We start from the raw sequence: 144,179 nt of genomic DNA on the forward strand, positions 1-144,179 counted from the left end.
GATAAGTTCAGTACGGTAAATAGTGCATCTAAAGTCTTTTCAGAAAAAAATAAATAAAAATAAAACACAAACAAACAAATAAAAAATAAATGCATAAATGCATAAATAAATGCATAAATGCATAAATAAATAAATGCATAAATAAATGCATAAATAAATAAATAAATGCATAAATAAATAAATGCATAAATATAAATAAATCAATAAATCAATAAATCAATCAATCAATCAATAAATAAATAAATAGTCGCCTCTGTCGCCTTTGGCTTTGGCTTGCCCAGTTGGGGACACTAAATATTCCACTATATTACTGATTAGCTCATTTCAATTATCATAAAGTCATAATTAAGAGATAAAAAGTCAAAAACATTATTTTAAAAGTCATAATAGTGAGATAAAATGTCGAAAATACGACATGCTGTCATAATTATAAGATAAAATGTTGACAATATGATTTTAAAAGTCTCATTATTAGATAAAAAGTCAAAAATATGATTTTAAAAGTCATAATAGTGAGATAAAAAGTCGAAAATACGACATGCTGTCATAATATAAAATGTTGAAAATTTGATTTTAAAAGTCCTCATTATTAGATTAAAAGTCAAACATATGACATGCTAAGTCATTGTGAGATGAGCAGTTTTAATATTACATTTTTATAAAATTCAAACTTTTGGATTTAAAGTCAAAATTATGACTTAAAAATCAAATTATCATCAATTATCATTTATCATAGTCAATTATCACACAATTAAGGACAATTATCATAGTCCTTATTATGAGATAAAAAGTAGAAATTAGATTTAAAAAAGTCTAAATTATGTTTTTTTAATGCACTTTTAATTTTTGATTCACACTTTAATAATAATAATAATAATAATAATAATAATAATAATAATAATAATAATAATAATAATAATAATAATAATACTATTTACGTTATTGTTTTCATTTTGTGCAATATATTTTTACATGCATTTTTACATTTTGAAATCAGTTTTTACAACATAAATTAATCAATCAAAAACTTACTTTCCTATAATTTCCTATCATCACTGTAAAGCTGCTCTGAAGCATCTGTGTGTGAAAAGAGCGCTAGAGAAATAAAGCTGACTTGACTTGACAAAACCCATTATATTTGCTAATGTTTGTTTGATGGTAAATAGTGCATCTAGTATTTTCAGATAAATAGCAAAATAAATAGCAAAATAAATAAATAAATAATAGTAAATATAAAAAAATAAGTAAAAAAAACACAGTACAGTATTATTATTATTATTATTATTATTATTATTATTATTATTATTATTATTATTATTATTATTATTATTATTATTATTATTATTATTATTATTAATAATAATAATAATAATACGAGAATCGTGTGTGAAAATTACATTTAAGATTTACTGTATATCCATGGTCTCTGAGGCCAAATGTAAGTAAGGTAATAGAAATTATGTTTAGAATCATTTCTAAGGATCAAGTCGTGATATTTCTTTGAGATCAGGTCAAGTCACGTTTATTTATAAAACACTTTATACAATACAGAGTGTGTCAAAGCAGCTTTACAGTGATAAACAGGAAAATAATTATTCAATGAAGCCAACAGAATTAAATTCAGCTGAAAGCAGCGCTAGTGTCATTATTCGGTTTAAATTAATTCAGTGTTGATTCAGTTTGGTTCAATAAATGTATTGAACTCATTTCACATTTGAAAATCTTTACACATCTATAAAACAGTGATGTCATTGTCCAGTCCAGTTCTCATCCAATAGAGTTAAGCGTCCCCGACTAAAGCCAGATACGACTGTGGTAAGGAAACCAAACTCCATTGGTGACGGAGAAAAAAAACCTTATGAGAAACCAGACTCAGTCGGTGGGCCAGTTCTCCTCTGGCCAACGACCGTACACGCTGTGATTATGATTCAGGCTGCATCACAAGTCAGATTGTAGATCATTGAGAATATTCCTTCCAGTTCCTTCTTCATGCCAGCATTTGGAGGGAGTTGAAGATGTCCGCAGGGGTCTGTGCAGCGGACTTGTCTGGTTCTCATGGTCTCGTGGTCCAGACTGAACACACTCTTAACTCTTTCCCCGCCATTGTGGGAATTTTCCGGCTTTCCGTGTTTTCTCTGTTATTCGGTAGGGCGAGCGATTACACATCTTCTGAAAGAGGACAGAATCTCCTGATCAAAACACAGACAAAAAAGAAGCAGAAACAAGCGATTTGCAAGCAGATGCATATGTAAAATAACGTGATCGTCAAAATTAAACAGCATAAATCAAAACTGTCTAATGTTACTGAATGAAATGTCGACCCAGGATGAGCTCTAGGACTGTGACGCTTTGGGGTGTTGATAGACTCCATCTGTGTTTGATCATCGCTCTGAATCTGATCTGGATGTAGGCTTCGACAAAAAGCGATTTTCTCAGCTTTTTGTTAAAAATGTTAGCCTGACAAGCCAGAGCCACATCAAGATGTTGGGTCTGAGAACACACCATTGGCAGGGCTCAATCCGAGGGGCGGGATAAACGCTTGTCTTCAAATTCCCTCTGCACTCAATAGGATAGCGCTACAACCAACCAGAGCAATGAAGAAGGTGAAGCGGAGCTAGTTGATAGATTAAACATTTGCCGTGTCCGGTCGGAAAAACTCCTAACACAACATCCTTTTTTGAGAAGGATTTGTCATTATGCCGTCCCTGCCGTCATTATGTTAAGCCCGCCCACGGACTCTATACACGATGTGATTGGTTTGACTATGGTTTGGTTTTTCAAGCTCGCAACCCAACGGAGAGTTGCTAGAGATTTCTAGGCTATAAAAATTGTCCTTTTTAAATGAAACGTACCCACATTCAAGTGTTGATAAGAAAAAAAGAATGTGTGAAGCTAGAATAAGTCGTTTTTTTGTGTTGCTTTGTTTAAACGCAGAAAAAAATACTATAGTAGTAAAATTCTCACTTCACTTCATAGTGATTTTGAACCATACTATAGTAAAAATACTACAGTAAATTGTAGTATATTATAGTATTTACTACACTGTTTAATTTACTGTTTCAAAAACACTATAGTATTTACTAGAGTAATTTTACTGTAATATACTATAGTACTTTTTCATGTGGGTACTTTCTTTTATATATTGCATGTTCAGATATTCATACAATAAAATATTTTGGGGGTGATGATTCTTTTGTGAAAATGGTCAAAAATGCTTATAATTATAATTTTTTTTTTTTTCAAAAATGCTGGCGGGAAAGAGTTAAAGGGTTAGTTAACCCAAAAATGAAAATTCTGTCGGTTTGACACGCGATCCAAATCATGAATCGACTCACTGATTCATAACGCTTCGAAGCTTCATGAGGCCGTGTTTTGAAATCGTCATCACTATATAAGTCGTTATTTAGGGTTTTTTTGCGCACAAAAACTATTCTCGCCGATTCATAAAGTTATTTTAGAACCACTGTAGTGAGATGGACTTTGTAACGACGTCTTTAGTACCTTTTAAGGGTCTTGAGAGTGTAAAGTGCCATTGACCCAATGGAGGCCTTTCAGAGCCATCAGATTTCAACTAAAATATCTTCATTTGTGTTCCGAAGACGAATGGAGGTCTTACGGGTGTCGAACGACATGAGGGTAAGTAATTAATGACAGAATTTTCATTTTTGGGTGAACTAACCCTTTAATACTTAACATAAACATAAATTGTATTAACATTAACATAAATCTTAAATGTAGGCATCCATATTTGTCTCTGAGTGCACTGTCGGTCACTCTCAAGGCCTGTTCCAGTGACTAAAGCCAAACTCTTTGTTGTTCTCAGAGGCGATGAGGAGAGTCAGTATGGCCATTAACTCTGCAGGGTGTTGAGTTGGCAGGGCTGTTAATGTTCAGCCGGTGACAGGCAACGTTGCACGGACAGAATGCTTTCGTAAATGACACTAACAACTGAAAATTGGCTGAAAACATAGTTAGTAAGCCTCTTGAGCCTCTTAAGCCTCTAGCACGCTCTTCCTTAATAAAATGACATCACATTTGATTAGGTTTCTCTCTGGCTTGGTGTTAGTTGAGCGTTCCATCCAGCGATGACAAATCAGCCAACTATTTCAGGCCAAGCCTGCATCCTCTGACCTCAAAATAACGCAACTCGTTCTACAATATCTACAGACCGTTAGAATAACTGTTTATAACAAGGTTGGCAGAAACATCAAAGTGCCTTAAATGATGGTTCGTAAACAGATCGCCCCTGAACTACGCACTACACAGGCCGAGATGGAGGGGGTGGAGCCAGAGTACATTCATCTGTCAAACGGAGCATGTTTGCAACAATTAGGCTGATGCCAGATAGCGGCATTATCGCAGCTCCCCATCGAGCTCTCTGTTTATCTTTAATTGCAATTTGGAAAGAACTCAGTACAATTAGGCCTGGGAGTGGCTCTACTCATACCCAGCCCTAAACAAGAGTGCTGTGTTTTGCCATCTTTGCACGCTGCGGGAGCTTTCGAGATAGTGGTGCTTTATCACCTTATCTGATATTTACCATCATGTTTTGGAGTCTTTTCATATTCCAATGATCGCACTTAGCATATTTAGCAAGTATCAGGTTGATACTTCATGACTTTTCCAAATCTTGATGTTCAACAGTAGATAAACATCCTTCAGGAAAAATGCTGCGTTGCTAATGTTTGAGGTCTCAAAGATCAATTAAACCATCAATGTTATAATATTTCCTATACACGTCGCAGACATTTGCATTAGCCAATAATCTATACCATAAACTAGTTGCTTATTATCATGCTTATTACTAGGATATTGGCTGTTTATTAGTACTTAAAGCACATATTAATGCCTGATCATATTCTACATGCCTTAATCACCCAATACCTAAACTTAACAACTACCTTACTAACTATTAATAAGCAGTAATTAGGAGTTCATTGAGGCAAAAATCGTAGTTAATAGTGAGAATTGGACCTTTATCTAAAGTGTGATCAAAAGTAAATATAACAAAGATTATTGGAATGCATATTACAAGAAAATACTATATCAGTCTCTCAAAAAAAATAATTTGTTGGACTTACATAGAAAAGAACTGTCACGTGGTTCCACGCAAGTGTTTTGAGTAGTTTCTACAATTAACCATTTAGTGGAATGAACAAAAGAAAATCAAGTAAAGCTGACAAAATGTCTTTGAGTTAGTATAACAATTCAGATTTGTCACTATTACACATAACTTAAATGTACATTTTACTTAATAATATTATGTTACATTTATGAACTTTAAATCCGTAAGGTGAAACCGTTTATTGATTTTATTTACTTTAACTATTAGCTCTACAAGTGTAAGTGGATAACTATTACAGTTTTTCTCAGTCGCTTTGGTACATTTCTCAGATCAGAATTGAAATTCTCAAAACTACCTGTTCAATTCTCACATCATTGTGTCACGTGTGCACATAAAAAAAAACAGTTTCTCATTTCTTTGAACAAGTTGCAAATGCTTTGGTACATCCATGCAAATGATTATGTACAATTCTCTGCTGTTTCCAACATTATCAATTGCTTATGTCATGTTGATCAAAATGTATTATAATGGGTCTCTGTTGAATAGTCTCACCCCCCACAACATTTAGCCATTAGTTCATAGCATAAGCCTTTACATGCAAAATGGTTGAACAAGTTGTCATAATATGTCAAGCATATTTCTAAACATTTCCATTAGATGTTCACATTTCTACTTTTGTTTTTTTTCTTTGTGCTATGCAGTGCTGTCTTTTCCTTTCTGTATCGCAATGACATGGTCTGTCAACAAATTACAGTACAAACAGTAAAAGTGTAAATGTGAATCTTGTCCAGTCTCTTACAATCAAACTCACACATACACTAAGGTGTAACCTACAATTTACAATTGTCTTCAAAACTTTAGCCATATTTACATCAGAACATCCCTCCAGTGTATACACGGTTATATTGACAACATGACTAAGCAATTTGACCGTCTTATCCGTACACAATGACACAAGGACTTGTCATTCTGATGGCACTGACATGTTCATTGACACAGATATTTACTTTTGAGAGATGAACTAAGGATTTTGAGCAAGAGACTGGCTTTTGCAGGTAATCCATGGTGTTTTGGTATTTGTACGAATTGTTTTGAGAAATGCACTTACTATTTTGCAAATGTCGAGGATGATTCGAGAAATGTACCAAAGCGACAGAGAAAAACTGTAAATAACAACAAGCATATTTTTTAGAAACAAAACGCAAAAATAACTCATTGGACAAACTCAATTTAATTGAGGGCAGGAATTCCATCCAATAAATGTATGTATGCGAGTGCCCTAAACACAGTCACCACTCTTCTGCATAATGGTAACCACAAAATTACAGAAACTCCTCTAAATGTCCAACATAACCGAACATTAAACTCTAACATAAACTAACAACATCTTTCCTTTTACTGAAAAACACATACAATAACACTTCTAACGCAGTCCCTTGCAAAGCATGCTGGGAACTACAGATCCACTGTCCAGTTTGTTCGTTTCACTCAACAATGTTAAGTTGACCAATTCACCCTTCGCCGCAAGTTTGATTGACAGGCGATCTGACCAATCACATCGCAGAATCTGCCGTTTTGTCCGACAAAGCAGTTAGGAGAGTTAGTAGATTAACATCGGTGGACTTGAACTTGGAAAAACGATGTGTACTGACGTCTTTCCGCAGTTGAAACAACATTTCTTTTAGTGTTCATTCATGTTTATTTCATGCTTATCAATGAACTAGAAGGAAGAGATGATCAGTTCACAAGCAGCTTTAACTGAGGCGCTACAGCGATCACCACGCATTAAAGAGCCACAAAACTGTATTTATTGTTTAAATTTCTTAAAAAAAATGACAATTTAAAAGTTGAGACTTTGTTTCATATCAAAAGTAACTTGCTCTGTCCTGTCTGTCGGCGTGTTGTCAGTGTCCTCTTTACTCCGCGATGTATTTTCTTTATGTGAGAACGTGTGTGCGATGTGAGAGCGCCAAGGCTTGTCGGACATAGCAACAGTAACTAAAGGGGGCGGGTCTTTGCGAACTTGTTAAGTAAAGCCAACAATAGAACATTTTTGTGTAAGTTACTTGCATTCTTTATGTACTGTGAACAAGGGTGAGTTTAGTAAAACTTACAATAGTGATAGTTCATTTTTTGAGTGTACTTCAAAAAGCTTAATTCAATGCATTACGTGCAGTTTACATAGCAATGATTCAGTTTATAATTTTGCTTGCAATTTGTAAGTGGAAATTGTCTCAAAAGTGAATCCTGCTCATTTGTTTAGCTGACACCAAACTGACCTCAAACAAAACAACACCACCATACTGGACAAGTCAATTTAGTCTATTTTATGATTAGAAGGCATGTATAATAACTACACACTTTGCCCATGTCTAGGCAAAAAAAAAGGAGAATTTGAAGAGAAAATGAGCCACTCGTTTCAAAAGCAATGTCATTTGAGTCTCTGGGACCCCAAAAATCCAGAACCTCAACAGAACATGAGGGTTCAGAGACGCGGGTGAATAAACTGAAGTAAGGGATTGTTTCTCTCAGAATAACCTCAGATGTTCCACCTCCTCTCAGCAGGAGCATCAGAAGAAAAGCAGGTGCCTTGTACGACCTGCTAATGCGATTAAAAGCCCCATGAGGGGTCATCAACCGAACAGGCCTTATCGGATCACACGAGATGGGGATTTGTGGCCAGAAACAAATGTGATTCAGTCTTTTATTCGTCCGCGAGACGGTTCTGCAGATAGCTCTGGGTGCTTCACATGGAAACGCATCTGGAAGAATCATTGGCAGCCCGTGGACTCAAGATATTCCTGCTGTTGTGGGTCTATATCATAAATCCACACTGGGTAAAATGAGGCCATCTCTAGAACTTTTGAGAACTTCTGAAGTAACGACACATGGCATACTAAAGCTTTTATTTAGACTTGTGTTTATGTGCCACGCAGTGTCTGGAAAGAAGAACAGGAGGACTTTGAGAGGGCTTTGGCTGCCATCTGCTGGCCATAATCTGAAAATACAAAATGGCACCTGATGTGGAACAGACCATTCACATTTTTCATTTAGCTGGAAATAATACTATTATATACTGCTAATATACTACTAATGTTATACATACATGTTACTTTTTTAGAGGACAAAACTTGACGTCCTCCAAGCGAGTTTTTTTTTAGATGTAAAAAGCATTGAAACATTGAAAAGTATCATTTTTGACATGATATAAAATAAGCAAATTTTTTGTAAATGAAAGCACATTCTGATGTGCTCTAAGGTGGCATGTGCATTGGATTAAAAATAGTTTTTTAAGACATAAAAAGCATTGAAATAATTTTCAAAAGGAGGCCCAACATGGGAATAGTTCTGCATTTGCATACACCTCTCCAGCTTGCACCCAGATCTTTTGGATCCACAAATAGCATGTGGAAGGAAACGTTCCTGTACAGAGCCAAGTGAAGGAAAATAGATGAAAAGGGAGAGAAAGTGAAGAGGAGGGGAAGAGGGGGGAAATAAGAAAGCATAGGAGCTGCTGGCAAGCCTTGGTGCTTTTAATTGGTTCCAAGTGTCCCAGATTTTCTCCCATTGGAGAGCTCCTCTGGTCCTCCTCTATGGAGCTCCTCTGGAACGGCCTCCGCAACAGCATGGACTCCATTTGCCCCTGGATTCTTTATTGTTATTAGGCAATTTCCTGGGGAACTTCTGGACGGGAGTACAGTGCAGGTAATGGATAAGCTTTAGTGGTGACCCTGTTGATGAGGTGGGCCAGGCCCGCAAACCCGAAAACACCCACACAACGGCTGCTGCCTCTTACATCACTGACAGCGCTCCTTGCAATAATTTAAAAACTTACAGTATAAAATGTACTGATAACAATAATTTGAAAAGGAATATTCAATGGGTTATCACAAACATGGCAAATTAAATATCAGACAGCCCTTATTAAATTAGGTCCAAAACAACATTCAAGATTATCTACAAGTTCCAAAGAATCATTTTCAGTAATTATTCTTTCGTTTGATCACAATAAAAGTGATTTTTTTTCTGATGCATTTTAAGGAAATATTTTGTTCACTAGCACTAAATCTCCTCACGGACAGCCTGCATTTGTCATCCAGCTCAAGAACGCAGAGAGCTGCAAATCTCCACAGCCTTTATTCTACTCCTGCCAAGCGTCTTCAAGCCTGCATCTTCCCTGAAGCCTACAGAAGTGAGATCTCCCAGTCATTAAGAAGCATCCATCATGGAAACAGAAGCAAGAAGAACTCAATCAGATACAGAAATCCCAGTATGCCCCTGTCTGCCGTACAGTTTCAGCAATGAAGAAAATTCATAGTTCGGAATACTTGGCAACTGTATGCTCTGTATAGTTGAGAAATGTTTTATGCTGAGATTTTTTTAAATGTAATAATTGTATAAATGTTGTGATAATCAAGTGTTTTTTGTTTTGTTTTTTTTGGATGGTATGTCACACCACACAACATTTCACAACCAGTAAAAAAAAACTTTTTTTGGGGGGTCAAAAGTAAGTAATTTCAAGATAATTTATAATATAATATAATATAACATAATATATGAGCAATATCACACGAGTAGCAGTGCGTTATGGCTGTATATCAGCATGACTACTCGTGTGATATTGCGTTTATATAACAGTTCGACGGCACAAGTGTGTAAATAAACAAGAAACAACAACGGAGTGTCTTTAAAAACACTCTTTATTTGTGGTAATGCAATGAAACATGGGTGGAGATGTCAATTTTCCAAGGCTGTACATTATATATGTATATGACTCTTTTCAGCAGAACTACTTCCTTCCACCACAGATTCAAATCTCAAATTGACAGTTTTACATTTGAGCCCAAGCCTCTGTTCATAATTATAAAACATCACATTTTAGTAAAGGAGGAACACTGAGTCGCTTCATTGATACACATTATGTAGAGTAGAGTATTATGAGAGAGAGGTCGACTAAACGAGTGTATCACCTGCATCTGATATAGTATTCATTCTTTGCGTTGATGTCCATAATATTATATTCATTGAAAATGAATGTCTGCTGAGGAAAGCAATATCTTTGTCCTTTTAAAAGATTTCCAAAGACAGCACTAATGCTGCGTTCACACCAAACGCGAATAGAACGTCAAAATCGCGTCTAGTTTGACGCGTGAACATTTTGAATCCATTCGCACGTCTGCTGCGAATTGGACACGTGTATAAATCGAGCGTTTGAAGCTAAATAGGTGCGCATTCAAGGCGCTCCGGGAGAAATATGTCATAAAACACCACTCTGCCTCTTTTCATTTTCAATAAAAATATATATTAAACATTAATAACCACACAAATGTGGTCCAGGCAACGCCTACATTATCTTCACTGCATGTATATTTAAATATCCTTAAAAAATAAAGTTATGAAACTTCTCTTTGCCCTCAGTCAAAACGATTTGGCAGACAACAAATTGTAGATTCATGACACCAAAGATCGCCCGTTAGATCACAAACCACTACAGGACATCAGAGCCAGCGGCAAATGTCAGAAGGACTGGCCGAGGAAAGGCTGCTCTCGCCGGGGTTAATGAGCGCTGAGCGCCCGGTGATCGCCTGGAGCTCACAACTCCAAAAACACAAGATTGTTTTTTTAAATAGGCGCTCTCTTTATAAATAAACCCCAGATTTGAGCTTTAAACAACTACATTCTCTCCCGAAAAAGTCTTAAAACTACATTTTGTGACACAATAGTAGTATTTTTAAATTATGCAGGGTTTCTCATCACGTCACTCCACCACGTGACAGCAGCGAGCAGGCTCCTGATTGGTTAACGCGGCGCGAATTGACGCAAAAGTTCAAATTTTTCAACTCGGGCGTCAGACGCGAATTCGCTTCAAACGCGTAAATGCACAAAAAGCATTACTTGCGCATAACGCACGTATCGCGCAAAGGCGCTCAATTTGTGTCCAATTCGCGTCATTCATGCGAATGAGGCGGAAATGCTTCCATTGCGCCGCAGGACCTCCAGACGCTCGTCAACAGAGCTTTCCATTGACTTAACATTGAAATCACTCGCGCCAGACGCTCTGTTCGCGTTTGGTGTGTACGAAGCATTAAACAACTTCCTAGTTTACAACCAGTCACTCATAAAGACAGTATTTGCCGCCATCTAATGTTGTAATAATGTAACTGTCACTGAAGTCGACTATTGCAATCACTGACGGACCCTTTCTCAATACCAAATAAAATATTCAGTTAACAATAATATTTAAATTAACAACAGCCATTATTAAAGACAATAGAAAATAAACACAAGCAAACAATTCAGTCAAACGTACAAAAGCAGCGCTCTATAGGCCATACAGGTTAAATATAGCCTAAATATAAAGTTATGAGACTTAATTTTCCCCTCAACCAAAATCGATTTGCTCTGGAACATGTTAAAGATTAATAAGACCAAAGATTGCCCATTTGATATACCCCAAATTAATTATATCTCATGTATGAATGATCTCATGAATGAATTATATTTTACTGTATGTAGATATCTCACTATCTACATACAGCCAGCAGCAAACTCCCGAAGGACTGGTCGAGATTAAGCTGTTCTCGCGCTGAACGATTGCTGACGGCCTGGATCTCAACAAATTGAACAAATTGTAAAATAGGCGCTATGTTTATATATGAGTCACATATTTGAGGTCCAATTAGTGTAACTACATTCTCGCCTATTAATTAAAACTACATTTCGTGACACAACAACAGTAGTATTTTTAAAACTGGTGGATTTGCTCGACTGCCATAAGGGTTTGAGTGCCGATATAGGGTGGATATTACATGGCTGGAAAAGTCTCTCAGCCAATCAGATTTAAGAACCAGAAAGAACTGTTGTATACAACACAACACAATACAATACAACATGTAATATATAATATAATATAATTCCAAAATTAAAAACACTCATCACCAAAGAGGCATATTCAAGTCATTGTAGGTGCTGCAGGAATTTTGACCTAATTTGAATACTTTAATGGATGAAAGACATCAGTTTTAAGAAACTGAAACTGAAGTTTGGAGACAGGTGCAATGTTAATGTTGAGCTTAGCTGACTATCAAAGCTGAAAATACAAGCGCACAGTCACTGGAAAACCTTGTTATCTCGGCCTGACCACTCACTTTGCTTTCAGGAGTTGTTTTGGCTGGCTTATAATGGAGCAGCACAGAGAGAACCCAACAACCAAACAAACCAAAGCCAACGTCATTCCGCAGGTTTCTCTCATTCATCACCGCGAGGGGCCAGACCTGTGAATGCACATTCGGAGACCCCCAACCCTCCTGCTGTCAGGGAGCAGACCACCACCACGCTGAAGCCTCCACGTCTCTGGATCTCCTCCCTTCCTGTTTCCCTACTGCATGGCCCTGATAAGTCGTCTTGGACGGGAGGAACAGCGATGGCCTTTGCCTGAGTCAACGGAAATGGAGGAAACAGAATTCCTTGCATGACAACAAGAAACACAATGGAGAGAGGAAACAATGATATGGAGAGGACGAGAAAGAATGAGACAAGAACAGATAGTAAGAACAGCCGTTTGTCAAGAATTCAACAATTTGTCCAAGTCATGAGTGGGGAAGTTCCTACGTAAGCCCAGTGGTTCTCAGATGGTTTTGCTTCTAGACCAGAAGTAGTGACCCAAAACAGTACTAGAAGATGTTTTCATGCATACAAAAAATATATATATATATATAATAAAAATAAATTATTTTATAACAGTGTAGGCCCAATAATAGTAGTACCTGCACATCATGAGAGGTGAAATGTTGCATTCAAATATGATCTTTTATAGTAACATATTTCATATTGCCTTCGAAAAAGGTGTTTTTCAGAGTGAAATATGGATTTATAATAGAATATATTGCAAAATATCTCTGGCCATCTGTTGCTAATTGAATCATTTATTATAGATTGCAGCTAAAGTAACTCAGGCTCATTAGAAAACGTATGTAGTGACATTTCCACAAAATTATATTATATTGCTTTTTGCACATTTCTCGATGTTTTCAAAGTGAACTAAAAGGTTAATGCCCTCGCGTTTGAAAATAACGTCCCAGACAGGAACATAGTGTCGGCCCAGATACGGCCCACATCTGGTACGCAAACTTTAATGACATTCAATTCTTAATCCGTAGGGTTTAATATGGAGTTGGCCCACTCTTTGCAGCTCTAACAGCTTCAACTCTTCTGGGAAGGCTTTCCTCAAGGTTTTGGAGTGTGTTTATGGGAATTTTTGACCATTCTTCTAGAAGCGCATTTGTGAGTTCAGGCACTGATGTTGGACGAGAAGGCCTGGCTCACAGTCTCCACTCTAATTCATCCCGAAGGTGTTCTATCGGGTTGAGGTGCAGGCCAGTCAAGTTCCTCCACACCTAACCCGACGCTTTGTGCACTGGTGCGCAGTTATGTTGGAACAGGAATGGGCGATCCACAAACTGTTCCCACAAATTTGGGAGCATGAAATTGTCCAAAATGTCTTGGTATGCTGAAGTATTAAGAGTTAATTTTACTGGAACTAAGGGGTCAAGCCCAACCCCTGAAAAACAACCCCACACTATAACCCCCCTCCACCAAACTTTACACTTTGCACAATGCAGTCAGGCAAGTCTCGTTCTCCTGGCATCCGCCAAACCCAGACTCGTCCATCGGATTGCCAGACAGAGAAGCGTGATTTGTCACTCCAGAGAACACGTCTCCACTGCTTTAGAGTCCAATGGCGGAGTGTTTTACTGCCTCTAGCGTTCATTGTAACCAGAAACAGCAGTGAATGTATTTTCCATGCTGTTCACAGCTTTATGAGAACAGACTTGTGACCCACCAGTTGAGGACCACTGCTTTAGGCCGCCCATTTTAAAAATTGAAACCGTTAAAATATATATTCAAATTAAAAAGCACTCAGCGCTGAATGCTCGTGTGTCTGTGGGGAACAGGGTTTTTGTAGGAAGGTAATGTGTGCCCATAGAAGAATTCCTCAATGACCAATATTGTAATGAAGTTGTATATGAGCCACACATTTCCTCTGCCTGTGGATGCAATCAGAAACCAGGAAACTACTAAAGCCTTGGACGGTTAACACTTCTGCAGTGGGAGACAAAGAGAGAACATGTATGTGTGTGTGTGTGTGTGTGTGTGGCCGTTAGCCTCAGTACCATCTGGTTCTGTGTGAGCTGTACAGCTGCAGTGACTGTGCTGCCACCACTTGGTTCTTTCGTTCCGTTCGCTCTCTGATTTACTGTCTGGATTTTTATCAGACGGCCGCATGCCGGGGCCTGCGGTACACCTCGCCTCCACCGCGTGGACAGGCAGTTAGGCCTCCCCTGAATGCCCTGCCAAACCTCCACACACTCCCACACACACGCTGCAGCACACGCACCCCCTTAGCCTGTGCTGCAATACTGCTGCATGCTGGGTACACAGACATTTTGAAAAACGAATTAATGTCTGTATGTGTGTTCATGACATCATGAACATGCCATGAGAATTTCGGCAGCACAATAAGCAAAACATAGGCACAGGACATATTCTTGTGTTACAAGTGCAACATAATTGACCTATCGTTAAGCCCCGCCCCCCTTAGTTACTGTTGCCAACTCGGACAAACAAACAGAGTTGCTATATCTTACAATGACATCTGTCAGTGTGAAAACCTTATCCCAAGATGTTTTTGGACACAGATTGTAGCGTATATCCCGTCCGAATGATGGCCAAACTTTACTGACGGTTTATCAAGTTTATTGTGCTCTTTTTTATTATGCTGAGCTGAACAAACAAAGCATAAGAAGTGCGCATTAACGTCTCATTCACAAACTAGCTCTCTCCGTTACAGAGCAAATTACACAAAAACACTCATGCAACTAACAGTAAGCAAACATATACACTGAGCTTATGACTTTTCGGGGGTGCAGTTAATAACTGGTAAACTTTGTATCTGCAAAACGACTCCGATTAACTGCGTGCAAGCTCTTCCTTTCACTACCCGTAGACTATAATACCCATCAAAATAAAAGTGCTCCTTAGTAGGACAGATAATGTAGACCTTAAACATATCTAAAATTAAATAAATTTACATATAACCAGTTTAATATGGAGAGGCACTGAAATGTAGACCTTCGTGTTTTTGACCTACAGTGTTACATGACGTGAGAACAGTTAGTCATTTCGGTTTGTATAATAGCAGGGACTTTAAATCGTAACTTAACGAGAGTATGACAAACAGAAAATCCTCTCAGGATCCCTGGAATCGGTGTTACAGTTCCTCAGGCACAACATTTTAGCATTTTTACAGCATAAACACCATCAAACCGATGAGAGCTTCGGATTTTCCAATGTTTCTCTGTGGCGTTGACACCTAAAGATGTCCGAGTTCCGGTCCCAGCGCAACTGATACTCAACTGCTTTTGGCTCATCTGCGTTCGAGGGGAGGGGCTTACCGATAGGTCAATTGAGCAGAGATGTTTGTCTTAACCATCGTCTCCAAAAGGCCAAAAATCTGTATGTGTCTATATGTAAATATGTTTGCCACACCCGAAGACCTGATTGGTCCTTTGTTTTGAAACGGACACTGATTCGCTGGGTATTGTTACAGATTTCCCAAATCGATAAAATTCTGATTCACAAGCTCACAAATCGATTTGATTTCAATTAATTTGAGTAAATTTGGCATTTTTACAGTTATGAAGTCCATTTCGCTAGCCTGAAAAGCCAGACCCACAGTCTGGGAACACATCATTGGCAGGGCTCAATCCGAGGGGCAGGATAAATGGTTGTCTTTCAAATTCCCTCTGCACGCAATAGGCGCAATAGCGCTACAACCAACCCGAGCACCAAAGAAGGTGAAGCGGAGCTAGTTGATAGATTAAACTTTCGCTGTATCCAGTCAGCAAAACTCCGAACACATCTTCCTTTCTTAAGAACGACTTCAGTGCCGTTCTTTGTTCTTTTCTCAAAGAAAAGCTTAACTCCAAGTCTTCCAGAGTCGCGGCCAAAGCCGATTCGAAAGACCGCTGTTCTCCAGCTTCTTTGTTTACGAGCAGCACGCGGAACCGTTGCAACTCTGCCTTTATTATGTTAAGCCTGCCCACCGACTCTATACATGATGTGATTGGCCTGTCTATGGTTTGGTTTTTCCAGCTCGCAAGCCAACGGAGAGTTGACAGACGACCCTGGCTGCAAATTAGATTTGCTGCCACTAGGGTGCATCTAGATTTCTAGGCTTATAATAATGTTCCTGATATGACTTTAGGGGGACGTTCCATTTTGGTTATTCTATGGTCACACGACAACGTTACAAAGAGGACATTTGGGACACTAACAGAACGTTACCATTTTGCTTGCATATGACAGAAATTCTCTCTCTGCGAATTATATAAATTATACAGGGCAATGTTTCACACAGATTCAAATCAGGTACTCATCTTTTTAAACTATGCAATAAAAGAATATACAATTCAGGAATCAGGCTTCATTGGTCACGCTGTATGGTGTACTGAGGAACAGACTGAAGACTTCGATCTAATAAATCTATGAACTAAATCTAATAACTCTCATGAATAGACTGACAGACAGCGAAAACACACGTGAATGCAAAGGAGACCTGACCGAGACTGACCGCAAGGGTGCATCTTAAATAGCAAACAGAAATGAGATAATTAATCGAACACAGCTGGGACAAATTAACTCATTAAGACAGACAAAGAAGTGGCGGGAAACTGAACAAAGGAGCACAGGAACTAATCAAAACAGAAACGTGACAGCTGTATGTTTTTTTTGTAGTTCACGATCAAATTTTGCTCACATATGTATTAGTGATGCAAAGTCTGATTCATTTCCGCGAACCGGTTCTTTTCATACAGTTCGGCTCAATGAACCGGTTCAAAAAGCCCATTCATAGGTTCCTGACGTCATCATGCAATAATGTCTATGCAATTCTTTTATGCTTTTTTATGCATTTCTCAGTGTTATGTTATATCAAGGAAAAATTCAAATTAAGTAATCTGTGTCAATGCATGTTGAAACAATCGAATAAAGTTATTTGCCTGAGTGCATTTGCTGATTATTGCCTTTCATTCACTTAAGTTAATGGTGTGTGTGGTTACAGTTAATTCATTTATCCTTCACGTCGGATTCGACTGAAAATTGCACAACTATAGCACACATTACTGGCAGTGATCAACAAACGTGGTTCTGTCAGGACCACTGTCTTCAAAGAGGATTGATTGACTATTAGCATACAGTTTGGTTTGCCGGTATGGTTCTGTTCTGGGCAAGAACTCAATGCGCATCCATGCAGCCTAGAATGGATAAGTTTGTTAGCAATAACCCCCCTAAGGGTAAACAGAACAGAACCAACAAAATGTATTTGCAGATATCATTACTGTCGAGAATAATTTGAGAATTGAGTCTTATTCAAGGGGAATCAGAATACCAAATCCTGACTGGACGAGAGGAGGAGCTGGGGAAGGAGGAGGGTAAATGAGCTCTAGAGACACGTGATATCCGCTGATAGTACTGAAGGAGCTTATACTGTATATGTATGCTGTGATAGAAGTCGTATTCCTATAGGTAGACATGATCAGCTGACAGTCAGCTTATGCGATCTTGACTAACTTACCAGAACAGACACTATACGCTTGATATATGTTACATGTCTAAAGAAGCCTACATATAAAGAATAGACCAGTCTTATAATCTTATACATTTCGCTTAACAATTTAAAATATAATCTGCATGCACAATAAACTACAATACAATGTATCTAAATCTCTTGACAGAAAGGTTTTTGCAAATGTTATTTATAAACAGTATTCATAATAAGCATATTTCCGCTAGGCTAGCCAACTCAATCATCCTCTGTAAACCTCGGGAAACTTCGACAACTGGTGGAACCGGCTCTTTTGGTTCTTTTTTAGTCGGACGTGCTATATCGGCTATTGCGTATTGCGTCATCAACCCGGAACTAAAGTTCGATCCAGTTCGATTAATGAACCGGTTACTTGATGAGAACCAGCTCAAAAGAACGATTCGTTCAAGAACCGAACATCACTAATATGTATGCTTGCTTGCATATGCATACTGACTGCACACTCACATTCTTAACAGAGACAAAATGTGATTTCTTTCGACGTGCTGTCGAAAATTAATAATCTTTATTAATTTTATGACTAATATTATTTTTTATTTTATTCACAAATTTATTGTTCATTTTATAAATATTATTTATAATTAGTTTACATTTATTTTTTAATGTATTAATTTATTATTAATTATATTTTTTAATAATTATTATTAAATATTATTAATTTTAGAAAATTAACAACATAACCCAAACTAGTTGAATGAGTACTGAAAACAGGAATAGAGTAAAAGAAAGATTGATTTTAAGGATCAATGTAGGAATGATTCAAATGACGATCACAATTCATTGAGAAATCGATATTTTTACCCAGGCTTAATTTATAACTTAATATGACTTGCCAATGCAGCACTCATGATGTCAGATGCTTATAAAACAATGACACATCCATTTAATCTGCACATAGGCCAATACTTGAAGAAAAAAACAACCACAAGTGAGTGTGTGGTCGGCTAACTTGTAAAAGTCTACCGTTTGCTTTAATTTGATTCGTTTCAGTCGTGGTGATTATTTAAGCACAACTTTTAGTATTTTTCGAACTATAGCCTTGAATATATCTGAATGTCAGCAAGAACACTATGCTTCTACGCTTCTATTGTGTGATATTTTTAAATAAATGCACCATATGCCTTAGCAGTGCATGAAAAATGTCAATCATATCTAGTTGTGCAATGATAACTATGCGTGTTTGACCTTACAACCCTGCCAGCGATCAGATTCCTGTGGGATATTGTTCCCTCCACCTCCATCTCTCTCTCTCTCTCTCTGGCTACTCCTGTCGCTGAGGTAATGTCTGAATTTGTAATCTGTCTCTTGTTCTCACAAAGAGTGTGTCTAAAAGCCTACACCAGACCTTCCTTCAAAATCAACACAGAAAGCCAGCCTTTGAAACAGAAACTGGATCCTTCATGCATATTTATGCACCATTAGACACCCAACACAAACTCCCACAGAAACACAGTTCATATGTAAGGGGATTGGTATTAAGCAAAGATATACATCCAGATTTCAAAGCAAATAAGCAGCAGAACACCACTATTTTCTATAGTGGTCTCTAATCCAGAGGAGAAGACCACAGCGAGTGTCCTGGTCAGCGCTGTCGAGGGAGGCAAGAGCCACTAATTCGAGTTTGGTTAGAGAACCACAACATGTAAACACATCATAACTCATGATGATCTACTAACCACACCACCAACCGGACGGCCTTTGAAATGGTTTTCGATCTATTTATCAAGTGATTATGTAAGACACACACGATTTACAAGGAGATGCAAGTTACATATTCATATTACTTACAATATAATATAATTAAGCAAAGAGTCATGCTGATATTCAACAACCAACAGCATGATTGTGAGTGTGATAACACTTTTAAACATCAGTTCAATAAATAATAAATGGATGTTGAGGAACTTGTTAGACAAAGTATTCACAGATAATTTGGGCCTGTCCAAATGCCCACACTTGCGGTCTTTGCACTTGACCACTTGTCTGGCGTATTTGTTACCGTTGTAGCCGACTAGCACTGACTTTGAATGTTTGACTGAATTGTTTGCTTTATTTCATGTGTAGCTTATTATACCTTTTACTTATACTTTTGTATTATTGATCATACATAAACTTGCATTTAACAAAAAGAGACCGGGTTGTGTTTCATGTCATTTAATATTTTCACAGTGATAATCATATGCACACTTGTCTGAACCAGATATTAATATATGATTAATATAAACCAGATTTTCTCCTAATTGTTGTCACTACTAGAGCAAGCTCCTGATTGGTTAACGCGGCGCGAATATCCGCCAAAGTTCAGATTTTTCAACTCGCGCTGATCACGCGTCAAATGCTCAATTCGCGCCGTGTTATTCGCGCCGCCTTATTTGCACGAAACACGCCGCAGAATGTCTATTCGCGTCTTTGCATTGACGCGTCATTCGCGTCCGGTGTGAACGCACCATTAGAAGGATAAACAGAATTCTGAGATATAGCTACTCGACTTATAACTTGAGTTATTCAGTCTTTTTTCCTCAGAACTGCAAGTTTTTATCTCGCAATTCTGACTTTTTTACCTCCGAATTGAGATATAAACTCACAATTGCGAGTTATAAAGTCCAAACTGGGAGATATTAACAAGCTAATGCAAGAAAAAGAGTCAAGAATTGTGAGGTAAAAATGTTATAGGCTATGTATCTATGCAAAATTATTATTTCATGCTGTAACTGCTATGTATGTATGTCCCCTGTGAACTGTATATGTGAATATTATGTAGACTCACAGTTTACATCAAATTAATGCTTTAATACTAGACCAATCATGGCAGGTTTCATCAGTGAACGTGTGACGTCTGTGTTTAGCTTCAAAGGGCGTCTTCAATGACGGAATTCTATAAAAAGGAAGACTGTATTTTTGCATTACGATTCTTACATACAAAGGCACAAGAGATAATTTTTCTCTTATTCTGTGGATTTTGCCCATTTTCCTCCACTTGTTACTGCTATATTTCTTCTGCCACCATTATGCGTTGTGATGTCTGCTATCATACACCCGTATGTATAAATAGCAAATGCACTCATGTCCATCTGTTCACCCAATGGCGTGCTGATCTGAAAACCAGGTGTGTTCAGGTGCATTGTTGGCGTGTTGCTATTTTGAGGATCTGAAAACGACTGCGCCATTAACCAACAAAAACCTGGTCTAAAGTCAATAGCGCAGTATTTTTTGTGTTATTTAAACAGCGCATTAGTAATATGCACCTATAGGCGGGTGAACAACACTACACACACACAGGAACAACAGCACACAAACATTTTTAAATATTATAAATATAAGGATTCCTCTCTGGAGAAGCGCCGAATCCGCCATGGTGCAAATATAGTGACGCCTAGCGGTACCTTTAGCATCTTCATTGTGACACAGAAGGCACTTGGCCATGCTTCAGATTTTAACGCCTTGGGAGTGAGAATGATTTGAAACAGAAAGGAAAGCCATTCACATACTGTGGGATTATTGCTCTGTTCCAAAAAAGGAAATTATTATTATTAGATTTCAAAGCTGTGGCATAAACTCCTGAGGAAAGGAAAATGCTTACACTACCTTTTCTTTTATCTATGTATTTCTTTTTTTATTCTTGTGTCACATTCTGAAGCAAACAGTCCCTCTTTGGAAGACAGACACATATATTTCCCCTCCTCGAGCAGAAAAATCACAGCTTATGTTTGAAATCTGTTGGTCTCAATGTAGCATCTGTGAAGATCTCCAAAGGTGCTTCTGGCTAAAGTAAGAAAAACAGCAAATTACACTGATTAAAACGGCAGATTTGGATGGCTCCTGTCCTGAGCACCATCTCACCACTTTGTTGGGACGCTTTTAACATAATGGTTTAATTGCTGAGCATAAGGTGTTTTTTTATTATTTTTTAAAGTTTTTTTTCACTCCATCTGTCTGATGCTGAGATATGAAAAGATGAGATAGATGCTCATATGGACCACTTATACCTGTCTATAAGAAGACCTGAACTCCTGAACTGAAAAACAGATGGTAGTATCAAAATTCTTTCAAACAAGCATACAGGAATAAACCTGAAGTGTTTGACGTCTCAGTATTCTGTCAACAACAGCTTGGTTCGCAGACTTTTTTGTTCAATCAGAATGTTTCAGAACATTTGGAGGTGGAGAGGTGGAGTCGTAATCAGCGGAAAACGGTTTAGACAGCGAGTCAGACGAGCACCTCACTTCAGTTTGCAAAGTAGCAGTTGTGCATTTAGCGAACAAAGCAGGGTCGAAAGGTTCAGGGATTTCACTGATGGCAAATGCGTCTCGAATCATTGCTGACGCCTACTGTAAATATCCCTAAAATATGATGACCGTGACTCCTGAAAAATGACTTGACATGAAAATAAAAACTCTCCAACCTGAGCTTTGCAAATCAACACCCACACATCTGTCAGAAACAAGTCGTCCAGAACTAATGCAATTTTCCAAACAAGCACCCCACCAGAACTGGATGTACCAACCAAAACATGACGTTCAGCCCAGAGATAATCATTTCCTCATTAATTTCTGATGATAAATGTAAACATTTGGGTCATTTTTCCATGCACAGATACTCGATTCACGAGCGTCTGCCAGTAAAGTGGTCATTTTTGGTAATTGCTCAGGGGTTTGTTTTCTAGTGGCGGTGGCGTGGGAATGTTGTACGATTGCCAGACTGGATTGATGAGGTCTTCCCTGACTGGCCTCCAGCGAAGCGCCCTGCGCCTGATCTCTGCTGGCTGATGGCCCCATTTCCTTCCAAACAAGTCCTTACAACCTCAGCTTTGTCATTACAAGCCATGAAATTATGTAGATGCTCTCAGCCACACATTTCAAGCCCTATTTTCCAGCTTTCTGCTTCTCTGCTTTTCCCCAACAGGTACATTTGCCAGTAATACCCTTGTGAAAAACAAGTACACTTTAGCTTATTAAACAAATAATAAACTTTAAAGGGTACATAACACACACAGTTTCTGCCAGTCTCATGTTAATCTTGAGTACATATAGAGGAGTATTGCATCCTTCATATCTCCAAAGAGTCTTTAGTTCTATCATATTTAAGACAGATACGCTGTACCGATGCAGGCGTGCAGTGGGTGGAGCTAAAGAGTTATGAGCACACACACACACACACACACACACACACACACACACACACACACACACACACACACACACACACACACACACACACAATACATCATGGCATTATCCCTGGATAACTTTCGATTCACTATACGTTGGTGTTGTTCACATTATATGCACTTACGCGTTAATTGCCAACAAAACACACACATTTGATGCGGTTTCACTCACACTTGCAGAACTTCGTTGCTGCTAAAACACACTTAGTGAAATTGTTGATTTCGTGGTCTAAAAACACAATTACACAATTACAGCGCTGCCGACGGCTTCCATAACCTGAACGAAGCTCGTTGATGGACACGCTCTTGCTCTCGCTCTGGTCGATATATGTTTATGACGTCATACAGGGCCAGACTCCGAAAACTTTCCGAAACGTATTCAAATCCTGAAGGAGTGTATTTGGCATAGAAATACTCCGCCATACGTCCAACTCGTTTTTTTCCCCATGTTTATCATGAGAATAAACTCTTTAACAGTATAAATAAGTCAGAATGCATGAAATAGCATTAGACCCCCTCTTTAAAACAATGTTCTATAGTGTGAACTAAATAACGTTTTCGGACACTTAAAGGCACAATGTGTATTTTTCACCACTAGAGGTCGCTTATTCAAAACAAAGGCATGTCTTGATGACGCCTTGATTTGGTGGGGCTTTTATTCTGCCTCAGACGAGCGCTTCCGCTTCTTCCGCTCATGCGTATGTGAGGTAACGCAGCGCTGTTTTATCATATTACACACATTTGAGTGTGTTAAAGTGATGTTATAATGCTACTCTGTGTGTTCACTCAGCGCTACTATGAGACACTTGTTCACATTGCAGTGAGCGAGATCATATTAGGCGATAAAACATGATACTTGGTAAATCAAGAACACCAGATTTAAACAATAAGACTAACTGTGTTGAGCTGGAGAACAATCATTAGTTTTCTGTCCATGAATGATCCAAACAGTTGCTCACCTGTCTAATAAGACACATCAATTATTAAAGTTTCTATGGTTTCTACAAAACAAAACTAGGAAATCGAGGATAACGCAGGTATGACGCCATTGATAAGAGACGCACGGATACGGTCCGTGTGTAGTTAAAATTGCTTATTTCTCTGCTTAATTAAACATTGGAAACATTTGAGATAATGTAAGTACACAAGTCAACAAAATATGTAACACTGTTGTTTTGATATTTTAATCCAAAAATCCAAAAAGAGCAAATCACTCCGCAGTCCGCAGAAGTAGAGCAGGGCTGCGCCTTCTGAGAATATAGTCCCCAGTATGTATACGTTTATAAGATGGCTGTGTCTCATATAACCTTCTTATTTGTACACGCTGTGACTATACACATCACAACATGTAAATAGGACAATGTTGGCGTTATTTTGTCACTTACTGAGCAGTAGGCTAGCTGGAGCCATTTACTTCCAGTCTTTGTGCTAAGCTAGGCTAACGGTGGGTGCGTCAGACAGAATTATGGCATGGAGATGATAATGGTATGTATGGACTTATCTAACTCTGGGGGATATGGTGAATAGGCTAAAGTCCCAAAAAGTTTGACTATTAATTTGACATTATTACACTTTAACTCTTTCCCTGCCAAACACTGCATTTACCGTTATTTGTGAGAAAACGCTTCCCCGCCAAAAACACAGAATTGTCCATGTTTCCACTGTTATATGCTGGGGGGGGGGCGCTATTATGCATCTTCTAAATGAGTACAGAATCTCCTGATCAAAACACAGACGAAGAAGACGCAAAAAAAGACAAGATATCAAATGTAAGCAGATGCATATGTAAAATAACGTGATCATCAACATTAAACATCATATAAATCAAAACGGCCTAATGTCACTGAATGAAATGTCGCCCCAGGACGAGCTCTAGGACTGTGAAGCTTTGGGGTGTTGATAGACTCCATCTACCCCATCTGTGTTTGATCATCGCTCTGAATCTGATCTGAATGTAGTCTTTGACAAAAAAATTGATTTTCTCATCTTTTTGTTCAAAATGTTGCGTTTTCTATGAAAATTGCTTTTATTATGAAACTATGAAAAATATAAATATATATTTAAATAGCTCATAGGTTCCTGCCTCAAGCTTTTCATGCTGTATTATATTCCTCACTGTGTTTTGCTGACGTATGGTGGCATACAACAGGCCCTTGACTCTCTCTCTCTTTCCGTATCAGGCGAAAGAAACCCTAGCCGACTGTTACAACCTCAGCCACTTCATTTGACATCTTTCCACATATTGGAACGGTTAGCGGAGGCCTAACCCCGTGACCCTGTGACCTCTCCTCCGTTCACACATACACACAGCCTGTCTCAGAAAGCCTCCAGGGAGGTCATGGATTAGGCAGGAGCACAGAAAACTTTGGGGTTACGCTCTCTTCTTCCACACTCCTGCTCTGGGTTGGGACCAGATTGCATATTGGTCCACACAGCACTGGGGGACAGAAGGATACATGGGCCCTTAAACAGACTTGGATAGGGACTTCAGTATTAGATACTGTGTCCTATTGCATATTCTGGTCTGTGTCTGGAAACTCTTTGGTCTCAATCAGCTTGGAGAAAACTCAGCTTCCGTCTCTCTAAGCCAATGCACAAAAAGCGTTTGAGAGCCAGAAGTGGAGATTCTGCAATGACCATGCAAAAGAACGATTTTAAAGGCATAGTACAGGCAAAACTTCTTATTGTCAAATGTTTGCCAGAGGGCGAAAGATTTCCATATGCAGATTTCAGAATGGGTTCGAGTTGGTCACGCAGATTTGCCGCGTCAACCAAAAGATAGATGTTTGGTTTGAAAGCCAAATTTTCAGTAATGTGTCGCCATCTCAAAGGCTAGTCACTTGTTTTCCTGCAACTAAAGCTTTCAAGCTTTAAAAAGGATGCAAAAGCACCATACAAGTTTCCTAAAGGTGGTCCATTTCACTCTCAAGCTACATAATTCAAGCAGAAGCAATATGATAGCTTTTATGTGAGAAATAGATTAAAATTTAAGTCATTATTCACTTTCCTTGGCATGTTCATGAGAGGTACAGAATGACTGATTTGAGCCATTTGTTAATCTTTTCTTGAGTTCTCAAGCAGATTATAAATGAATGAATACCGACCTAAAATTCAGCCACTATATCACAAAGCTGAATGACTTCAGAAGACTTGAAATTTAGCATACGAGCCATTTTTTATGATACTTTTATGCTGCTTTTGCATCCATTTTAAATAGCTTCAGTCTGCAAAAGCATGAAAAAGAAAGCAAATTGTTTGGAACAATGACTAAATATGTCTTTTTTTTTAGTAAACTGTCCCTTTGAATATCTATGTATCTTTGTTTTCTCACTCTTGCTTTACTCTAGTAAGCACACAGTCCTTCTCCTGAGCTCCAGCAGTCTAGCTTTTCTTACCTGAGGTTATAATGCTTAGACTGTGAAATCATCTAGTCACCGCCGGCCCCCAACTCCCTAAACTTTGCAGCGCTCTCGTATAGCAGATCTTTAATATTTATGGTTGTACAGCCGAGGGAGCGGAAGGGGGCTGAGGGGTGGAGGTCCACACTGCTGCTTTCTTTGCAGGGCTGGCGGAGTGAGGCCCAGGCTGGCGGTTTAGCAGCCAGAGCCCAGGCATGGGCCTCCATGTTGAAATGATTAGGACACAGGAAGCTGAACCTGACACTGCTGACACCAGGCCTCACCGCCACATCCTGCCCACAAGACCCTCACTATGCCGGAGCACCCTTCGTCATGACAGCCAGACGGTGATTTACACCTTCTGATAAGAGGAACTTGGACATGGAGACGGTGGGTGTGGAAAATGAAACACTGGCAGAATCATCATGGCCATTCAAGGGAATTTTAAACGTGACAAAATGTATATTTGATCTTTGAATTGCAGAATTATTGTAGGTAAATTATAGAATTATGGGAATTATATATATATATATATATATATATATATATATATATATATATATATATATATATATATATATATATATATATATATATATATATATATATATATATATATATATATATACATGAAAATACAAAAATAAGATGTAAGAATGTAAGATGTGTTAGGTTCATATTCATATATATATATGGAACCTAGCACATCTTACATCTTGTTTCTCATTGGCCAGAAAGTAAACCAAATGCCCCCTCCAATAACAAAAAAAAATAATACAGATAAATATACAAATAATAATAATAATAATAATAATAATAATAATAATAATAATAATAATAATAATAATATAATAACAATAATGATAACAACAACAATAATAATAAAAACATAAACTAATAATACAAAATAACTAAATAAATAAATAAATAAATAAATAAATAAATAAATAAATAAATAAATAAATAAATAAATAAATAAATAAATAAATAAAATAATAATTAAACATATTTAAATAAATAATGAACTAAAATATAAAAACACTAGATTGGCTAATGTTTGTTTGATGGTAAATAGTGCATCTAAAATCTGTATTAAATAAATAAACAAACAAATAAATACATTTGCGTGGCCTTTTTTAGATTATTGACCACATGTCCAGCGATCACAGCTGCTGATTAGAGGTTTGCGGGACAACACTGACCATTACAAACAACACAAGAGCAACTTTAAAGGTGACGAACGTTAGCAGGCCTATGTTCTGATCCATTACTCTTCAGCATTCTTATATAACACGGTCATATTCTGCCCTTGGAGAATTTGGGTGTGAATATTTACATGCAAAAAAAAAAAACCTTCTTGCCCCCACTTTTCCTGACTTTAGTTTTTGTACTATAGAGGTCTAGTGCCACCTAATGGTGTGGGTTCCATTCAGTACATTTTATGCACTTGGGTCCAGAATAATGCATGAATAATAAGAAGAAGAATGAAATCATCGGCCTTGAAGCTTGAAATACTTTGCTGGACAACACGACACATTTGCAGTTTAGCAGACTTTGTAAATCTAATATGAATATTAATGAACTCTTGGAACTTATTCTTATTCTGAGTTCTGGGGACCGGGTCTACAAAAAACTGAGAAGAGAAAGAATGAATAAATAAACACATGTCTTTTGCACTGATAAATAATGAAATGTTTTCTGAAGAATGCAAGGACTGATCCAAATTCTGTTTTAAGTAATGAATTATATGACAAATGTTTGCTTATGTTTCTAAATCCATTGAGTCTTTTTAAAGAACATTATAAATGTTTAAAGACTTTTAGATCTATGACCATTTTTTTTTAACTGAGGGAGTGGGAAAAATATGACAGTTTATTTGCACACGCTATGAGAAAAGTGAAGATGGGATGACGTGCTGTTTCCATGACAGGGATCATAAGGATAATGCGGGTCTTGCTTTTGCTCCCAGATGGTCGTCTCTGGTGATTGTTTTCTTTAATAACACACTGCTACTGTTGCCATCGTGATGGCCGTTGGTTACAGACAGAGCTTTGGAGCACCACTACCTCATTAACATTTTTAACAGGCCTGTTTGCTTGTCTTTCCTACCCTCTGGTCATAATTATAACAGTCAATTAACCCTCAGAAAAGGGCATAACAGTGAGGGAGCCAAACTATTAAAGAGTGATTCACTAACTTTACTCATATTCACCTCGTCCTGTCTAGATGGAAAATTACTGCTGGATAATTTGGCTACAAAAAAAAACAAAAACAAAACAAAAACATTAAAAATTAAGAAAAAGACTTGTTTTCAAAAAGATTTTTGTTTGTATATTTAGCCTTTTCTTTAACTTTTGTTTAAAGAGAAAATACATACAAACAATTTACAATACACCTATACATTTTCTGAAATCTGAAGAAAGGAGGGACGGAGGGTGGGAGGGACGGATAGATAGATAGATAGATAGATAGATAGATAGATAGATAGATAGATAGATAGATAGATAGATAGATAGATAGATAGATAGATAGATAGATAGATAGATAGATAGATAGATAGATAGATAGATAGATAGATAGATAGATAGATAGATAGATAGATAGATAGATAGATAGATAGATAGATAGATAGAACAATGGTTGGATGGATGGATAGCTAGAACAATGGATGGATGGATTGATGGATGGATGGACGGACGGACGGACGGACAGATGATAGATAGATAGATAGATAGATAGATAGATAGATAGATAGATAGATAGATAGATAGATAGATAGATAGATAGATAGATAGATAGATAGATAGATAGATAGATAGATAGATAGATAGATAGATAGATAGATAGATAGATAGATAGATAGATAGATAGATAGATAGATAGATAGAACAATGGTTGGATGGATGGATAGCTAGAACAATGGATGGATGGATTGATGGATGGATGGATTGATGGATGGACGGACGGACGGACGGACGGACGGACAGACAAACATATGATAGATAGATAGATAGATAGATGATAGATAGATAGATAGATAGATAGATAGATAGATAGATAGATAGATAGATAGATAGATAGATAGATAGATAGATAGATAGATAGATAGATAGATAGATAGATAGATAGATAGATTTAAACACACAATGAGAGATAAATATGATATGCCTCTTTATTTAAATAGATAAGTACAATCCGATAAAGATAAAGAAAAAACATGCATATACATAAATCATGTTGTCTATATTGTAGTGTTTTGTTTTCGTATTTACATAATTAATTTGCTCTGTTCTTACTCTGGCCAGTAGTTTTATTTCTGTCTCATGTCATGTCTTGTAGATGTTCATCAGTAAAGCTCAGATCAATCCCTCAGCCCACACCACACACTCTGGAAACATTTACAGTCTGCTTCGCGGCTTCATTAGCATTTTTCTCTATCAAAATGTTTTTCATCTAACTAATACAAAGGTGAAACTATCCCCACTAAAAGAATAAAAAACATGCAAACACTCCAGAGACACGGAGAGACATTGAGAAGAGTCTGCATAACAGACTCAAGTTTGGAAGAGAAGGGAGGGAATCAATAATATGCAGATTGTGTGCTTCGTCTCATATTCCCCTTCAGTTTACAGTACATATCCAGAAAGCTAAAGCACATCTCTTTCACACTCAGGGGTCTCATTTAATGTTCGCTAACTAGGGCAAGAAATCCAATTCAACGTGCGCTTTCGATTCTTCAAAATAAAGCTTTTTCTTTCCATAGCAGAAGCATGTTTAGTGAGAAAGACAGCTGAGCTTGTTGCTCTGACGGCATTTGAGCAGCTTGAGGAAGGTCTCCATCTTGTGGGCGTCCTTCTTGAAGCAGGTGAGCAGGTTGTAGTCCCTGAGGACAGACTCCAGCACCTCCGGAGACTGCCCGTTGTATGGGGTCAGAGTCTGCACGATGACGGACGAGGACGTCAGAATCCCTTCGTCCAGCATCTGGGGAGAAACCAGCGTGAAATGACGCACACGCACAAGGCTGCTTCGTGAGAGATGCCGAGTTGGTATTGATTTACCTTGCGGATGAGGACCAGCACCCCCTGCTCGAGGCTGAGCAGTTTATCAGACACCCACTTGGTCTTGTTGAGCAGGGCGTCGGGGGCGTCATCGTAACGATCAAGAGTGGTTTGCAGATAAAGCAGGGGTTCCATCCACGACTGCACCAGTATCAGAACCGAGTGAAGCAGCCATTTATCCTGCAGAAAACACATCGAAGACAACAAAGGGCTCTAGTTATGAAAAATCCAATGTTCATTGATTTATTCTTCGCATAAAAGAGTTTGTGACAACATTCTGTAACCTTCAGAAGTACAAAAGGGGCATTGACTACTACAACCCAAATCAGAAAAAGTTGGGACAGTAATGAAAACGCCAATAAAAAAAAAGAAGTGATTTCTAAATTTACTTTGACTTGTATTTCATTGCAGACAATATGAACACAAAATATTTCATGTTTTGTCTGGTCAACTTCATGTAATTTGTAAATATGCATCCTTTCCTGTCATTCAGACCTGCAACACATTTCAAAAAAAGTTGGGACAGTAAAGCATTTACCACTTTGTAATGTTGCCATTCCTTTTCACAACACTTAAAAGATGTTTAGGGACTGAAGACACCAAGTGATGAAGTGTTTCAGGTGTAATTTTGTCCCATTCTTCCTGCAAACAAGTCTTAAGGTGGGCAACAGTACGGGGTCTTCGTTGTCGCATTTTGCGCTTCAAAATGCACCACACATTCTCTATTGGAGACAGGTCGGGACTGCAGGCAGGCCAGTCAAGTACCCGTACCCTCTTCCTCCGCAGCCAGGACTTTGTAATGTGTGCAGAATATGGTTTTGCATTGTCTTGTTGAAATATGCATGGACGTCCCTGGAAAAGATGTCTTCTTGAAGGCAGCATATTATGCTCCAAAATCTCTATGTACTTTTCAGCATTAATGGTGCCTTCACAGAAGTGCAAGTTACCTTTGCCAAGGGCACTGACACAACCCCATACCATGACAGACCCTGGCTTTTAGACTTGTTGCTGGTAACAGTCTGGATGATCCTTTTCTTCTTTGGTCCGGAGCACACAGCGTCCATTCCTCCCAAAAAATACCTCAAATACTGATTCATCTGACCACAGTACACGTTTCCACTGTGTGATGGTCCATCCCAGATGCCTCCGAGCCCAGAGAAGTCGACGGCGCTTCTGGACACTGTTAAAATAGGGCTTCCTTTTGGCACAGTACAGTTTTAACTGGCATTTGTGGATGTAACTACGTATTGTGGTACTTGACAAAGGTTTGCCAAAGTATTCCTGAGCCCATGTGGTGATATCGCTTATAGATGAATGACGATTCTTGATGCAGTGCCGCCTGAGGGATCGGAGATCACGGTTGTTCAGCTTAGGCTTGCGCCCCTGTCCTTTACGCAACGAAATTCCTCCAGATTCCTTGAATCTTTTAATTATGTTATGCACTGTTGAATGTGAAATATCCAAATCTCTTCCTATCTTTCTTTGAGGAACATTGTTTTTAAACATTTCAATAATTTTCTCACGTATTTGTTGGGCAAACTGGCAATCCTCGGCCCATCTTTGCTCCTAAAGGATTAGACCTTTCTTGGATGCTGCTTTTGTACCAAATCATAATTACAATCACCTGTTGACATCACCTGTTTCAAATCACATCATTATTTAACCATTTTACCTCATTACTAGCCCTAAATTGCTCCTGTCCCAACTTTTTTTTAAATGTGTTGCTGGTCTGAATGACAGGAAAGGATGCATATTTACAAATGACATGAAGTTGACCAGACAAAGCATGAAATATTTTGTGTTCATATTGTCTGCAATGAAATACAAGTCAAAGTAAATTTAGAATTAACTTCTTTTTTTTTTGCGTTTTCCATACTGTCCCAACTTTTTCTGATTTGGGGTTGTACAACAACTCCATTTTAAAGAGCGCTTTATGCCAAAAGGTTCTGTATAAGGAGACGTGTCTTACATGATTGCATAATACTTTCATGTTAAATGGGTTATTTCATGTTTTCCACTGAGGGAGTAGCAGTTTAATTCATAAAATTTGTTAAAAATGGTAAATGACATGTTACATATGATATCACTTGTTTCTGCATCTTCTTCGCCTGTGTTTTGATCAGGGCTGCGTCTGAAACCTGCAAAATGCTGTCTTCGGAGGACACATTTTAAGGTACATCTGAATCTAATGTTAGCTTCACTTCCAGTCTCCTGTAAGGTTGGGTACCGTTCACATTTTAACCGGTATCCTTCATTCATTCATGTTTAAAATTAACTCTTCCCCCGCCATTGACTACACTTTCCGGCTTTCTGTGTTTTCACTGTTATACAGTAGGGGGCGCTATTACGCATCTTCTGAAAGAGAACAGAATCTCCTGGGCTGCGTCCGAAAACCTATCTCGTTGCCTCGCTGCCTTATCAGACAATGGCTTGTAAGGCAGTGTTTGTGCATAAAGGCACCTCACGAAACTGATTTCGGACAGACTTCTTAGGCAGTGTAACCGTTTAATGATCTACAGCGAAATAGAGAGAGCTTTGGTGAGAACTAAACAAATATTGAATTTGTATAAAAATGAGTAATTTCTCGCTAGAAATGATCTCAGAAGTGGAAAATGTTGGTAAAAAACGTACATTTATACACAAACTGACCAGTGAACGCAACTTTCGGACACCATCTTTTTCCCCAGCTCAACTGTCACAGAATGTAAAGCACAGGATTGTGGGATATCAAAGGCAGCGAAGGATACAAATATGCTGCCTTCGAAAATCAATCAGATGAAGGTATCTCGGGAAACTAGGGTTGGGTACCGAACTCGGTACTTTTAAGGGCACCGACTGAATTACGTCAGTACTACAGAGTACCGCTTCACATTAAATCAATCTGTACCAAATTTCGGTACCTGAGGACACATCTGGTGATATAGACTAATGTATGTGAATACTAAACCGCAAAAAGACTATTCAAATAGTCTCTGTGCGAATGAATGCCGTATACGAGTGGTTTACCTTTCTCTCACACACACACTCACTCACTCACACATGTCGGTTGCATGTTTCCATCTTTGCCGACTCATATGAAGATATGAACACACAAACATCATCTCCAGAGCCACTGAGAGTCACTTTATGAGCATTTTACCTTGTCATTTGAGAAAAACTACCGCCATGTCATAAACACTCAGAAACTCAAAGGTCTTTAGGGCAACACGTCAAAATAAAAGTTTGGCTAACTTCGGCTAGACAAATACATCACTGTTGTACAGTAGAATTTAGATACGTCTCAATGTAATAATAATATTAACACTAATGTAATAATAATAAATTATCAAAACTTTATTTTTAAGTAATACATTTTTCTTCATGTTTTAATTTTAACCTTAGCTACAAAGCTCAGTTGTGTAGCACTTTGACAAAAAAAGTATGTTTAATTAAATTAGAAGATAAATTAAATTCATGTCTTTTATCGTCATTTGATTACCAGAAAATACACAACACATACTTTGTGGGAAATCTTTTCATAGAAATTAAATTAAAAAGAAAATAAATTATAATATGGTTGTTTTAATGAATTAAATTACGTACAAGACAGCATTTTGCAGGTTTCGGACGCAGCCCTGATCAAAACACAGGCGAAGAAGATGCAGAAACAAGTGATATTATATGTAATCATATGCATATGTAAAATAACGTGATCATCAGCATATAAATCAAATCAATACTGCCTAATGTCACTGAATGAAATATCGTCCCAGGACGAGCTCTAGGACTGTGAAGCTTTGGGGTGTTGATGGACTCCATCTACTCCATCTGTGTTTGATCATCATTCTGAATCTGATCTGGTTGTAGTCTTTGACAAAACATGTGATTTTCTCAGCTGTTTGCTCAAAATGTTGCTTTTTTATGAAACTTACGACATTCAAGTGTTAAGCTAGAATAAGACATGTTTTTGGTGCTCCTTATTTGTGAATCACACCTGTGTGACCAGACACCTGTCACGTAACCTCTTGTGTTTTTTCAGTAAAATCATTCTAATTAATTTTTGTTTAATAATATTTTTTTCTTTTTAATTTTGCCTTTTGAGAGCGTTTTGTGGTAATAATTAATATTCATGCAGTAATTAATTTCCATTTATTCCCATTGAAAATAATAATAAAAAAGAGTATTTCATTTTTTTTATTATTTATTTTAATTAATGCAGTTCATTAATTAAATAAATAATTCAATCAATTTCAGGTTAAAATAGAGACTCAGCCATTCAAATCCAATTTTGGAAGGCAGATTAGCACCATCTGGTTGTAAAAAAAGAAAAGAAAAGAAAAACATGTGTGATGGCATGGTGGACTATTTCTTGTCAAGTTTTAGATACTTTTTAGTTATAAATAGTGATTTGAAGTGTTCGTTTTTGGAAAAACACACAGTCTTTCCACTCGCAAATTCCTCCATGTAAATAGCGAATCCGCCATAGTGCAAGAGCAACTGGCTTTTAAAGGGAATGGGAGATGAGACTCTGATCGCCGACTGTTTTTTCCGTTGTTAAACTAGTAAAAGTGGATAAAAAAAAAAAAAAAAAAACTGCACCTGCGCCATGCCCTCAGATCGTTAAAATAGGGCCCTTAGAGTGTAAGCTGCAAAGACATCTCTTTCTGAACTTCTGACTTTCTGAACTTCTGAGAAGCACAAATGCATTAACACACAAATGCCCGCATTTACACATTAATGAATCATGTTTGGTGTTCAGAAACCAGCCCTCAAAAGTCATGATGAATTATTTCTAAACACTAGAAAAAGATATAAACAAATCCAGTTTGCAAACAACAAGCGATAAGAGGTCACCTCACCTTGACCATTTCATTTCAGGATTTATTTTGTGAACCTGTGTCAATGCGGAAGACTTTTCAAAGAGGCTGTTATTGAAAGATGAGGCATCAGAAACTATATTGGACCTGACAGGAAACCTGCAAGCCCTGATTTCACATGCGGAAAGGACATTTACCAGCACAGGCGCAACAAATGTCCTGTTTAAAATTAAAGGTCAGAGAGAGGTGGAAATGACACAGGGGAAAAAATGGATTTTGACTTAACATTTTAAGTGGATCTCAGGTATAAACAAACAAATAAATAAAGAAATAAATGATGTGACCACATTCTCAGACTTCAAAATTTAAAACGGACTAAACACAGTCATGACTACATCCTTCATAAAGCACAATCTCCCGGTGAAGGCGAGGTTATGGGAGGTAATCCATTTTCAATGTTCTTGCAATGCTTTTTATGTACTGTAGCTCCAGATGAATTGTCACAGACTAAAATGTCTGAATCAAATGGAAATATGTGTCTACTTTGGCTGTGTACAGTGGTGGCGTGACAAGACTCATTACCTAGGAAGAAGCTAAAGCACTTTGTGGAGAGTGTTAAAATCTATTTCAGCAGGTGGAGGAAAAAAGATGTATTGAAAAGAAAACAGCCTATTTGGTGATAGAGGCAATTTTGTTCTAAAGAAAGGTTAGTCTCTCAGTTGAAAGAGCCGTCACACAATAGTGCATTAGACGAACAAGACAGCATGTTGTCGCAGTCTTTCGCACAATACCAGTTAAACAGAGTTCATTTGTTCAGAGCTGGAAAACATGGTTCAAGTGAACGCTCGCTAGTGAACGCTTAACCTGTATTGAAATGCGTGAATGAAGAAGATCAACCCGCTTATTCTCAATTCATGTGGCCTTTCAAGAATAATACCAGTTAAATAAATAAATGTAATTAAATATTTGTTTATTTTTCTAAAAATGTAATATTTTTGTATTTTGTCTTATTTCCCAGTCAAAATATCTAAGTGACCCTAAAACATGATTAATTTACTTGGGATGCAAAATTATACACTGAATTAAGTTATTTTTGTCACGCCATTGGCTAATTGTTATTATGTTTTTACATGTAAACCTTCTTACATTTTGTTAGATGTATGCTTACAGTTTTAAGCATGTAGATGTACTCTCAAGTGTCTGAAGCAACAAAACAAAAAAACTGAAAAATGTGTAAAATTAAAACACACACACACACACACACACACACACACACACACACACACACACACACACACACACACACACACACACACACACACACACACACACACACACACACACACACACACACACACACACACACACACACACACACACACACACACACACACACACACACACAGGTTTGTTTTGCTATCTAAGTGAGGACTCTCCATAGGCGTAATGGTTTTTATACTGTACAAACTGTACATTCTATCCCCCTACACTACCCCTACCCCTAAACCTACCCATCACACACACACACACACACACACACACACACACACTACCCCTACCCCGACCTAAACCTACCCATCACAGGAAACATTCTGCATTTTTACATTTTTAATAAAACATTGTTTAGTATGTTTTTAAAGCTATTTTAAATTTGAGGACATATGAAATGTCATCATATTTCATGTTTATGTCGTAATACCAGTGTAATACCTGTGTCATTATACAAACTTGTGTCCTCATAAATCACAAAAACAAACGAACACACAAATGAGAAAGAAATCTGCCAATGGCAGTGTTTTGCAGTGTGTAAGTGTAATGGAGGCCAGCTAGTCACAGGTTGCACATGTGCAGTGAATTTGTTTGAATTTTGTTCCACAAAGTTGTTTCACAGTAGAAAGCAAAACTAAAGACACGGAACAACAACAAAACATACCGGAGACTGCAACAACAACAGGCGCCCGCATTGACAGGCGCTTGTGTGAAAGGGGTTATGAGATAGCCTCAACTTTATATTAAAAGAATACAAAGAACACAAATAATAGCGCAGACACTGGACATAGATTAAACTTTCTAAAGCACGTGTCGACCACCTGAGTTTGCGCACGCTATAAAATGGAGTATAATTTGAAAGGCCACGTCGACTGTACACACACGCTAGTGTACGTGTAGAAAAGATAGACTGTAAAAAAATATGGACGACGCGACTTCATTCGCTTCAGCTTAAGAAAAGTGAAGCCTTCGGAGGTCCGAATATCTTGCGCAGATTTGGGACCAGAGTCTGCGCAGTAGAGAGCACGAAGTAGAGCCGCTATATCAAAAACCCGCCCACACTCTCGCAGATGCAGAACAATTCATTATGTCGGTGTGAAATAAACAGTTATGGGAATGTAGAAATTAAAGCTAAAGCTCTAATCTCCTCCCAAAAATCTGGGGTTATGAGCTATACTGGGACCAACCACCTGGGGGCGATCGAGACAAGTCGGCTTCAGTTTCTAACTGGAGTGCTGCAGGCTTGGTTGAAAACAAAATAAATAGCTATACTTTGGGCTTTATAGACTCAAGAGCAGTGTTAATTTTGACAGCGAATTTTGATTTAGTTTTAGTCATAGTCTTTTGACTAAAATGCCATTTAGTTTTAGTCATGTTTTAGTCACCTGAATTGTTTTTAGTTTTAGTCTAGTTTTAGTCTCCTAAAATTGAATGAGTTTAGTTAAATTGTAATACATTAAGCATTTAAGCATTACATAACCGACTGTCACTTGAACTGACATTTTGACATAATTTTGTTTTTGACATTAAAAATACACGAAAGAGCTCAATTTTGTTTGTTTTTTAAAAACAGCTATATAGTTTGTATAACTTTGTAACTTTGCGACCCACTCCCATCTCCTCACCGATATCTGCTGAATCTCGCTCTTGGAGCCTGGGATCGGGAAGGGCTTGCTGTGGCACGTGTTTCCTCCCTGATTCCTCAAAGCAAGCAGAGGGTACGGGACAAACATCTCCTCCTGTCGGACACACAGTAACAAGGGTGGATGCAGTGTTCCTTTATCTGTTTTAAGGGTTGTGAATGTGTCATCTAGGCCGCATGCATTTTGACTATCTTAAGAGTTTCAGAGCAGTACCAATAGTTCACTCACACCACTTCGGGCCTTCCTTATTAATATCTGAATAGAGATTTGGAATGAGAAATGAAATTATACCACTGTTCTCTGCATGTTTTCCCACCGCAAAGAGACAATGCACCTAAGAACGGTGAAATAATCTAACAAGACTGATAGGCATCTCACAGTGTTTATAATGAGTCTGATTATTCATTAAGATTATAGTCTCATTAATTCAAAGTCATGCACACAGCCGGCAATGATGAGGCAAGGTTGATTAAATGAGACAGAATAATGACATTAAATGAAAGAAAACTTGCTATCAGTCTGGCTAATAATATCTCAGCTGATGAGATGAAATGAAATTGGTTATCTGATTCTGTGTTAAAAAAACAGGTTACACTTTATTTTGAAAGTCCCCTTTAGACATTCTGTTGCATATATATGTCAACTAGCAGTCATTGGTATTAGTAGACTGTCTTCTTACTATCCCAAAACAGACATTCTACTGACTATAGGCCCTATTTACCCGTAAAACCCGTAACCCGTGTTTTTCCAACCTTCTTCAATGACCTCCCACCCGTGAACTCATACTAGATCGGTGTACTCCCAGTCACATAGCCCGCGAAACAACAATGGCAGCCCCTACGGATGTAGTGTTTATGAAATTCGTACACAAATAACACAACATAAAAGGAATAACATCTTCTCTTGCCTTATGCGCCATTTTTGTCGCCTCCGTTTCCCTCAAATAAGCAAGGAGTACGCACCTTTGGCAATATAAATGATTGTAAATGAGCATAAGCCCCGTACGGTCCACCATGCTTTGTTTACATCTAGCTAATACAATTCATTTGCGCTTAGGCAGTTTGGCGTGACTTTGCCTGGAACGCTACAAAGTCGTGAGTCGTGTTTTGAAGTCATAACTTACGGGCTCAAAAACCTGCCTGGAACGCAGCATAATACTCAACTAATACTCCAATAAGTGTTAGCGTAGGTGCAACACTATTTACAGTCAAAAGAATGTCTATGAGGGACCATCAAAATAAAGTGTGACCAAAAGCATGCAGATATTTAGCTTTAATATGCCGTCATAAATCATTTCATATGTTGTAGTGCTGCACAGTGAATATGTAATGAAGACTTAAAGGGATAGTTCATCCAAAAATGAATATTAGCCCATGATTTACTCACTGTCAAGTCATCCTAGGTGTATATGACATTCTTCTTTCAGACGAATAAAATCTGAGTTATATTAAAAAAGTCCTGGCTAATCAAAGCATTATAATGCCAGTGAATGGTTGCCTCGTTTGTGTAGTCCATAAAAGTGCATCTATCCATCATTAAACTGCTCCACACGGCACCGGGAGGGTTTAATAAAGGCCTTCTGAAGCGAAGTGGGGCGTTTGTGTAAGAAAAAATATCCATATTTAAAACTTTATAGACTAAAATAACTAACTTCCGGCGGATTGCCGCACACATCGATTTACGGCGAAAGAGTAACCATTGACCCTTGACGCATGTGTATTGACGAACGCAGAAGCGCAGAGGATAGAGCAAAACAAAACACCGGTCATGAATTAGAGTCTAAAACGAGAATTTTTAAAGAGAAATGGCGGAGGATTTCAATATAAGAGAAGAGGGGCTTGAGGGCTATCCACGAGAGGCGTCAAAGCTTGAGATGCTTCTATACATTTACATTTGGCAGACGCTTTAATCCAAAGGGACTTACAGTGCTTTGGGACAATCCCCCTGGAGCAACGTGGAGTAAAGTGCCTTGCTGAAGGACACACTGGTGGTGACCGCTGGGATCGAACCATCAACCTTCTGCATATCAGTTCCATGGTTTAACCCACTGGACCGCCATCTCCAACGTACATATGCATTTAGCGCAAGTCGGAAGTGTACGGCTTTCCGCCAGAAGTTATTTTAGTCAATAAAGTTTTAAATATGGATATTTTTCTTACAGAAACGCGCCACTTTGCTTCAGAAGGCCTTTATTAACCCCCCGGAGCCGTGTGGAGCAGTTATATGATGGATAGATGCACTTTTATGGACTTCAAAAACAGAGCAACTATTACTGCCATTATAATGCTTGGAAGAGCCAGGCATTTTTAATATAACTCAGATTGTATTCGTCTGAAAGAAGAATGCCATCTACACCTAGGATGACTTGAGGGTGAGTAAATCATGGGCTAACCCTTTAAGTTAACAGATCAATAAACTTCGGTTGATTGACAGAGAGGGTTCACTCACAAAAAGAGTGCATGACTCTTCAGAGACACGGTAGATGAGCTCGGCATGTTGGATGACACGATCTAGAAGTTTCTCTTGGGAGATTGAAGTACAGTGGGTGAGAGATCCGGTCTCGTCCTTGCAGTCCAGAGGAACGGCATGAGAACCCCAGAAGCGCCACAGCGACACACAACACAGCCAGACCTGCAGAACTAATGAAACACACACACACATGTGACAAGAGTAATTTACTGCTACACTTCGGTGAAGAGACATGCTTTGGAAATTCTGAAATATTTGATCTTTCTGTAGATTGCTCAGTTGATTGCGTATTTGAAATACATTCAATAAGCGAGCACCGTTTTCTTTACAAAGCTAATGCATTTCTCCCAGGCTATAGATGTAGGCAAAAAAAGTTAATAAAGTTCTAGAGTCAATGTACCTTTAACCTTGTTCATTTTGCACAGATTTTTCTATAGCCACTTACCTGCATCAGAGGCACACACTGCCTTTATATAGCAGTCAGAGGTGAATATTCTCAGAGATCCATAGATTCATGAACTCACCTGCTTGAGTGTAAGAGGAGACGTGGCCTTCTCTTCAGACTCCTTCATATGCAGGCCTTTTAACCCGAGATGCGACAGATAGCTCAGAGAAGACGAGAACGCCAGCGAAGGATGAGTAATGCCACCAAAAATAATACAGTTCTTATTAATGAATGGGAAGTTACTAAAAATATAGCTTCCAAAGATACAAGCAACTTATTTATAGTTAGGCGACAGTCAAGCTGTTCTTTTGAACTGTAGTAAAATAAGTAGTTATAAGCTACAAAAATATACAGTATGTTACAAGCCTAGGCGTAAATTGGGGGGTTCTGAGGGTCAAATCTGAGGGTTGTCCCCCCTTAAAAATGTCAATAAAAACTACATTGTGTATTATAAATAATATAATGATATATACTTAAAATAATTGTGTAAGTAGAAAACAATAATAATGCAAACGGGGCAAAAAAAATGCCCCCCCCCCCCCCACCCCACACACACACACCTCTTGCCTCACAGTGGTTTGGTTCAGTAGTTGTGGAACTGGGTCTGTTAAGGCTGTTTTATTTACTTTAAACTTTAAAAGTGATTTTATTTCTCTTTAATACAGACAATGCTGAGTTATTAATAAATTAGCAATGACAAAAAATTGTGATATTGATGTATTTTCCAATAGTCCAATATTTTAGTGATTTGTTTGGTAGCTTGTTGTAATTCACCCATTACAACTTACACGGCGATAAGCCCATGTGTGAACTGATATTAGACTAATATTGTAGATCTTTCACTGTGTTGGTCAAGATAATATAATAATTATATTACCGTGTGGTGAACCGATAATTCATATTTAAACAACTATTGCTTTGTGTTGTTGGCCAGATAAAATGACAGAGAAAAGAAAAACGGACATGAGATAATTTTTCTGAAAAAATGCAACACATATCCTTACATGTAGTACAATGTTGGCTGTGTTATTTGTGTCCACTTCAAAAATAGCTCTTTTTAGATATTTTTTGTTTACTGTCCCCCCCAACTGTTAGATTAAATTAATGGCCATGGTTACATGTTGGGTGCACTTTACTTTACAGTACGTGTACGTACAGAGTACTTACCTAAGAAAATACTTGGTATTATACGTTAAATACATGGGTTAAAATTAGGTCTAGGTGTAGGTTCAGGGTTAGTACATAGTTATTACCCAGTTATTGTAATAACTGTAATAAGAGGACTGTAAAATAAAGTCCCATATGTTATATATGTTATGTTTTTATATATAATCTACTTATATTTTTGTTAATAACATTAAATGGCTTTTAAAAATAATTAACTGTTTAAAAACTTGGGATCAGTATTTATTTATTTAGTAGTAGTTTTTTTAAGTTAACTTTTAAAATACTGTATATTAACATAGAAAACCAATTTAGAGTGTAATAACATTTTATAATATTACAATTTTTACTGTATTTTCAAATAAATGCAGTCTTGGAGAGCAAATATATAGGAAGTCGGGGAAGACCTCGTTTTTTAAGTTTTGTTGCAAGCTGGTCACACATTGGCCACAAAAATAATAAAAATAGTAATATATATAATATAATATAAACCAATCAGGAATAACATTATGACTGGTGAAGTGAATAACACTGATTTTCTCTTCATCACCTGTTAGTGGGTGGGATATATTAGGCAGCAAGTGAACATTTTGTCCTCAAAGTTGATGTGTTAGAAGCAGGAAAAATGGGCAAGCGTAAGGATTTGGGCGAGTTTGTCAAGATTGTGATGGCTAGACGACTGGGTCAGAACATCTCCAAAACTGCAGCTCTTGTGGGGTGTTCCCGGTCTGCAGTGGTCAGTCTCTATCAAAAGTGCCCCAAGGAAGGAACAGTGATGAACCGGCGACAGGGTCATGGGTGTCCGAGGCTCACTGATGCACATGTGGAGCGAAGGCTGGCCTGTATGGTCTGATCAAACAGACGTGGAGCTCAAATTGCTTAAGAAGTTAATGCTGGTTCTGATAGAAAGGTGTCAGAATGCACAGTGCATCGCAGTTTGTTGCGTATGGGGCGGTATAGCCGCAGACCATTCAGGGTGCCCATGCTGACCCCTGTCCACTGACGAAAGCACCAACAGTGGCACGTGAACATCGGAACTGGACCAAGATGGAAGAAGGTGGCCTGGTCTGCCAAATCACGGTTTCTTTTAAACGGGTCACTTACAGTACCTTGGGAACACATGGCACCAGGATGCACTATGGGTAGAACTTGACAGGTCAGGGCTGTTGGCATAATGTTATGCCTGATCGGTATATACTGTACACATACATATATATATATATATATATATATATATATATATATATATATATATATATATATATATATATATATATATATATATATATATATATATATATATATATATATATATATATATATATATATACATGTAGTTTTCATGCCTGTCGTGAAGCAGGCGATCATGTTCCGGCTGCTGTCTCTGTTGATGAGATGAGGTGATTTTTTTTCTCTGTGATATTCAAGTTCTTCAAAGATCTGCCCGTCTGTAGATGCTACAGGCTGCCAGCCAAAAGAATCTCTCTCAGAACGTAATCCACATCGGGATATAGAAATAATGCCGTTGCAGGTGGGCGGCGGACTTCATTAAGCTCTGAATATTGCAATTCTCTTCTCGATTATGATTTGTCCTACATATCCGAGTCCCCAAACCACACAAATGTGGCTTAATACAATTTGAGCATAAAAAGGGATGGATTGAGTCTGTCAATTTCAGAATTAAGCCCACTTTGTTGGTCTGATTCACATTACAGCGAAACGAACAGACATTATATTACAGCTCAGCTCTGTGTTGGTCTATTTATGTACACCAAAACACCTACTCTATAATAACAGTTAAATAATAAAAGTTACATTTTCAGGGCAAAGGCAGAATGTTCAAGAAAATAAAAAAAAGACAATTCCTTGGCAACAAGCAACTTAATATCTTATTATTTTCACAACTTGTGCTGCTCTACAGTAACCTGTAATTGACATTAAATTGATCTTAATAACAGTCTCCATTGGACTTGTCCTTTCTTTGTCCTTTGGAACATTTGCAACGAATCAGTGATGTTTAAGGGTCACAGCAGTTCACTTCACAGTTTTTTAAAAGGGTCTGTCTCAGTGGCCAAGAAACAGTAGCTGTATGAAAACTCACACTTACGCAGGTTGGACGTCAGAAAGCTGTTATTTATTCACACATCTTCCTTCGCACACCTGCAGCCCAAAGTGTTTCATCACCCGTCCGGCACCCACCCACCCAAACCATTCAAACGTTTAATCTCTTAATCTAGTCCTAATCTCAGTCCATGTGTCGGTTTTCATCTCATTAAAATGTTTTTTTTTTTTTTACTTGGGCAAGAGCTGTGCTGACATCAATAATTATGTAAATATTTCACTGCTTCTTACTTTGTATTTTAGTCATGCTTTCCCATACAGATATCATACATTATTAAAGTCCCCCTGTAGTCAAAAATTGGATCCCTTAAAACTCATATTTGACATTTTTTATCAGATATTTGTATAAACTCACCTTATTATACCTTTTTTTTTCCAAAAATATATTTAATATATATTTTAATGTTCCACATTTACCATTCATACCTTTCTTTTGTTGATAAATATATATTGTTTTCCTTATTGTTTATTTATTATTATTAGTAGTAGTAGTAGTCGTTAGATCCTTTTTTGATAAATGTTATTTCTGCACAGGTAAATTGATTTCTAAGTCATAAAAATGTACAATAACAAATAGACAAACAGATTATATTTATGTCCATGTCCATTTCATTTTTTTATCTCACTTGTTTTCTTTCAGAAAATAATCATATTCATAAAATCAGTTCACGCTGTGATCAAGTTTAGCCACATGTATTTATTTCCACTATGAAACCTTTTTTGAAAATGAATAAAGCAAAGTAAATATCTTGAACATCAACAAAGCAATCAAGTGTAGCAAACTGTGCAATTATTTTATTAGCACCAGCTATTATCTTCCCCAAAAAAACGATCAATAAAATATTCAAGCAAATAAGTACAAGGTCAAACATGTCCTGCATTCACTAAAGCTCAAAGCAAAACGTTCCATGACAAAAGAGATGCTTCAAACACACAACCAGAAGTCAAAATGGCCCGATGCCAAAGAGACCAGATTTAAAACATCAAATCCTGAAATAAGGTTCATGCCAAACTCAACAGAATTTGAAGGAGGACTAGCTGAAGAAAAAGATGTTGGGTCTGGGAACTCACCATTGGCAGGGCTCAATCCGAGAGGCGGGATAAACGGTTGTCATTCAAATTCCATCTGCATGCAATAGGATAGCGCTACAACCAACCAGAGCAACGAAGAAGGTGAAGTCCGAACATATCTTCCTTTCTTAAGAATGACTTCAGTGCCGTTCTTTGTTCTTTTCTCAAAGAAAAGCTTAACTACAAGTCTCCCAGAGTCGCGGCCAAAGCCGATTCGAAAGACCGCTGTTCGCCAGCTTCTTTGTTTACGAGTAGCACGCAGAACCGCGGCAACTCTGCCGTCATTATGTTAAACCCGCCCACCTACTCTAATCACGATGTGATTGGCCTGACCAGAGTTTGGTTTTTCCAGCTCGCAAGCCAACGGAGAGTTGCTAGACGACCCTGGCTGCAAATTATATCTGGCTGCATATATCAAATTATATGCGTCTAGATTTCAAGGCTACATATGTATTGTTTCAATACACTAAATACAACAGTTCACGTTAAATTCAAAATGGCAAGAAGTGGATTAAAGAGATTATAAATTTAGGCCAAAGAGAGCGCTGTAGACTACTGATGACATATTTTGTAGGTCAACCTGGAAGTTTGCATAACCCTGGAACCCTGGAAAATATCTTGAGCTTGTGTTCACCACAGACATCATTTCAGACATTTAGCCAAAAACCCATTCAAAAAATCCATTGACTATAGGACAATGGAACCGTAAATGCTAAAATGCAAATCATTTCCGGGTTTTGGCCTACAAAAATATGCCATACCAAACAACATTATTAGATTTTAAGATGTTCTAACCACTAGGAGGCACTGTCACCAAACCTGACGCTCAGATCAAGGTGTAAACAGTTGATACCATAGATAGACATAATAAAGGCTAGATGTCTTATGGCAGAGTCTCTAACGTCATCACCGGCGGCCATCTTGTCACAGGCAGGGCTCTGTGGTACCTGATGTTAGGAGTGATCTGCATGGACACAAATACTCTTATCTCACTGAAATCTTGACGGATTTACAAATGGTTTGATTTCTTACAAACGTTATTAACGTGGCTATAATTATGGATGCTTGAACAAATTATGAATCATTTTCCATAAGTAGGCTATGCAGTGTCATAACTACATCTCTGACGTTTATAACAAACCAAACAGTTTGAAAATCGGTAGAAAATTGAGCAAGTTATGGTTATTTAAAAAGTGCAAGCACCCATGAAAACAATGTTACGAGTGAGCGAGCTGCCTGTGACAAAATGGCCGCCAGGTGCGGACGTCGACCTCCATTGGCCAGCAGCGTGCACGAGACATCTAGCCTTTATTATGTATATCTATGGTCGATACCACCCTTAAGTTCAATATGGGACACTGAAAGAAACTGGTGGGTATAGCCAAGATACCTCCAAATGTTCGACAACACTGTCAGCTTCGTTAGGACATAATGTACTTCAAGGCTTCGTCCCAAATAAATAAATATTAGCCTCATAAATACCCCTGTTCAAACTAATTTCAACCTGTGGTTCATGGTCACTCATATGCAATGAACTGCCAATATGAGCGCATGAGTTGGGGAGAAGGAGGTTATCAAATCAGCGTTTTTAAGCGCTCCCAATTTGATAAAGTCTGGCCCGGGCTAATTCGTGTCAAGGAACGGGCGACATGCCCTCTCCAGACTTGAAGGGTGCAAAGATACTCGAGAGCGCAGCCACTTTAGCCCTGAAGAGAGCCGCAATTGCAGAACACACATGAATATTTATAATGCCCCCGACGTTCATGGCCAATTACTGCACAGCTTCGTCTCTTTCCTTCCCATGTTTGATTGACATGCTAACTAATCATTGGGTGCTATCAACTTTATAATTAAGCTTCATTGGGCGTTGAATATAGTGTGTGCATGTGTGTGTTCATAGTCATTTACATTAATTCAGGCTGGCATATTTTAAGCACATGACGCAACCCCAATACCCCCCCCCCCCCAAGTGTATATATATATATATATATATATATATATATATATATATATATATATATATATATATATATATATATATATATATATATATATATATATATATATATATATATATATAGCAGGCATAACATTATGACCACTGACAGGTGAAGTGAATAACACTGATTTTCTCTTCATCACCTGTTAGTTGGTGGGATATATTAGGCAGAAAGTGAACATTTTGACCTCAAAGTTGATGTGTTAGAAGCAGGAAAAATGGGCAAGTGTAGGGATTTGAGTGAGTTTGACAAAGGCCAAATTGTGATGTTTAGACAACTGGGTCAGAGCATCTCCAAAACTGCAGCTCTTGTGGGGTGTTCCCAGTCTGCAGTGGTCAGTCTCTATCAAAAGTGGACCAAGGAAGGAACAGTGATGAACCGGCGACAGGGTCATGGGCGGCCAAGGCTCATTGATGCACGTGGGGAGCAAAGGCTGACCCGTGTGATCAAACAGTGCATCACAGTTTGTTGCTTATGGGGCGGCATAGCCACAGACCAGTCAGGGTGCCCATGCTGACCCCTGTCCATTGACGAAAGCGGCAACAGTGGGCACGTGAGTATCAGGTCTGATGAATCACATTTTCTTTTACATCGGGTACGTGTGCGTCCCTGGTGGCTGTTGCCTCTTTCTCTCTGGTTCAGGAATGGTTCAAGGAGCACAACAATGAGTTTGAGGTGTTGACTTGGCCTCCAAATTCCCCAGATCTCAATCCAATCGAGCATCTGTGGGATGTGCTAAACAAACAAGTCCAATCCATGGAGGCCCCACCTCACAATTTACAGAACTTAAAGGATCTGCCACTAACATATTGGTGCCAGATACCACAGCACACCTTCAGGGGTCAAGTGGAGTCCATTCCTCGACGGGTCAAGGCCGTTTTGGCAGCAAAAGGGGGACCGACAGAATATTAGGAAGGTGGTCATAATGTTATGCCTATATAGATACACGACCTTGAAAAGAATATTGCAAAAGTCTCACAAGAACTAAATTAAGCAGTTAGTTATTTCATTGTCCCCCTAAAATAATGGCAAATATATTTCAACCCATTTTGCTGAGGTTCGTAATGAGGAAATGGGAAATTGCTTCTCTATTTTACAGTTGTCTCACCTCTTATGAAAGCCGCCGTTATATGATCCAGTATTTCAGCACCCGCTGAACGTTATGAATGTGTAAATCTTGACAAATGTTCTCAGTGCCAGTGGAGGTTTCTCTTCCTTTATATATTGTAATGACTTCTTACGTCCACTTGCTCCCAGCACTGTTATAGGAATATGCGCGCTCTGATAAATGATGATTGTTATCATTTAAAGCGCACTAAAGCAAACTTAATAAACGCGTGTGTCTTTGTGTAGGAGGGAGTACATCAGCTCTCTGGCGATTGTGACAAATAAATTAGCTGAAAGGAGCCAATGCATTGTTTTCTAATGAGGATTTGCAAAGGGGCAATGTGTGTTTTACAGTGTGATACCAATTATCCCTGGGCGAATATGAGAATGAAGGGTGAGATGAAATTATGCATCCTCATGACGGCCGTAATTAGGTCATTCTGCTTCCATCTTCTTGCCAGCCAACAGAAAGAAATGTGCAGAAAATAAATGTTTAATGTATTGGAGGGATGGATTGTTTTGGTATAAAAAAGGCTTTTTTATGTTCTAATTAGCATTAGTGCCTTTAGAAGATGCTTAGTGACTCAAATGAATTAGGACGTGTGTTAGAAATGTCTACTTTGCTCAAATTAAAATGAAGCATTAGTCTATGGATTTTGTGGGATGTGCTGCGGATTTGTGTTCATCTCAACGAACGGCATGCATATTTATATTCAGTAGGAAAATGTGTTATATTTTAGATATGAATCCTAAAACTCACACACCACACACATTTGAACAAAAGAGCCTTTCGCTTCGTTCTGAACTCTTGCTGTCGCTAGTAGGGTCTGTTTATCGAAATTTCAGGTTTTGAACAATCCTCCTAACTCTCAGTGTTGCACTTCAGTACACTATGGACTTGAATGACATCTCAATTTGCTTGTTGAAGACGAGTGCTGTCACTCTTCTAAGCATTCAGACTTACACTTATAAAAACACTTATATTACATTGATCGAGGGACCCAAATTGTATCTTGAAACCAAACTGTCTTGGTAGGGCTTGACCAGTGTTGGGTGTAATGCACTACTAAGCAATTCATTACTGTACTTTAATTAATTTCCCCCTGATTTACTTTAACTACAGTTACTTCTGATGTAATTGCATTCAATTCTGTATAGACTATAACAATTCTGTATAAAACAATAGTGGATTCAACCAGGCCCGGTTCTACGGGGGTGCTAAGCACCCTCAAACGCAAGCAAAAGCACCCTCAGTTGATATAATAATATTGGCAAAATAGATTTGGCAGATTTGCAAATGTGTCCAAGCTCAGGAGAGCGTTAAATGCATCTATTTACAGCATGTTTTCGCAGCGTAATGTAGCCAATCACAGGTAGTTGTTGCTCTCTGGAACGCGATCAGAATCTCACCGCTCAAAACGCCAGAGTTTTTAGGCTATTCAGTGCTGAGTTAATGCAGGCTCACGAAACCTCTCATTAACAAACAAAGTCAAGACACGATGTAAGTAAGAGATTTATTGTTGACAACTAATTTTTTATAACATAACTTTGTGAGATTGCGATGAACTGACAAAGCAACAGCATTTTAGTGATCGTAGCGATCTTGACTCGCTTTCGAGGCTACAGTCTGTAACATCCATTGAATAAAACTATTGTTGCTAAGAGAACCGACGGCCAATTGCATGCTGCAAAGGTTCAGAATTGACATCTAAATATAAATGCCACTCTTCACGAGACAGAAATATCCTCCTGAGACCCAGATCAGAGGTTTTGCCACTGTAGAAGACATTATATCTTAACGAAATTTCTCTGACAACATACACAGTTTTAAGTCTGGATATTCTTGTGAAATATGATACATTTTTTAGGAAAATATTATTACACATCTTTTTACATTACATATTGTCCCAAAACACATTAATATGCAAATTAGATACAGTGTATAGATGCATTGCCTAGAATGGGAATGGAATATGTGGCCATGTTTACACACATATTGCATAAAGTAAAATGGTAAATCAAATTATTCTGTTTCTTTCGTAACAATGAGAATCATCTTTATACAAAGTTTGGATAAAAAAATAAAAAAAAATCCCATTGTTTGTCTATTCATGTCTTTTAATTTTCTCAGTAAATGGGTTCTGGTCCTCTACAGAGCAGAGGATATAGCATATAACATAGGAATTAAAAAAAAAAAAAATATATATATATATATATATATATACACTGTTAAAAATGTAAGACCAAGCGTCAATATGAAAAAAATGTATCAATACTTTTGTCTGAAAAATCTTCATCCAAAGCAGAAATTAAACAGGTGTTATTGGTGTTCATTAGTGAAATAAAATGAAATAAATCTGTCAATCAGCTTCCACGTTTATTATTTCTACACTGAAGTTTTTTTCAGAATTCAGAATGACCCATTTAACTGTAAAAATATAGTCTGAATTTACTCTTGGCTAACAAGGAAATGTGGATTCAGACTGATTTTAGGACATTACTGTGCATGTAAACAGACTCATCGAGTTGTGTACATGAAGGCACTGTAGAATGCAAATACAGCAAACAGACAATTATTCGGGCCTGAGGCTCACAGTTAGGGTCTAAATGATGAAGTTCTAGGCAGCAACATCTGGCTCTAAATGCCTATGCGTTCACGCATGCAAGCGTCCAAACAACAAACCCATCAATCAATCAACCAACCAGCACACATTGCGGGCCTATAAATAAATATGGAAACAGAGCGTTCTGTTATATGAGCTGTTATGTATGCTGTGTGTGTGTGAGGGGTGGGGTTATGGAGAGATTAGGTAGATGACAGTTCTGGGCTAAAGATGCATTACCGCTTCGCTTCGAGCGTAATTAGGCCTTCTGTGTTAAAACCCAACCACCTACTCCTTGTCTTGCAACTTCCTTCTTGCCCTTGTCCTTCTGTCACCCTCAGGCTAAGACTCCTGAATCCTAATCTGCAATATTTTCCTCTCTCCAAAGGTAGACCTAACCCGCACCGCAATACAGAAGCGAGCATCTGAAGAAAGAAGACGACACAGGCTGCAAATCAGATCAGTCACACCGATATCCTTCCGTACGCCGCAAAGATATGCATCCACACAACCAGCCCAAACCAGATTCGGCGGCAGAGCGCAGCTGGAGTCGCACGCGTAAACGTGTTCGTTTCAGACTCCCTAACAGACAGATGACTCTTTTTCCCCGTCTCCACTTTTCCCTGTACCTCCTTTCATCCACAGAAAGTACATCTGAGGATTGGCCCGGCGGATTATATTTTCTTCAAAGTGGGATCCGAAAATGTGGCACAAATAAAATACATTGTCTGCCCTCCAGGACTTTCCGGTTCTTCAGAGAGTCTTAAATCTAAGGCCGTCCCTGTGTTTTGTCTATGAGGATGAAGACTAGTCCAACGCACCAAGATGGTTTCTTTCATTTTTTAAGCCACTGGCGATGCCTCTCTCATGTCCGCCCCTCTTCGCGGGTTATCAGAGGATCAAACGTAGCACGAGTTGGGTCTCGCTGTCAAACACGACGTCTCAGAAAGGAGAGGGAGGACAGATGGCTGTTCAGAGATGTCTCATGCATACGCAGGGCACCTTTTTGCCCTTTTTCCCTGTTTTCAAAGCAAATGCTATCTCTGGGTTCTGAATGTTTTAGTTGTCCAACGCAGCGTCTCCATCCATTTGACCTTTTCACTTGGCAAGGCCGACGGCTGAGTTTCCAATCTCAGAGGGTTTTGTTGTGGTTATCAGATCAGTTGGCTTTCCATATTTTTTTTTTTAGCTCTCTCTTTTTCTCCATCTCAGCCTCCCTGTAGCTGTTGCCTGAGTGCGTTGGAGTAAGTTTGAACTATGACAGTCCAAAGATTCAAAGATTGCAGTTGAGAAATCAACTCTGCAGTTATAACTTAAAGGTTAAGTGTGACGTTTATTGATGTTGATTTAATGTGGACGTTCAACTACAGTAGGTTTAAAGGTCCCATGGCATGGCATTTTTCTATTATTTTATAATGTTTCCTGAGGTGTACTTCTATTGTTAGTATGACTTTTACATCATAAAATGTCATAATTTAGAAATAAAAGGCATTTTTTCTATACTGCTATTTGCCCTGTGGCTGAATGCCCTGCTTCAAGAGGCGTGTCTGCTGTGAGACTTCAGTAAAAACGCCCACTGTTGTGATTGGCTGACATCTTTGCATTTTAAATGAGCGGAGGGGGCGTGGTTTAACGAGGCACGAGCAGGCACGAGCTGCTGCCAGAGAGACGGATGGACCTGAGTTCACTTCACATCAGTTCTCAGCATGTCTGAAATGTAGTAGTTACAGCATATACTTCAGGTTATTAGTCTATTTCTAGTCGGAGGGACTGTCACTCATGTCAGAAAGTTAGTAACTTTAGTAAATTATGGATCAGCGCTGACTGGAGACACGAACCGTTTAGAACGATTCAGTCCGATTTGGTGAACTGATTCGGTTCACTAAAAAGAACTGGTTCAAAAGAAAGATCGTTCGCGAACCGGACATCACTAATGTACCAGAGACGGAGCTCAGCGATTGCTAACAAAGTTATTTATAGTAACTACTGAGTTATGAGAGCGCTGTCAGTCAGCGCGAGTTTATTGTGTTTGTATCTGAGAGTTCTGAATAAACACGAGTCCCAGTCACGCCGAGTCCGTCTTCATCATTATTACCAACTTTGTAACACATGCAAAGTACCATTACAGCTGTCGAGATGAACGAGTTAAAAGTAAGTGTTGATAATAGCATTATTTTTAAAATAAAATAAAAGCGTCAGTGACGCGCGTTGAGTACACAGTGCAAACAAAGACACAACAGCAGTAATCGAATGTAATCCAGTTTATTGTGGGGCTAGGCTGACTAGCCCGAATATGCTCACGCTTACCCCCCTTCTGCTTAATCTCACGCCGCGTTTGGTGCCTCCGCTGTGGGCCAGATACAGTACTGGGGGTCGGGGATGTTGAAGGCCAACGGCCAGTGCAGCCCGAGCTTCGGCGTGTGTGAGGCCGATGTTGAGCAGAAACTCATGACTGTATGCACATTTTAGAACCGATAGACGCGACGAGGACGTACAAAAACACTGACTCACAAGATAGAAAACACGAAAACACCGTTCTGTCGGGAGAGAGAGAAGCTGCAGTGTGTGCACGAATAATAAATAATTAGCTACACATCAGAAATCACTGATCACAGATCAGAAGGAACTGAAAAAAGACTTCTGTTTTCATTTGTACATCCAAACACTGAGAAACTGTGAGCGTTCACTCGTTCACACGCAATGATCTCTCGAGCGTTTGCATGGGCGTGCTAGATTCTCTGGGCGGAGGAAAGGGAGGAAACCGTTCCTGCTTGGACGTCAAACCAGGAGACTTCAGGATTGGCTCGTCTGGCCTGTCATTTTCTCAAAGGCAGAGAAAGACAGCCAGAACTCGGGTTTACACCGATCAACATTTATATCCACTTGGGGACAATATTCAGGCTAGGGGAACTCATTTTAATGTTGAAAAACCTCATAAAATGAAAATTTCATGCCATGGGACCTTTAAGTCATTTGTAGGTTGATTCACTAAAAGGAAACACGGTTGCTCCATGGCACAGATTGGATAAACCAATGGCTCAAGCTTGGGGCGGGGCTATGCTTTTCTGACCAATGGCAATAGTAATAGATCATTCATCTGTTCTTGTATGAATTATCACATTTAATTCAGTTAAATTGTTACATTCATTATCCCATTCTCAGGTAAATTGTTATTGCATTCAATTCAAATGTTCGTAAATACACTCACCTAAAGGATTATTAGGAACACCTGTTCAATTTCTCATTAACCCTTTAAGACCTAAGGGTATTTTTACAATTAATTTTCCGCCTGGTGTTATTTACTAAAAAAGCTTGTAAAACATCAACCCTGTTGTGCACAGACAATTGACACACCTCTTTTTTTCAAGACAAGTTGCACTGTCAGTATATTTGTGTTGCATTGATGTCACCTGAATGTAAAATAAGTTATGGGACCATAAGGACAAATGAAAAAGCAAAGCATTTGTGAAGCCACAACACGCACAACCTTGAGGCGGATGGGCTACAACAGCAGAAGACCCCACCGGGTACCACTGGGGTCGATTTGACAATTTGCACCAGCTTTTTGCCACGGCCTACCTGAGCATTGTTTCTGACCATGTCCATCACTTTATGACCACCATGTCCCCATCCTCTGATGGCTACTTCCAGCAGGATAATGCACCGTCACAAAGCTCCAATCATTTCAAATTGGTTTCTTGAACATGACAATGAGTTCACTGAACTAAAATGGCCCCCACAGTCACCAGATCTCAACCCAATAGAGCATCTTTGGGATGTGGTGGAACGGGTGCTTCGTGCCCTGGATGTACATCCCACAAATCTCCATCAACTTCAAGATGCTCTCCTATCAATATGGGCCAACATTTCTAAAGAATGCTTTCAGCACCTGAAAAAGTTGAATCAATGCCACGTAGAATTAAGGCAGTTCTGAAGGTGAATGGGGGTCAAACACAGTATTAGTATGGTGTTCCTAATAATCCTTTAGGTGAGTGTATATTCTTGTTAGTTCATTTTTTTTGTAAATTTGTTGTCTATATCCAGTGGGTTAAACCATGGAACTGACACACAGAAGGTTGCTGGTCCCAGTGTGTCCTTGAGCAAGGCACTTACTCCAAGGTACTCCATGTTGCTCCAGGGGGATTGTCCCTGTAATAAGGGCATTAAGTTGCTTTGGATAAAAGCGTCTGCCAAATGCATAAATGTAAATGTAATATGTATGCTGTTAAGCAACTAGTTCATAGTGAGAAATTGACCCTAAACTAAGGTGTTACTCAAAGTTACTAAAGTTAGTAAAATGTCTAAAGTGGATTATCAAAATAAATTCTTCTTTAGATCATTACATAGAGTTAAATAGTTTGAAAGTCCATTTTTGCTTATATTGTTGTACTTAATATATTTGTTTGTAAATGTATTATTCATTTTAGCGTATTATGTTTTTAAGTTTTAATTAAAAGGTGCCACAACTACCCTAAACAAAACTTTTTTTTTTTTTTTTTTTTCTACTTTTGCATTTGAGTCTTCATTAAAGACGAATTAGCATTTTTTGTATTATTAGATGCAACGGTGTGACATTGAAAGAGCTCTGCTTTGTCAAATGCAAATGTCTTTGGTGAGGATAATGCTTAAAAACTACTGTATGCATATCGACTAATTAGAAACATTCCACTTGCGTGAGGGTGATAGAGGTGAATGCATATTCGGCATATTCAAATCTAAAGATTTTTTTCAGTATAGCCTACTTCATATTCGGCAGCTCTAAGAATAACAGAAGTGTTTTGATAATTAATGCAGCATGGGTTAGGGGTCGATCCTGACACTTACAGCCAAAACAAAATATCTCCCACACCTTCTGTTTTACTGTGTGCCTTTGCAGCCAGAGTGTGTGGCAGTGATTGTCAGCTAACCTTTTGAAAACCCCTCTCCTTCTATTTACCATGCTGAGTCTTCACCCTCTCCCACAAACACCCTCTTTGAGATTCGGGGCACAGACGAACTGCTCACTAGGTCCCATATGAAATGAGATTTAAGTTTTTTTTTTTAAAGTAAGCAGAATACTTGCTAAGACTATAAATAAATCATACAAGGAAAGGCGAGTATTAAAAAACAAGGCTTGATTAGTTCACTTCAGGAACATTTTGTATGATACGTTCATTGTCCGCCTCATGGCAGGTTTCCTGAAGGCCTTGGCAGGAGAATGTTCTTCCTCTCTGTGCTCTTAATGTCATGATGGTGCCTGGGCTTAAAGAGGAGCCATAATCATGACAACAGCAACGACGCTGAAATGTGTCATTGGGTTGAGTGTGTAAATAACAGCAGTTCTGCTATCTGAGGCTTATAAGCCGCACACATGTTTGCCCATAACCTGTAAGATTAACTAGGGTTTTACATTTTCTGGTTGTTGCTCATGCAAACCTTACCATTGCAATGGCAGCGTGTTGTTATGCTGTGTTCTGAAAAGTTTTTTAGAGCATGTTATAAAACTCAATATAATGATAACTCTCCTCAAAAGCTTGATGTATCATATATGATAATCATATTTTAACATGATTTTTCTAAAAATATACACTATATTGCCAAAAGAATGGGCCGCTCTCAGGAGCTCAGTGAACTCAAGCGTGATACCGTGATAGGTTGCCACCTGTGCAATAAGTCCATTCCATACTAAATATTCCACGGCCAGCTGTTAGTGGCATTAATTGTGAACAACAGCAACTCAGCCATGAAGTGGTAGGCCACATAAAATCACAGAGCGGGGTCAGCACATGCTGAGGGTCACAGTGTGCAGAAGAGTCAATAGCTACAGACCTCCAAACTTCATGTGGCCTTCAGGTTAGCTCAAGAACAGTGTGTAGAGAGCTTCATGGAATGGGTTTCCATGGCCGAGCAGCTCATCCAAGCCTTACATCACCAATGGAGACGTGTTCTCTGGACTGACCAATCACGCTTCTCTGTCTGGCAATCTGATGGACGAGTCTGGGTTTGGCGGTTGCCAGGGGAACGGTACTTGCTTGACTGCATTGTGCCAAGTGTAAAGTTTGTTGGAGAGGGGATTATGGTGTGGGGTTGTTTTTCTGGGGTTGGGCTTGGCCCCTTAGTTCCAGTGAAAGGAACTCGCAATGCTTCAGCATACCAAGACATTTTGGGCAATTTCATGGTCCCAACTTTGTGGGAACAGTTCATAAAGTCATGAGCGAGTTTGGTGTGGAGAAACTTGAGTCCTGACTTCAACCCGATAGAACACCTTTGGGATGAATTAGAGCGGAGACTGCGAGCCAGGCTTTCCAACATCAGTGCCTGACCTCACAAATGCGCTTCTAGAAGAATGGTCAAAAATTCCCATAAACACACTCCTAAACCTTGAGGAAAGCCTTCCCAGAAGAGTTGAAGCTGTTAGAGCTGCAAAGGATGGGCCAACTCCATATTAAACCCTACGGATTAAGAATGGGATGTCACTAAAGTTCATGTGCATGTAAAGCCAGGCGTCCCAAAACTTTAGGCAATACAGTGTATTTATGAATAATCAACAAATTTTAGGTTGCTTCTGTCCAGAAAGTTTTCATCTTGAAATATTACTAACAATATAAGTTATTCTAACATTTACTTTATAAAATTATGTAAAGATTTTTCAGCAAAAAGATACGTGAACCAAGCTGAAGGTGGATGTTTTTAAAATTATACTAAAAGGCCTTTTACTTGCTAAAAAAAGTATAAGCCATCAATCAGATGACAGAAAGCATGTACACTCTAAACAATGCTGGGTTAAAAACAACCCAAGTTGGGTTGAAAATGGACTAACCCAGCAATTGGGTTGTTTTAAGCAAACATTTAACCCAACCGATGGGTTAAAATGACCCATTCGCTGGGTTAAAACAACCCAATTGCTGGGTTAGTCCATTTTCAACCCAACTTGGGTGAGAGTGTAGATTGTGCACAGCAGGTTTTTCTGTTAAGTTTTGATCGTGTTGATAATTTAGAAACCTTAGAAATTTGTGTATCAAATACTTATAGGGTTTTTCAAATTCTGCAGTCTAGTTATAGTTTTTTTTATTATTATTAAAACATGTTTACAATATATGAGATTGAAGTTTGGACATCTCCAATTGACTTACATTAATAGAATGTTTGCATATTAAAATGTTATTGATCTTTTCTCACTCATGGTCATCATAACACCAGCATACAAAAAAGCCCTACACTGAAGCATACCTACAACTTTAAAACTATTATTTTATTTCCTTCAGGAAATATCTATCTACCTTGATATTTCAGGTGTTATTCTGTTTTTATTTATAAAGACTACTCTGAACAAGAGAAAAAAAACCTTGTTCAATACACACAAATAACAATCGTGTAGCCAGACACTCCATTATCAGTAAACAACCGATAAAGTCCTTCTCACTGACTCAAATTAAATGCAGATGCAGATTAAATGCAAATTAAATGCAATTGATTAACTATCAATTGAGCGCAATAAAAGTTGAAACACACCTTTAAAGAGAAAGCAATGGAAGGACTGCTACAACATCAATTGAATGGAGAAATGGATGCATTAAAATGAAATCATCACATTGTGTCAGGGACAAAATATGCCTATTGACAACTCTTGTAAAATATAGGAAATTGTTTTCAAAAAAGATCTAAACATAAATAAATGCATTTGTTTTCAGTTCGTCCCTGGTAAACTCTCCATGTCTTTCCCTTTAGATGGGCAGTGTTGGGGAAAGTTACTACTCTTTCCCGTCATTGACTACATTTTCCGGCTTTCCGTGTGTAACGTAGTTAGTTCGTTTGGGAAGAAGGAGGCGGGACCCGGCGAACATTCAACAGACTCGAGACCGGTGTGCCTCGCAGGTGACGCTCATTCTCAATCACGCACACCGATCTTGCTCGCTCCTCCCATGTCTCTCGCTCATCCACCTCGCCACATACCCCCAACACACCTCGTAGGCCAGGGAGTACCCCGCATCTACGCCTACTCCCCCCCGGGGAGCCCAATCTCGTCGTCCGGGGATATGGGCCGGTGAGACGAGAGAACGGGAGACAGAGACCCCCAGAGCGACCGGACGAGAGAGTGAAGAGTGGAGAAAAAAAAAAATTCTGGTCCGGTTCCCTGACACACTGCCGCTCGGTCCTCAGCCCGCCGAGAGGCTCTTCCTCGCGGTGCCATGCGATGGCACTGGACTCTCAGTGGACGGCTCGATCCTCCTCCGCCCCCTGGAGGGAAGCCGAGGGCAGCCGGCAACGAGTCCCGCGCGCTCCCTGCTCCTCCCCTACATGGCGGATGGACGTAGGCTGCGGCCCATGGCGAACGCCGGCGACTCCTCGGCTCCCTCTAGGACGGCAGCCACCCCACCTCGACCCAGGGGCACGGCAGCGAGCTCTCCGTCCCACCGGATCTTCACTCGCTCCAGCACCACCGCCTCAGGCAGCTCCTTGCGGTCTCCACCCATCCGCGCTGCCCGACCACCTCAGCACCACGATCCCCCTCAGCAGCGAGGGCTCTTCGACAGCATGTCTCTCATGTAGGGAAGAAGGAGGCGGGAACCGGCGAACATTCAACAGACTCTAATCAAAAAAATTAACACAAAATGAAAGTAAAAGCGGCAGCCCCTCATGGACGACTGCCGCGCAAACACACATAACAAAACTTAAACAAAACGCAACTTAAAATCCAGGCCTGGTCCTCTCTCGTCCTTCACTTGTGTCGCTCATCCTTATATGCCTCCGTGCTCCCTCATGAGAGGACTCGAGACCGGTGTGCCTCACAGGTAACGCTCATTCTCAATCAAGCACACCGATCTCGCCCGCTCCTCCCTTGTCTCTCGCTCGTCCACCTCGCCTCACCGTGTTTTCACTGTTATATGGTAGGGGCACTATTACACATCTTCTGAAGGAGCACAGAATCTCCTGATCAAAACACAAGCGAAGAAAAAGCAGAAACAAGGGATATCATTGGTAAAATAACGCAATCACCAGCATTAAACAGCATTTAAATCAAAACTGCCTTTTATAATGTTACCGAATGAAATGTCGAGCTATAGGATGTCACGGTTCATGGATTCATTGAATCATTCGTTTGTGTTTGTGCGTGTGTGTGTGGGTGTGTTTACTGATTGTGGCTGATCAGCTTGTCAACGCCAGCTGCGGCTCATCAGCAGGTCTATTTAGGCCCCGTCCACACGGAGATACGTTTAGCTGTATACGTACAAATTGTGTACTGTATCAGCGTTTCGTCCACACGGATCCGCCATTTTGGGAGCATGAAACCGATATTTTTTGAAACCGGGTCCCAGAATGGATAAATCTGAAAACAACACGCTTGCGTTTTTGTGTGTACAGTCAATCTGTATATTTTGTGAAACTGTGATGTCATCACACCACGTCCCGCACAGGAAAGACTAGAAAGGGATATAACTACGGGCACACATCAATATTGCATCATTTAATTACTGTATTATTGTGAGATTTTGCCTCACTTCCTACCATTGCTGTACCCCTTCTAGCCACAACTCTTCTTCTCCGGTTTTAGTGTATTTCTGTGGCAGAATTACAGCGCCACATACTGGCCTGGCATGTATACTACATCGTTTTGAGTCATTTTCAGTGCTCTTGTGTGTACGCAGATATTTCTTGAAATGCGAAATAAAAAAAGATTGGATAGGATAGGGAAAGCTCTGGCTTCGTGATGACGGGGCCTTTGTTTCCGTCCTGTGTTTGTCAGATCGTTTGGTTGTCTCCCGTGGCCTAGTCCTGCCTATTTCTCCGTTCCTGCTGGATTCTGTCTCCGTTTTCCCGGTTCATCTGTCTCACTTCGTTCCGTGGACCAGGTTTTGCCATTGCATCCCTGCGCTGCCTTGAGGCTCTGTGTACCGCCTGCCATCGACTCTGACCAACTACTTCATCACTGCTGTTTGTGTTTTGAATAAACATTCTTACTTTCACTCGCTATTGAATCCGTCTCTGCTTCCTGACAGCGAAGCTTTGGGGTGTTGATGGATTGCTGGATGGCAACTTTTTTTAGAAAACACTTGCGGGGAAAGAGTTAAAAGTGATGCACTACAATAGCTACTACTTGTACAGCAGAGGTCAATAAATAAGAAAACGAAGTTCAGTGAACTCAGGGAGTTCAATAAGACGTTTGAAGGTGCTCTTCGGGGTCGGGAATTCAAATGAGCTTGAGTAACTTGAGTTTCTTATTTGAAAAATATATTTTTTTGTAAATTTAAAAGTAATGCATTACTTGTTACTTTAAAAAAGTAATCTGATTACATAACTCGAGCTACTTATGCTGTGGAAGGGAACATGTCTGACATCTCCTGTGTCCAAGTGTCAGCCTTTCCTCAAAGTCTCTGAGTGAAATGTGCTGTGACACAGACGGATGCATTTGTAAGACATGAGGAATGGCTCTGGGATGTTGCAGTGAGTAAGTCAGCCTCCCAAACAGCGGCGCAGAGGAGGAACAAAGACCTGCTGCACTACAACACGAGTCAGTCCCTACTGGCTCTGACCTTCTGCATCTTTCCGTTCGCTGACATGCTTGTGAAGAAGTTGAGGGAATGCTGAGGCCAGAGGTGGACTGAAGAGAAAAGAGAAAAGGGAGATCAGTTATTCTCAGACTCAGCATTCTTCTCATCAGTGAATATGCAGAAGTGACAAATTAAACAGGTCAGACAGTCGTTCCGAGTAATCAGGACCCCAATGAGTATCACCTAAATGGGGTTTATTTTCTGATAATGATTGAATGACTGTACACGACTACTTACCAAATGAATACATGCATGGACTAAATTAATTATACTATCATGGCCCGGTTTCACAGACAGGGCTTAGACTAAGCCAGGATTAGGCCTTAGTTCAATTAGGACATTTAAGTAACTTTTATAAACGTGCCCAAGAAAAAAACATTACTGGTGTGCATCTTGAGACAAAACAATGCCACTGACATATTTTAAGATTTGTCAGTGCAAGATTCTTTCAGTTAAAATAGCTCAAACATGCATTTTAGTCTAGGATTAGCTTAAGCATTGTCTGTGAAACCGGGGGTATATGTATTATATATAAAGGATTGGCCTGAGAATTAGACTAAAGTATTTGTGTAATAACGTTTTTAATTGTCAAGGTCTCAAAAGGATGTTATTCGGTTTTGTACAACCCAGTCAACGTGTCATTTATAGCTCTTTTATATAGCACATAAAGAATAAGGTTTACTTATGATCCAACTTCAGATTCATGTGAAGTCCAGAGAAATAGTTGAGTAAGACGTAATTTCAAACATAACTGTGATCTGGCAAGAACTGCATGAATATTCTTTAGAGATATCTACTGTATGTTGTACATAAAAAGGGTAACTTTATTTTGATGGTCCACTTTAGCAACTACACGTCAGCTAACTCTCATTAGAGTATTAGTAGATGGTCTGCTTAATATGTGCTAACACTTTATTTTGATGTTCCTCAACAGACATTATACTAACTATAAGTCATTTAAGTACATGTCAACTTATTCTACTAACCCGAACCCTAATATTTTTCTTTTGCAAGTTTTTGCACACATATTTTTTTAATTAAATTTCACATATGGAATTAAGTAAACTCTACTTTACTAGGTTAAGTAAAATTTACATTTTATTTTGGCCAATAAAATGCTGAGTATTTTCTACTTAGTTGAGGTTTCCTTTGCAATATTTTTACTCAAACAATATAACACTGAATTAAACCATGCTTTTAAAGTGTGTGCTTTAATTAGAAACATCTAAGTAAATAACACAATAGATATTGTGTAGACACCATATCAACGTAAAAGTTGTAACACGCCATCTGAACACAGAGATCTCAATGCTTGCTACAATACACAGTGACGGTAACATTCGATGGATCGTTTTTGAGTATGAATGTGTCATTTTGAGTAGGAAAATAATCCAAATGTGACAAAATGGCAAGTTACTAATTCTAACAACAAAAGCAATGCTAAAACAGTGTAGATACAGCTGGAAAACAGCGACAAATATATCCTTATTGATTATCCAAGCCTCAGTGCATGATGGGAACACCAGCATCAGAAAAGTAGTTTTACTTCATAATGTTGATATGTACGCTTTAATTTCTACATGCTTGAATTGAGTAATAATATCAAATTTACTTTGTTTGCCTGAAGTAACTTTTTCATGTAGAAATTGCATTCATAAATTTTTTTTCTGTAGTATTTACTTCACCACAGAATCATTTTTATACAGTCTACTACAGTGTAATCTAATGAAAGTTAGTTAACATGTAGTTGCAAACCTACTTATAGTTAGTAGAATGTCTAAAGTGGACCATTACAACAAAAGTAAGAAACAAATACAATAAGGTCCCTATCATACACCCGGCGCAATGCGAAGCAAAGTATTTTTTGCTAGTTTCAGCCCGACGCAGTTCTCATTTTCACGTCCAGCTCCACATTGTTTAAATAGCAAATGCACTCGTGCCCACCTCTTCACCCATGGGCTGCTGGTCTGAAAACCAGGTGTGTTCAGGCGTATTGTTGGCGCGTTGCTATTTTGAGAAACTGAAAACAACACCAAAATGTGACACATTTAAAAGGCGTGTTAGTAATATGCCCCTATCGGCGGGTGCATAATGCACATATTATCACAATCACCAGTGAGAGTGCCTTTGATCATCACCAGAGGGCACTCCAACCCGGACTGTCATTCTATCAAAGACTACATTACCCATAATCCTTTGCCTGGACTCATCATCACTCATTGTTTACACCTGTGTCTCATTACCCTGTTTATCTCACCATATATAAGCCTGGTTATCTCAAGTCTTGTTAATTGTAACACTGCATTTCTGAGGATTCTCCCTGGTTTCTTGTCTCTTGGTCTTTGATTACGTGCCTGTTCCGTGGATTACCCTTTTGACTGTTTGGACTGCTTGCCTGTATATGACCTTTCGCCTGTTTTAATTACGATTGTTGATTACCCTTCATTAAAGCTGCATTTGGATTCTTAACTTTTGTCTCTCAGAGCAGTACATTACACATACACGCTGCCTTTACATGTACAGCAGCACACAAATATTTATTTATAAATACTTTCCGCTCGCAAATTTTTGTTGCGAGCGCAAATGGCTTTTACAGGGAATGGGAGATGAGACTCTGATTGGTTTATTGCACATTACGCCCAAAACACACCCATTACTCATTAAGAGACTAGGTACAACCCTTTTGGACCATGCGCCTGGCACTCCGTTTTTTTCTATTGTTAAACTAGCAAAAGTGGATTCGGACACGCCCTAAGCATGGGCGTAAATTCTAACTGTTGGGGGAGTTGGGGGGGCAATAAACAAAAAATATATCTCGAGCAATTTTTGAAGGGGACAAAAATAATACAGCTAAAATTGTACAACTTGTAAGGGTATGTGTGGCATTTTTCTGAAAAATTATCTTATGTCCATTTTTTTCTTTTCTCTGTCATTTTATCTGGCCAACAACACAAAACAATAGTTGTTTAAGTTATCATAGGTTCACCACACGGTAATATAATTATTATATTATCTTGCTTCTTGCACATAGTATTGAGCAAAACCCAACAAAGCAGTAAATCTACAATATTAGCCTAATATTAGTTCACACATGGGCTTATCGCCGTGTTACACTCTAAAAAAATGCTGGGTTAAAAACAACCCAAGTTGGGTTGAAAATGGACTAACTTTTGGGTTGTTTTAACCCATCGGTTGGGTTAAATGTTTGCTTTAAACAACACAATCGCTGGGTTCAAACAACCCAATTGCTGGGTTAGTCCATTTTCAACCCAGTATTTTTTAGAGTGTAGTTGTAATGGGTGAATTACAACAGGCTACCTAACAATAATCACAAAAATATTGGACATATGGAAAAATACATCAGTATCATCATTTTTTGTCATTGCTAATTTATTAATAACTCAGCATCGTCTGTATTAAAGAGAAATAAAATCACTTCATCTGATGTTTAAAGTAAATAAAATAGCCTTAACAGACAACTTACTACTTGATTTGACAGATTTTTCTTTATTGTTATTGTAGTATTGTGCTTATAGTAGTTTGCCAATCATGTCATAGTGAATTACTGACCAAATCAGGTTTACCTGCAGTGGGGCTGCGTCTCTAATCTGAGGGCCTCTAATCCAGAATATGTCACTCAGAATGTCACGCTTCCACTGAGAGAGAAAAGCAGAGAAGGACGGAAAAATAAAATATGACTACAGCCGAATCATTCCATGCTCTTTAATCGCTCTCCCTCCTCTCTCCTTTATCCTTTCTGCTCAAATCTAGGACAGTTTTTGTTTTATTTTCATCTCAGTTCTCAGGAGTCTCAGAGGCGAGAAACAATCCAAAGCTCCAGAAGCCTTCGCTGTGTATCGGAGTTCTCAGCAAAAGGGGCTAAGACACTTTTCCAAGTGTAAAAATATCTGCGTGCGAGTGCATGAATCACACGTTAACATTTGCATGCACATATGTGTAAGCATCGAGTTTCAGTGTGTTGTGACTGCGTGCAATCTAGATTCATGGCCCAACAAAGGGAATTTACCCAACGGACTGCCGTTAGCGAAGCAGCCACACACAACAATCAGATAAGACGTCAGCGAACAGCAGGCAGAGGCGTGTGCGGCAGAAACACAAAGACGGCCGTGTCATTAAAGGAATACTCAAAGGTACAGATATCTCCATCTTACAAAGGGGAGAATTCTCCAGGCGTGGAGAAGACGTGAGGAAGCGTTGCGATAACGCTGGAAAAAGAATGCACGGGAGGGGCGTGATTTCATTGTAGGAGCACAATGAAAATTGTAAACATCCTAATGAACGAATGCATTCGAGAGAATTAGAGTCGTGTAGTTCACATTTTAATGAATGGATCAAGGCCAAGGGACGAATGTCCAAGCCAAACGAATGTACGTAGTTCATCATTCACAGGCTTTTGTCTGTGCAAAAATTACACCGAGGCGCACATCTGTCTTGGTGACGGATTCAAAATTGACTTCAGTCAAAAATGTGATGAATGGAAAGAGGAAAAACTGCAGGGAAACCAATTCCTGTGTACAACAAAATATCTGAAAATGAACACAAAAGCAAAAACAAAGATTCAAGAGTGTCCACCAGGTGGCGCTCTAATACTGTTTGCACTCTGCTTGCTTGAGCAAAGGTGAACAAATGGAAGCAGAGGGGAGACTAATGGTCAGGAATGTAAATGTGCCTTCAAGAATCCTTCAACAATAAAGGAAGGAGAGGTGATGTTCTGTATATAAACCCTGCAAAAAAAAAAACTGCATCGAAAATCCTCCCACTCACCAACCCTCTCTCGCACTTGTAGATGGACATCTCACCATGACCGTAAACACTGCATTCTGTTCATGCATCTATTTATCAGATGCATCATGTAATATTTATTCGCCCAGAATTTAAAAGCTCGCCCCGCATGCATGAGGTTTCTAATGCACTTCTGCGACAGCTAATAAAGGACTGCAAATAATGCTGTTATTGCATTCATGCATTCGGATTCAGCGTAATACCTATCATAATGAACAACCGTATGCCGTATAAAAGGATCAGATGAGCCCTACTAGCAGTCCTGACACACCAATGAAGATACTGAATATATAGCCAGAGTGAGGAGAGCCAAACACCACATCCATATGTCTAAATGTATACAAGTGTGAGATATAAAAAAGCTAGAAAAGTCACAGTGAGATATAAAGACGTAACAATGAGATGCAAGGTCGCAACAGTTAGATATAAAGTCACAATTGTGAGAAATTAGAAACTGGAATAAAATATCAGCTGCGACATATAAAGTTAGGTAACACTTTATTTTACAGTGTCCTTGTTACATATGTTACATGTATTTACCATAGTAAATTATCATCACATGCAACTAACCCTCAACATGTACATGTTGTTAATGTATATTACTCAGAACTTAAATATATAATTACACTGTAACAATGACACCTTCAAATAAAGTGTTACCTAAAGTTGCATTGCAAGTGAGATATAAAGGCACATTTTGACATAAAACAGCAAATGGATTAAATTAGCAGCTCCTATATATATAAAGTTACATTGAGAGATGTAAAATGTCAATTACATGAAACATAGATACAAACACAAATGAGAAATTATGTAAATTAAAGCCAAATTCGCGAGGTATAAAGTCAGAATTATAAACAAAAAAGCCGCAATTGTTGGATACAGTCAAACTGGAATAAAATATCAGCCGTGACATATAAAGTTAGGTAACTCTTTATTTTACAGTGTCCTTGCTACATATGTTACATGTATTTACCATAGTAAATTATCATCACATGCTAACCCTCAACCAAACCCTAACCATATCAAAACCCTGTAGAAAGTACATGTTGTTAATTAATATTACTCAGAACTAAATATACAATTACACTGTAACAATGACACCTTTAAATAAAATGGTCACATTTAAGTCACATTAGTGAGATATAAAGGCACCGTGTGATATAAAAAGTTGCAATTAAGAGACATAAAACAGCAAATGGATTAAATTAGCAGCTCCTATATATATATAAAGTTAAATTGAGAGATCTCAGAATCTCAGTTGTAAGATATAAAGATACAATGTGAGATACAAAGATGCGAACACAAAATGAGAAACTATGTAAATCAAAGCCAAAATTGTGAGATATAAAGTCAGCATTATAAACAATAAAGCCGCAATTGTGAGATACAGTCAAATTGCGAGATAATGGCCTGGTGTCACGGACATTGCTTAGATTAAGCCAGGATTAGGCTTTAGAATGTGCTTTTATAAATGTGCCTTAGAAAAAACACATTACTGCTTGAGACTGACATATTTTAAGATATGCTTTCAGTTAAAACAGCTCAAATGAAACCGGGGTATAGAGTCACAATTCTGAGAAACTAAGTCAGAGCTACACTATTTAAAGTTACATTTTGAGATATACAATCACAAATTGGAGATAAAAAGTCTGAATTACGAGCAATAAAGTTGCAATTACACAACATAAAGCTGCAATTGCACAATTACCTTCTCATTGTACCTTATCGAGCAGAAACAATGTTCAGTACATATGTGCTTGTTGAGCGTTAAATTTAAAACCTTTGATGGAACAAAGGAATTGTTTCTTTTTAACAACTTTCAACTTCTAAGAAAGCTTTGCTCTATATGCTGCAATATCTAATGGGTTCTGCGCAGGCCAGTCGAGTTTTTCCACACTCCATTCTAGTAAATCATTTCTGTACGGACTTGGCTTTGTGCACGGGGGCATTATCATGCTGGCTCTCTACAAACTGTCGGTCGCACAGAAATCTCTAGAAAGTTACTGTATGGCGTAGCATTAAGCTCTCCCTTCACTGGACCAGTGGGCCCAGTCAAACCTGTTAATTAGAAGAGGGTCCTCTCATACTTTTGTCCATGCGGCTTTTAACTGTGGTTCCAAGCAGATGCACCGAGATCAGACAGGGGTTGCGCTCCAGTCTACAGCACACAGGCATATGATCGCTGGCAGAAAAATTAATTAGTGCGCGGGACAAGGTTACAGCCACGTAATGAAAGTTATTGGGCATGTCAGTTCATCACAGCCTCAGTCCCCCTATTACTTTCAATCAGGCCAGCCGGCCGTGAAATAGAGCTCCATGTGAGGCTGGAGCTGGAAGTGGCGTATCACAGGGTCGTCCCCAGTGGCTTTTCACATGGCCGATCAGGGTACTTACTCTAATGCGCATGCAGTGTGATGATGCCGAGACTGTCACACTCGCAGGCCTGCCCCTCGTTTCAAATTGCCACAGCAAAGTGGATATACTCCTCCTCTGCTCTATCTCTCTCCCTGCCCAGTCCGACCGGAGGAGGCGAGGCTAACCCGGTATGACCCAGCGGAGAGAAACGGATGAGGGCGCTGGCATGAGACCGTTGCAACTCCAGTCAATTAACCTGCAGCAAGCGCAGATGAGAGAGGCTGCTGACAGCTGACTGCTTTGTCTGAGAGGACATCGTGGTAGTTCTCACGCTCGCAGCAGAAACGGACAGCGCCTCATCAGTATCAATACCCGAGCAAACGCACCGCTCACACAGAATGCACGGCGTCAGCTAGTTGTCTGGACTCCATCCCAACATCTCTGATAAAGTTAGCAAACTTCAAAGCAAACTTCAAAAAGGGCTTATAAATTCACAAGTGAGAACTCCTAATAAACTTCGCAGATTGATACGGCCTTGTTTTCAAGTGTGTTTTCTGATTCGCTTTGGCCTAGTTCAATTATAAATATTCATTTATTATGCATTATTAAAGTTCCTAATAAATATATAATGAAGATATATAATAAATAAAAGTTCATATAATGGTAAAATAATATTTAATATATAACATTTTGGAAGAAAGTCAAATGAGCAATACAAACTCCCTCTCTCGTGAAAAATGCAAAAACAGTGACATTGTGTGGTTGTGTGGTACTTCTTATACCTCCTGGGGGCCACTGTCCACGTACGATGACATTGTATTTTTGTGAATTTCTCTGACAGCGGAGCCAGTGTTTTAAGTCTGGATTCAGGGCTTTTCAGAGATACCATTTGTTTTGAAGTTTTACCAGGATAACAACTTCTCCTTGGGATTTAACCTCTTGGCTCTTGGACAATTTCTGGGGATTTCCGCCTGGATCCTACCCAAACAGAAAAGCTTTCATCATTTTACAGGGAACCCTTTGAAGTTACATAAAACATTACATAACACAAAGTGATAAACATTTAAGTATATATTGTCTGAGCTGAGCTGTAAGAGGCACTTCATGTCATGTTGTTGCTGAAATCTGAACATTGATTGGTGATTGAAAAAAAAAAAAAATCCCAATGTTTTTGCCTATACATGTCATTTCATCCATTTTATTTTTTAAACAACTGAGTCCTGGGGCCTCATTTATAAAACTTCGCGTAGGATTTGCGTCACAGAAGTGGTGTACGGATGAAACATAGGACGTGCGTACGCACAGAAATATTCAGATTTATAAAACCATGCACACGCACATCCTACGCAGTTTTCCCTTAATAAATCACAATCAATTCTAAATGTAGCGCAGCTTTTGCGGCTTCATGTCACGCCCATAGTTGCCCATAAATAGTCCGTGAAACGTCCACAAGTTAATATTCATCGATTGCGAAATCATGGCAAACACAGAGAGGATATAAAAAAACGTAACTTCACTCAATGTGAAGTAGCAGTTGTCGTTGGCGAGGTGGAAAAGAGGAGAAAAATGTTGTTTTGGAGGGCACAGTGTGGGCATTACTGAGTGGCAAAAGGTTGCAGACGCCGTAAATGCTGTAGCCTCATAACCTCGGACCGCGGCCGAAATAAAAAAGAAATGGTCGGACATCAAAGTTTGAGGCAAAAAAGCTTCTAGCGCTCCATCGCCAGAGTGTGTCCTCGTTTGCTAGCTAGTCTTCTTGCTGTCTGAAGATGCGTTCACTACGAATCCTTCCATTTGGCACATCTTCTAAGAGTGCAAGATCAGCCATTGTGCGTCTTTACGCATTGTGATGGGGCATTTTATTTCCATCCATTTAATTGCATCTGACAAGCTACAGATGTTGGTTATAATCTACATGGAAATGGGTAATAGTTCAGTGCAAATGTAATTTCTTGCAGCTTTCTGAATGGTTGAGACATACGTCATACGTTATTTTATCAAAAATAAAACAAACTAAGGGCATATGCATGAATACCATGATTCCGTAGCTGATGAATACATTTTTACTATGAAAACAACTTTCCCCACTGGACAATTAATACATCTATCTATCTATTTATCTATCTATCTATAGATCTCCCTAATTATCTATCTGTCTGTCTATCTAATTGCATCTATATCTGCTCCGCCAGACTGACACATTGACGAGAATCAGTTTTGTACATTATTTCGTTCTGTTTACCATATTATTTATGAGGATGAATTGCATAAAATGCCAATATTATTGCAGAACATATTTCACAAATATGTGTTAATTTGCATTTCTGTTGTAATTTTCGTTTGATTTTGTTTGTTTTTCACTGCAGATCGATCAAACGGGTGTTCGTGTAGGCTGTTAATTGTAAGACTTGCTTTGTGAAGTCTTCATGTTATTTATGAGAGGCAGTATTGCCATTTCTTTCACAACGGTCTACAGTTTCACACACTTTCACGTGTTTCTTCCATCTGCCGACGGTGTCACCATTTCTCATTTCACCCGTTTTTGTGCGTACGCCTGGGTCAGAGGTTGCGTGAAGGACCGCACATTTTCCCGTCAAGTTTGCTTTTTATAAATACCAATTATTGCGTAGAAAGCGGCGTACGCCTTCTTTTGTGCGTACACAACGTTTATAAATGAGGCCCCTGGTGTCCACTTACGAGGACATAGAATAACATATGAATAAAATATCGTTTTTCAAACATTTTCTTATAGTCAGTTCTAAACAATATAATGACATGAAAAATACTAAATTCAAAAGACTTTAAAGATAAGACAACTACACATTCACCATCTGCAATGTATATAATATGCAATAAAAAAAGGAAACAAAAAAAACATATAAATATAGTTATACAGCCTAAGATGAACTTTCGTTTATCTTTTCTTTGCTCTTTAAAAAAAAATCATCTTTCTGCTTCTTTGAAATCAAGGTTATCCATCAGCTCTGAATCAATGGTTCAATGACCGCTGCCGACTCTGCTGAATATAAGTCTGGGCTGCTCAGACAGCTGTACACTAATACAAATCAGGCCTCAGAAATCCTTGGCAGGGAAGAAATCATTGACAGTCATCCCGTAAACCTGCCTTTGATTTGGAAAAGTCCTCACTCTGGCCCTCTCTGCTACTCCTCAGGCCTGGTCTATGTTGGAAGTCGATTGCAGATGAAGCTGAGAATAGCACAGATCTGCATTTTTTTTTTCTGCTGTGGAACATCTATAAAAAAAATGGAGAAGCACAAAGTTTTGCCGCTAGCTATGCTATTTATTGATAGTAAATCTGTGAGAGCTTAATTAATTGTTCTCCCAGATCAGAGGCATAATCTCTCAGCCTTGGGTGTTGCAGCGCTGAATCCCGAACAGAACAATTGATAGGAAGTAAAATGTGTGCTGGCATGAAAAAAAATCATCATTCTTTAGTATTTAGTATTAAACCCATATGATTTTATTTCATGAAACACAACACATTCTGAAAACTGTACTGATTGCTCTTTTCCATGCACTTACAATAAATGGGGGCTGGAGGATTCAAAGTTCGGGGGGGAAAAGGCACCTTGAAAGTTGACGAAAAGCAGTTATTTGTGTGAGAAACTTTGAGTCCCTGAGTTAAACAAATAATTTGGCATTCTTCAAAATATATTCTTTTGTCTTCCACAGAAGAAATTAAGTCATATATGTTTAAAACAGCATGAGGGTGAGTAAATTTAAACAGCATTTACATTTTTCGGTCAACTTTCACTTTAATTTTAGTCTTTTTCTCACACACACAAACAACAAATAAGACAAGAAATAGCATGTGAGCAATATGGACCACTTTTATAACTCATTTGTGGTGCTTAAAGTCACCATGAAATAAAATAAGTCCATTCTTATTTTTTTGGGGAGTATTTATTATAAATAATGCATCTGAGCACATGAAATTTTCTTGTGGGCTCTTAATCTTTAATCTGAATAACTTCGCCTCCCTCTTGGAGTGACATCTCTCCTCTTCTCTGATGACGAGGGCGGGGCAACCTGTCACTCACATGAGATCCACCAATAGCAAACCACAACCATCCAATCAATTCCCCAAAGACAAATTCAAGCCCCGCCCTACATTTGTTCTTGTTTGAGAAGCCGTTTCACTAGGATATACATCACAACAGGGAAGGAAAGACTCGAAAGTACTTCTGTTTCATGCTGACTTTAAGGGTTTGAATAAATAATGACTGTATTTTCATTTTGAGGTGAACAATGCCTATGAAACAAAGGAGTAGAACTGACAGTTTAAGCCATGCTTTTGCTGGTTTGAGACAAATGCATTGCAAAAGAACAGAATTACATTCAATTCACAATACATCAAGGTTGAAATTACAACACAATTTGAAGAATCTTAATTGCTCACACTCACTGTTGTCTTTCATGGCAGTCCTCTCAACACTCATTTCAATCAGAGAAGGATATTACGTATTTATCATCTTCCACCTGCTCTTCCCAAGTCCCTGTTTTCCTCCCCGGAGACCGCTGAGGATTTGCTCTCTGTCCACCCAGTTGTTTCTCACTCTCAGCTCCTCTGTAGTCTCGGCCTTTGGTGTAGACCCCTCCAGCGAGCTTGCTGTTCTCCCACGCTCCCTGTGTCTCTCATTAGACATCTCCACGTGGACCGATACCCCACTACCAGGTTGGCTGCAAAAGAGAAAGGAAGAGGGGAAGGTTCTCCAGCCTTTCTCAGTAGCACATCCAAAGAAACAAAAATGAAAACATGGCCAACTTCCCACTGTCCCTCTGGCAAACAGAGATGTCTGATCAATAGAGGAGGCAAGAGAGGAACTTCTCAGAAGCTCAGACCTTTAATGTGTGTAAGCAAAGATGTCACACAGGGAATTAGGACTTCTGAATCTCAGCACCATGCCTCTAGCTGGCCGACAGAGGGAACAGCAGGGAATCTTGGGCCAGCGTTCCCATCCTTATACCTTGTATAAAAAGTGCTTTTGGAGCTTTGTACCACCACTACAGAGTCCCATGGCGAGAGTAACGAGGCATTTAAAAAGCACACGATGTAGAAAATGAAAGCCTGCGACTTGCAAAGCGCAAGGCCTGGGCAGAACCCATTTCGGTCTGCTTGTTTCGAGACTTACTTCTACAGACAAAAACAGAGATCGAAATAGGGGAGAAAAATCAAAGGGAGGTTTTGGACTACTGTACTACTTGTCCTTGTTTTTGACTCGCTGAAATAATTACCACTGGGTTTGCCATCGCTGGGTTGTCTGATATGTTGGTAACTTTTTAGATTACAGCCCGGAAAGTACTGCGTAAGTAAAGCGAATTTACAACGTAACTTTGGCTAATTATAGTGTGACTACAAAGTAAGTATGTGTAGGTTTAAGGGAACAATATGTAATATTTGGGGAATAAAAAAATAATTAATTAAGGGGTAATTATCCGTGTAGTTACAGGGTAATTGGTGCTTGTTATTCCATGTAGGTACAGGGTAAGTGTGAATCTGCGGCTGTAAATTAACCCACTCGAGTCGGCAGTCGCGACTTGCTTTTTCGTATCAGTGCCAAAGAGACTCAAATAAATCTGTCGTTTTTCATCATTCAGGCAAGTGTTATACATCATTATAATCTGTTAAGTTTCAATTTTTTTGTGTACAGTCACAATAAAAACAAAATGTTGTGCTTTTTGCAAAATAAAGAAAACAAACGTCAAAGGCGTTCATTCAGATTCAGAAAATGATCTTAAACTTAGTGAAAACTTATCACACAAACATTAGACATATGTCTAAAGAAACGTTTAAATGTCACCCATGACACCCATGGAGCGCACATTCTATTGAGATTCAAATACTGAGGCGATCCAGAGTCGACGCCCACACATCAACTCAAATAAACACATCAAGTGCAGCGCTATACGTCAGCGACATTGTTTTGAGACGCGTTTAATAATCCTGGAATAACCTCATGAAAAGCTGTTCATTTCTGAGATCAATGGATTCCGCCGCTGAGTGTTAGGTAGGCTAAGTTTATTCTGTTAGCATTTGTGAATATTAAACGCAAAAATCTGAGCGAGGACGCACTGAAGCTTTCTTTGTTTAAATTAGCTCAAAATTACTGTCAGATGTAAGTAATTACCTTGACAAACTATACACCATTAAAAAGATCTAAGACTCAAGCTTCCATTTTTTACCTCTGTTCTTTTTTTAAATTATTGTTATATGAGTGTCAGCTGCTCTCATTCATAAAAAAACTCCTCTATGCTCGTCATGAAGACTCACGACAAAAACACATCCCTCAGGGCTTTTAGTTCAAAAGTGTGCGGATGAGTAGAAATATTGATAGATTCTCATATGTCTGTGTCAAATTTCTATACAGAGAAGTGTTATTATTCAATCTTTACCCAAAATGTACAGATGTAATCATTATGAGCTCTGGATACTCTGATGTGTTGTGTTTTCAGTTCATACTGACAGCCGCTATATATACAGTCCATAAATGGCATAGACGAAGAAGATATTTACCATGTGACATTCTCCCTGACATAAACAAAACCTCCTGAGATCGCTATAACATGCAGATAGACATGCTTGAAGACAATAAACACACAATCGTGACAATATATGGTTTATCTGTGTTATATTATAGATTATATTTATAATGCAATGCTATTCGACATAGCTTTTATAATTATGCAGAATATTGTAAAATTATATATTTTCTGTCTGATATTTTGATCCGAAGCCATATGAGATCACAGAAGGTAATTTAAAACATTTGACTTGTGATATAAAGTAAGTTTGGAGTAAAAACATGGTTATAATCTCATAAATTGTGTTTTAATAAATTGGTTTAATAAATTATAAATTGTTGTGGCAGATAATTTAGCTTGTTTTAAGCAAAAAACTCACTTACTCACCCAGAAAATTATACTTATCTAGTAAATTAATCTTGATTTTCAGAATTGTAAATATTTGGACTGGAAACAAGAAAACAATACTAAATAAGAATCATATTTTTGCAGTGTAGTCAAATATTTTGATAATTTAAAATATAACAGGCCTTTGTTGACTACATTCTAAATAAACTACAAAAACATATATTTCCTTTGCTCCTGTTGCTCTCAGTCACATTCCTGAAGCTCATTCATTATGCAGGTCATTATGCAGGTCTTTTGTCTCTCAGGTGTGATACCCAGCATTTCTTACCCATACCCATCGTTCACGCCTCCTCGCATACTGGCTTTGTAAATGTAGGAAAGTCTTTCCCTTTAATTGCACTTTTATGTTTAACCACTAGAGGCCATCCAGCTTATTGATGCTATACACTTTCCCCTTTAAGAATATGCGCTTTCCCCTTTAAGACTATGCGCTTCATACACTGCACGCGCTGGGTCACGGTGAGCATCCGCAACTTTAAAGCTGTGTGCGTTCATGCAGAAAAGTAAGTTTATTTGTCATTTCTTGGGAAAATGTATACATATTAATGATACTGATGTTGTTGTGATGTTGTATTGGCTGTGTGGGAGTATATTTGCACAATATGACGTTCTTTGTTGATTGATGTCAGAAAGCTAGCGTGCTATATACAAATTGCCATGTGCTACATTGTATTGTTGGTATATTAATGTACAGATGTTGCTCTGTAAGCCATATTAAGATCATTTTGGGATGCTACATCATCATAATTGTGAATGTCAACGAATTGCAGACAACTATTTACCTGTTTATTGGTTTGAACTTATATGTATATGTCTGTTTATGGGCAGTATGGAAATGTTTAATATCCTAACGACAATTGTAATATCATTTATCTAATTTGTACTATTTTCTTTGTTTCAGACCACACACACACACATACCTACATACACAAACCCCTGTAATTGTGTATTGTATTGCAACCCAATTGCTCACCCACGACCTGTATTTAAGTGCCCAACGTTATTAAAGTTTTTTTGGATGAAACTCTCCGAGCCCTTACTCTCTTACCGGAGTCTCCAGTCCTCAAGGCCTATCTGAACAATCCAGAGGTTCCCCCTCTACAAATGGTCCTTCGAGCCGGATGATAGCAACCTTGAAGACAACATGCAGTCAGAGCAGGAGGTCACAGAGCCAGTTGTGCGTCCTCGTACTCAGCGGGAGAGACATCCACCAGCCTACTTAAATGATTATGATGTTGGGTATCAACCAAGCCAAATTCCAGATTCCAGTGTGAATATCAGCAGTATAATACCAGCCGCACAACCAGATAATGTGACTGCACTTAGTAGACCACCTTCAACACATTTATCTGCTAGTTCACGTCACAGTCACGCAAGGACAAAGACCAGCAGAAGCTCTGGATCCAGCCGGACATCGGCTTCACGACTGAATGATCTACAGGCAGCTATTGTTGAAGAGAAAATGAAGAGCATGGAGCTTGCGGAGATGCAGAGACAGATGGTGGAGGAGAGCAAAGCTGAAGAACAGTGTGAGTTCCTGGATCAACAAGCACGCCTAGCACTTTATGAAAGAGAAGACCTACTCAGAGAGCAGCAAAGGAGAAGTCGGCAGTTGGATGAAGAGGCTCGTGCAGCACACAAGACCAAAGAACTGATCACCAAGCAGCTTGAAAGACAGCGCCGCATTAAGCAGAAGGAGATGGAGCTGGAGAAAGCGTGTCTTGTCGCATCCCTTCTTCGAGAATCAGAGACTGAAAATGCAACATCTGTTACACGTACCAGAAGTGAATTTGACCCAGGGCAGGTACAGACTGATAGACTCTGTTCACAGAAGGTAGAGGTTGCTCACCACACCACACATCAGTTATCTGATAATCCACAGCACTCAACACCTTACATACATCAGGGTAATGCCGATAGCACTCAGCCCTTAACCTCACACTCTGTTCCTGAGCATGTTACCTCTCTCTCTACATCCAAACCATTACATGTAGAACCTGTAAATGTTCTTTCTTCTCCTATCTATCCTGTAGTATTGCCGAGTGTGTCCCCCCAACAGGTGAAATTGCCTACAGTGAGTGTATACCCTCCTACAACAGGGCAGCAGTCATTGTCTTTTAATAGACAAACCTATAGTCTAGTTCAGCCAGGTGCAGATTCAACCGGGACCAGCTATGTCCAGCCGCCTTCCTTTGCAGTCCCATTACAATCTCAACCTCAGCCTCCAATGGGTCAGTTACCTCAACCTGTAAGACAATTGCAGTTTAACCCTCAGCCCTTATTAGCGCCTAGTGTCCCAGGTGTACAGCCACTAGCCCCAGTCAATATGATGGACATGTTGATTGCCAGTTCATATGGTATACCCAAACCAGCTCTGCCCAAATTTGATAGTGGTAGGGAGTCTGACTTTGCCTTACTCAAGATGGCTTTGGACAGTCTTGTTGGTGCTCACGCTCACCTCACAGAGCAGTTTAAATACCAAGTGCTTCTAGACCGATTGAAGCTGCCAAGTGCCTACAAATTGACCCAAGCCTATATGCATGACCCCACTCCGTATACAACGGCATTGAAGGCCCTCCAAGACAAATATGGGCAACCCCGTCTACTTGTACAGAGTGAACTTGGAGCTATATTGAACTCTCCACCGGTCAGAGTCGGAGATGCTGAAGCATTTGATAACTTTGCGCTTTCAATACATTCTCTTGTGGGCATGCTTCGTTCACTAGAGGGTGAGAACGGCTACGAACTGAAATGTGGCTCACATGTAGACAGACTTTTAGCCAAACTGCCTGCCAGTTACCGTGATGGGTTTGTCGAGCATTGTCTAAGTCGTGGTATACTAATCACAGGGACAGACAAAACATACACCCTGCTGGACCTATCAGCTTGGCTTCAGCTGAAATCCCAGGCAAAACGCATCTCAAGCAGAGCTGTGGAGATGTTTCAAGAGCAGATGAAGCCTCAGAGGAAAGGGAACAGAATTCAGAGTCAGCCATCATCTTCTGTTTACTACAACACAAGTAGTAGCCCAGATAAACCACAGCCTACCTCTCCAACTCACCACGCTTTCCCACTAAAGTCTAGAGAGAAGCCTAAACCTTATTGTCCATATTGTGACACACGTGAGCACTATCTCAGTTTGTGTTCCAAATTCAAGTCACTGAACATTGACCAGATAGCAGGATGGCTTAAGGACAAAAGTTGTTGGCGTTGCGGACGCAACCACAAACCAGAGGCATGTACCCTCAAGAAGCCCTGTAGAATATGTCAAAAGCAACATCTCACTGTGCTACATGATGTCAATGAACAGGAGCCCAACAAAGTTCTCATGGTTAGTACCCATCCAGACACCATTTATCTTGATCGTCCTAATCGTCCTCAACAGGTCATGTTAAAGGTGGTCAAAGTACTACTGCATAATGCTGAACGCTCACTAGAGGCATATGCTTTGCTGGATGATGGTTCCGAGCGGACAATTCTCATTTCTTCCGCTGCACAGTATCTCAAGCTGCAGAAAGAACCAGAGACGCTTTCACTGAGAACTGTACGGCATGAAGTCGTTCATCTGAAAGGGGCATCGGTTTCTTTTGAGATTTCGCCCATTGACAACCCTAGATGTAGACACAAGATACATCATGCATTCACTGCGGATGAACTGGGTCTTTCTGAGCACAGTTACCCAGTTAACCTATTGATGAAGAAGTACAAGCATCTACAGGGTTTGCCAATCCCAGCAATTGACAAGGTGAAGCCTGTACTACTGATTGGTTCTGACTTTCCACATTTGCTCATCCCTATCCAGCCTGTTTGTGTTGGCCCTTCTGGGGGACCTGTAGCCATATGTACTTCCCTTGGGTGGACACTTCAAGGTCCTGCCAGTTTGTTCCATCTTCCTTCTGAAGAACAGCACTGTTTCTTCACTGCATTGAGCTATCCCCATTCTGAGCTTCAGAAGCATGTAGAGAAATTGTGGCAAATTGATACGTTGCCCTATATTAGTGAGAAGGCAGCCACCCGATCCAAGTTTGACCAGCACGCCCTTGAATTGCTTGACCAACACACTGTAAGGGTTAATGTCGATGGCACAAGAAGATATGCTACACCGCTTCTCAGACGGAAGGATCATCCTTGTCTACAAGCACCCAAATCTGCTTGCCTTTCTCTACTTCGAAGTACAGAGCGACGGATCGCAAACGACGCCAAACAAGCCATGACCTATTGTCACGAGATCCAAAAGCTTGAGACAGCGGGATATGTGAAGAAATTGACACCTGAGTTTGTGGAATCCTCTACTGAGTCATGGTACCTCCCTCATCACTTGGTCCACCATAATAACAAAGCAAGACTTGTGTTCAATTGTTCATATCAGTACAGAGGACAAGCGCTAAATGATCACCTTCTTCCAGGTCCCATCTTGGGTCCTTCCTTGCTTGGTGTCCTCCTTCGGTTTCGTGAGCACAAGGTGGCTATCAGTGGAGACATTAAAGCAATGTTCCACCAGATCAGACTTTTGCCAGAAGACCGCTCCTTGTTACGCTTCATCTGGAGAGACATGAAGAGGGATGAAGAACCAAGTGTCTTTGAATGGCAAGTTCTTCCTTTTGGGACGACCTGCAGTCCTTGTTGCGCCACATATGCACTACAAAGACATGTGAAGGATAACCGCGAAGGCTACGAAGATGTTCAATTGTCTGTAGAGCAGGCATTCTACGTGGATAACTGTTTGCAGAGTCTGGACTCCCCCGAGAAAGCCCGTAACCTCATTGATCGGATGCGCAGTCATTTGTCTTCCGGGGGCTTTGAAATCCGCCAGTGGGCCAGTAATTGTCCAGCTGTAGTAGAACACCTCCCAGTTGAAGCCCGAGCAGCCAGCACCGAACTGTGGCTTTCTGAGCATAATTCAGACCCGCAAGAGCCAGCTCTAGGTCTTCGTTGGAATTGTCTTACTGACCACCTTGGATACAAACCTCGCCAAGTTGACTACTCCGAACCCACGCTGCGAAATGTGTACAAGGTTCTGGCTACACAATATGACCCACTTGGATATCTTATACCCTTCACCACCAAAGCGAAAATGTTGATTCAAGATCTCTGGAAACTCAAGATCGGTTGGGATGACCTCATTCACCCTGAAAGCCTGTTAGTACAATGGCAAGCCTGGGAGGCCGAATTGTCCAATTTGCACACTGTGGAAATGCCCAGAGCGTATATCCCATCATGCGCTGACACAGAAGGCACCCAGAGAACTATCCATATTTTTTGTGATGCCTCTGAACGAGCATACGGGTCGGTCGCTTACCTCCACACTCGAGATCAACTGAAACAGGTTCATGTAGCTTTTGTGATGGCGAGGTCCAGAGTGGCTCCTCGCAAACAAATCTCAATGCCACGCTTGGAGCTTTGTGCAGCTCTCACAGGAGCGCAGCTGTCAAAGTTGATCAGTAAAGAGCTTTCTGTTCCGTCAGGTGATATAATTCTGTGGACCGATTCATCCACAGTCCTGAGCTGGCTAAAATCCGACTCTTGTCGCTACAAAGTTTTCGTCGGGACACGCATCGCTGAAATCCAGGACCTGACTTTGATGTCAAATTGGCGATATGTCAATACAGCGGATAACCCTGCAGATGACCTGACTAGGGGGAAGACTTTGCTTGAGTTGAGTAAACCTCAGCGCTGGAGTCAAGGGCCATGGTTCCTTTATCAAGATCCCAACACTTGGCCATCCTTGCCTGAAGTAGCAGATCCTGATTATCATGATGAGTTGAGAAAGCAATCATTTGTTGGAAATGCTTGTCTTGCCAAGCCCCAACCGGACATCTCGAATATTAAGAGTTGGAATGAACTGTTGAAAGCCACTCACCAATCCCTTCACGGGGCGGCTGCTATCATGACTGCAGCAGATGCCATATCAGCTGAACTACAATTGTTAAAACAAGCTCAGAGTGACAGTTTCCCAGAAGAGGTGAATGCGTTAACCAAAAGTAAATCCATATCTGCCCAGAGTCGTCTTGCTTCACTTTCCCCTGAGTTCGATCAAACACTTGGTTTAATACGAGTTGGGGGACGACTCCGTCGAGCTGAGGGCCTGGATCCAGACACTATGCATCCAATAATACTAGACCCTAAACATCAGATTACAATGCTTCTAATCAAAGAATATGACAACCAGCTTATGCATCCGGGTCCAGAGAGGGTCTTGGGCGAGATCAGACGCAAATACTGGATCCTGCGGGGCAGAGAATCCATCAAGAAGCACCAGTACAACTGTGAAATGTGTCAAAAATGGAGAGCGAAGCCTGTAGTTCCGAAAATGGCAGACTTGCCCCCATCTAGACTACGGCTATACAAACCACCTTTCTGGTCCACGGGTATTGACTGTTTCGGGCCGTTCACAGTTAAACTGGGTAGACGCACAGAGAAACGCTGGGGCATCATATTCAAATGTATGACCACATGTTGCATACATCTTGATCTCTTGGAGAACATGGACACGGATGCTTTCTTGATGGCATTAAGACGATTTGTCTCACGCCGTGGCAAGCCATTTGAGATATTGGCTGATAGAGGCACTAATTTCCGGGGAGGAGCCACTGAACTCCAGGAAGCTTTTGCATCATTAGAAGCTCCACTTAAAGAACATCTAGCAGGTCAAGAGATAACTTTCCAGTTTAATCCTCCGGGTGCTCCACACTTTGGAGGGACCTGGGAGCGAGAGATACGGTCAGTGAAAACTGCACTTCGGGTAGTCTTGGGCAATCGAACAGTGACTGAAGCAGTTTTGCGTACAGTACTAGTGGAAGTTGAGGGAATCATCAACTCTAAGCCACTCGGCTACGTTTCTTCAGATATTGCCGACCCAGACCCTGTCACACCAAATCTACTGCTAATGGGTCGTCATGACGCATCACTCCCACAAGCAATCTACTCATCTAGTGATCTGTTAGGTCGACGAAGGTGGAGACACAGCCAAATCCTAGCTGACCACTTTTGGGTTAATTTCATCCGACACTACTTACCAAGTCTACAGCCCCGCCAAAAATGGCAGAAGGACAATGCCAATCTAGGTACTGGGCAGGTCGTCATGATAGTGGATCCACAGTTGCCCCGAGCTTTGTGGCCTATTGGCAGAGTGACTAAAACATATGCAGGAGTAGACAATCGCATACGCACTGCTGAGGTACAGGTGAAAGGACGAACTTATCTTCGGCCTGTTGCCCGGTTAGTCAAGTTGCCCTCATGGGAGGATGAGGAAGAAGAAAATAACTGACACTGAGACTTTCCTTACTCATGACAAATTTAGATACTAAATTTGGGGGCGGCAATGTAGGAAAGTCTTTCCCTTTAATTGCACTTTTATGTTTAACCACTAGAGGCCATCCAGCTTATTGATGCTATACACTTTCCCCTTTAAGAATATGCGCTTTCCCCTTTAAGACTATGCGCTTCATACACTGCACGCGCTGGGTCACGGTGAGCATCCGCAACTTTAAAGCTGTGTGCGTTCATGCAGAAAAGTAAGTTTATTTGTCATTTCTTGGGAAAATGTATACATATTAATGATACTGATGTTGTTGTGATGTTGTATTGGCTGTGTGGGAGTATATTTGCACAATATGACGTTCTTTGTTGATTGATGTCAGAAAGCTAGCGTGCTATATACAAATTGCCATGTGCTACATTGTATTGTTGGTATATTAATGTACAGATGTTGCTCTGTAAGCCATATTAAGATCATTTTGGGATGCTACATCATCATAATTGTGAATGTCAACGAATTGCAGACAACTATTTACCTGTTTATTGGTTTGAACTTATATGTATATGTCTGTTTATGGGCAGTATGGAAATGTTTAATATCCTAACGACAATTGTAATATCATTTATCTAATTTGTACTATTTTCTTTGTTTCAGACCACACACACACACATACCTACATACACAAACCCCTGTAATTGTGTATTGTATTGCAACCCAATTGCTCACCCACGACCTGTATTTAAGTGCCCAACGTTATTAAAGTTTTTTTGGATGAAACTCTCCGAGCCCTTACTCTCTTACCGGAGTCTCCAGTCCTCAAGGCCTATCTGAACAATCCAGAGGTTCCCCCTCTACAGTAAAGAAAAAGTGTCTTACAAAATTTAAATCAGTGTATTGTTTTATGTGAATGTGTAGGCTCAATGATTCTCACATCAGTTTGAACCAAAAACTCTAGGCAACGACACCCATTAATCAGATGTCTTGTGGACACATCTATTGTGTGCTTTGAGGCCTTAATTTTAAAACACTTGCATAATCATTATTCTCTCAAAAATACAAGCATGTACATACATGTTGCTTAAATATTATGGAAGCCCAGTTTGTGTTGAAAACAGTGTAATTACACTTTTGCCATTAATATGTTTATAAGCAACTAAAAAAAGCACAAATGTCAGAGCATGTCAAAACTCAGACTCCTAGGGGTTAAAGTGGTGTTTTTTCCCCTCTTGTTTTGTGTAGGTACAGGGTAAGTGTGAATCTACGGGCTGTAAATTAAAGTGGTGTTTGTTGACACAAGAGAGAAACAAAAAAACTATTTAATTTACAGACCATAGATTCACACTTACCCTGTAACTGCATGACACAATAGGGGAACAAACACCACTTTAATTTACAGTTTGCAGATTCACACTTACCCTGTAACTACACTGAAAATTACCCCTTAATTAAAAAATACTTACAGTACAAATTATTTGTTAATTTACCTGATAGTTACCCCTTTATTCCCCAAATATAACATATTGTTCCATTATAGCTACACCATATGTACTTTATAGTTACATGTACTTTAAAGTTACGCTGTAAATTTGATTTACTTACACAGTACTTTCCGGGCTGTAATCTAAAACGTTACCGATATGTTTTCACAGTTTCTGTAGAGCTTATTGGGAAGCAGTGCATGCAAACCCGAAAGTCTGAGGAGCTGGAGAAACCCGCCTGAAGACTCCGAACATATCTCACCACATCTCATCGGGATAACTGAAAGTAGCCTTTACCTAAACTTTGCCTGAGGCTTCTCGTCTTAGTCAATCAATAAGCAACATTTCACGGCTTGTTGAGAGGTTGTACAGAGGCTCGATTCAAACACACTGACTCTTGAGGAACCTACGGCGCTGGACACATGAGATCCATATCAAGGAGGTCCGTATCGCACACCAAGATCAGACCTGGGTAGGGGGCAGAACCTTCCTGGTGAAGTATTAGAGATGAGATCGGCTTCTCACAGGGCAAGAGAGATCAAACTGCAAGACAGAATACGATAGATACATTTTTAACTAACAAAGTGCAAACTAACTCCATTGCTCCTAAGCACGGCTCACACTGACCCTAGACGCCGGCTATAGGAGGGCTAATCTGAGGAGAACTGTTAGCAGAACTTGTTTCAACCTTGTACAATGTGAGAATGATGCAAAAGCAGTGCAATACATTTTAAATACTTATATGCTGTAATATGTACATAAAAAAAAAAAAAACAGAGCTGCTTTTAAGAAATGAGGACATGCTTTCAGACTCCTATACTGGCTGTTCATATTGTCCTTCTTTTTTATTGTTTCTTTCTACCTTTCTTGTCTTTCCCAATGTTTCCTTAGTACTTACATTAAGGTTGACTTGCCTCAAGGAAATGCAAAGGTACTCAATACACTCTTATTCCATTAGGAGGGATACTGTCTGCTTCAGTGCACACAAGAAAGACTGCTCTGTTTTCCTGGTGTGACAAACCAGAGCTAATACAATAACAAATGCTGTGACATCAATAATGAATTTCTGAGCTTTTCTTTAGGGAAATAGGGATGCAGAGGAGTGGAAGTGTTTGTAAGACCCTACAAAGTCAATACAGAGATGGGGACGGTATTCTGTGAAAAAACTTTATCAGCGGGCCTCTGCAAAATTCTCCAAACAATTCATTAAAGCACATTGGAGGTGGCTCTCCTTTGTAAAACATGGTAAAGCAGGGGACTTCATTAAAACTCATTATGTTTTGCAGTGTCTTTTGAGAAAGCATGTCGCACATATCTGTCATGTACTATAGGGGCTACAACGAAGAGATGCACACACACACACAGAGATGCACAGAGATTCTCGCACCCACTTGAATACTCTATGGTGTAAGAGCTAAGGATGTTGTACTCTCTATAGCCCTGTTTTTGCCAGCTAGAGTAGGAAGGGTTGACAGATATCCTAGGTTTACATATGGACCCGAATGCATGTATATGGTAGCTATTTTATATTGAGATTGTGGATTTGAATTTAAGTCCAGTATTTCACCCAAAAAAAACCTAATGTATAATTTTGCTGAACAGGCGGAGGAATTTATGAAGTGGGAGCCGATTTAAAAGTCAGTTCTTCAGATCTGCTGGACTTAATATCAGCTTGCGGGATGGTTTAGTATTCAGTTAATGAAGGATTGGATGTGGCCATTTTTAACTTGAATATGCAAGGCTTCCAGTGTCAACCACTTATTTAGCTGTACAAAAACAGTCGCTATGTTGCTTTATTATATGGCTCAGTGGAATACTTGATTCTGATTGGTCAATTGCGGCATTCCCTGATAACAACCGGTAAAAAACTGATAACACAGGCTCATTCTGATATGCTTGCTATAGGAAGGCTTTTTTATTTGTGGAAGTTTTGCGTTTGGTGAGCTAATAAAATATTAAAACAAATCAATATTTCGTGCAATTATCATATATATTGCAGACTCACTCTTTTGTTTCATACAAACACAGCTGCTGCCATTTTGCATCAATTGTTTTGTACACTGTAATGGATTATAAGATAATAAACAGTAAATCTAATCTCCAATCAATATCTGTTAACCCCATAATTATTTATGTGGGGTAATATGTGTAATAAGACTTTTAACGTGGCGCTTGCTACCCGGGGTTTATTCTGCGATAACAACCGGTTGGATGTACGTCCCTTACTTATGTTGCAAACTGGTATTTGATAGCATACTATTTTCATGAATTATCATAACCACAAGAGACTGGAGTGCAAATACCATTTACTAGTTATTTACCTGTCCACTCATTAAATCTGACGTCACGGGTCACCGTTTCCAAACGCCCTATCAGATGCCAAAACTAAGCAAACAACAAAAGGTAGCCTACTAATATATGATCACAGTGTGCTGTAAAACTATGGAAAATCATGATCCTAACCTTTATCTCCAAAGCGAAATCCCAGATGTATAGACAGTAATTCATCTTTTATGTATCATTAAAATATCAGTGTACAAGACACCTGAGACTGTAGTGTACACCGTGAGTTTATAAAAGCTTAACTTAAATGTGAAATATGAATAAATAGTGCTCATAAACGGCTGTTGAGATATATTCTTGCTTGAAACAAGTTGCTAATGAATCAGTCACACTTTAGATTAGGGTCCAATTCTCACTATTAACTAACTATTTACTACAACTGTTGCCTCAATAAACACCTAATTAATGCTTATTAATAGTTAATAAGGTAGTTGTTAAAGGTGCAGTGGGTAATATTTATAAGGATATATTGACAGAAATGCAATATAACATACATAACTATGTTTTCAGTGGTGTAAAAAGACCTTACATAATGAACCGTTATGTTTTTATTACCTTAGAATGAGCAATTTCTACATACGCCGCGGGTCCCCTTACAGTGAAGTCACCATTTTGCGCTTCCATGATTCTACGGTAGCCCTAAACGGACAAACTGCGCTACAGAGCGCTAGCTACTCTCTGCGATCTCAGACGACCACATCTTTGTCCAGTGTCGGCCACCGTAGCTTCTCTATGTGCTTCGAAAGGAGAGGTTGCAATTCAAAACCTCACCACTAGATGCTGCTAAAATGTACACACTGCACCTTTACGTTTAGGTAGGATTAAGGGATGTAGGATATGGTCATGCAGGATACGGCATGTACTAATAAACAGTCAATATCCTAGTAATATGCATGACAATAAGCAACTAGTTCATAGTGAGAATTTGAACCTAAACTAGTGTTACCCAGATTTCATTTGATTCTAACTGAATTTATAGATTCAATGTAAGATTTTGACCTAAAAGATGATTCATACATCTACCAAGGTTATCAAAAAGAGACAAACAAACACTTCAGGAACCAATCGATCCGGAGCAGCTGTTTCCAGTTGAGTCACAATGTAAACATTTAAGTGCCCCAGGCGTACTGACGGAAACACATTCACTTTCCATAGTTGCGGACACAATTTGATTTAGAAAAAAATCAACGAGTTTTAACTCAAAAGGTTATGTTATCGCTGTCTGTAGCCTTCAGCGATTTGCATGTACTCCCATCTGTAATCTCGTGAGAAATGCGATACCTGGCAAGGTTAATGTTGATTGAATAGCTAGAGACATCTACTGGACATTTCGTCACCTTTGTTTCCTTGTATGTGATAGGCTGAAGCATTTTCTGTCACTGCAAGAGTAAAAAAAAAATCGTCATTGAAGCGAAGCGAAAAAAATAAACGTTGTTTTTTTTGCCGCAGCACATTCGCATTCTGTGAGGAAGCACTCATTACACAAACAGCTGATCAAAAAATAAAACCATTCACGCGTCAAAATTGCGTCCATTTCTGTCACTTATGTGAACTAACCACCACACAAAATATGACGAATATGAATCGAGTCAGCTGATCAAGCCTAAAACATGAAAACACACTCATCAAAATATCTTCTAATTATCGTTATTGACAAAATCCAATTTTTGGTCAATATCGCACCCCACAGGGTGGAAAGAGTTTAGTCAATTCAGACCAGTGTCTATTCTTTTCTAAATGGAGATATCATTTTTTGCTCCCTTTTCTAACGGCGATTTGCCCATGAATGGTGTCTGTGGTGCTAATGAAGATTCACCACCATTGGCCACGCTGTCACTATAACCGGTGCTGTCATGTACCCTTTCTTTCTCTTTTTCGCTTTCATCTTGCTCTCATGTTCCTCTTCTCTCCCACCTTTGTGATTAGAGTACTTCCTCATGTTTTACAGAGCGTGCATGCTTTCCACTGAAGGCGTATTTATCATTCTTGCCCTCTATCTTTCTCACCCCCTTCAAGGCAGTGAAACCCATTTGAATATCAAGGCAACAGTTGACAATGGAGAGACACTTGAGAGCACAAAAAAACAGGGCCAAGGAGGAGAAGAGGGGTCTGACAGCGGTAAGGAGCTCTTACCATACAGCTAAACAAAGCAACAGTCAGGGGAGGCAGACCACTCACTCACAAACACACAGACCGCAGGGGAATACACACCTGGGGATGGTGGGAGGCAGAGAGGAAAACATACTCCATCTTCCATCTCAACAGAGAGAAGGAAACCTGCGCTTCAGATGCTAGTTTACTTTCGTCTCCACCTGGGCTCTCATAGAAATGTGACATGAAAAATCTATTGTGGTTCTTCATTTGTAGAGACAGTGAATATGTAGATGTTTAGGGCTTGGTATGATGCTTGAAAATATGTTGAAAGAAGCCTCTTATGCTCAGTAAGGCTGCATTTATTTGATCAAAAATACCAGCCGAGTCTCATTGTTAATAGGTAGCTATTAATACGTAACTTTCAAAGAGACAAAACACAATTTGTTGTATGTTTGGAGAAGTGCTAAAACGTAGAATATGGACGTATCGGCAACATTTATTACAGCTAAAAACGTCTAATATTTACGAATCCGTCATGAAATCTTTTTTTAAGAATACGAATCTTTATACGAGTAAAGATTCACATATTTTTTTGTTATATCATAAAGATATCTGTATAATTTCCCTTTTACCATTTAATAGATTAATGTAAGATCCCTTGACACTAGCCCCAACCCTAAACATACCAATTTTATAAAGAATATAAAGAGTATAAAACGTAATGGGCAATAATGTGTTGGAAAATGACGATTTTAGTAACAATATAGCATTAAAATAGTTATAAGTATAAGAGTATAAGAGTATAAGAGTTATAAATCATAACAGACAGACCAGTGTAATCACATTCATTTATTAATTGCAAAAATGTCAAAATCAGTAGCAGAAGTAGTTAAAATGACAATGTGTTGCAGTCGCAGTCCTCTCTGGTGGTATATAATAGTTTTTTATGAGATACAGAGCAGAATGTAAGTTATTAATCGATGAAAATTCACTCCGTGAAGGCGAGCGTTTCCCATTTCAAATACAAATCGACTGAAACACGGCATGACACAATCTGTGACGAAGCAGGCAAGAGCCAATGAGCGTTCGATGCCACTGCCGTAAATCATGTCGTAACGCTTCATTTGAAATTTGAATTAATCACAACGAGCGAGCGCAGGATTTGATGTTTACGGACGCTGCTGAGAATGGAGATGAAGATCGCTGGATAAAGGGCTGAATTTAGATCTGTTCCACACAAACATATGGATTCTAAAGATTTGGATCACAGCAAACAAATAAAATTGATGTGGTTTGTGAATTTATGTTGTGTTTTGGTGTATCTTATGATCGTCAGTTACTGTAGGAGAAGTAGGAGAAACGCCTTTTTTGTCTTAATGGCAAACAAGCTAAATACTACAAAATGGTTAAACGATTGCAGAAATGTTATTCATCTTAAGGTTTTAAAATGCAGTCTTCTTTAACATTATCAAATCATCCAAAATGAGTTTGCAGCAGAAGTCACGAACAGAGCAAAATGTTATTTTATATTAAGTAGATTAGTAAAATGCATTTAATAAAAGCGACTGAAAACATGTATTGATGTGACATTTGAATACAATAGAAACAAAACATTAATTCCATGATTTTATATTCATACATGGGAGCTGGTACACGTTCACACTTGGATACGTAAGTAATTAACATTTTAGTATGTTTGTTGTATGTTTTAGTGTTGTCAATACGTCAATATTGTATATTTTAGTGTCGTCAATATGTCAATATTGTACATTTTAGTGTTATCAATACGTCAATATTGTACGTTTTAGTGTTGTCAATACGTCAATATTGTACGTTTTAGTGTTGTCAATACTTCAATATTGTACGTTTTAGTGTTGTCAATACGTCAATATTGTACGTTTTAGTGTTGCCAATACGTCAATATTATACGTTTTAGTGTTGTCAATACTTCAATATTGAACGTTTTAGTGTTGTCAATATGTCAATATTGTACGTTTTAGTGTTGTCAATACTTCAATATTGTAAGTTTTAGTGTTGTCAATACTTCAATATTGTGCGTTTTAGTGTTGTCAATACTTCAATATTGTACGTTTTAGTGTTGTCAATACGTCAATATTGTACGTTTTAGTGTTGTCAATACGTCAATATTGTGCGTTTTAGTGTTGCCAATACGTCAATATTGTATGTTTTAGTGTTGCCAATACGTCAATATTATACGTTTTAGTGTTGTCAATACTTCAATATTGAACGTTTTAGTGTTGTCAATATGTCAATATTGTACGTTTTAGTGTTGTCAATACTTCAATATTGTAAGTTTTAGTGTTGTCAATACTTCAATATTGTGCGTTTTAGTGTTGTCAATACGTCAATATTGTACATTTTAGTGTTGTCAATACGTCAATATTGTACGTTTTAGTGTTGTCAATACGTCAATATTGTACGTTTTAGTGTTGTCAATACTTCAATATTGTACGTTTTAGTGTTTTCAATACTTCAATATTGTACGTTTTAGTGTTGCCAATATGTCAATATTGTACGTTTTAGTGTTGTCAATACGTCAATATTGTACGTTTTAGTGTTGTCAATACGTCAATATTGTACGTTTTAGTGTTGTCAATACTTCAATATTGTACGTTTTAGTGTTTTCAATACGTCAATATTGTACGTTTTAGTGTTGTCAATACTTCAATATTGTACGTTTTAGTGTTGTCAATACGTCAATATTTTACGTTTTAGTGTTGTCAATACGTCAATATTGTACGTTTTAGTGTTTTCAATACTTCAATATTGTACGTTTTAGTGTTGTCAATACGTCAATATTGTACGTTTTAGTGTTTTCAATACTTCAATATTGTACGTTTTAGTGTTGTCAATACTTCAATATTGTACGTTTTAGTGTTTTCAATACTTCAATATTGTACGTTTTAGTGTTGCCAATACGTCAATATTGTACGTTTTAGTGTTGTCAATACTTCAATATTGAACGTTTTAGTGTTGTCAATATGTCAATATTGTACGTTTTAGTGTTGTCAATACTTCAATATTGTAAATTTTAGTGTTGTCAATACTTCAATATTGTAAATTTTAGTGTTGTCAATACGTCAATATTGTACGTTTTAGTGTTGTCAATACGTCAATATTGTACGTTTTAGTGTTGTCAATACGTCAATATTGTACGTTTTAGTGTTGTCAATACGTCAATATTGTACGTTTTAGTGTTGTCAATACGTCAATATTGTACGGTTTAGTGTTGTCAATACTTCAATATTGTACGTTTTAGTGTTTTCAATACTTCAATATTGTACGTTTTAGTGTTGCCAATATGTCAATATTGTACGTTTTAGTGTTGTCAATACTTCAATATTGTACGTTTTAGTGTTGTCAATACGTCAATATTGTACGTTTTAGTGTTGTCAATACGTCAATATTTTACGTTTTAGTGTTGTCAATACGTCAATATTGTACATTTTAGTGTTGTCAATACTTCAATATTGTACGTTTTAGTGTTGTCAATACGTCAATATTGTACGGTTTAGTGTTGTCAATACGTCAATACTGTATGTTTTAGTGTTGTCAATACGTCAATATTGTACGTTTTAGTGTTGTCAATACGTCAATATTGTATGTTTTAGTGTTGTCAATACGTCAATATTGTACGTTTTAGTGTTGTCAATACGTCAATACTGTATGTTTTAGTGTTGTCAATACTTCAATATTGTACGTTTTAGTGTTTTCAATACTTCAATATTGTACGTTTTAGTGTTGCCAATATGTCAATATTGTACGTTTTAGTGTTGTCAATACTTCAATATTGTACGTTTTAGTGTTGTCAATACGTCAATATTGTACATTTTAGTGTTGTCAATACTTCAATATTGTACGTTTTAGTGTTGTCAATACGTCAATATTGTACGTTTTAGTGTTGTCAATACGTCAATATTGTACATTTTAGTGTTGCCAATATTGTAAGTTTTAGTGTTGTCAATACTTCAATATTGTACGTTTTAGTGTTGCCAATATGTCAATATTGTACGTTTTAGTGTTGTCAATACTTCAATATTGTACATTTTAGTGTTGTCAATACGTCAATATTGTACGTTTTAGTGTTTTAAATACTTCAATATTGTACGTTTTAGTGTTGCCAATATGTCAATATTGTACATTTTAGTGTTGTCAATACTTCAATATTGTACGTTTTAGTGTTTTCAATACGTCAATATTGTACGGTTTAGTGTTGTCAATACGTCAATACTGTATGTTTTAGTGTTGTCAATACGTCAATATTGTACGTTTTAGTGTTGTCAATACTTCAATATTGTACGTTTTAGTGTTGTCAATACGTCAATATTGTACATTTTAGTGTTGTCAATACTTCAATATTGTACGTTTTAGTGTTGTCAAAACGTCAATATTGTACGTTTTAGTGTTGTCAATACTTCAATATTGTACGTTTTAGTGTTGTCAATACGTCAATATTGTACATTTTAGTGTTGTCAATACTTCAATATTGTACGTTTTAGTGTTGTCAATACGTCAATATTGTACGTTTTAGTGTTGTCAATACGTCAATACTGTATGTTTTAGTGTTGTCAATACGTCAATATTGTACGTTTTAGTGTTGTCAATACGTCAATACTGTATGTTTTAGTGTTGTCAATACGTCAATACTGTATGTTTTAGTGTTGTCAATACTTCAATATTGTACGTTTTAGTGTTGTCAATACGTCAATATTGTACGGTTTAGTGTTGTCAATACGTCAATATTGTACGTTTTAGTGTTGTCAATACTTCAATATTGTACGTTTTAGTGTTGTCAATACGTCAATATTGTACGTTTTAGTGTTGTCAATACGTCAATACTGTATGTTTTAGTGTTGTCAATACTTCAATATTGTACGTTTTAGTGTTTCAATACGTCAATATTGTACGGTTTAGTGTTGTCAATACGTCAATACTGTATGTTTTAGTGTTGTCAATACGTCAATATTGTACGTTTTAGTGTTGTCAATACTTCAATATTGTACGTTTTAGTGTTGTCAATACGTCAATATTGTACATTTTAGTGTTGTCAATACTTCAATATTGTACGTTTTAGTGTTGTCAATACGTCAATATTGTACGGTTTAGTGTTGTCAATACGTCAATACTGTATGTTTCAGTGTTGTCAATACGTCAATATTGTACGTTTTAGTGTTGTCAATACTTCAATATTGTACGTTTTAGTGTTGTCAATACGTCAATATTGTACATTTTAGTGTTGTCAATACTTCAATATTGTACGTTTTAGTGTTTTCAATACGTCAATATTGTACGTTTTAGTGTTTTCAATACTTCAATATTGTACGTTTTAGTGTTGTCAATACTTCAATATTGTACGTTTTAGTGTTGTCAATACGTCAATATTGTACGGTTTAGTGTTGTCAATACGTCAATACTGTATGTTTTAGTGTTGTCAATACGTCAATATTGTACGTTTTAGTGTTGTCAATACTTCAATATTGTACATTTTAGTGTTGTCAATACTTCAATATTGTACGTTTTAGTGTTGCCAATATGTCAATATTGTACGTTTTAGTGTTGTCAATACTTCAATATTGTACATTTTAGTGTTGTCAATACGTCAATATTGTACGTTTTAGTGTTTTAAATACTTCAATATTGTACGTTTTAGTGTTGCCAATATGTCAATATTGTACATTTTAGTGTTGTCAATACTTCAATATTGTACGTTTTAGTGTTGTCAATACGTCAATATTGTACGGTTTAGTGTTGTCAATACGTCAATACTGTATGTTTTAGTGTTGTCAATACGTCAATATTGTACGTTTTAGTGTTGTCAATACTTCAATATTGTACGTTTTAGTGTTGTCAATACGTCAATATTGTACATTTTAGTGTTGTCAATACTTCAATATTGTACGTTTTAGTGTTGTCAAAACGTCAATATTGTACGTTTTAGTGTTGTCAATACTTCAATATTGTACGTTTTAGTGTTGTCAATACGTCAATATTGTACATTTTAGTGTTGTCAATACTTCAATATTGTACGTTTTAGTGTTGTCAATACGTTAATATTGTACGTTTTTGTGTTGTCAATACGTCAATACTGTATGTTTTAGTGTTGTCAATACGTCAATATTGTACGTTTTAGTGTTGTCAATACGTCAATACTGTATGTTTTAGTGTTGTCAATACTTCAATATTGTACGTTTTAGTGTTGTCAATACGTCAATATTGTACGGTTTAGTGTTGTCAATACGTCAATATTGTACGTTTTAGTGTTGTCAATACTTCAATATTGTACGTTTTAGTGTTGTCAATACGTCAATATTGTACGTTTTAGTGTTGTCAATACGTCAATATTGTACGTTTTAGTGTTGTCAATACTTCAATATTGTACGTTTTAGTGTTGTCAATACGTCAATATTGTACATTTTAGTGTTGTCAATACTTCAATATTGTACGTTTTAGTGTTGTCAATACGTCAATATTGTACGGTTTAGTGTTGTCAATACGTCAATACTGTATGTTTCAGTGTTGTCAATACGTCAATATTGTACGTTTTAGTGTTGTCAATACTTCAATATTGTACGTTTTAGTGTTGTCAATACGTCAATATTGTACATTTTAGTGTTGTCAATACTTCAATATTGTACGTTTTAGTGTTTTCAATACGTCAATATTGTACGTTTTAGTGTTTTCAATACTTCAATATTGTACGTTTTAGTGTTGTCAATACTTCAATATTGTACGTTTTAGTGTTGTCAATACGTCAATATTGTACGGTTTAGTGTTGTCAATACGTCAATACTGTATGTTTTAGTGTTGTCAATACGTCAATATTGTACGTTTTAGTGTTGTCAATACTTCAATATTGTACGTTTTAGTGTTGTCAATACTTCAATATTGTACGTTTTAGTGTTGTCAATACGTCAATATTGTACGTTTTAGTGGTGTCAATACGTCAATATTGTACATTTTAGTGTTGTCAATACGTCAATATTGTACGTTTTAGTGGTGTCAATACGTCAATATTGTACATTTTAGTGTGTATGAAAACGTAAGTAAATGTTCGTGTGGTAGAATCACACTTTTCGTAAAAATACACACATATTGTCATGAGATCACGTTGAAAATACAGAAAAAATTGTATTATGTGATTCACTTGATTTCGATAGTCCTCTTCAGACATTCTACTAACTATAAGTAACTTTGCAAATACATGTCAACTAATGCTCATTAGATTATTTGAAGACTATAGTAGACTGTCAGGGTTAATAGAATAAATTGACATGTAGTTCCAAAGCTGAGACGGCCTTTGCAAATCTGAGGTCATGTTTTTTTATTTTTTTTATTTATTCTGAATGGCTGGAACTGGACGGTGTGCACCCGGTGTGTGTGTATATATATATATATATATATATATATATATATATATATATATATATATATATATATATATATATATATATATATATATATATATATATATATATATATATATATATATATATATATCAGGGGTGGCACGGTTCACAAAACCCACAGTTCGGTTCGTATCACGGTTTTAGGGTCACGGCTTTTGGTTCTGTACGGTTCTTGTTGTTGTTTTTTTTAATCAATAACACTCCAGAAATTTACTTCAGCATATGATTTACAGCTTAATCATCCACAATTTAGGATACAGTATTAAAAAATTGTTATATCATGTAGAAGTTGTTTCCTAACTGGCTTTCTACCGAGTCCAACAAATTGGTGTAACATTTTTTATGTTAATCATGTCATTTTGATCAGAACAATGCACCGTGGCTTTAATTCAGCTGACCTGATTAACAAATTTCACCATGAAGTGTTCCGTGTGTTTCACAATCACCATATGACATCCAGCGCTGTGAAAAAAAAAATATATACACGAAAACACAACACTGCCAGAAGTTTTTGCCTAAACTTCAAAGGCATGTTTAAATTATTAAAACTAGAAGCATATCTTAACTTTTAAATGTTACATTTATCATGTGAACTACTTATATACAACATGTTATATGCATGTGTGTATGAGACAGAGGGGAACACAGTCGCATTTGCAGCAGATATATGCTGCCCATCATAAATCAAAGCATGAGACAGACAGGGGTCGAAGGAGAACGCCGGAAAATGTGACAGAATGGACAATATTTGTCTGTATTTGCAATACACGAGCCGCGGTTCAGCTGCGCGAGACAAACACTGCCAGTGTGTGAAAGTAAACGGGAGCGCGCATTCAAACGGGATTTCAATATCTTACCACTGTTTGAAAGCGTCTCATTGTAACCATCTCTTAGCTCTGTATCATGCTAGAAGAAAAATGTGGTCTCTATTTGCACTTTGAATATTGAGTAGCCTACTTTGATTATGGTATTGTGGTTATTGTTTGCACTTAATATCTATTATCAATTTGTGGGAAGGAGTTCAATTAGGAGGTCAAAAGAAGCTCTTGTGCAGTTCTCAGTTGAGTTTTTGGCAAAACCTTCACATTGCTTGTTGTTTTTTACCGAATATGATAATTCACTTAGAAAGTAGAACTGAAATTACATTCATTACAAGATGATGAGTTAAAACATTTTGAATGCATGTATCATGTATTTCATCATTGAGGATTTCTTAAAAAAAATATGTAAAAATCTTGTCTTATCTCATTCTCGTGAACCCAATCTTGTGTTTCGTCTCGTCTCCTGAGATAAGTGTCTTGTCACACCCCTACTATATATATATATATATATATATATATATATATATATATATATATATATATATATATATATATATATATATATATATATATATATATATATATATATATATATATATATATATATATATATATATATATATATATATATATTATACTGTAAAAATTTGACAATTGCTCTCCAAATAGAAACAACTTAAAGGTGATGGCATCTTTTTATGAATAAGGCCAGTATCACTGATACTAATACTTATACTGATGTCTCTTTGAAATTGATTTTTTTGAAAACATTAATGATTAACATTCAACATTACAGTATAATTGAAAGCTATATAATATGTAGTCGTGCTTGAAAGGTTTAAAAGCATTTGCATGAATAAGAGGGTGATCATATAATGTAACACTAGCCCAAGGATGACAAAAAAAATGTATGCTGAGTTAATTGTGTTAAATATTTTTTAAAAGGTTAAACTGATTGTACAATTGTATGCGTAAACACGCTAATTTTGACAGCACATTATATATATATATATATATATATATATATATATATATATATATATATATATATATATACTGTATATATTTCTTTTGAATAGTCGCTGTTTCTCTCACAGCTGTGGTTACGTTCATGTTAGATGTATTGCTTCCTGCAGTCTATTGTACAGGTGTTCAGCTGAACAAATTTCAGACAAACCGAGAGAATATCCGTGAGAGACACCCTCGATCGAGAATTGTACCCTCAGTGTCGCGAGGAGGGGATTGAACTGGAGCTTTGTAACCTGCTGATCACTGGTTTTCCCAGCACCTGCTGTTTCCTTTGTGGAGGTAGAGAGCGAGAGATGGTTAATAGATTGCAATGTTGAAACATCCCTTTCTCTGGCTGTGATGCTGAGGATTACCAACATGTACAGTGAACACACACAACATCTCTCTCTTGCTCTTATCTAAATCTGCTTTAAATCCCAAATTGCTTGTCAAAGGGATAAAATTGGAAAGCAAAACACCGGGACTCACAAACCAGATTGCATGCTGTATACACCTGGCTTTAGCAATTAAAGCTCTGATGACAGAAGAGGATGTGTTCTAATGTGGCCTATCAGTGCTTTCACACATAGATTAGTCCCTTCTGTCTGCGTGCCACTTCTGATCTGTCTGCCATTCCATTACAGGCATTTGATGCTCATAATCTGAAGCTTTGGATGCCCATCAAAACAGCAGACATACCTTACAGATAGCCTGGCAGATTGCAAATGTGTGGCAGAGGAATCAGCATCTCTAGAGGTGCACATGATGTGCATTATGCCATGTGACACATGCTACTGTAGGATAGACATGGATAGACACATGACAACGTGAACAACTGCACATGCTCTCTTTTAAACGGACTGGAGGTGGAATGACACAACTTCTACTAAACTACACTGTAAATGCGGTCATTATTGCCTTTAAAGTGATAGTTCACACAAAAAAGACAATTCTGAAAAACAATTGATTAATTTCATCCTGTTCTTTCTTCTACATGTCAATGACCAGAGTATCAGTAGACTGTCTGCTTAAAGGTGCAGTGACCGATTTCTGAGAAATCAACACCCAAACAAACAATTTTGTGAATATTTGCTATAGGTCTGCGATCTGTGTGTGCTGAGAAAAAAAAAAGAGTTTGTAGCATAGACTTGGCTGTGTGAATAGGAGGAAAAACTAAGCAGATTGGACTGATCCACAGAGCACCAAAACACTCTTTTAGCCAATCAGCAATAGGGGGGGGGGGGGGCATATCCGCTTATGATGGGGGAGAAGAGAGGGCGAGCAAGTGGGACATTTGTAGAAAGACTGTAGAAGGAGAGATAGCTGAGAATTGACCAAAGAGGAAATGGTCAGAGGAATATAATTGGAAGAAGGTTCACGATCAGTGTTGGGCAAGTTACTGAAAATTAGTAATTAGTTACAGTTACTAGTTACTTCTTTTAAAAGTAATTGAATTACTGTACCAATTACTGTATATCAAAAGTAATTAGTTACTAGGGAAAGTAACTTTTGAGTTACTTTAATGTCTGCTTTTTAAATGTAAATCTGAACAGTACTGACCAGTCAAACACATTAAACATAATTTTTAGACCTATTTATTGTAATCAACAGGTCAAAAGGCCTTCAAATCAAGCAGTAGTAGTGTTTAGTGTCCAGCAGCAGCAGCAGCGAGCATTCCTTCAGCGCAGCTGGGAGAGTATACTGGGAGAGCTATGGCCTTTTTACACCTGGTCACTTCATTCGTTTTCTCTGACCAGATATCTATCCGATTGTGAAAAGACCAGAAGTAAATGCCTTTCGAGATTTTTTCGAGACTGATTTAAATCCCATCACTCAAACAAACCAATTCAGAAGGTGCAACACGCGTCGCCGCAAATTAGTAAAGCAAGCCAACACGCAAACTGCCGCAAGTGAAACTGAAAGTAAGTCTTAGATGTTAAAAAACACAATCATCTTCATTAAAACTAATGAGACTAAATGAACTTTGCAGTGCTTAGTTTGCTCTCTCGTATTGCGGTCTTTGATCTTTTAACTGATACATAAAATGCAGCTCATATCTTTTGCTTTCGTTGACGTGAACTCCGTTAAATGTGCATATAGCGCGGGAACTGAAGGTCGGATTTATATTCGTTTTGCGGAGAGGTGTATGGTAAGACAACCTGCATGTTTTTTTTGTTTGTTTTTTTTTTGTTTAGATTGTGTAGCCCGTTTCGTTTGCGAGCGCCTACGCCTAACCTCAACTTATAAAAATGCCTTTTTACTGTGGTGGTGGTGGTGGTGATAGTAGTTTAAACTAACATTGCGATGCTCGATGTGTTTGATATCCATGTGTTTTATTATAGGCAAGACAAGTCAAGTGTTGATTTGAGAGGCTAAAGCTTTGGGTTAACTCACTGCCAGCCGCTGGCTGCTTGGTCATCACTTTAAAAAAACTTGAATTAAACAAACAAACAAAAAATGCTCCAAACATTCTTCTAAATTAACTTAATAAAGAAACTGAACTATTTTAATGGGTAATAGGGAGGATAAAAAAAAAAACATGGGCCAGGCTAAGGCATAGATCTGAGCTTCTTGTCTGCGAGTGTTCATTTTTCACAAAAGAGAGTAACGCAAGTAATGAACTCATTAAAATTGCAGTAAGTGTAATTGCGTTGCTTGATTTAAAAAATATTTAGTTACTTGCGCGTTACCACTAAAAGTAGTTGAATTACAGTAACGCATTACTTTGTTGCGCGTTATTCCCAACACTGGTCACAATCAGGCAAGAGCTAGGACCCACGTTTATATCAGAAAAGCTTTCCAGCGCTGGACAGACGTTAGAGAGCGGGCAGGCCTGAAAACGGTCCTTTGTTTCTGAGTAACATTGGTTTTGCTATGTTTTACAGAACCAAGATAGCTACTGTATGCTGTTATTGAATCACAGTTGATTCCTCCATACTTAGGGTATGTTTACAAATGGAAAATGGAAAACGGAAAACTTTTTATGCATTTTAGCCATTCATTTACACAACAATGGTGTTTTGGGGGCCTGAAAACCATAGACTGTAAAAAAATATGGACGTAGTGTCCGTGACGTCACCCATTGAATTCTGAAGAGCAGTTTTGAAGCGCAAAGTAGGGACGAGCTGGCCGTTGCCATCTTGTCAGCGTGTCATCACGCGTCACTCCTGGATAATAGAAAATGGGCAAAGAGGCGGGACGTGGGTGGAGCTGAGGTGACGCGATGACTAACAGACAGCAGATAAATGGCTATCCACTTGTCACTCAAAGTGGCCATGCCCTTAATTATGCAGAACTTTAAAGCTCTATATAATGTAAATGAATGAGTTAAACTAATACATTTTTAATTTTTTAATTTTTAAAAAGTCGTCATGAAGGGCAAAAAAGCTTTTGTACCAGACTGTAAACACGTGTTCTTCTGCTGTAAAGCTGGGCATTTTAACATGAGCTCAATGAGATTCTGCTCCGTCTGCAGCCTGTCCCTAGTGGCCAGTCGAGGAATTGCAGTTTAAGTCACTTCCGTATTGGCTTCAAGAGAAACTGTGGGAGTTTGCCGCTTGCTGAAAATGCAAGCTTTTGAAAATGATACCTTTACCGTCTCCATGTAAACAACAAAAACGTGAATTTGTAAAAATGGTGGCGTCATGCGCATGCTTGTTACGTGTTCGCGGGGTGTTTCTTGACAAAGTGACATCGCCAACTACTGGCCTGGCATGCATATTACAGCCATTTTAGTCATTTTTGCAGATCCGTGTAAACACTTTTAACAACGTTGCCGTCTTGTTCTAGTTCTTCGTTGTTGTGTAAACCTACCCCTAGTCGCTGCCTTTGTTGCGTTGCATGGTCATTATTTTGGGGGCGGATCAATGAAGGGGGTAGGGTTGTTTGGGTGTCGATTTCATCAACATAAAAACATCAACAACGTTTCTCAGAAATCACTTACTGCACCTTCAATATCTGCTCACTCTTTATTGTGATGCTCCCCTACAGATATTCTACTAACTATAAGTAACTTTGCAAGTACATGTAAACCTATTCTACTAACCCTAACCTAACAGTCTACTATACTCTGAGAGTTAGTTAACATGTAGCTGCAAAGTTACTAATAGTTAGTAGAATGTCTAAAGTGAACTATCGAAATAAAGTGTAACCTGGAATTTTTGGCGGAAACACTTTTAATAAGACATATTGTTCTACTGCAGTTTTACAGAGAATAGTGCCTTACAGGAATATTTGACCAAAAATGAAACTTTTGTCATGTATTTCAAAACTTTTGACTTTCTGTCTTAGGCTGTCAAACCTACTCTTTCCACACAGCTGTTATCCAAATTGCATTTTGTTCAGCATATAAATGTCAGGTTTTTGGTAAGGGATGAGGTGAGTACTCAAGATGCAGAAAAATGAGATTTTATTTGTTATAATAAAAGAAAACAAAAACTACCCAATGGAGGATAACATGACTGGAGGCTTGACTGGGCAGATCAGGAATGGGCACAACAGGAACGTTTTACGACGAACTGGCACAAGACTGCAACCACACGGAGAATAAATAGAGCAGGTGGGGCAAATTAACCAATCAGATAACAAGATGGGCGGGGTCAAGACAATAGACCGAAGAGCACATGGCACAAAGAGACAAACATGAAAAGCCATTTGGTCTGTCTCACTAAACATGACAAACAAGACAACACATGGCCAGTGAAAACAAATCACAAGTCATGTGCTCAAACAAAACATGACACGAATGAGGAGCCTCATAAGCCGTGTGTTCACACAAGACAAAACATGAAAACATGCGGCCGATGAAAACACAGAACACAACAACACACGCGGACAGAAGAGCGTGCTGCACGTTCGAGTTCGAGTTCGCTCACACAACAAGACAGAGCGCACAGAGAAGCAATGCTCATCGTGTGCACTCACAACAGAACACAAACACACGGAGCATGAATGTTCGAGTCCCGACACCAACTAGAAGTGCTAGGGTCCGAACACCACGCTCCACACACAGAACAACTCATATGGACGGAGGGGCGCACGGCCCAGCGGTTTGTGTTAATGAATTCAGTTTTTTTTTTCATTACAAGAATTATTGTTCATTAGTTACATTTACAAGTAAACACCTTAACATGTATAATGAGCACATCTTCATTACTTCTTAATATTTGCATTAGGAAATTTGCATTCTATGTTTTCACTTAATGACATCAATGATGCAGGTTAATAACTGTATTATCACTCACAATAAGTATTTTTAAGAACACAACATTGTTATTAATAACAATATATTCCAGACTGTCCTAAAAAAATAACGACTCTATATATTTACGTTTTAAAGTCATGCGCCCTCTAGCTGGCGTAAAAATAATGACGTGTCGTGTTACGTCTGTCGTCATGAAATGAAGTATGACTGTCGTTACCAATCAAAATGCTTGTTCATTTAAATGCAATGTGTGGACTTTTTACCACCATTTGTCATATTTCCAATTAGCAAAAATATTTTTTATTAACAACTACACCTACCCCACCGCTAAACCTACCCAGTGATTAATAATGCATATACACTTTATGAGCACATGCGTTCCCTTGGATCGAACCCACGATCGCATGATCACATGATTACATGATGTTGTATTTTGCAATGCTCTATCAATTGAGCTATGCAAAACCCGAAATATAATGCAAATAAATGGAAACAAAGCATTAAAAATGAACGTGTTCTGTTGTCGATAGGGGCACAACTTTAGTAAACGCTACTATGGGTCGTATTTCATTAATTAAAATCAAAGTGTCCTTTTGTCGATAGGGGCACAACTTTAGTAAACGCTCCTATGGGTCGTATTCATGAATTAAAATTAAAGTGTCCTGTTGTCGATAGGGGCGCAACTTTAGTAAACGCTCCTATGGGTCGTATTTCATTAATTAAAATCAAAGTGTCCTGTTGTCGATAGGGGCACAACTTTAGTAAACGCTCCTATGGGTCGTATTTCATGAATTAAAATGAATGTGTCCTGTTGTCGATAGGGGCGCAACTTTAGTAAACGCTCCTATGGGTCGTATTTCATGAATTAAAATTAAAGTGTCCTGTTGTCGATAGGGGCGCAACTTTAGTAAACGCTCCTATGTGTTACATATCTGTGTATCTGTCTGTTTGACTTTAGGTTTTGTGTATGGACTTCCTGTTTTCGTTTGTCACATGTTCCTTTGTTCATTTTCCCGCCACTCATCTGTCTCCATGGTCACCCTCGTTAGTTTAGTTCTGTTCAGCTGTGTCTTGTCTATTAACTTGTTACTGTCTGCTATTTAGTTCTCTTGTCTCCTTCAGTCTGTGTTCAGTCTCGTTTATGTAGAGTGTAATGCTACATGTCAGTTTCCTGTTCAGTAAAAATGTAATTTGAGTGTTCTACTTCCTTGTCTTGCCTCCTTGCCTGAGCGTTTGTAACACTATGGGTCGTATTTCATGAATTAAAATGAAAGTGTCCTGTTGTCGATAGGGGCGCAACTTTAGTAAACGCTCCTATGGGTCGTATTTCATGAATTAAAATGAAAGTGTCCTGTTGTCGATAGGGGCGCAACTTTAGTAAACGCTCCTATGGGTCGTATTTCATTAAAACAACCCAATTGCTGGGTTAGTCCATTTTCAACCCAACTTGGGTTATTTTTAACCCAGCATTTTTTAGAGTGTAACTATTGCTGTTTTTATAATGCAGTAGATCTTAGTTTATTTATATTTAATAAATATTTATGTATTTATAAATATATGCATAATACTTACTTATATATTAGTATAAATGGGGCTTTAAAAGACATGGAATGTGGTGCATAAATCGTATTGACTCCTTTTGTGATGCTTTTCTTCATACAGTGGTATGATATACGTATACTGTATTGTGTGTTCCATGGACTTCATACCGTTTTGGAAAGACATGAGATGTTTAATTATAACTGTCCCATTTAATTCGACCAGTAAGGCAACAGTGACATGCGGGAAGGGGGGACATTTGAGTTTGTCTTATTAGCATTATTAGTGGACCTCAGGGGGGGAAATAAAGTGATACAAATCTATGGTGTGCCCCCTTTAATAAGTGCTGTGCATGAAAGTGCTGTGGTGCTATTGTTGTAGCTCATCTATTCTGTGTTCACACAGACCTCAGGGACCGTCCGGCGGCTCCGGTGAAATCATCTCGCTGCTCAGGGGAATTTCCTGAGAGAATTTCTTCCTAAACAGCCCATTTGCGTGACAATAGAAAAGCAAACGAAATTGTTTAAACCCTTCATTTGCATTTGTACCCTCCATTACTGCATAAGTTTGCCTAGCAGTGCACAGTAAATAATGAGGACAGTACTTTCTGGACAAAGAGATGCATTTCTTTTGCATTAGTATGCTGCTGAGGAGGGGGATGCTCTTTGTTCCCCTCCGTTCGCTCTGATAGTTGCAGATGAAACTCCATTAAAATGTGCAAGACGTCGGCAATGACCCCCTCTGCCACCTGTCTGCGCATATCAGTTCGGTTACCAGAACACAACCATGTGATCCCCTGTCAACTGTGCCAGCAAATTGTTATTTTATGTGGTTTAAACCTTTGCATGTGCTAAAAAAAGGCAAGCAAGGCCAAGCGTTTAGCATAAAAAATAAATTCTCGTTGGGGGCGAAATTGCTTTACTAAACTTTCCAAAAATACAATTAAGCCTGAATATTTGATGTTGGCTGAAGGAATTTGGCAATCCCAGAGCCTAGTTCCAAAAATTAAATTATAGATGGGATGTTAATTAGTAATAAACAATAAAAAGAACTTGAAAGAATAGAGAAAATGAAATCTCACCAGCTCGCAGGCCTCGGGGTGAGACGTCTCAACAGTCCCAACAAATCTTGGCTGTCAAATTACAGATTTATGCAACACGAGCTCAGGAGAAGCCTGACGCCTCTGCCTCTGCTCTGCTTTTAAGCCGTCCTGAGTTGGGCTCGCTGGTTCTGAGCGATCGAGCATCATTCCAAATCCAGTCATGCTGTCTGAAAGAGGAGCGGAGGATAGTTAGTGAGTTTGGCAAGTGTTTATTCCACAAGCTGGGTAATGTGGATAACTAGTCCAGCCCTGTCAATCAGATGTCAAGACATTCAAATTAATGAGAAAGAAATTATAGCATGCAGGCTTATATACCACTATCCCACGTGGTATTCAGTTTACTCTGTTCAGATAAAGGAACGGTTCGGAGTCTTTGCGACATCTCAGGTTCAACGTTTTTTTGATAGGATAGGTGCAGTAGTCATCTCTTCACCCCCACAATTATCTTAGTTATGTTAGGACACAAAAGAAGATGTTTTGCAGAATGTTAAAGCTGCTCTTTTCCATACAGTGAACTAGTGTTGGATACTGGAATATACCTTGAAAAATATTCGATACCATTTTCGGTACCACAGGGAAAACTGCCATATTTACCTCCATACAGATGATTTGTTATTATTTTATAATTTCTTTTTGGATAATTTGGGTTGTAATAGCTTACACACAGCACAGGGTGGCTTTATTTGAAACAGTGAACATTTTTTTTTTTTTTTAAAGGCAGGTAAACAGTAATAAAATAAGAACATATAAACTAATTGCAAATTATAGCACAAATAAATACAGTAGCATAAAGAGACAACTGAAATAAACATGGCGTTATGGTGGGTGTAACCGTATTTAGGTAAGAAATACTACAGAGATGAAAGAAATCAAATGTAAAATAACACTGGATAGCTGGATGCTAAAAATGTTATTCAGTCAAGAGAAGCGAGTGATTTTTGTAACCCAGTCACTAGTAATTATAAATAGTTTATTTTTTATTAATATCGCTTTAGTATTCATAGGGGGTACAATTATGATTTTAAGTATAATACATTTCAAATGTAAAAATCAAAATGAATTTTGATTGGTTGAGGTCGGAGGTTAGCTCCGCCTCTAAAAGAAGTCAAGGGTAGAGCACGAAAGAACGAGAAAGAGCAGAGTGTGCCGAGAACGAGATGCGGAGACACTGAATTTGTGTTCATAAGCTCTTAAAAAGAAGAATGAATTTAGATGATTCAAATAATCTAAAAAATAGATCATAAAACTGAGAGATAACCTTAAAAGCTCATGCTTTAAAGGGGGGGTGAAATGCTGTTTCATGCATACTGATCTTTTGGCACTGTTAAAGACTTGGATTCCCATGCTAAACATTGACACCGTTTCATAAGCTAAGGTGGACGTTTGATGGGAGTATTTCTTTGCCAAAATTAGTACTTCCTGTTAGTCATAAGTTTCGGAAAGTTTTTTTCGATCATGGGTCCGCTTGACGTCAACAGGGCGGAATTTCCTTGTATGGGCCGTACGGACAATTCTACCGGAAGAGCGCGCGCGAGAGAGAGAGAGAGCGTGAAAGCAATAGGCTACGCCCATCAAAGCGCTGGCTCGTACAGATGGAATTTGCTTTTCCGGATCAACAACTGAGTTGCGCAAATATTTATGTCTGTTCCCTGCATTTCGGTGCCGATTGTTTTATAAACAAGGCCCAGTTCGACGCCGGATTTTCACATCGCCTAATACTGAAGGATGGAGCGGTCCCAACGATAAAGGTCCCAACGTTGGAACCGCAGGTTTGACTGCTTCAAATGTCTGTTTTTGCCTATGCCCATCAAGTAGTCCAAACATGATCACGTATTGATCAATGGAGCATGCGATGTATAGTGTGTACATTTGTTTAGCTGGCCACTATATGTGTATGTTTGTGTATTGTAAAAGTACTCCAAACAACAATACACAAAGAATGGGGAAATATGTTGAACTAAATAAGCGCGGTTCTTCATTCAAATGCGCTACTATTCCATGTCTTTCTATGTAAAAACTAGCCTGACGCGCAAAACCAGTCCGCTTACTACAAATCATGTCTACACAAACCACGCGTAAACACACACACACATACACACACACACATTGTAACACTCGCGCTTGACATGGTGTTCTAAATAACACAAGCCGCTAAACATATTATAAAGTTAGTGTAACTTATACCTAGGGTTGCCACCCGTCCCGTAAAATACGGAATCGTCCCGTATTTACAAGCAAAATGACGCGTTCCGTATCAAACCAATACGGGACGCAATTTGTTCCGTATTTTTCATAGGTCCACACATAGTTCAATAAACACACAAGGATTTTGCAGTGTGGAGAATACTGATAGCAAATATAAACAAATCAATTTCACAAGTAGCACAGGAGCTCATTTGTGCGTGATTGCGTTTTAGCAGCTTTGTTGTCATAGCGGCGGAGTCTCGAGAACATGCGCTGTGCCGTGTGTGCCTGTAAACTTGCGCGTTTTTTAAAAAACATGTCGAGCTCGCGTCGCGTGCGTCCACCGTTTAAACGCAAGAGGATCTCCAGATATAGAACTGAATATCAAAAAGGTATCAATGGGTCTGTCCAGTAACTCATGATGAACCTCAGGCGAACTGCACACTTTGTGAGAAGCATTTCAGTGTCTCAGACTGACTGTCTTAAAGCAACAGCGCTGACAGACACATCTGTGCTTCTAAAGGTAGCCTATAGTTTTTTTTTAATGGATAATATATTAATATAATATTCCATACATTATCAGAGCTTGGCAGACAGAATTATTATTTTTTAGGCAGGTTAATTAATAGATTATAGCCTAATAAATGTAATTATTAATTTATAATTTAGCTACGCTATGATCATACATAACCAATAATCCTGCCATATAAAGTTTATGACATTTAAAAAATTTTAGATAAAAATGGGACAAATAATTACATGATAATATAGTCATAATTTAAGTAAATTAATTAAAAAAAATTACATTTTTGAATTCAAAAAAGTGATTACTGGTTCAGAATGACTGCTTAAAGGGACAGTTCACCCAAAAATGAAAATTCTGTCATCATTTTCTCACCCTCAAGTTGTTCCAAACATGTATACATTTCTTTGTTATGTTGAACACATAGGAAGATTACTATGAAAGTCAATGGTGCCCCCGAAGAAGCCTGGTTACAAACATTCTTCAAAATATCTTCTTTTGTGTTCAGCAGAACAAAGAAACTCATACAGGTCTGGAACATCATGAGGGCGAGTAAATTATGACAGAATTTTCATTTTGGGCTGAACTGTCCCTTTAAAGTGCACCAAATAGGCTACTAAAGAGTTCTTTAGAAAAAAAAAAAAACTAAAACAAAGTAAAATAATATAAAATGTGTTCTGTTGCAAGTTCACATACTTGATCTCATGTTTTCTTATGGTTTATTATTGAGCTGTCAAGTTGTCAATGTAGAAATAATAATTTCATGACGTGGTTTTTTTTTTTTGGGGGGGGGGGGGGGGGTGAACGGGTGTCCCTTATTTTGCCACACCAAAGGTGGCAACCCTACTTATACCACATAGTTGACGTCCTGCTCTAGTCGTTTTTGCTGCTGCTCCTGTTCAACTTCAGCCTCTGGGTCTGATTCCGGATCATAGATGTATGGCTGTATCTGATTAAAAGCCATTTTTTATGTTGAATAAAGTTTTTCCCCGCTTTTAGGGATGACGCAGCTTTCAGACGCACTCAACACAGTAACAGCGGCAAGCGCTCGACATTCTTTAGCTCCGCCCACACGATACGCCCCCAGCCGCATGGCTTTTTCCGGAAAGACTCGGAACAGCGCATCTTTCTTTTATAATTATAATAAAAATAAAGACTTTTCGGAGATATGCAGGATGCAGTGCTACTCTATAGGTACTCAAGATTGACATGAGACTGACTGAAACTGAGTGTTTCCCCCCCCCCTTTAAGGAAAAGAGAGACATGTAAACGAACTGGGAAATTAGAAACAAATGTAAAAGACGATGACAACTGTCCAAATCAGGAGACACTTTGCTTTATTGTCCTGTTCCTTCTACTAACCTTGTCGGTTTTTTGTTTTGTTTTGTTTGCTCTTCCCTTGACTTCTTTTAGAGGCGGAGCTAACCCTCGACCTCAACCAATCAAAATACATTTTGGCCAATTCCTTTTTCCACAACTTAAATTTATAATACTTTAAATCATAATTTTACCCCCTATTAATACTAAAGAGATATTAATAAAATGAACTATTTATAATTACTAGTAACTTAGTCAGTGACCTGGGTTATATTTTCTCTTTGTCTTTATTTTTTTATTAAAATGACAGAAACCACCAGGTTTATTTGGCTGCTGTCACTTTAAAAGTGTATGCATGGATCCAATATACTGTTACACAACATGCACAACTATTTACATTCCAAAACGGACTGTATTTACCTGAATTCTCAACATGATTTTGACAATTTTGTATGTATTTGAGTTGATTGAAAGGAGGATTTATGAGGGCACCACTTTAGATCAGTTGTGTGTGTGCGCAATCCACAATCCCACGCCGAAATTCAGGGCATTTAACTCCTCAACCAGAGTGATTGAGACGAGCGAGTGAGAGGAGACGGGTGTGTGTGTCACTTCACCATCAGAGAGAAGAGAGAGCGAGAACACACAGCTGGTAATGGTGTATCGATACTGCAGAAAAGGAATATTTGAACCATTTCAGGTATTTCGGTATCGATACATATCAAAATATCGAAATTATTGACAACACTACAATGCACAAGATTGGTCACAATGGTTGATTAGCAACATTTTTAGTAAATAAGGACTTAAAGTTTTTAACACTTTTATTCAGCAAGGACACATTAGATCAAGCCATGAGACACTAGAGGGCGCCGGCTGACAGATCCTTTACATGCAATTTGCAAGTAATCACATCATAACCACATGACACAAGCTGATTGGCCTCTGTCAATCCAGCAGCCAATGAGATTGCTTCCTCAACATTTAAATATTTTGGTTCAGTGTTTGCTGTAAGTTCCCCTCCACCTCCCCAGCTCCACCTGCCTAGATCTGCTACATGATTTATAGCAGATAAATCTAGTCCGCCAAGACCACATGCATTAACATTGCCATATTCAGTAACATGCTATATGGGTTTAGACATCAGGGTGAGTACTGTAAACAGAATTGTATTTTCGGGGGAACTTTTGTGTGATCCTTTAAAGTCACTCACTGGGTTTACACTTTAAAAATAAAGAAGGCAAAATGACCAAAGAAACTCCAGGAGATATTTTTTGGGTGTTAAAAAAGTCCATTGGTGTTAAGGATGACATGTCCAACAATGCTAACTCCAGGATTGTGAAATAGTTCAACAGAAGCTCTTTCCATCTCAGTTCGAAGACCCTGCATATCTCAGCCTTTAGAAACTTAGAAAGCGAAAGAGAGAGAAGGCTAGGCGACTTACTGAAGTGTTTTACTTCCATACCTCGCCTGCCTGGAACACAACTCACAGTCATCTGTCACTGCAGCTCAACACCTCTCGGACAGATAGCAGCGCAGTGACATTCTGCGCACTGACACACACATTTACAATGAAAAGTGTGACTGGAAACTCCAGTGAAATAGAGAGTATATTCAAAACTCATTTCATATTCACTTCTCCATTCTGCATGTGGGGGCTGGAAAATAGCGCAGTGGAGTGTCCAACAACAGTCATGTCAGAATTTTGATTTATGACATTTTTGACATTGCCAGGTTGTCTATTGTCCGCCTCCCAGCCTCTTGTGTCTTTAATATCTTTTGATGGGACTTCACGACGAAAGATAAGGCAGGCAGGAATCCATACCGCAATATTGAGACGCTACGGAAATAGAAACAATCCACTTTTCACCTGGAGGGAATTATCTCGCCTCCCCATAATTGGCAGGAGAAAAACAAAAAAAATAAAATCGATATTTAGATATCAAAGCATGCTGGATTCATCAACATCTTTTTGCATAACCTCCCAGTCGACCGGTGGCTGCCCCGCTCGGGCGCAATGGGGCCTGGGTTAAGACGAAGAGGAGGAGGAAACGCATAGATTTTTCTCTTCTTCTCTCTTTTGCTCTTCTCATCTTTGTTCATGATGTATTCATGTGGCTCGTTACATAAAAGACTCACAATGCCCAAAGCTGATTTGTAAGAAAACCTTTGAGAACTAAATATACATATGGCAAAAATGAAAAGTACAAATATACGCACATCCTTGCAAAGTCAGTATCATGCCAATAATATCTGTTTGGTTATATATATATGAAAGAGGTCTCTTATGCTCACCAAGGCTGCTTTTATTTCTGCTTTTATATCAAACATGCAGTAAAAACAGTAATATTGTGAAATACTGTTATTATTTCAAATTACTGTTTTCTACTTCATTAAATTTTAACATGTAATTCATGCGTGTGATGCAAAGCTGAATTTTCAGCATCTTTACTCCAGTCGTATGTGTCACGATCCTTCAGAATTCATTCTAATATGCAGATTTGCTGTGCTGCTCAAGAAACATGTTTTATTATCTGTTGTAAACGGTTGTCCTGCTTCATATTTTTTTTGTGGTGCTTTTATTTCAGGATCATTTGATGAATAAAAAGTTAACAGAAGAACAGCATCAATTTGAAGTATACATCTTATGTAACATTACAAATGTATGTACTGTCACTTTTGATCAATTTAATACATCCTAGATACGTTTTTTTCCCTTTCTTTTCTTCCAAAAATACAGTATCTTAGTGAACTCAAACTTGTGAATGGCCAGGTTCTCAAGACGAGTTGACGCTATGAGCCCAGGAGTATTGCTTTAATATTTAATGCCTTTCTAAATTATTGAGGATGTTTGTAAATGTCCTGTATACATACTGGTACTGGTATATATGTAAATATGAATATAACGCACATGTGCTTCTTTGTTTGACCTGTGTGTGCTATCAATTATACATAAGTAATTAAGCTAAATTCCTTCTTTATTTTCTGCAAATGTGCTACTTGCAACATTACCATTATGTCATCAAATTTATGTTCTGACATAGCCACATATAACACAAAAGAAATAACATCAAATTTGGAATAGTCTGCTTGCAGTAAGCTTTGTGACCTCTATCGAAGAAGAACTTCCACAGAGGCATATGCTACAAAAACATAATTAGAAATCATTTTAAAGTAATTGCACTTAAGAGACATAAATGCATCTAGCCAAGTTTAGCATCTTTTTATGCAAAAACACAAACAGTGCTCATTAGTGGACTAATAATTATTCTCCCATCTTTGACCAGTTTCATCAGAGACTATTAGAACCTGTTCTATACTAATTAACTCTAAAGACATGAAGCTTTTAAAATGTTGAAGTGATTAGCTAAGAGTATTGCAGAGCTGTTGACTGATCCTTAGAGCACAATCAAACAGTTCAGGATCATGGTAAATATTGAAAACACCATGTTCAGGATCATGGTGAATATATGATATGCTGTACATTGAAGTGTTTGAATGTATTCAAAATGAGGGGGAAAAAGTACTCACGAGCGAAAAACAACAACAAAAAAAGAAAAACCCCTAGCAAAAGGCACCAGATTCTGTATTAAGGAAAACGTTCTCCTTTTAAATGGCAATAAACAGAGCCTCTTTATAGTCTGTAGCTCCTCCCCTAGGAATAAACCAAGTATATAAACTAATTAAAAGAGGCAAAGCAATTACGCAGAAAATAAACAGAAGCAATGGCATACATTATTTATGGAGACATTCACTGGTGAAACATATTGATAAAATAAGGGTTCTAAACAACAAAAACAAGAAAATCACACTACTGTTGATCCTGCTTCTAGTTTCTAGAAACTCTATCTATCTATCTATCTATCTATCTATCTATCTATCTATCTATCTATCTATCTATCTATCTATCTATCTATCTATCTATCTATCTATCTATCTATCTATCATCTATCTATCTATCTATCTATCTATCTATCTATCTATCTATCTATCTATCTATCATCTATCTATCTATCTATCTATCTATCTATCTATCTATCTATCTATCTATCTATCTATCTATCTATCTATCTATCTATCTATCGTATTAATAAAACTGTTTTATTGATAGCAGAACTATATGCAGACTGGATGGTGAGTATATCAGAAGAGATGTAAAGTAGATGAATGGTGAATAGGAATACTGACGGTCTTTATCGTTGAAGATGGATGAGGAGGTTGTGGATGATGGAGAAGATGGACAATGGAGCCCACACCTCGGGATAAAGATTGGCTGGAGACTTGGACATGGAGAGGATATACAGACACTGAGGACTAGGAAGAGGATGGAGACACGAAGGATCAGGAGAGACGATGAAGACACGTAGCAAACATAGGATACAGGTAAGTAACGCAAGGTAAAGTGAGTCCTTCCTTAAGCGAGACCAGACCAAGTGACTGTGTGAGGTGTGTGCTTATATACTGCCTGCAGTGATGAGGAGATGAGGTGCAGGTGCAGGTGCAGGTGCAGGTGACAACGAAGTGCATACAGGTGAGAATTAAGGAGGGTGCTGGAGGGGAAGTGTAGTGCAGACATGGCAGATCTGTGACAGTACTCTCCCCTCCTGGTAGGCGCATCCTCGAGCTGTAGATGGATAAACCGGGGAGGGAGGGTGGGTGGAGTCTTTAGAGGAAGGTGAGCGGGCGGTGCAGGCATGTTATGAAGCCTCCAGGACGGCTCTTGGCAGCTCAGGAGACCACAGAGGCTCTGGCAGCTCAGGGGACCACGGTGGCCCACCCAAAAAAATCTTCTTGGGTGGAGCTACTGACTCTGGAGTGAGGACAGGAGGTGGAGTCCTCTCTGGACTTTGGACGGAAGGAGGCGGAGTCCTCTCTGGACTGGGGATGGAAGGAGATGGAATCCTCTCTGGACTGGGGATGGAAGGAGACAGAGTCCTCTCTGGACTGGGGTCACAGGCTGGAGCCCTCTCTGGATGCTGGTCAGGGGCTGGAGTTATCTCTGGATGCTGGTCAGGGGCTGGAGCCATCACTAGACGCTTGTCAGGGGCTGGAGCCATCACTGGACGCTTGTCAGAGGCTGGAGCCATTACTGGATGCTGGTCAGCGGCTGAAGCCATCACTGGACTGGGGTCCCGGGCTGGAGTCATCTCTGGATGCTGGTCAGGGGTTGGAGCCATCACTGGACGCTTGTCAGGGGCTGGAGCCAATACTGGATGCTGGTCAGCGGCTGAAGCCATCACTGGACACTGGTCAGGGGCTGGAGCCATCACTGGACGCTGGTCAGGGGCTGAAGCCATCACTGGACACTGGTCAAGCAACCAAGCTACCAACCAACCAAGCAACCAACCAACCAACCAAACAACCAACCAAGCAACCAGCCAAACAACCAACCAACTAACCAAGCTATCAGCAAAGCTACCAACCAAGCAACCAACCAAGCAACCAACCAAGCTACCAACCAACCAAGCAAGCAAGCAACCAGCCAACCAAGCAAGCAACGAGCCAACCAACCAAGCAAGCTATCAGCAAATCTACCAAGCAAGCAAGCAACCAACCAAGCTATCAGCAAAGCTACCAACCAACCAAGCTACCAACCAACAAACCAACCAACCAGCCAACCAAGTAAGCAAGCAACCAACCAACCAAGCAACCAGCCAAGCAACCAGCCAAACAACCAACCAAGCTATCAGTGAAGCTACCAACCAACCAAACAACCAACCAAGCAACCAGCCAAACAACCAACCAACCAACCAAGCTATCAGCAAAGCTACCAACCAAGCAAGCAACCAACCAACCAACCAACCAAGCTACCAACCAACCAACCAACCAACCAACCAACCAAGCAACCAGCCAACCAAGCAACCAGCCAACCAAGCAACCAATCAACCAACCAAGCAACCAGCCAACCAACCAACCAAGCAAGCTATCAGCAAAGCTACCAAGCAAGCAAGCAAGCAACCAAACAACCAAGCTATCAGCAAAGCTACCAACCAACCAAGCTACCAACCAACCAAGCAACCAAGCAACCAGCCAAACAACCAGCCAAACAACCAACCAACCAAGCTATCAGCGAAGCTACCAACCAACCAACCAACCAACCAAGCAACCAACCAACCAAGCAACCAACCAACCAACCAAGCAACCAGCCAAACAACCAGCCAAACAACCAACCAACCAAGCTATCAGCAAAGCTATCAACTAACCAAGCTACCAACCAACCAAGCAACCAAGCAACCAGCCAAACAACCAGCAAAACCACCTACCAACCAAGCTATCAGCGAAGCTACCAACCAAGCAACCAAGTTACCAACCAACCAATAATATAATATATAATACTGGCCTGGCATGGCAACACTTTCAAAGGTGTTGACCAGCATATATAAGTGTGCACTTATGCATTATCCAATATCACTCATAAGGACTTTATGAGGTTACAGGTTATGAGGTTTATTTTGATGATCTATTATGTTAACTATTTAACCATTTTTTTTCAATGCAGAAAAAAAACCTCCTTCAATTCAATGCTGTAAATCTTGATTTTTTTTACAGCTTAATTTACTTTATTTACACCTCTGCACATGTAGTCCTATTTTGGTTACCCCACCTGAGTAATTCAAATAAAGATTTTACTTCAGCAATAAACTGATGCAAACTTTTCTAGTGGCCAATAAGTGCTATTTCCTCTTAATGACATCGCTGTAAATTTTTAATTACCTCTGAGGCTTCAAAACTCTAATGGATCTTTTTTTTTTTCATTAAAGTAGGTGGAGGGGGAAAAAAGACCCAAGAGGTAAAAAGAGAAGATAGAGAAAGTGTAAGGGCGGGGAGAAGAGACGTTGGGTCGCCCTCACCCATGAATCCGTCTCTCTTGGGCTTCATGAAAAGATTTTCTGCAGTGTCTGCTCTTTCTTTCTTTCTTTCTCCCCTTCAGTGCACCCTGATTCTTGCACTTTGATGACACATTCCTGGAGTGCCCACCCACTAATTATATCATTCACGTTTTTCTTCTCTAATTTAAAGCAACTTTGCAAGTTTTATCGTTTATTAGGTGTGGTTTGGATGTGTGCACGCTCTTCTGGGAAGTTACTTTCTGCACTAGACCTTGGCTCATTAATGCAAGAGAAAGATTGCAGATGAAGAGCTCAGCGTCGCATCACTGGTGAATCATATTAACTACAGCGTCTGAATGAGAGAGAAGGAGCCATTAAAGCAATCATATCTAGGGGGAAACCTTAAAGGAAAGTCAAACGGGTTTAAAACATGCGGGTGAGTCAATGATAAATAAAGGATTTTCATATTTAGCCAAACTATTCTTTCAAGGTTCAACAACAACTACAGAGTAAGTCTGTTTCATGATAACTAAATCGCTCCTTGTCCGTTTGGGGAGGTGTTTATACTCTCAGCCATCGCCGTTGTGCTATTCTTTGAAACGACAGAGGGCGACTCGGAGTAATTGCTCTATAAACACTAAGGAAACAGCGGCGAGAAGAAGTACACACGTGACAATGTTTACTTTAGTAAACTTTATCAAAACCCCACTACGAACCACACTACGAAAGAATCGTGTAAAACCCAGTAAACCCAGTATTATCCTCGCTGTAGTATTGTTGCCACCCGCAATGCAAACTTACCAATCTGATACTTTCTGGTCCAGTCACGCTGGCAACGTTGACTGATCAGCTTGGTCATCCGCATCATCCGGATCAGATTCGGACTCAAATTGATAAGGTAGAACCGACATTATCATCTGTCAATATTGCTTGGCTATGGGAGCTGCTGTTCCAAATATGGTAAGAAGTGTGACATTTCCGTCAGACGCTTAAAGGGGTACTTCAGCGCTGGGAAGATAAATGTGTATTTAAACTGGGTCATTTATGTAGTAGAAATGAGAAAATATTTTTGAATTTGGTGCCTTCCAGACTGAGAAAAGACAGAAAATGTATTTTTGTCTCATGTGCATAAAAGACAACAACTCCTAAAATGCACTTGCTTCGCTGCCCTACGAGGCCCCTCCCAAAGCCACAGCTACTGGTTATCACTTGCCCACCGCGGCACCGCCCCAACGTCATTTTGATATTCATAGTAATAAAATAATAGTGTTCAGTTAGAGAATAAACACTACAATTAAAAACTGAAGGGAAGTAAGAGCTGAGGTAAGCGCAGCTGTCATTACCAGTGCGTGTCCAGTCTGGCGTGTTTTCAGATCATGCATATGGAAGCTAAATTTTCATAGGAATTCATTGAAAAGTTGAAACACTCACTTTTCTCTGCATCGCTCCGTTATGAATGCCCAAAGGCCGAGCCAAACGCATTTACAATCTGTGAGTGAGATCCCACCCCTGTGGGTGGATAGATAACATGCGGAACTAGCTCTACTACTGGCTGTAGTCTTTAGGCTCTGGCCAAAAAAATCCTCAGATGACACAAAATTATGATATTTACGTCATTGGATTATTTTTTCCCGAAATAAAATGCATTATTCTCTCGTCTCAGGGGGACATGAGGGGGGAAAGTACGATAATTTGAATATACTACCGGGTTTCTACCGATACAAAGCTTAAAGGGTTAGATCACCCAAAAATAAAAATTCTGTCATTAATTACTTACCCTCATGTCATTCGACACCCCTAAGACCTCATTCATCTTCGGAACACAAATGAAGATATTTTAGCTGAAATCCGATGGCTTGGAAAGGCCTCCATTGGCACAATGCACTGTACACTCTCAAGACCCATAAAAGGTACTAAAGACGCATGAAGCTTCGAAGCGTTATGAATCAGTGAGTCGATTCAGCGGTTTGGATCGCCAAAGTCACGTGATTTCAGCAGTTTGACGGTTTGACACACGATCCGAATCATGATTCAACTCGCTGATTCATAACGCTTCGAAGCTTCATGATGCTGTGTTTTGAAATCGGTCATCACTATATAAGTAACTATTTAGGGATTTTTTTGTGCACAAAAACTATTCTCGTCGCTTCATAAAATGATTGTAGAACCACTGTAGTGAGATGGACTTTGTAACAATGTCTTTAGTAGCTTTTCTTTGTCTTGAGAGTGTTTCTGAGCTTTCTGAGCCATCGGATTTCAACTAAAATATGTTAATTTGTTAATCTTGTTAAGATTCTTATGTTAATCTTACGGATGTCGAACGACATGAAGGTAGGTAATTAATGACAGAATTTTCATTTTTGGGTGAACTAACCCTTTAATGCTAAATCACTGAAGTAACCCTTTAAGGTATTTGGGCCAATCACAATGTACTGGATCGCTGGCCAATCAGAGCGCACCGCGCTTTTCAGAACGATGAGCTTTGAGAGATGAGACTTGCCAGCCCATTTTAACATTTGTTGAGAATCTCTTATCTCTAATTACTTTGCCTTATGAGTTTTTAAACCATTTTGTTAAGCTTTTGTTAAATCGCATTCAATTATATGCAGCACCTCAAGGCAACTTTGTTTTCTCTTTTAATTAGTGTTAATACTGTAGGCCAATCACTTTTATTTCATTGGGCTTAATGTGGTAAAAAAACACTGTTAAATGACTGAAACAGTTGTTATTTTATTTCTAGTATTAAAAGGGGCTTTGTATTACTGCTTGATTTGAAGACCTGTTGATTACAATAAATAGGTCTAAGAATTATGTTTATTGTGTTTGACTGTTCAGTACTGTTCATATTTACATTTAAAAAGCAGACATAAAAGTAACTTAAAAGTTACTTTCCCTAGTAACTAATTACTTTTGATATACAGTAATTGATAAAGTAATTCAATTACTTTTTAAAGAAGTCACTAGTAACTGTAACAACTTACTAATTTTCAGTAACTTGCCCAACACTGATGGACATACACTTGAAAACATTACTAAACAGTGTTGACAGCGAAAGATGCAGCACACATTGTTGAATCATTCATCCACCAACATTTCCACAAAACAACAAATAAAAATGCGGGCGCACTTGATTTTTCCGTTAAATACAAGAAGAAAGAGATGCAAAACAATCATAGTTTCTCATGAGCAGGCGAAAGTGTGTCAATTTTTTTTTTTTTTTTGCAAAGGTCCCTTTAGGGGCTCTGTTTAATTCTATCATTTTTAATAAAAAAGAGCACAATACAGTTCCATGGCTGGTAATAAATATAAAATTAAAAAAAAATCATATTTATTTATTCATCCACTAGGCAGTGTGGCTGGCAAGAAAGACAATTTTGGATGCTGTGTGTGATTAAGTATTTCAGCATCTTTTATTGACCATGACATGTGTGCAGTTCTTTCAAAGATCTCGACTCTTTCAGTTCTCCCAGCTTCTTCATAACTGCATTCACAAACTGAATTCAAAATGACTCTTTTCCCTCAATTTATGGCTCTTAGCAAGCGCGTACGTGCCTTGGAGTGTATATCTGAGTGTTTGTTCATTCTGAACGGACTCTTGCGGTATACTCCTCTTCGCGGGAAGGCAAACACCAGCAGTTTAGCTGGAGGGAGTCCTGTGAATCTGCTTCCCTGACGATCACCACGTCAGAGCGATTTACCAGCGCTTTGATCCACGGCTTGACACTGACGGGCAACAAATTAAGCAAATTATCTGCGCCACCCACTAGCCCGGGGCGGGAGCCTATCGCTGGCGCCGGTGGACAAGCATCGCCAGTGCGGCCCATGCTGGAGCGTAGGCAGTTAATGAAATAAATAAATAAATAGAGCTCAAGATAAAACATGGTGACCCAAAATCCCTGAGTGGGCTGTACATCAGCACCACCCACCCTTTTCAATAACACAGTCCTCTGAAGACGACACTGAGACGGCCCTGTATTGAGGTCGATGTGAACCATCTATCCAGACCAGATCAATGACCCATGATGAAGGCCAACATGAGCATGTCTTTCCTGTTTGTTACAAGCAAATACGCACAATGCTCTCCACCTGCTGTTGCCTACTTTGGAAGCAAACCAATCGTTGTGTTCCAGCAGCCATTTAGGGGAAAGAAAAAGAGAAATCGCTTTATTTTTGACTGCTGCATGCTGGTAAACAGTTGCGTAAACACAGTCAGTGTGTGTATTATTAACATGATTACAGCTTTGCTGAAAAAAAATGTTGTACACAATCTACTACATGCCTTATGTTGTCTGATTGATAGTTCATGCTTTTTAGCAAGTAAAAGGACTTTTAGTGTAATTGTAAAAGTAATATTTCAAGATGAACTTCGGTTTACTTGATTGATCCATACATCATAAAAAGCATGTTCAAATGTGAGGATCAAATATGATCATCAGGATTTTGTTCATCTCTCAGTCATCATTGTATTACATGTGTTTTGCCTCCCAAAGTAAAAACTAAAGAGCTTCCATCATAAAACAAATTAATTTAAAAGAACATTTAAATATCATCTTACCAAGACATATTAGGAGATATAGAGTTTCAACTGATATGTACTGTATATGCATTTTATGTAAATAGTCTGCTATATTGTTAACAAGATATTTCCTATACTTAATTTTTGGCCAAATAAATATCAGCATCTGCACCAAATTTCATATTTTGCATTTTTGTCCTCCTCTAATAAGAGCTCCATATTCTCACACTCACAATTCTTACTATATGATATGGACGCTTGTTTCCGCCACAGAAAGAAAGACTTTAAAATTTTCTGACTTTATATCACACAATTCTGACTTTTTAACTCACAATTCTGACTTTATATCACACAATTCTGACTTTTTAACTCACAATTCTGACTTTATATCACACAATTCTGACTTTTTATCTCACAATTCTGACTTTTTAACTCACAATTCTGACTTTATATCACACAATTCTGACTTTTTATCTCACAATTCTGACTTTTTAACTCACAATTCTGACTTTATATCACACAATTCTGACTTTTTATCTCACAATTCTGACTTTATATCACACAATTCTGACTTTTTAACTCACAATTCTGACTTTTTATCTCACAATTCTGACTTTTTATCTCACAATTCTGACTTTATATCTCACAATTCTGACTTTTTTTTTACACAATTCTGACTTTATATCACACAATTCTGACTTTTTATCTCACAATTCAGACTTTATATCACACAATTCTGACTTTTTATCTCACAATTCTGACTTTATATCACACAATTCTGACTTTATATCACACAATTCTGACTTTTTAACTCACAATTCTGACTTTATATCACACAATTCTGACTTTTTATCTCACAATTCTGACTTTATATCACACAATTCTGACTTTTTATCTCACAATTCTGACTTTTTATCTCACAATTCTGACTTTATATCTCACAATTCTGACTTTATATTACACAATTCTGACTTTTTATCACACAATTCTGACTTTATATCACACAATTCTGACTTTTTATCACACAATTCTGACTTTATATCTCACAATTCTGACTTTTTATCTCACAATTCTGACTTTATATTACACAATTCTGACTTTTTATCACACAATTCTGACTTTATATCTCACAATTCTGACTTTTTATCTCACAATTCTGACTTTATATTACACAATTCTGACTTTTTATCTCACAATTCTGACTTTTTATCTCACAATTCTGACTTTATATTACACAATTCTGACTTTTTATCACACAATTCTGACTTTATATCACACAATTCTGACTTTTTATCACACAATTCTGACTTTATATCACACAATTCTGACTTTTTAACTCACAATTCTGACTTTATATCACACAATTCTGACTTTATATCACACAATTCTGACTTTATATCTCACAATTCTGACTTTATATCACACAATTCTGACTTTTTAACTCACAATTCTGACTTTTTATCTTACAATTCTGACTTTATATCACACAATTCTGACTTTTTAACTCACAATTCTGACTTTTTATCTTACAATTCTGACTTTATATCACACAATTCTGACTTTTTAACTCACAATTCTGACTTTATATCACACAATTCTGACTTTTTATCTCACAATTCTGACTTTATATCACACAATTCTGACTTTATATCTCACAATTCTGACTTTATATCACACAATTCTGACTTTTTAACTCACAATTCTGACTTTTTATCTTACAATTCTGACTTTATATCACACAATTCTGACTTTTTATCTCACAATTCTGACTTTATATCACACAATTCTGACTTTTTAACTCACAATTCTGACTTTATATCACACAATTCTGACTTTTTAACTCACAATTCTGACTTTTTAACTCACAATTCTGACTTTATATCACACAATTCTGACTTTTTATCTCACAATTCTGACTTTTTAACTCACAATTCTGACTTTATATCACACAATTCTGACTTTTTATCTCACAATTCTGACTTTATATCACACAATTCTGACTTTTTAACTCACAATTCTGACTTTATATCTCACAATTCTGACTTTTTAACTCACAATTCTGACTTTTTAACTCACAATTCTGACTTTTTAACTCACAATTCTGACTTTATATCTCACAATTCTGACTTTTTAACTCACAATTCTGACTTTTTAACTCACAATTCTGACTTTATATCTCACAATTCTGACTTTTTAACTCACAATTCTGACTTTTTAACTCACAATTCTGACTTTTTATCTCACAATTCTGACTTTATATCACACAATTCTGACTTTTTAACTCACAATTCTGACTTTATATCACACAATTCTGACTTTTTATCTCACAATTCTGACTTTATATCACACAATTCTGACTTTTTATCTCACAATTCTGACTTTATATCACACAATTCTGACTTTTTAACTCACAATTCTGACTTTTTATCTCACAATTCTGACTTTATATCACACAATTCTGACTTTTTATCTCACAATTCTGACTTTTTATCTCACAATTCTGACTTTATATCACACAATTCTGACTTTATATCACACAATTCTGACTTTATATCACACAATTCTGACTTTTTATCTCACAATTCTGACTTTTTATCTCACAATTCTGACTTTATATCACACAATTCTGACTTTATATCTCACAATTCTGACTTTATATCACACAATTCTGACTTTTTAACTCACAATTCTGACTTTTTATCTTACAATTCTGACTTTATATCACACAATTCTGACTTTTTATCTCACAATTCTGACTTTATATCACACAATTCTGACTTTTTAACTCACAATTCTGACTTTATATCACACAATTCTGACTTTTTATCTCACAATTCTGACTTTATACACACAATTCTGACTTTTTAACTCACAATTCTGACTTTATATCACACAATTCTGACTTTTTAACTCACAATTCTGACTTTATATCACACAATTCTGACTTTTTATCTCACAATTCTGACTTTTTAACTCACAATTCTTACTTTATATCACACAATTCTGACTTTTTATCTCACAATTCTGACTTTTTAACTCACAATTCTTACTTTATATCACACAATTCTGACTTTTTATCTCACAATTCTGACTTTATATCACACAATTCTGACTTTTTATCTCACAATTCTGACTTTATATCACACAATTCTGACTTTTTAACTCACAATTCTTACTTTATATCACACAATTCTGACTTTTTATCTCACAATTCTGACTTTTTAACTCACAATTCTGACTTTATATCACACAATTCTGACTTTTTATCTCACAATTCTGACTTTTTAACTCACAATTCTGACTTTATATCACAGAATTCTGACTTTTTATCTCACAATTCTGACTTTTTAACTCACAATTCTGACTTTATATCACACAATTCTGACTTTTTAACTCACAATTCTGACTTTATATCACACAATTCTGACTTTTTATCTCACAATTCTGACTTTATATCACACAATTCTGACTTTTTATCTCACAATTCTGACTTTATATCACACAATTCTGACTTTTTAACTCACAATTCTGACTTTTTATCACACAATTCTGACTTTTTATCTCACAATTCTGTCTTTATATCACACAATTCTGACTTTTTAACTCACAATTCTGACTTTTTATCTCACAATTCTGACTTTTTATCTCACAATTCTGACTTTATATCTCACAATTCTGACTTTTTTTTTACACAATTCTGACTTTATATCACACAATTCTGACTTTTTATCTCACAATTCAGACATTTTAACTCACAATTCTGACTTTATATCACACAATTCTGACTTTTTATCTCACAATTCTGACTTTATATCACACAATTCTGACTTTTTATCTCACAATTCTGACTTTTTATCTCACAATTCTGACTTTATATCTCACAATTCTGACTTTATATTACACAATTCTGACTTTTTATCACACAATTCTGACTTTATATCACACAATTCTGACTTTTTATCACACAATTCTGACTTTATATCTCACAATTCTGACTTTATATTACACAATTCTGACTTTTTATCACACAATTCTGACTTTATATCTCACAATTCTGACTTTTTATCTCACAATTCTGACTTTATATTACACAATTCTGACTTTTTATCTCACAATTCTGACTTTATATCTCACAATTCTGACTTTATATTACACAATTCTGACTTTTTATCTCACAATTCTGACTTTATATTACACAATTCTGACTTTTTATCACACAATTCTGACTTTATATCACACAATTCTGACTTTTTATCACACAATTCTGACTTTATATCACACAATTCTGACTTTTTAACTCACAATTCTGACTTTATATCACACAATTCTGACTTTATATCACACAATTCTGACTTTATATCTCACAATTCTGACTTTATATCACACAATTCTGACTTTTTAACTCACAATTCTGACTTTTTATCTTACAATTCTGACTTTATATCACACAATTCTGACTTTTTAACTCACAATTCTGACTTTATATCACACAATTCTGACTTTTTATCTCACAATTCTGACTTTTTAACTCACAATTCTGACTTTATATCACACAATTCTGACTTTTTAACTCACAATTCTGACTTTATATCACACAATTCTGACTTTTTATCTCACAATTCTGACTTTATATCACACAATTCTGACTTTATATCTCACAATTCTGACTTTATATCACACAATTCTGACTTTTTAACTCACAATTCTGACTTTTTATCTTACAATTCTGACTTTATATCACACAATTCTGACTTTTTATCTCACAATTCTGACTTTATATCACACAATTCTGACTTTTTAACTCACAATTCTGACTTTATATCACACAATTCTGACTTTTTAACTCACAATTCTGACTTTTTAACTCACAATTCTGACTTTATATCACACAATTCTGACTTTTTATCTCACAATTCTGACTTTTTAACTCACAATTCTGACTTTATATCACACAATTCTGACTTTTTATCTCACAATTCTGACTTTATATCACACAATTCTGACTTTTTAACTCACAATTCTGACTTTATATCTCACAATTCTGACTTTTTAACTCACAATTCTGACTTTTTAACTCACAATTCTGACTTTTTAACTCACAATTCTGACTTTATATCTCACAATTCTGACTTTTTAACTCACAATTCTGACTTTTTAACTCACAATTCTGACTTTATATCTCACAATTCTGACTTTTTAACTCACAATTCTGACTTTTTAACTCACAATTCTGACTTTTTATCTCACAATTCTGACTTTATATCACACAATTCTGACTTTTTAACTCACAATTCTGACTTTATATCACACAATTCTGACTTTTTATCTCACAATTCTGACTTTATATCACACAATTCTGACTTTTTATCTCACAATTCTGACTTTATATCACACAATTCTGACTTTTTAACTCACAATTCTGACTTTTTATCTCACAATTCTGACTTTATATCACACAATTCTGACTTTTTATCTCACAATTCTGACTTTTTATCTCACAATTCTGACTTTATATCACACAATTCTGACTTTATATCACACAATTCTGACTTTATATCACACAATTCTGACTTTTTATCTCACAATTCTGACTTTTTATCTCACAATTCTGACTTTATATCACACAATTCTGACTTTATATCTCACAATTCTGACTTTATATCACACAATTCTGACTTTTTAACTCACAATTCTGACTTTTTATCTTACAATTCTGACTTTATATCACACAATTCTGACTTTTTATCTCACAATTCTGACTTTATATCACACAATTCTGACTTTTTAACTCACAATTCTGACTTTATATCACACAATTCTGACTTTTTATCTCACAATTCTGACTTTATATCACACAATTCTGACTTTTTAACTCACAATTCTGACTTTATATCACACAATTCTGACTTTTTAACTCACAATTCTGACTTTATATCACACAATTCTGACTTTTATCTCACAATTCTGACTTTTTAACTCACAATTCTTACTTTATATCACACAATTCTGACTTTTTATCTCACAATTCTGACTTTATATCACACAATTCTGACTTTTTATCTCACAATTCTGACTTTATATCACACAATTCTGACTTTTTTTTTTACACAATTCTGACTTTATATCACACAATTCTGACTTTTTATCTCACAATTCAGACATTTTAACTCACAATTCTGACTTTTTATCTCACAATTCTGACTTTATATCTCACAATTCTGACTTTATATCACACAATTCTGACTTTATATCACACAATTCTGACTTTTTATCTCACAATTCTGACTTTATATCACACAATTCTGACTTTTTTTTTTACACAATTCTGACTTTATATCACACAATTCTGACTTTTTATCTCACAATTCAGACATTTTAACTCACAATTCTGACTTTTTATCTCACAATTCTGACTTTATATCTCACAATTCTGACTTTATATCACACAATTCTGACTTTATATCACACAATTCTGACAATTTAGTTTGAAGGTGTTTTTTTTTTTTGCACTATTCTATGCCTTTTTTAGTGTAAATAGTGTGAAAATTCACTTCAAATACCCAGATGGTGCACTAAATTAACCAAAAAAATAAAATAAAAAGTGTGGAATGTTGGACATGAAAAATTTACTTAAAAATGATGACCAGTCTTAAATAAAAAATATCGGATGACTAACTTGTAAGACTAGTCTAAGCAGTTTATGCAACAGGGAGAAATGAGAAGGCACTGCATTAGCTGCTGCATGCTAGCTCAATGAATAAACCAGAAACAGTGGCAACTCCTGCCGAGGTCTATGCGACTTTTAAATTGATACACTGTTATCTCAAGCAAGTGTTTTCCATATCCCACTGCTTTGCAAGTAAATATAGTCTGCATTATGCAGGCCACACTCTCCGTACGGTACTTAGAATGTCTCCTGTGGAGGCCTTGCCCTGCGTTAGCTCTGAGCGCTAGGCTAAAATAATGAAGTTAGAGGGACTTTCTCCATCACAACGCCTCAGTCACAACTCACTAGCCAAAATGTCAATCATTTACTGGCGTCTCCACCCTACGCCACCCGCCCCCATGTCCATCCATCTCCCACCTTAGCAGGTGATGTGATGTTCACTGAGCCGTTGGCCGTAGGCAGTAATTACATGAAAAGGCAACACATTTCACTGAGTATGTCAATTTTTCTAGCTTTTACGTACTCCCTCTCTTATTGCTCATTTTCTTCCCTCTCTTTATCCTTCCTACTGTATATAGCAAAGACAATTCACAGATATTGCAGGACAGATCTCAATTGGTACAGATTCAATACAAATTCTACTGGAATTTGATAAAATAGCTAGAGGTATTTGCTATGGAAACCGCTAGCAAAACTAATAAGGAGGACATCGTTGCTGATTTATTATCCATGCCGTTTTCAAGATTAACTTTTAAAGAAAAGCTGGAGTTAATTGGCAAAGGAAGACCTAGACCAGAGCTTAATTTGGTGCAGAAAACAAAGCTTTTTAAAGCCTTTCAACCCCAGCAATTAAGCAATACCCCTGGATGACAGAATCAACCAAGAAGCAAAAGCTTTGCTGGATTTGTTTGCTGTTTGGGTAAGTTATTTAAAATAGAATAGGTTTGAGACTGATTTTATTATTCTGGCTTAAACATTTATTTTGCAGAATCACTGGTCAATCTGTAAATGTACTAACTTAGCGAGCATGTACATACGCAAGTGTCACGAATCAGGGTCACATGGTTTCACCACCAGAGATCTCCCTCTCTGGAATATTGACTTTCCCCTGTAAACTCAATTTCCCATAATCCCGTACCTGGTACTGATTACTGCTAGCCTGACAAGCCAGACCCACATCAAGATGTTGGGTCTGGAAACTCACCATTGACAGGGCTCAATCCGAGGGGTGGGATAAATGGTTGTCTTTCAAATTCCCTCTGCACACAATTGGATAGCGCCATGAGCGCCACAACCAACCAGAGCGAAGAAAGTTGAAGCCGAGCGAACGTTAGTTGATAGACTTTCGCCGTTTCCGGTCGGCAAAACTTCGAACATATCTTCTTTTCTTAAGAATGACTTCAGTGTCGTTCTTTGTTCTTTTCTCAAAGAAAAGCTTAACTCCAAGTCTTCCAGAGTTGCGGCCAACAGCCGATTCAAAAGACAGCTGTTCGTCAGCTTTGTTTACGAGTAGCACGCAGAACCTCCGCAACTCTGCCGTGATGTGCCGTCATAATGTTAAGCCCGCCCACTGACTCTAAACACGCTGTGATTGGCCTGACCAGAGTTTGGTTTTTCCAGCTCTCAGGTCTACCGAGAGTTGCTAGACTACACTCGCAGCAAAATAAATTTTCTGCCGCTAGGGTGCGTCTAGATTTCTAGGCTAGATTACTGCACACCTGAAGCCCATTCCCTGGTCTATTTATACAGCTCTGTTCCTCTCACCCTTCGCAAAGTCTTGTTTTGCACTGCTGACAATTCTGAGAGTTTATATCTTGTTTTCCTGATTGCCTTGTATTGACCCTGGACTGTTTCTCTTGTTCTGACTCTCTGCTGCCTGCCTCTGTGATTTTGCTTAATTTGCCTGGATTTACTGTGTACCGTCTGCTGCCAGCCCTGACCCTGTGCCTGCCTCTTTTCTGTATTACTGTGATGCTCCTGATATATCTGTTGCTGGTGGTTGACAATTGCCTGTTTTGTTTTACTGCTACTCTTTTAATAAACCGCACATTGATCCTTACTCCGCTGACTCTTCTTTACAGTAAATTTGGTTTATACCGTGCACGTTGAGTGTGCAAGACCCCATTTCACGTGGCGGTGTCCACGGGCTCCGCCTCCGAAGATGCTCAACTTAGAGCCGCTTCTGGCCATACAGATACACTATATTGCCAAAAGTATGGGGACACCCCTCCAAATCATTGAAAGCAGGTGTTCCAATCACTTCCATGGCCAAATGTGTATGAAATCAAGCACCTAGACATGCAGATGCTTCTACAAACATTTGTGAAAGAATGGGTCACTCTCAGGAGCTCAGTGAATTCAAGCGTGGTACCGTGATGGGTTGCCACCTGTGCAATAAGTCTATTCATGAAATGTCCTCACTAATAAAGCGGGGGCAGGACATGCCGAGGTGCACAGTGTGCAGAAGTCACCAACTTTCTGCCGAATCAACAACTACAGACCTACAAACTTTGTGTGGCCTTCAGATTAGCTCAAGAACAGTGCGTAGAGAGCTTCATGGAATGGGTTTCCATGGCGGAGCATCTCATCCAAGCCTTACATCACCAAGTGTATTGCAAAGCATCGGATGCATGCAGCCACTGGACTCTAGAGCAGTGGAGACGTGTTCTCTAGAGTGACCAATCACATTTATCTGTCTGGAAATCCAATGGACGAGTCTGGGTTTGGCGGTTGCCAAGATTGACTGCATTGTGCCAAGTGTAAAGTTTGGTGGAGGGGTATTATGGTGTGGTGTTTTTCAGGGGTTGGGCTTGGCCCCTTAGTTCCAGTGAAAGGAACATTTTGGACAATTCCATGCTCCCAAATTTGTGGGAACAGTTTGGGGAAGGCCCCTTCCTGTTTCAACATGACTGTGCACCAGTGCACAAAGTGTAGATCCATAAAGACATAGATGAGCGAGTTTGGTGTGGAGAAACTTGGCTGGACACCTTTGGGATGAATTAGAGCGGAGATTGCGAGCCAGGCCTTCTCGTCCAACATCAGTGCCTAACCTCACAAATGCGCTTCTAGAAGAATGGTCAAAAACTCCCATAAACACACTCCTAAACCTTGTTGAAAGCCTTCCCAGAAGAGTTGAAGCTGTTAGAGCTGCAAAGGGTTGGCCAACTCCATATTAAACCCTACGGATTAAGAATGAGATGTCATTAAAGTTCATGTGCATGTAAAGACAGGCGTCCCAAAACTTTTGGCAATATAGTGTATGTCTCTAACGGGCACCCATTTTGCACATTTTACAAAATGACCCTACAATTGCAGAAATAAGCCTTTTTAAGGAAAATAAATGCTTAATAAAAATGTAAATGAAATTAAATGTTTAATGAAATTAGAAAATGTTTAAGAATGTTGTTTAATTTAGTTTTATACATATGTTCTCATATCCATGTATTTCGTTCTAATTTCGGTTTACTGGATTTTACATGATTCTTTGGTTCTTTTGTAGCGTGGGTTTGGTGAAGTATAATAAAAAACAAACATTGTCAAATGTGTATCTTACTTCTTCTCACCGCTGCTTTCTGATGGTTTAGAGAACAATTAATCTGAGTCTCCCCGTCGTTTCAAAGAATAGAACAACGGTGAGCACATCATGAACACCTGGAGAGGAGTGCGCCCAGTCAGCGGAGGAAAGTACAACAAGGCTTTACGTTACATGCGTCGGGCCGAGGCTGACGGACTTGATAGTGTGTCATTTTCTCACTAAGACCTCTGCCTGCTGCTCCTTCTGATTGCCTTAGGAGGGAAAAGCTGCCCATAAGTGCTGGTCTATGATCTGTTTTCTTTGTAAAAAAAAAAAAAGCATATAAGCAAAATAGAGTTGGCAAATGATTGTGTTCATACCTGTGCTTGCGCTCTAGAGAGCTCAAATGATTCCATTTACATGTTTTTGCAGCATTTTGTTTTTTTAAGGTGGAATCCACTCACGGCTTAGAGTCTTTGACCAGTGCTGAGTTATTTATACTCGCAAATTGTCTTTAACAGATACATTATGTAAACAAGAGATTCATTGTGTGGTCAGCTTCACTGATTAATACAGAACTTGAGTGACAGCTTTTTAGTGATTATAAAAGGAGTGCTCTTTGCACGCTGTCTATGCGATATATAACAATTAATATAATATATTATGAATATTTTATGGATAAAACCTTACTATTCAGAAGCACACTCTGTGATTTGATTATGGTACCGGGCCTGGTCCAAAAGCAGAATTTTGCCACATTAGGTAAGGCAATTTTTATTTATTATTTGTATTGACTGCCATGCCAAATCATGTTATGTTTGCTTTTCTGTTAAAATTGACAGTTGTTTGTGTAACACTTTAGTTGATAGTCCACTTTAGACATTCTACTAACTATAAGTAACTTTGCAAACATGTCAACTAACTGTCATTAGAGTATTTGTAGACTGTCTGATTAATATTTACTAAAACTTTATTTTGTTGGTCCCCTAACAGACATTCTGCTGACTATAAGTAACTTGGCAACTACAATTCAACTTATTCTACTAACCCGAACCCTAACACCTAACCATAACCTACCAGTCTACTGACAGTCAGCTAATACTCTAATGACAGTTAGTTGACATGTAGTTGCAAAGTTACTTATAGTTAGTAGAATGTTTAAAGTGGACTATCGAAATAAAGTGTAACCGTTGTTTGTCAACACAGATGCTTTTATAACAAATAATTTATCTCTATATATTCCACCTAAAATATTGTTTAGACTCAATGACCAATCATTGTGTAGTTAAATAGCTCTTTTTTTACAAGTCAAAACTAATAGAGAGAGTTGTCCACTAGGTGGCCATAAGGTTAACATTCATTATGGGAGATGCTTCCTCAGGTACGACACTGAAACCTCCGATGTCAATAGCATTATAATAGTTGGCAAACATATTTTGCACTGAACTTTGCCCCCCTTTTCAGTTTTCTGGATGAAAAGATTTTTAAACTCCAGCACTGGAACGCATTTATCACTTGCCATGGTGGCAACTCTCAGACAGGTTGTAGCCAAAAGCTTTCAGTGTCAATGTGGACTAATGTAATTGAAAGATGTTGTGCTCTGCAAATTCAAACAATAGAATCAATCAAAAGCATCAGAATAGCATATAAATGGCCTTTGAATTAAATTACATAACTCCCTTACATGTAACTAGTTACTCCCCAACACTGGTTATAATAATATGTAACCAAGAAAACAAACAAGGACATGATCAGTAGCCAAAGAACCTGAAATTTTGGCAGAGGAAAACTCCATGCTGGAGCCAACGAAGGGAGGAGCCAGGAAGAAGCCTCTACTGAGGGTCCGGGTGGGCCCTGGAGGCCGACTAACTGAGGTGGAGCCTCAGGTGGAGCAGAGAACAAATAGAGTCATGGCGACACTGAAGAACCTGTGCCGAAAGGGTTGAAGGGACGAGGTTAAATGATGTTTCATTAACCTGGAAACTATTATTAAAACATGAATTTACATTGGACTAATACAATCCAAAAAGGGACTCTGCATCCTCATTTCAGAAGACACACCAATAATCCACCACTGATCTCAAATTTTTCATTTGTGTCCATTTTTATTTCTCCCAAAGGATGTCTAATACAAAGTTGATGGTTAAATGCGTCATAACAGAACTCCATGAAGTCTCGAAGCAATCATTTTTGGGGTTTCTCATTTCCCTCTTTCTTTCTGTCCCTCTGGTTTAAGTTAGATAAGGTTCCCTCTCGTCCGTGGTGTCCTCTGCACGCTCTCCTGGTCTTTCTGTGGAAGCAGAGGCCATCTCTCCGTAATGTAATTTCACAGTTCATTAAGACCAGGCCTCGCATGACCCAGTGCAGGGTTGAGTAATGACACAACACAGATTAGCCATTACTGCCCTCACAGAGACCGCCACACTTAACAAATATATTCAGCCTTCTTCTTAAGCCATACGCTGAGTCTCATTAACTGGGCATCAAAGACCCTACCAAGAACATTCAATGTTTTTTTTACGTGTTATTCATGTTGCAAAGAAGATTCGGTCACCTTGTGCTGTCTCATTTCTAGATAATGGAATAATATTTGATAGCTTAGAATTGGATTTGCATTAGCTACAATAGGATGCATTAAGATGAGCAATATCAATCTCTTAGAAATGGTTATTAATGTGTTACCCACAATTCCCAGTGTCTTAATGGTTCCACTTTGGTTTTGCTCTTTCACTTGTTGTGACATCCAGTAATGCTTGACACCGACTTTTTGTGCAGATGACATGGCCCCACTTTATATTAGGTGGCCTTAACTACTATGTACTTACATAAAAAAATAAGTACAATGTACTTACTGTGTTCATATTGTATTGCAAAACACTTTCGCTGATATTGAGGTGGAATACGGGTAGGGTTAGGGACAGGTGTGGTGGTCTGGGTAAGTTTAAAGGTAGGATTAGGTGTAAGGGAAGTGTCAACTGTGTAATTACAAATGTAACTACAGAAATTAATTACAGATGTAATTACATGCAGGTATTTTTTAAAATGTAAGTACAATGTAAAAACATGTATGTACACAATAAGTGCATTGTATCAAATTATTAATTAAAATGTTAGTACATAGTAGTTAAGGCCACCTAATATAAAGTGGGTCCGATGACATTTTACTGTTGAGTTGATTAATAGTATCAATATCATTTTTTAACTGATTGAGCCTTAACGTTAAAAAAATATGAACAGCATTAGTATATAGTTTCATTGGAAAGGAACTGTTTCTCATTCAGCCCAGTATAAGAAAAAAAGCACTAATTCAGATAGAGAGAGCGGCACTTAGCAGAGGTCAAGACAGAGTGACAAAGAAACATAATTTGAAGTTATTTCACACTAAATAATGATAATTATTATGGGTTAAGATTTACGTTTATTTATATTAAAACTTGCTAAAAGACTGATCATGTTCTATGTTTGTTTCCTTTTTCTGCTTAGAAGATATCTGAGGCTTTAAATCTCATTTGTAAAAGCTTTTTTTCCTCACTTTAAATGAGCTCACAAAAATAGTTAACTGACGAGTACTAAATGTTTTATAACTACCTGAATTAATCATGAATTATAGCAGTAATACATGTTAATAAAGCATTTATAATAAATACATATATAGAGTAAGTATTACTATATGTCTAAATGGTACGATGTGCAAACAATTTATTAATCTTTTACTTACACGTTTTTTAATGATCTTATGAACCACTGACAACTCCTAAATAACTGTGACTCTTTACCTCCGCCCAATGCACACCTCCACAAACTCGGATGTTTTCAGAAAGAATCGGTACAGCATATCTATCTTTTATAAATATGATAAAACTAAAGACTCTTGGGAGATATGAAGGATGCAATACTACTCTATAGGTACTCAAGATTTACATGAGGCTGGCAGAAACTATGTGTAAACTCAAAGCGATTCACTTACTGCCTCAGATGTGACCGTTAATGATGGACAAAACACAAATCTCAGACATTCACTGGTGAAAAACCTCCTATCTCCATTTGAACTTGATTTGGGAAAAATGCTAATAATATAACGACACACGCAAGTGTCTAACCATACAGAGAGCCACAATACTAACTTTGACAACTAGGTGTTTAATCATAAAAAAAGATGGATATTTTTTATTATTTCCTGAGTAGTAACCAACCTGCAATTTCCACTTGTTTCAAAACACACCACCCTGGATATAACCTGCCATCATAACATATCCTGGGATAAACAACAGCTAATGCCAGCACATTGCCTTGAGACTAAAGCCGGGTGCACACTGTACAATTTATAATAGTCCTTTACGATTGTTCCTTGTCAGACTGTACGAACATGATCCCGGCTGTAAGCCATGTCACACTGTAAGATCTAAGTTTTCATTAATGTCAGACTGTACGATAGTCAATGCGCGCTAAAAACGGACGTACGCAAGAACACGCGTCCAGAGTTTTATATCATCAATCAACGGTTCGGTGACCGTAAGCTGCATTACACGCTGGGTTGAAACGGTGGCTACAAAGAAATCTCAAGTCAGTCACCTTTATTTATATAGCAATTTTTACAATGCCGATTGTTTCAAAGCAGCTTCACGGTGTTAAACAGGAAAATACTGCAACAGAATTTGATTTGGCTGTATTGCCGCTCTGGAGAAAACGGTGATGTTATCCAGCTCATTTCAATTATCATACAGTGACAATGCAGGCAGATCAGCAATCCAGTTGAAAATTTATTTGAATATTTAGTTGAAAATTTAGTGTCCCCAACTGAGCAAGACAAGCCAAAGGCAAAAGTGGCAACAAACTAAAACTCCATCAGGTGGCATAATGGAAAAAAAATAAATCCTGGGAGAAACCAGGCTCAGTCGGGGTGCCAGTTCTCCTCTGGCCATCATGCTGTGTCGCTGAGGCAATTATTAGATAGGAATATTCGAAAGATCGGAGTCATCACACCGGAGACAGGTTTATTGAGGATGCCGTGTCGCTGAGGCAATTATTAGATAGGAATATTCGAAAGATCGGAGTCATCACGCAGGAGACAGGTTTATTGAGGATGCTGTGTCGCTGAGGCAATTATTAGATAGTAATATTCGAAAGATCGGAGTCATCACGCAGGAGACGGGTTTATTGAGGATGCCGTGTCGGTGAGGCAATTATTAGATAGGAATATTCGAAAGATCGGAGTCATCACGCCGGAGACAGGTTTATTGAGGATGCCGTGTCGGTGAGGCAATTATTAGATAGGAATATTCGAAAGATCGGAGTCATCACGCAGGAGACGGGTTTATTGAGGATGCCGTGTCGGTGAGGCAATTATTAGATAGGAATATTCGAAAGATCTAGCTCTCACTTTGGTCAAGGTCTTTAAAAACCAAGATAATTACGGTCGTCGTAGGAGAAGTCGCACTGCAGGATTGTGTGCCAAATCTTCTGACACTGCCAGAATTTTGTCTGAGGTAAAGTTTGATCACAAAGGTCATTAATCGGTTGTCTGTGAACATGTCAAACTAACGTTCAAAGACTTCATATTTTTTTTTAACGATCAGAGGAATCTTTTTGGATTTGCAAAATTTGTCTCAGACGGCCAAATCGTGGCTAAAATCACACAGTGTGCACCCGGCTTAAAATAGGACAACTGAGCATGGGCATTTCACTCACGTCAGATGCGTCAAAGTCACATTTGCATAGGCCATACTATTTGAACTCATGATTGGTTGACTGCCAAAATAAAATCTTAAACAGAGCGATAAAATTACATTATTAACCGGTTAATGGTAATCTCGGTAACACTTTATAATAAGGTTCATTAGTTAACTACATTAAGAAGCATGAACTAATAATGCACTGCACTTATAAATAATTTATTTATATTTGTTAATGTTAATTTCAGCATTTACTAATGCATTATTAAAATCTTGTTAACATTAGTTAATGCACTGTGAACGGCTGTATTTTTATGAACTAACGTTAACAAAGATTAACTAATGCTGAACAGCGGTGTTGTTCATGGATAGTTCATGTTAGTTAATACATTAACTAATGCTGTATTACATTAACTAATACATTAACTAATTAAATACATTAATAACTAATACATAAACTAACTATTATAACCTTATTGTAAAATGTTACCGTAATTTCAAATAAGTATTTCTGTTCAGAACGTTTTGTTTTCGTTCCTTGAACCGGTTCGAAGCCCTGACCAAAATAGATCATAAAGGCGTTGTTTTATTTGAACTTGTATTAAAAAAGATTCAAGTGTTCTTACTTTGCAGGGGTGTTGCGTCCCGGAGATCAGAAGCAAACATGTACAGATCTTGAACAACAAATTTGACTTAATGGAAATGAGTGTTAATGAAGCTTTTACGAAGCACATCATTAGCATGTGAGTTGCTCACAGCGGATAATGAATGCAGCTCTGCAGGTGTGTACTGAACAGACTTAAAATAACCATCATTATCTGCAAAAACATAATCATCATTTGATACTTACACAATGATAACACTCACATCAAAGACAGCATCATAAATACCCGTAAATGGTCCCATAAACGGCTGAAACAATCTTTCCTTGTACTTGTACGGAGTGTGTATGCTGGGTGATGTGTGAGATCAAGGGTGGACAACTTTTCGTGCAGAGAAAATGTCATTTCGCCGCCCTGCTGTTTTAGGATAGCAGATAATGCACAGAGGGTCATGGGATCAACTGAGCTAATTCAGGATATTCGCAATCCGTTTGGGCTTCTACATTACCCTGTGACCTGCTGGTATTTCCTTTGCGCTCAGCCGTCCCGTAGGGCTTCCACCCCTCATCTGGGTATCTCTCTAGTCCGCCTTTGTCTCGATACTCATGGATGTGAGGGAGTAAGATGCAGGCTTTTACTGACTTCATATCCATCCTGGAGAGTCTCTTTTCCCCCTTCCGTTCTTGATTCTTGACGACCCGGCGTCACTGACCACACGCTCCACTTGGCTCTATTTTCCGGTCTCTGAAAGAAACACATCTCCGTTATGCCTGGGTTTATGAAGCTGTGTATCTAAATATGACATGATGCCGGGGCCACTAAGGTGTCTCTAGAACTCTCTCTTGATAAAATATCCTATTAACCTCATTCTGTGGAGAGCACCTATTGTGTTTTTATCCAGCTGGCTCGAGGGCAATTGCTTTATTATGTGTGTAACGGTAAACGGGGATGCACCAGCATACAATCTGGGGAAACGCAAGGAGTTTTTAATTCATGGTGACAAAGTCTGTCAACAGCGTCGCTTGGATGAATTCCTCGCCTTCCAATGCACATGAAAGGAGCGCATGTTCTGAATTAGTCATAAGGTTTCTGATTGATCTATGTAGCACTTCACATCTAGCATGACAAAGTAACAAAGCACATCTTATATCGCAGACGATGTCTATTTCATTGATATGTGGTGGGCACTCTCAGTTCTGGAACTTCAAAGGCGGGGACAGAGAAAAAAATGGAACAATGGCCATTGTAATTCAGCAGTTTGTTGGGTCACTTCCCAGAATTTTTTTCTATCTATCTATCTATCTATCTATCTATCTATCTATCTATCTATCTATCTATCTATCTATCTATCTATCTATCTATCTATCTATCTATCTATCTATCTATCTATCTATCTATCTATCTATCTATCTATCTATCTATCTATCTATCTATCTAAGAATGCACCATAGGCTATATCATTGCCATATCGGTTATGAACTGATTTTAAAGATTTTTTTTCTTGTTATCTTTCAGTTTTGGGTATTTATTTGTGCATGCTCTCCCTTACAATGATTTTCCATTATGTAACACTAAATAAAAATTAATCTTAAAGAAAAAGTTAAATATTTAATTGAATTTAATAACCACGTTCAATGTAATCTTTCGCAAATCTCAAAATAAAATAATGTGATGCTAAAATTCACTTAAAGCATTTTTGTTTTGTTTTAATGCCAGTAATTTATCGGTTTTAAAGGTGCAGTGTGTAATATTTATGAGGATTTATTGAAATAAATGCAATATAATATACACAACTATGTTTTCAGTGGCGTATAAAGACCTTACATAATGAACCGTTGTGTTTTTATTTCCTTAGAATGAGCCATTTCTATCTACATACACCACGGGTCCCCTTACAGTGAAGTCATCATTTTGCGCCGCCGCGTTTCTACAGTAGCCCTAAAGGGACAAACAGCTCTACAGAGTGCTAGGTACTCTCTGCTGTCTCACACGACCACATCTTTGTCCTGTGCTTCGAAAGGGAGGGGTGAGCGGTGGGCGGTTGCAATTCCACTAGTTTTACTATTAGTGCAACCCTAATTAATGATATGCTGATTAAATAATCAAGTTAAATTAATTAATAACAATATTTTCTGGGAGAAGCCCTTTTATCACATAATTTAAGGGCCTGATAAAAAGTGAATTTTTTCATAAAATTAATTAAATAACACGTTAATTACTGCAACTAAGGAAACACAATTTGATGATTTCAGACTGAATAATTGGAATATATACTGACACAACTTAATCGTGAAGTATATCATAGAGTTGGCCTTTTCTTCATACAGTAGGTTCAACTTTTTCAGAGGTATTTAAATGTACTCTTACACTGTTGAGCTTCAGGCACAGCTATTCAAACCTGATGCTGTATCACCTACCAATAGCAGTACCAAACTCACGGTAAAAGCATTAAGAAGAAACTAAATCAATACAAAAGGCATATTAGAAAGTTCTTCAGTCCTTTGATATGGGCATTAAGGCCATGATGCATGCATCTATGATGAATCAATTTCAATGGCTTTCATTTGTTAAGCTCCAAGACAATTACAGTCTTTTTACCTCCACCACTAAGAGCCGTATATCAGACTGAACGAGGCAGTAATTATATGGGCCTGCAAATGCATTTTTAAATATGGAAAAAAGACCCATTCATTCCTCTTAAGGCAAATGAAATAACCATGCCCTCCAGTGGCTTAAGCAACTTGTGATGTCAGTCTTTGAGAGAGCTTTATTGATTTCACCCTGTGAATGCTTTTCAAAACAGGAGAGCCAGGTTTGCAGGCTTGAGGATATGGAAGACAGAGAAGATTAGATCTTTGAAGTTCAAGCTAAAGAGCTTGTTTTATCTGTCTCTCTCAGTGCTACGTCAGTTTATATTTTTCTTCGGTATATTAACCCCATTCCATCCACTCACTTACAGATATGAAGGAATATCGCAAAGGTCACTGAAGTATTAAGTACAGTTGGATCTTTTGTGGCCCTGGTTAATCAATAACCAGATCTGTATGCATTACACGTTTGAAAATAGCTCGATTTCACAGTGGAGTTTAAAGGGTTACTTCACCGATTAGCATTTAGCTTTGTATCAGTAGAAACCCGGTAGTATATTCAAATGACCGTGTTTCCCTCCCTCATCCTCCTCCCTCAGACGAGAGATTTCTGTATTTTTTGTCTTGGAAAAATAATGCAAAAATCGTCATTTAGCGTCATCAGAGGCTTTTTTGGCCAGAGGTTAGAGACTACAGCCAGTAGTAGGAGCTAGTTCTGCATTTTTTCAACCTGCCCATAGGGGGTGGGATCTCACTCACGGAATGTAAATGCTCACGGCCGCTCAGGCATTCATAACGGAGCGGTGCGAAGCAAAACGAGTGTTTTCAATGAATTCCTATGAAAGTTAAGCTTCCAAATGCATGAACTGAAAAAGCGGCAGACTGGACACGCACCGTGAATGAATGCCTGTGTGGTCGTGAATGAATGCCGTGCGGCCATGCTCATTTTACTTTCGGTTTAGAATTAGCGCCAATTCGGAGGTGGGTTGCTGGAATTGTGGGTTCATTAGCCTATTATTCTTAATGAAAAACACAACAACAAAACGATACAATGACAAACTCACTTAAATAGGCGCATTTCGCTTTGAAACCAAATGTTACGTGATCATCTTGTCTGTCAGCTCTCGTGATGAAGGACATTTTCTGGCTTTTCTCAGTCTAGATGCTTACACAGATGCTTTTATCGAATGCAGCTTTTACAGTACACCTCTCAAACAGGCACAACAGCCTAAAACTACTAGGTTAAGTGCTCTCAGTGAACCTTTTTTCTTTCTTTCTTAGTGTGAAGAACATTTTAATTTATCTAAAGAACCATTTTCCAATATCAAGAACCTTTTGTGCAATGGAAAGATGTGAATTGTGCCAATAAAAAACCTTTGTTGATAAACACCCAATACATTTGCCATTATTGAAATTTTAGTAAAAGTCATAGAGATTTGGAAAGACACGAGTGTGAGCAAACAATGACTACCTTTCCATAGAGCCCTATCCCTTAAAACTTTGATACGTCTAAAATCTCATTTCAATGTTTGAGCTCAAAATGACCTCAGAAATCCAGATTCTTGTCACATCCCACATGAGCCTGAAATATCAATGGCAGAATCAAATAATACATAATAATGTATGACTGTTGACACACACATTGGGTTTTAATTGGTCCACCCAGACTAATATTATGTAGCTCTTGAAGGGAGACAGACACACAGTTGACGTTTGAACATGGAAATGTGACATTACACTGTGAAAAAGGTGGCATTTAGAAAGGCCTTACCCTGACTATAAAATCACTTCATTATAGGACCGATAAAGAGCAAAGCAGTGAAGGACAGGATCCATCCATCCATCATTCCATCCATCCATCCATCTACACAAAATAATGTGTTGGCTCAACAAAAAAATAATGCAACAATTTGACAACTTTGAGTGAATTTACATTCAACCAACAAGCTACACCTAGTTAGAGGAACTTAATAATTGGTAGCATAAACACACATTTTTAAGTTGATTGCTCAAAAAATTAAGTCGTTCCAACTACCAGGATTTTACGAACTACCAATTAATCTGATCTATTTTAGTTCAAATCAACAGTTATCATAGCATATGCTAACATAACTTATTTATAGGGGTGTGTCGAGATCTCATGCCGCGATATCTCGGCGAGATTAAAATGTGACAAGATATCATCGAGGTGAAAAGCGTGATATCTCGCGTGATATTGCCATGACGCCGAGTGAGGGTGAAGTTAGGATAGAATACGTTTACACTTGCATTTATTTTTTTTATAGAAATAAAAAAAATAATAAGGTGGATAACGATCGCTTCAATTCCATCCAGCTCATCCAACACGAGCTGTTCGAGTCGTACATAGTGCGCAGAACTAATCACTGATCACGTGACAAGATGACTGAGTATGTTCACAGAGTACGTGCAAACGCGAAATTGAAAGCGAAAGTAAACGCGAGCGCGCATTCAAACGCAATTTCAATACCCAGGCACCCTGATCATGCATGCGAATATCTCCCAAAATGAAAGCTATCTTAGGCTGAGCTGTGTAGTTGTAATAATCTCTTAGCTCTGTATCATGCTTGAAGAAAAATGTGTTCTCTATTTACACTTTGAATATTGAGATAGTACCTTGATTATGGTTGCACTTATCTATGCACTTAATATCTATGATCAATGTGTGGAAAGGAGTTCAGTTAGGAGGTCAAAAGTTGTAGAAGCTCATAAATCAAGTGTCTGAAGAGACAATCATTCAGGAAAGAAGCCAGTCAGTTGAGTTTGTGCAAAACCTTTTACAGTGCTTGAGTATTGTTGTATTTTACTGCATATGATCATTCATATTCAGAAACAGAAAATGACATTCATTACAAGATGATGCGTTAAAACATTTCAAATGCACCTGCAGACTATTTTTCTAGTCATGTATTTCGTCATTGAGGCTTTCATAATGTGTAAACGTCTCATCTCGTGAGCTAAGTGTCTCGTCACACCCATATATTTAACATGTATATTTAATAAACAAGTAAGATATTACTTGTCACAGTCATTGCTCATAGAGTCAATACTCTTCAGCACAATAGTAACCACAAAAACTTCAACATTACAGAGATAGCATTAAACACTAACAGGTCTTTCCCTTCAATTTTAGTTTAAAATTTTAGTTTAAATTACAGATGATATTAGGTTGATGTAATTAATCTATCTATCTATCTATCTATCTATCTATCTATCTATCTATCTATCTATCTATCTATCTATCTATCTATCTATCTATCTATCTATCTATCTATCTATCTATCTATCTATCTATCTATCATCTATCTATCTATCTATCTATCTATCTATCTATCTATCTATCTATCTATCTATCTATCTATCTATCTATCTATCTATCTATCTATCTATCTATCTATCTATCAGCACCTGCACCAATCCTTTTAACATTAAAACAGTGATCTCTCAGACGGATGACTGGCATAAAGTACTGTGGCGTAGGACTTCAAAGCAGCGGAGAATGAGGTTACCTGAAATAAATCTGCATTCGAGACGGTCTAATCATACTAAACCATCAAGCTACTGTATCCGTGTAATATCACTACGGACTTTGCTGAACCATACTAGACCACCAGTATTCCTGGTTTCTCCAACATTTGCTTTTTAATTAAAAAATAATGTGTTTATCAAATCACTACACCTGTTGTGTGATTATGTGTAAATGTTGTGTATTAATCTGGGAAAGCGGGTTTGCAAACTAGCATACACATTTTAACATATAACATTAATGAAATTGTTTTGGAAATAGGCTCTTG

General features: G+C 38.2%; 1 protein-coding gene across 1 annotated transcript; it reads right to left on the reverse strand.

Moving 5' to 3' along the window:
• Nucleotides 1-30,068: 30,068 nt before the first annotated feature.
• Nucleotides 30,069-75,978, reverse strand: smtla (somatolactin alpha; the record flags this gene model as incomplete). Its single annotated transcript, XM_079825287.1, has 8 exons — nucleotides 30,069-30,275; nucleotides 30,353-30,532; nucleotides 38,043-38,156; nucleotides 40,509-40,699; nucleotides 61,552-61,619; nucleotides 65,140-65,225; nucleotides 73,308-73,431; nucleotides 75,950-75,978. The coding sequence occupies 8 exons, from the start codon at nucleotides 75,976-75,978 to the stop codon at nucleotides 30,069-30,071; spliced, it is 999 nt and encodes a 332-aa protein (XP_079681413.1).
• Between the last annotated feature and the right edge of the window lie 68,201 nt (nucleotides 75,979-144,179).

Source organism: Gobio gobio (assembly GCF_949357685.1).
Source record: "Gobio gobio genome assembly, chromosome: 9".
Classification (NCBI taxonomy): domain Eukaryota; kingdom Metazoa; phylum Chordata; class Actinopteri; order Cypriniformes; family Gobionidae; genus Gobio; species Gobio gobio.